The sequence below is a fragment of the Martes martes genome (assembly GCF_963455335.1).
Source record: "Martes martes genome assembly, chromosome: 4".
NCBI lineage: Eukaryota > Metazoa > Chordata > Mammalia > Carnivora > Mustelidae > Martes > Martes martes.
The window spans coordinates 175,649,316-175,787,542 of NC_137891.1; the positions used below are offsets into that span (position 1 = coordinate 175,649,316).

At 55.8% G+C, this 138,227-nt stretch overlaps 3 protein-coding genes across 4 annotated transcripts; 2 read left to right on the top strand and 1 right to left on the bottom strand.

The window, feature by feature from the left end:
• Nucleotides 1–1,034: 1,034 nt before the first annotated feature.
• Nucleotides 1,035–3,799, top strand: LOC308341455 (uncharacterized protein). 2 transcript variants are annotated; one of them, XM_080801401.1, is made up of 2 exons: nt 1,035–1,340; nt 2,812–3,799. In XM_080801401.1, exon 2 carries the CDS (start codon nt 2,881–2,883, stop codon nt 3,730–3,732), a length of 852 nt encoding a protein of 283 aa, XP_080657527.1. In that variant the 5' UTR covers nt 1,035–1,340; nt 2,812–2,880; the 3' UTR covers nt 3,733–3,799. The 2 variants fall into 2 exon arrangements, with proteins under 2 accessions (XP_080657527.1, XP_080657526.1); XM_080801400.1 differs by having other exon boundaries at nt 1,041–1,285.
• Nucleotides 3,800–13,791: 9,992 nt separating this feature from the next.
• Nucleotides 13,792–112,191, top strand: HSPG2 (heparan sulfate proteoglycan 2). Its single transcript, XM_080802982.1, has 97 exons — nt 13,792–13,867; nt 46,662–46,797; nt 47,345–47,389; nt 53,378–53,487; nt 53,591–53,649; nt 53,920–54,080; nt 55,698–55,826; nt 56,068–56,322; nt 56,412–56,531; nt 58,329–58,460; nt 58,588–58,732; nt 58,826–58,977; nt 59,073–59,219; nt 61,844–62,007; nt 62,506–62,685; nt 62,784–62,980; nt 63,088–63,235; nt 63,941–64,068; nt 64,548–64,634; nt 64,726–64,784; nt 64,963–65,030; nt 66,086–66,247; nt 66,367–66,543; nt 66,626–66,805; nt 66,926–67,044; nt 67,692–67,803; nt 67,982–68,095; nt 68,179–68,306; nt 68,654–68,740; nt 69,203–69,252; nt 69,576–69,670; nt 69,991–70,131; nt 70,541–70,732; nt 76,026–76,118; nt 76,431–76,511; nt 76,717–76,947; nt 78,583–78,696; nt 80,902–81,029; nt 81,121–81,207; nt 82,202–82,260; nt 82,448–82,615; nt 82,767–82,877; nt 84,812–84,912; nt 85,006–85,186; nt 86,122–86,247; nt 86,394–86,546; nt 86,627–86,769; nt 87,118–87,253; nt 87,341–87,495; nt 87,715–87,865; nt 88,576–88,742; nt 88,827–88,974; nt 89,362–89,513; nt 89,678–89,813; nt 89,911–90,062; nt 90,804–90,939; nt 91,080–91,231; nt 91,658–91,796; nt 91,891–92,042; nt 92,670–92,805; nt 92,924–93,075; nt 93,329–93,467; nt 94,239–94,390; nt 94,595–94,742; nt 95,769–95,920; nt 96,360–96,501; nt 96,759–96,910; nt 97,295–97,436; nt 97,553–97,693; nt 97,991–98,125; nt 98,358–98,539; nt 99,036–99,231; nt 99,489–99,668; nt 99,978–100,238; nt 100,418–100,622; nt 101,164–101,261; nt 101,644–101,910; nt 102,406–102,515; nt 102,712–102,859; nt 102,949–103,065; nt 103,706–103,817; nt 104,511–104,655; nt 104,745–104,844; nt 104,999–105,108; nt 105,232–105,340; nt 105,889–105,987; nt 106,356–106,577; nt 106,858–107,102; nt 107,404–107,575; nt 107,703–107,825; nt 107,929–107,985; nt 109,598–109,673; nt 109,764–109,842; nt 109,975–110,045; nt 110,227–110,310; nt 110,705–110,808; nt 110,944–112,191. Exons 1-97 carry the CDS (start codon nt 13,805–13,807, stop codon nt 111,114–111,116), a joined length of 13,230 nt encoding a protein of 4,409 aa, XP_080659108.1. The 5' UTR covers nt 13,792–13,804; the 3' UTR covers nt 111,117–112,191.
• Nucleotides 112,192–112,541: 350 nt separating this feature from the next.
• LDLRAD2 (low density lipoprotein receptor class A domain containing 2) lies at nt 112,542–120,592 on the bottom strand (the record flags this gene model as incomplete). The annotated part of the gene is made up of 5 exons (XM_080801733.1): nt 112,542–112,771; nt 112,923–113,069; nt 114,061–114,192; nt 118,078–118,521; nt 120,511–120,592. 5 exons carry the CDS (start codon nt 120,590–120,592, stop codon nt 112,542–112,544), a joined length of 1,035 nt encoding a protein of 344 aa, XP_080657859.1.
• Between the last annotated feature and the right edge of the window lie 17,635 nt (nt 120,593–138,227).

Below are 138,227 nucleotides of genomic sequence, written 5' to 3' on the forward strand. Positions count from 1 at the left end.
TGCGGCCTCTGCCGCGATTGTGTTCTGCCAGATCCTGGGTCAGGCCATGAAGCATTCGAGCTCGATCCTCGTCTTTGTCTTCATTGGCGAGGGGGGTGGGTACCAGAGCCGCACTCTATGTCTCGTGCCTGCCATTGTTCAACCCAGATGTCAGCTCGGGTAGGAGTAATAACCCAGAATCCTGGAACGAACGGGGTCCCTATGATCGGTACAAGTTCTACTCAATGAATATAGATTACAGCAAACTAAACATTTAGGTCCAGACTTCCAAATGAAATGTTTCACTATAAAGCTGCTTAGAAAGAAGGTCTTCCGGGAACCATCCGCACAACTTTCCACTCGTCCAGGAAATATTTCCCCTCTACATGCATGAAATCATGTTGAGGTATCGTGTTGGGGTTTACCCTGATTAATAAATATCTAAAACTTAAAAAAAAAAAAAACAAGAAAGAAAATGTCCCTGTTCGCTGAGCGTGTAGGAGATTCATGTCCGAGTGTTCAGGGCTAAAAGATGCTGTTGTCTGCAACTTTCTCTCAAAATAATAAAAATTCTGTGTGTGTGCGTGTGTGTGTGTGTGTGTGTGTGTGTGTGTAGTGATAAACGTGGCAAGAGCATTAATGATTTATGGATTTGGATGAGGACTACATGGGAGTTCGTTGTCTTGTGAGTTTTCAGGAAGTTTGAAAAATTTTCAAAATAGAAAGTAAAACCGTATTTTTAATATTTGAGAGAAGGACATGATGGAGGGAGGCTTTTCTTGGCAAATCTGTCCTGAGTGCCCCCTAGGGACCAGAGCTGGGCAGAGGGCATGGAGCTTCTGAGATTTGCTGGCTGAAGAGTCCTCAGGCTCTGGCCAGAGCCCGCCGTGTAGGAGACACTCTACACCGGGTGGCTGACCTTGGCGGGAAAGGGGAGACCGAGCATTTATACTCAAGAATGGGTCGCTTGAAGTGGCGGCACTCTGGGGAGACTCAGTAAAAGTTTGCTGAGCCAGTGAGAAAAGAGAAGTGACGGATGCCGACCACGGCCAAGCGGAGCTGTATCAGGACCGGTACAGAAATTCCTGACTCTCTGCATAATTCAACACCAGAAAAACAACAAGGAACGCTGGAAAACATCCACGCCAGTCCCGTTGTAAAAATAGGGCCCATCTGTCCTGGAGGGCTTAGAGTGGCGCGGGCCGGGAGGCAGGGGCCTGGCCAGGATGACCTCTGGAGGCCCCTCCCGGCTCTAGGATTCCATGACTCTATGACATGGCCCGCAGTCTGGAGTGGCGGCATGAAGGTATGCCCCGTGGAGAGCAACAGGAGGGCTAAGTCATCTACCTCCTAAAGACAGAGTAAGCGTGGGAGAGGGCCCTAGTGGCAGATGGGGCCTAGCCAGCCAGGGAGGGAAGGGTGGGGCCCTGTGGGGGTCAGCCCTCAGTCACCTCCAATATCTCCGGAGGAGGAGACAGGGTGGGGTTGGACCTGGAAGGAAAGAGGCAAGGGTCTGTACATTCCACTGGGTTCAGACCTGAAGGACAGGGGCAGCTGAGGGCCGTGGGCCGGAAGAGGGGCAGGCAGCTGTTTTCTGGGTGGGACAGACTCGAATACTGCTCTGTTCTCACGAGGTAGAAGTGGAAAGTGAGCGGCAAGCTGGCAGTACTGGGGGAGGGAAACCAGAGCCTTCCCTCTGGTTGGGGGTAGGAGAGAATCGGGGAACGGAGGGACAAGGGGGACAGGGAAGGTCACTGGCCTTGGCTGGGACAGGAGACAGGGTTAAATGGACTGAGGAGCTTCTTGGCCTGGGTAGGCCTTCATCTCAGTGAAGCATCCACATTCGGACCACAAGGAGTAAGAATCCCAATGCCCCCTCCTCTTAGAGAGTGCATGAGGAGGACCCCCCAATGCCAAAGAGGGTCAAAACCAGAAATCCTGGAAGGCTGTGACCTTACAGGTGGGCCCCCGTTGGTAGACTTGTCGTACTACCTACCCCCCTTCTCATTTGGGATTTCTAAAGTCAGGATCAATATAGCTATGGGGTTTAACAAGCATCCCTGTCCATCTGGTGCTCCCCATGAGTGCCCCGTCCAGCAAGCAGAGCAGGTGTAGGGAGAACTTTTCCTTAAGAGACTGTGAGGGGAGCCAAATCACCCCGACATAGCACAGCCTTTCAGAGGTCACCAGACACACCCAAGATAGTACCTTGCCCCCACCACTTACAAGCCGTGGAATCCGAGGCAAGTCATTTCACCTCTCTGAGATTGAGTTTCCCCATCTGTCAACCAGGAATAGAATAGTGACCACTTTCTTGATTCGTAGCAACAATTCCATGCAAGACACAAGCACCAGGGCCAGGCACCGAGAGAGTACATATAACATTTCATCACTTCCCGGATACTTTTTTTTTTTTTTAAGTATCAGGTGTGTTGTGCTGTTGGTGATTAGCAACTTAATATTACCTGGAAAGAAGGCGTCTCCCTTTCTCGGTGCTTGGAATTTCCCCATTAGAGATTCAGTTCTTGGCTTTTACGGTCTTCCGGAGTCCTTGCTTAAAAGGCAAATCGGAATTTCAGAATATGGGCAAGAGCTAAATGAACAAGCAGACGGCCCCACTTTTCCCTAAGGGTTCTCTGGCCTCATTAGTTCTCAGGGTCTTGCCTTCCGAAGAACAGGACGTCTGTTTTCCGATTTAGAAATCCCTGGGCCCAGGAGGGGAAGGAAGAGTGGGCGAAGGGTGGTGTTGGGGAGGCAGAGGGAACACAGGCGAGAAAGCCTGCAGGGAAGGGGCAGGGAGCCGAGCGGAGCTGACCCAGCTGTCTTCACCAGGCCCAGGTAGCCAGGTTCTGGGTGAGCTCACAGCAGGTCAACGCCACAAAGCTCATTTGCCCAGCGGGGATGATGTCTGGACGCCTGGTGAGCCGTTCCAACACTTCCAGACGCCTGAACCAGGCCAACAACCTGTCCTCCTCAGCCCAGACTCCAGGCTGGCCCCATGGTCCCACCGTGACGCAGGCCAACAGTCTCAAACGCCCCCGCACCCCGAGTGGCTCGGAGTTCAGGAGGTGCAACAGCCCCTCCGAGCAATCCGACAGCCCCGGCTCCCCCAGGCTTCCAGTGAGGAAAATCTGCATGGGCCGCCCCTACAACTCCAAGTGTGTGGAGACCAGCCACCTCGCAAACCGCCCCACGGTGTCCAGGAGGCCCGCTTGCCTCGGCAGCCCCAGCTGCCTGCTCTGTACGGATCGCCCCTCAGGCCCCTACAGCCCCACCTTCCTGGACCAACTCATCAAAGGCATCAACTACCTTGACAGATCCACCAATGCCATCTATACCCACTGCCCCAAGTCATCCCTGAGCCTGCCGAGGCTTGCGGCCAGCTACCTGGAGCGCGCCGCCAACTCCATCCACCTGGACAGCCCAGACCACTCCTTCCCCCGCAGTTACTCCACCCCCGTCACCAGCGTGGCTGCCTCCGACCACTGCACCAGCACGAGCATGGTGCCGTCCACCAGGGGTGTCAACGTCCTGCAGGGCTTGGATGACTCCGCCAATACCAGCTGCCCACGCCGGCTTCAGAGCCGGAGACTCGCGCCTGAGCTGCCCCCGAGGCCGGGCACGAAGCTGCCCGAGCTGCCCTTGTTCAGCAATGGGATCTTTTCCTTAGGCCGTCTGCCCAAGTTCTGGGAGGCAATCCGCTCGGGCTGGAGAGCCCCCGAGCCCATCTCCAAACCCTGTAGCTGGTGGTAACATAGCCCGTGAAATGAGTACACGTCCATCAGGCCGCAGTTGTAGAAAATAAATTGTGGCAACATGCTCCTTCCACGGCTCTGCTGGGGGTCGGGGTGGGGACACCTGTTTAGATCGGATGTTAGAAACTCAAGGAGGACTTATAGGGCCAGGAAGGTAGAAGTTAACGGGTGAACGGTGCTGGGTGAAGAGGAAATACTTGGTCTAAACCCAGCTCTCTAACGGGTTGTTGCTTTTTCAAGAGAAGCCAGGAATCTCATTTTTAGATGCTAACAACAAATTCAAAAATGTCATAGCGCTCTGTAGGCCGAAGAAAAATCCTGGCAGGTGGGATGTAAAGCCCACAGGCCTCGGTTTGGAATCTCTGGTTTATATCTTGAGTGGGTCAGCGGGGAGTTTCCCCATGGGAAGAAATAGACTAGCGATTCATTCCCAAACCCTACTCTTCCTCTTCTGATTTCGGGATTGTCGGTTGGTGTTTTTAGCGCTGCCCAATGTGAGTAGAAACGATGATGGATAATTACAGCAGCACTTTCCTATAGCACTAATGATGCAGCAGTCACTGTTCTAAATGCTTTTCATATATTCCTCTAAGGATATGGTTTTAATGACCAAGGATTAGGGTGGATGTAAGGAAACACTTTAGGATGGCGAGTGGGAGAGCCAGCCAGGGATGGTCGCCCCTGGAGAGACTGCCCTTCGTGGGAAATCTCCGAAAAATGGTTCTGTCCAGGCCAGAGGGCTGGAAGGTCAGAGTGAGGAGGTCAAGTTTCTCGCCGCAGATGACTGAGATGATGTTCCCTTGGCTACCAAGGGCTCCAAACCTTCAGAAACTGAACTGATTTGGGTGCTGAGAAGTCAGGCCACAAGGCACCCAGCTCTCCACCATCCCACTGGCTAAGGCACGGTGGAGACTGGAATTCTAGCCTGGTTCTACCACTAGCCTACCGTGGGACCTTGGATATATCACTTTCTCTCCCCTGTTTTTCCTTCTGTAAATGAGTAGCGTAGTTTTGAGGGGCTTTAAGAGGCCCAGACTCTGATATTTCTGAGTCTGAAATCCTAGACCCAAGCCAGGCCTGGGCTGAGAATCGAGAGTGTCCCCCTACTCCCTTGGTCCTCAAGAACTCAGGCCTCTTGAGCCCTGAGCCAGCTTCCCATTTCAGGCCTCAGGGCAATTTCTGTGCGGCTCTAAACTTCAGGCCCAGGCCCTTCTTGTCAGAGCTTTCCTGTCTCCTTGGAAATATGAGGGCCAATGGCAGGTCAGAGCGTGGAATGGGGCTGACCTTGAAATAATGCAGAACCTGCAGTTCCACAAGATTCCATGACTCTTGGAGGGAGTGGCCTGCTCTGGCCCAGCTCTGTGGCCAAACAGAGAAAGTGGGAAGCCTGACTATCCTATCCCTACCATGAGGTCACCATGGCCGTCCCAGGAGAGGAGGAAGGAAGGGGTTATGGAACCCTTAGTTTACTGAACTCTCCCCCCACCCCACTTCTATTTCACCTCGGGAGAACGGCGGATATCTTCCCTGGGTCCAAAACTCAGCAGTGTAACATACTCCTTTTCTTGTTTCTTGTATCCCTTTCCTCCTGAGGGAGAAGACCTTGGCCTTTGTCTGGTGGGTCCTCAGTTCTCCAAGAGACCCGTTCCCCACGTGAACATTTGTAGGAATACAGTTTATTAGAATCCGCTTTGGCCTGACTCAAGAGAGGGTGTCCTGGTTCCCAAATCCTCTGTCTGGCCACTCAAAGCCATCCCCTTCCTGCTCTAGGTCCATATTTGCATAAGATTTATCCCTGACTCTCCTGGAGATGCCCACCTCGAAAACAGTTTAATTCCCCCTAATCGGAGTGTAAGATCCTTGTCTAGGACACTGCTCTTAAGGTCTCCGGTGTCTAGCCCAATTCTGGCTCACAACAGGAGCTCAGTTAGTGATTATAGGGCCGTGCACCCCAATAGTTGCTCAGCAGTGGTAACTATTATTGCCTGGAGGATAGTTAGATTGTCTTCCACACAATGACTGTTTAATAACTATTCATGATGGTGGCCAACATTTATTAAGCTCTTAATTATACACCAGGCATTGTTTTAAGTGCTTTCTATGTATCAACTCATTTAATCCCCACATGAATCCTTCAAGGAAGGTATTGTTGTCCCGATTGTATGGATGAGAAAGCTGAGGCAGAGAGGTCAGGCATAAATGATGAGGATAGAGATGATTACAGTGCATCCAATACAGCGGCTCTTCCAAAGCCGGATGGCAGAGTCATTCTAGACCATTACATACACAGTAGGTCCTCAATAATGACTATAACATTGTGCAAGTAGTAGGTGCTTTGCAGATGTGCACTGTGGACGCCCAGTGAATAGTAAATATCCTTGCCGAGTCCCATACATAGTCAGCGCTCAAATGAAGTTTGACCATAGGTGGGGGGGGGGCCTGGATGTACATGCAAGCAATAGGATCTCTGTGTTTGGCCCCCCAAATTGCTTTTTTTTTCTTAATATTTATTTACTTGGCTACTCACGGCTCCCAAGTCCCTTGCAGCAGTCACTTAGCCCAAGTCCAGAGAAAATAAAGCTCATAGCTAGAGCAGACGCTCTGTTCCACGTGGCCACGCAGAGGCCACAGGAAGGCCTCCATGTCCACTGGTCAAGCCATGCATCTGCAAGGTCCGTGTAAACAGGAAGCGGCATGCTGGCGACAGAACAGTGCCACGGCCCTAGTGTGCCGTCCGGCTTGTATAGAGAAGAAGCTAGGCGTCCCTGCAGCTGGGGAGGGGGGCCGGAAAGTCCTTCACGCCTGCACGCGTACCTTCTCATTTCTCGAGCACCCACACCAGGTTCCAGGCATGCCGCCAAGGCCTGAAACACAGGCTCTCAGCCCTCTCTTCTCCCTATGAGGCTAAGTTTTAGCACCCTATTTTGCAGAGGGGGAAACTGAGGCTCAGAGGGAAAAAAGTGACATGCTCAAGCTCCTCCAGTGGGCACAGAACAGAGCAGGGATTCCAACCCAGGGCTCTGACCCTCAGCCAGTGTCTTTCCTCTCCCGATCTCTTTTTTCCTTAGTATTTATTGAATGGACTCCAAGAGAAAGAGAGGTAAATCTCGGTATCCAAAATATGCAGTAAATTAGACAAACCAAGGGTGGTGTTTAACTCCAGGGGTTTGGGCTGCCCCTCAACAGCAGTGTTCTGAACAGAGTAGTGTTAACCTGGTATACGTTCTTTCTGGGAAATAAGAAACGAAGGGAGCAATTTCCTCAAAGGTCACCTGTGGTCTCTATCGCCCAATCGACTGGTCCCTGCATCGTTGGGTCACACTGGGGATAGGTGCGTGACATTAGAATTATTTTTGTATGTTTAAAAAAGATCTGGTGTAGCCCTTTTCAAACAGATAATTTGATACCACCATTCTACGATTCCAGAAAATACACGCGTATTGCCAAGGTGCACGTTGGAGCAACACACCGTCCTCCTCCCAGCCCTCATTCCCCCACCCACCTTTCCCCATCTCTGAACCTTATGAACCTTACTCTCCACCCCCTAGCCCTCCCCACCCCCTACCCCATTCCCCAGGCCCACCTTACCCCTCACTGTCTTTTCTACCTGCCCCTGACTGGTTCTGCTGACTCTACATAGGGAGCAGAAAACTAGGAGAGGGAGATCCCCTCTGCCCCCACAACTACACCCACGTTGCCCTCTTTTAAGGTGAAATCTCAGTAGAAGCAAAGAGCCTCAGACATGTGCCGTGCCTGAGTTGGTACCACCATTTTTGGCAAACTTAACAGCCTCCTGGGCCCCTCCCAACAGGGCAGGAATTTATCGTGAACAATTGAACAAAGCCGGGAACTCCGAGGGAGAAGGCACAGGACATTCCAAAAGGATTTCTCTCAAGCTCCCAAAGACAACATGTGGGAACACTGCAGAAACCTCATAACCTAGCAAAGAAAAGCATGAAAGCGATGGAAATTCTGCGCAGTAGGAAGGGCCGTTCAGGCTGGAGGAAGGAACAAGGGGCCACAGGTCGGGAGGCCAGGGTGGGAGGCCTGCCTCTGTGCCGCTCATAACCCTCCACCTTTCTGGCCTCAGATCTGTGGTCCTTAAAAACCGAGGGAACCACAGAAGAAAACACACGGATGCATACATATCCGTTTGCAGCAAAGCTTTATTAGTCACAATGACCTGGAAACAGGCCAAATACCCAACATCAAGATAGGGTTGATGAACTATAGGGTGTTGAGGAGACCCGATACCAAATAATTATTAGAACTCTGATGGGCAAAGTCGATAGAGGAGTACCAAAGGAGCCAACCCACCAAAGGAGCCAACCCACCAATTGCTCACAGCTTCCATCCACAATTAAGACCGTGTAGCCCGTACGTGTGTCTGTCCACGGCTTCCAATATGGAGCCCGTATGGCCAGAAAAAATTAGTCAGCCGAGTGAAACGGGGCGCTTACCCATACAGCTAATGTACGAGCAAGTTTCTTATCTCATCTTGGACTGCTAATGAACAGTTTGTGACTCACGGAGCCACCGAGCCATTTCTAAGTAGCCTTGGTCTTTCCTGACACATAGAACCATGTTTCTAAAAAGAATGTTAGGCAGGAGAAGCAAGAAACGAGCTGGTACCCATAACGGGGATCTCTTGAGGCAAAATGCACGTGTGGACAGTAACGAAGGAAGGCAAATGAGGCTTCGGGGAGCACCAGCTCCGGGTCCTGCACAGAAGTCTTCTTTCTATAGCTGAAGCAAGAGTGTGTGGGCAGGAATGTGAGGCCGGGGAGGGGGGGGGGGTTGTATGGAAGCCGTAAGAATTCCAGCCAAGCTGGAGGAGGGGGAGCATGAGTGACAAATTCAAATTATAGAGACCATTTATGGTCAGCTCAGGAGCGAGCTCGGAGGCCGTATTTGCAAAGCGTGTTATGAGAAATACCCGTCTTGTGAGATGTTAAATGATTTTTTTTTTCATAAAAACAAATGGGCTCCTTTCTCAAGTATCTTGAGGAATGCTGGATTAAATAGAGTTGGGCAGGCGACTTGACTGGAGGCCTGCTCAGGAACTTTCCTGTGTCGGTGGCCCTTGAGATGGCCAAAGTGTAAGGAAGAGCACAGAGTTCCCAAACTCCTTGAGCAAGGGAAGCCCTTATCTGAAGAAGCATCTCAGAGCGCAGGCGGTCCCTGAGCACAGGGTGGGAACCCTGCCCCGGGGCCTGGGCCCCAGGGTGGGAGCTCAGCAAGAAAGTGGTTGATAACCACGATGGGTTGGGGGCGAGATATCTAGAGAGGCCAGAGGGACCAAATCCAAGGCTATTTTCAAAAAAAGTCACACTTCTGCTTAGGGGGAAGCAGAATTGGATGTGGTGGAGAATATGGGTTCTAGAGTCTGACACACGTGGATTTGAATCCTGGCCCTACCTCCTACCGACTGACTGTGTGTGATCTAGGCCAGCCACTTCATACTCTGGGGGCCCCAGTTTCCTTGTCTAGAAAAGGGCCCTAATGAAATACTCTCACTTGCCAACTCCCCACAAGGATGCGGGGGTCATCAAAGGAAATTCAGTGTTGATCCAACAGCGAGGGGAATTTATCTGCCCCAAGTACAAACCAAAAGGAGGACACTTACATCTTTTTTTTTTTTTTTAAGATTTTATTTGTTTATTTGACAGAGAGAGAGATCATAAGCAGGCAGAGAGGCAGGCAGAGAGAGAGGAGGAAGCAGGCTCCCTGCTGAGCAGAAATCCCGATGTGGGGCTTGATCCCAGGACCCTGAGATCATGACCTGAGTGGAAGGCAGAGACTTAACCCACTGAGCCACCCAGGTGCCCCAGACATTTACATCTGAAGCCATGCTTGAACCAACTTGGTCTTCCATTCAAGTGAAATTATTCCAATGCTAGCTCTCTGCCAGGCACTATGCCCTTCACAGGGGATGTAGCTGGGAACAAGACAGAAGCCAGACCATCACACTCCTTGCCTTTATTAGGCCTCATAATATATTTTTTAAAGATTTTGTTTATTTATTTGAGAGAGAGAGAGTGTGCGCAAGAGTGAGGGGAGGGGCTGAGGGAGAGGGAGGAGCAGACTCCCAGCTGAGCGGGAAGCCCGATGCAGGACTCGATCCCAGGACCCTGGGATCATGACCTGAGGGGAAGGCAGACACTTCACCGACTGAGCGACCTGGGCAACCCAGGCCTCACAATATTAAACAATCTTCCAATTTATTGCAATTGTAAAAATGTTGAAAGAGAATCTTGGGGGAGGTAGGTTGTGGGAAAGTACAATAGGGGACATGACCTAGCCTGGGAGGGCAGGGAAGTCTCCTGTGGTGGCATAATCTTGGAACTAAATGTTAGAAGATAGTAGGATGAAGGGAGGTGGTTGGATATTGGGTGGGAAAAACACTCGAAGAGAAGGAAAAATATGTGGAGAGACCAGGCTGAGGGAGAGATGTGGCTGGAGAAAAGGGTGGGACTATATCTTGCCAGGCCTGGAGGGTCCTCTCCCTCTCCACAAGAACTTTTGCTGCCTGCTTAGACCTGTGTCCTCTTCTTCTTCTTCTTCACATCACCTCCAAGTTTCCTCTCCTCCATCTCCACCCCCTTTTAGTACCAATTTTCCCATTCCACATTCTCACCCAGGGATATATCCTGACCCTGCCTGCATCTGTTTGCCCACATAGGCACTGGAACCTTTGTACAAAATAGGTGTTTATTTAATAATTGAATGAATGTAAGTCCACAGTGAGCCCATACGGTGCCACCTTCACTCAAATGAACAAAAGGTTCCCCCCTCAGAGGAGATAGAGTCCCAAAGCCGAGGCCCACTTGGCTGCATACCTTTGTTCAGTGAACAACCTGCCCAACCATTCACTGCAGCTCTGAAGGAATGAAGGAAGGAAAAGAAGGAAGGAAGGAAAGGAGGAAGGAAGGGGTGAGAAGCCCTAAAGCAGAGAGAAGATTTGGAGTGGACGTGGAAGCCAGGAAAAGCTGAGTCCTGGCAATTTTGGAGTGGCAAACAAGATGACCCACAAACTCCAGCTACTGGTTCCAGAAGGCACCCAACTCCTGGTTCATAGAAGCCAGACTGTTTGGCTGCTCTAACCTACCCAAACTCTTGTTGTCTCTCCTTATCTAAGGCACCTTGGGCAAGACTTGAATTGTTTCTCTCCAAGAGGATGACGAGCACCCTGAGCTATGAGTACGCACAGCACGATTTACAGGCGCCTCCGAGACTCAGCAAAGCCTCCTTGCCCCTGCTTCTCTTCGAAGCCATATGAGGAGATAGCCAGGCCCTAGACAAAGCAACTTGAGAACATTTACTAAAGATATCAAGGACTGCAAAAGAAAACAGAGCTGGCCAAATCCCTTAGTGGGAAGGAAAGGATGCAGAATAAATAGGCCGGTGACCAGTCCTCGGGGTGGGTGGGGTTCCTCTGGAAGGCTTTCTAGACAGGCCATATTTTCCTGCCCTCTGTGTCAGCCCAGCTCCTTCCAGTCTCCAAGCTTCAGCTTTACCATTTCTCTCTCCCCGACCTCTTTTAGTAAGTGAGACTTATAGCTTGGGTTCAGCCTTGACCAGACATCCACAAAGGATTGCTTGTTCCCCTTTTCCCTTTGCTCATGAGCAAATCGTGCAAGAAGCCAAAGCTCTGGGACTTAAAGGGCCCGAGGTGGGGAAAAGACACCGAGGCAGCTCACAAAATGTGATTTGTCACGGATGCCGACCCTCCGCAGACAGGCAAGGCCTCGGAAAAACCCTGCCACCGAGGCTGGCCACCTGCCAGCGCTAGAGTCAGTGACGTTTTGCAGGCTTCTTCCCCAGAATGGGAGCTCCCCCAGCTCCGGGCTGTACTCACCCGTCAGACTGGAGATCTGTGGGGCGAAGGCCGCATCTAGCCTTCAGGTTAGAAACTACACATTCGTGCGGGAGTCGCTCCTCCCTCAGACCAAAGCCCCCGGAAGGTAAAGTGTGTCCCCCTCTTCAGTTTAGGCTCTCACCCAGAGACAAGAGTAGGAGAAATGGTACCTTTCATTGCGTGCTTCCTATGTACCTGAAACTGGTTTTTTTTTGTTTTAATAAACATATTAATTCATTTTAGCCCTCAGCAACACTGTGAGAGAGGTCTTAGTATGATTCTTCTTTTCCTATTTTCTAGATGATGAGACTGAGGCATCAGAAGGTTGACTGATTTGCTCAAGGTTGCACAGCGAGGCAGTGGAGGCAGGATTCTCCATCAGACTGAGAACAACGTGGGGACAGGGGGACAGGGACTATATCCTGCCCCTTGCCTCCACCAGATTAGGGGTTCATTCAGGAAAAGAAGGAAGGCTTCTTCCTTCGAAGATCAGACCTCCCTCGTCTGTCCCACCTATATCTCACTGTTGGGAGCTGTAACAGCTGTAACAGCCCTTATTCAGTGGTGTGTCTGGCATCTGGGTGGGGGCTGGGGAATTGCCCCTTGCAGCTCTGAGCTGGTACCCCAGAAATACGGCCCACAGGGTGAAGAACCCAATCTTTTGGGGATAAAGCATCTATCTGGGGTGGGGGTCAGGATGCCAGCATTCTCTCCATCCCCCCGGTGCCTGGATGGGAGGCCATAGAGTGCCCGGGGGGGTTGCAGGCCACTATCACAGGGAACACGCCTTCCGGAGCCCGGCCTGGTGCCGCGCAGTTAGCTGGGCATTTCCTTCTGTCCACAGCTCACCTCACTTCTGGCCTCAAACCCAGCCTGAGTCTCTGGAACCTAGCAACTCTCACAGGAAACAATGGAAATTTCAGTTTTTATTCTTCCTCTGTCATTACTCAAAAGGTTTTCCTCTAAGCTACATGCACACACGCACACACACGCTGGTTTCTCTCCACCCATCAGCCTGGGTTGCTCTGGAAATTTTCAGGGGGAAGGGAGACCTGAGCGCAGGCGGAGAGGCCCAGTGGCATGGCCAAGGGTGCTGTCTGTGGGTGTGTGTCAGATCATACGGGACTGGGATTTACCACCCAAGCATCTGCGTCTGGGCCTGCGTGTGCGAGCCGTGTGTCTCTGCACCCCTCTCCCCGGGCTCTGATTTATGTCCATCCAAGTTGGTCTGTGAGTGGTTTATGGGGAAAATGGTGTGTGTGAGGGGCAATTCAGTTCACTCTCGAGTGCCCACTGTAAGGCGCTGTGGTTAGTGCAGGAGAAAATGTGAAAAAGACAGGCCAACATGTGCGTGAGCAAATGATGTTCGCTTGTGTGTGAACCGGGAGTGCCTGTGCAGAATTTGTGTGTGAAAACACGTCCTGACGCTTTGAGTCTGGGGTTCACGTTTGCCAGTCTGTGTAAAAATGCGAATTGGAACATGAGCAGCAGCGTGTGTGAAAGTCGTGCCCGCTGTGTCACCTGCAGGGTGACACTTTTTAAGATTGATCAAGTGTGCGTCTGAGTGGGTGAAGTCTGTCGCTGTGCGCTGGTTGGGAGTGAGGACGCAAGTGTGAAGGGTCGTAGGGGGAACAGTGTGGCATATGCGTGTGTGTGTATGCGTGTGTGCGTCCCCAGGTGCGCAGTGTGCAGGCTGCGTGTGTGAAAGCGTGGGGAGCTCTCACGGCCCGAGTGAAAAGTCACGTTGCTCGGTGTGAAAAGGGGTGAGAGCGTGTTTGGGGGTCCGTGCAAGGGTCGCGTGCTCGGGGAGGGGCGGTGGGGGCCCGCGCGCAGGGCCCCGGCCCCGTCCCATCCCACACTCCAGGCCGGGTTTGGCGGGAAGCCGGGCTGGGCCGCGGCCCGCGCCGAGGGGGCTGGGGGGCCCAGACAAAGGCCCAGTTGGCTGCGCGGCCGGCTCGGGCTCCGGCTAGCGGCGCCCGCGGTCCGGGGGCGGCCCAGGGGGGTGGGGCCTGGCGCCGCGGGGCGGGGCGGTCCGGGGGCGGGGCCGGGATCCCGGGGGCGGGGCGGACAGCCGCGAGGGCGGAGCGGGGCGGGCCGCGGGAGGGGTGGGGGCGGCGGGAGCGGGCAGCGCCGTCCCGAGGATTCCGCAGGCTGGCGAGCGGGCGGCTGCGGGCTGACGCCGAGGGAGAGAGCGAGCAGAGCCGGCCGGGCCATGGGACAGCGGGCGGCGGTCGCGCTGCTGCTGGCGCTGCTGCTGCACGGGCGGCTGCTCGCGGTGAGTGTGCGGGGCCGGGGGCGGAGGATGGGTGGTGGAGGGCGGGAGCGCCCCGGGCCGCGCTCGCTGCGCCAGCCAACTTGGCTGGGACTCTGGCCCGGGACGGGGGCGCCTGCCAGGGACCCCGGGCGGGCACAGGCCGGCGCCACCCTCCGCCGTGGGGTTGTCCCGAGAGGCGCCCGGGGAAACCTGCGTGGGGCCGGGGGCGGGGCCGCGTGAGAGCCCGTGGGTCGCCCGGCCACGTTGCTGAGTCTCCAATCGCTCTAGGCATGGCCCGGCCTGCCATTCCTGGGGACCAGGAGGAGAAACTTCGAGCAGGGCGGGAACTTGGCGGGGCAAGGGCACCCTTTTCTGTGCCAGCTTGGAAAGGGGGCACTCAGTGGTGATGGGGAGACTATCAATCCTCACCGGAACTTTACCAGCCCGTCTGGCCCCTTTGGGAGCTAGTAACCGGGCAGGCACAAGTAAAATCCATTCCGGACACAACTGAGGTTTGTGTGGAACACCCACGGGCCCCGGAGCCCTACAGCCCAGGACTTGAATCCATCCCTGCTCCTCACCGAGTAGCTATGTGACCTCGGGCAAGCCCAAAGGGAACTCAAAATGCACGGTCTCGAAGTGTATACAGCTGGAAGCTGGTTGGCAGGATGGCATGGAAGGCGGTGGAAGTGCCTGGTACTGGACCTAGGTCTGTTTCCTAGCTCTTCTCTTCTGGGGTCCTCAGGTGCAGGGGCGGGCCTGCCACTACAGCCCACTTCCCCGCTCTGAGTTTGGATGAGCCCGTGCAGAGAAAAGGAATGCTTGGCCAGGAGAGGCTCTGAGGACCTGAGTGAACTCGAGAAGGGCGGGGCAGGGTCCGTGGGCAGGCAGCTGGTGGCAGATGTGGGTGGGGGCACATCTGAGGAGCTGGGCCTGCCCTGGTGAACCACAGGGCCTCCCCCACCCTCTTTGAGGTGGTCCTAGGCGGTCCCTGTCCCTGCCCCCGGCCCCCCACCCCCTTCTCAGAGCCAAGAAAGGGACTTTTCTCTAAGCCAGTGTTTACCCAGTGACTGAATCCCTGTCCTCGCCTGGCTAGTTCTGTCTCACCTCTGCCCTCCTGAGTCACTCCTGAACCCCCACCCCAGACCTGACCCCTCAGCTCTCTTGCGCAGCCCACGTAGAACCTCTCCTCCCCCACTCCCCATCTGCACAGGTTCCTTAATCTCCTCTCTCAGCCTCTCACCCCAGCACGGCCCGTTGTCCTGTTGCTTCCCAGTCTTGATCCAAACTTGATCTTTATTTTTCCAAAAAGTAGGCACCAACGTAGCACATGGGATGTCTCCCTTTTCTGGAACTCCCCCAGCTCTGCCCCCCTGCTGAGGGGCTCCAGGATGCTGGGTCCTACCATGGCTAGGGTGAGGAGGCGGGTGGAGTTATTTGCTGTGTGCAGGAGGAATTTCCACAGAAATTCCAGATTGCAGCCAATCATCTCACTCACTCATTCATTCAACATATCTTCATTGAGCAGCATTCCATGACAGTCAGTGGGAGTTTGGGGGTTCATTCATTCAGCAGACAGTGCTAAGCACCTACTGTGTACCATGCATCTGGCACTGCACTAGGGGCTGGGGCTTATGGGTAAGCAAGAACAGGCCCTGTCTTTGCTTTCCCAGAACTGAGATGGGTAAACAGGCAGTTCCAATCCTGTGGGATTATAGTCTCCTCAGCAACCACACCGAGGTCTTCACTGTCCCACCCCCGGCTAATGACGGAGAGCTGGAAAGAGCTTGGACCCAAGAAGTCTGGATCCCAGCTCTGTAATTTTCTAGCCTGTGATCTGAGGACATTTCTTTTTCGTGGCCTCAGTTTCCACATCTGTAAAATGGGGTAAGAAGTTTATTACACATTTTCAATGACATCAGATTCCCAGCCCAATGCCCTAGCAAGCCTTGGGCTCCTCCTCACCCACTGTCCTTTAACTTTGGTTCACATCCACACAAGAGGAATGTAAGGTGGTCCTTAGGGAACTCAAGGCCTCACTGGGGGCAGGAGACAGAGGAAACAGTGGTCTGTGATTAAGTGTGGGAGTAATTTCAGTTCAGAGGAGGTGGAGAGGCTTGCTGGGGGTGGGGGCCAGGCCTGGGTGACTCAGTGCCTGCCTTGGCCTGCTGATCCCTTTTCTTCCTGCTGGGGCCTTAGCCCTTCCTTTCTTGGGGCCAGCCCTGCCAGGAGACAGGAATCCTGAGAGGGCTGCCATGATTACGGTGTTTTCAGGGCTGAGGAGGGAAGTCACTGAGATACCTGTTTCCTGCCTCAGCTGGGTTTCCGCACTAGGGAGGCTGTGGGCGGATGGGGGAAATGGAGGAGCTGGAGGAGCCTCCCCTTCCCTCAGGGGCAGCACTATCTCAGCCCTCTCCTGGACATAACTGGCTGCCCTGCCCAACCCCCTGCCTCCCAGCCCCCAGCCCCCAGCCCCTCTTGCTCTAGACCTGGTTGGGGTGGGGTATGCTTGTGAGTGTGCCTTGGGACCTCTGGAGGGAGGGCCTTAGGCCATAGAGGGAGGTAGAAGCTGGAAGGGGCAGAGATGGACCCCCCCCCATACACTAGGCCCAGCTCCCTATGTCTGAGGAGTAGTGGCCCCCTCCTGGCTTGGCCCGGGCCTGTTCTCAGGCTCAGTGCAGGCATGTTGGGATCTGTGGATCTGAGGCGCAGCTGGGGAAAGAGGGTTGGAAGGAAGGTGGCAGAAGATGACTGGGTTCAGAGCTTGGAGTGCTAGGGAGGGAGGTCTTGGGGTGCCAGGGCAGATGATGATAAAATAATATGGACAGTTCACATTTATTGAGTGCCCACTGTTTGTAGGCACAAAGTTTCTCAGCAAATTCTCGCATGCCATTCCCCTGCTCAGATCCTCCCTGCATTCCGCCTGTTGCTCATGATCAAGACTCAAGCCCCTGACCTAATATAGCCCACAAGGCCCTTTGGGATCTGGCCTCCCCCGCTCCCTCTCAAAATCTCTCCTCTTGCCAACTTTCCCTTTGCTTACTCACTCTAGCTATACTGGTCTTTGTTTCTCGAATATGCCAAACACACTCCCACCCCAGGGCCTTTGCATCTGCTGTTTCTTCTACCTAGAAGGTTTGTCCCTCAAATATCTACATGACCCTCTGCCTCCCTTCTCTTAAGTCCCTGACTACTCTGCCCAACATTCTCTGTCCCCTTAGACTGCTTTATTTGTTTTTCTTGTTGCTATCCAAAAGTATTTGTTTACTTATTTATCTCTCCCCCTCACCCCCCCACCAATTTAAGCTCCACGAGAGTAGGACCTTGTGTGTTCTTGTTCGCTGCTGCTGTACCTTTAGCATCTGGCAGGTAGTAAGTGCTTGGTTAATATATCTGTTGAATGCATTAACCCATACCTCCTGATATGGTCCCCATTCTCTAAGCAAAGGACATCGAGGCACAGAGAGGTTACATAACTTGCCCAGTAGCTCACAGACACACATCCTTGGTGGTACCGTGAGCCAGGCTTTGAAGGCAGACAAAGCTCTCCTTGCCACTCTGCCTCGTATCCCACTTGCTTATAGCTAGCACTAGATGTTGATAATACTCTTGTCACTCATGTTCATAAAAGTAAGAACTCAGGTCTGAGGTCGTACAGAAGCTGCCCTCAGACAAGGACTATCTGGGCCTGGCTTCAGGGACAAAGGTGCTCCAGATGGATATGCCTTGTCTGTGCAGCCTCCTAGGGATGCCCATCCTAGAGGAAGCCTAGAGAGACCTAACTCCAGGGTGGCTATTTGTGGGATCACGTGTTTATTTGTAGTTTTGTTAGTTAATTTCCTCATCGAATATTTCCCGAGTTCCTATAGACAGTTGACTTAATCCCAGGACTTTCAGGCCCAAGGGGGCCAGGCCGGACTGCACCCTGTGTGGGGTGTGAGGGGGAAGAAAGTTTAGCTGGGGTGCATGGAGCCCTCACTGGGTTCCCCTGGTTGTCCCCTGGGGGCTCAAGGTTTAGGGTGAATCTGCAGAGGCTCCAAGGCTACTTGGCCTTGTGGGGAGACTCTCAGGACAGGGAGTGGGAAGGGCCGCCCAAGACGTGGAGAGATACAGAGCCATGATTCAGAGGCCACTGGAAAGCCAGACATGTAGGTTCTGGACCCTTCACCACTTGGGATGTGTGGGAAGGGCTCTCAGCTCGAGCCCCTGGCCCCCCTCCCCAGTCCATCCCAGCTGGAGAGGTCAGGCTGGAGAACGAATGGGCGAACTTGACTCCATCCCCCAGCAGCTTCCCAAGGATAGGGTGAGCACAGTGCCCTCTCCTCCCTGGGCCCACCCTGGCCTTGCCCCCAACTCCCTTCTTCCAGGAAGAGGGAGGTTGGGCTGAAGATCCTAGCCCTGCTGGAATGTTCCCCCAACCCAAGCCTTGGCCTCTTTAGCCTTGCTGCCCCCTCCTGCTCCCAGGGCCCAGCAGGGGCCTGCTGGCTGCCCCAGCGCCCAGAGCTGGCTGACTGAAACCTAGAAGAATGTGTGGAACTCACTTCGCGGGGAGCCGCCAGCCTCATTGCTGGCGTTGGGTTGGGTCCGTGTCAATAGTGGCCTTGAGAGGGGAGTGGCTTGTGGCTGCTGGGGGTGGCTGGGCTAGGGGCATCATCACGAAAGCCCGAAAGCCCTGAGAACAAGGCGGCTCTTTGAGGCCTGGGAATGTGGGGCCTTCAAGTGTCAGCCGCCCCCAGAACCCACCCTCCCCTGTTTTCCCCACGCCTGCGGGTGCCACAGTTGCAGCGACCTTAGAGCATCCCAGTGGCATCCCTGAGGTGTCCTTAGGAGAGCTCCTGGCTACTTACCAGACAGAGCCCTTTCCCTGAGGTACGGAGGAGGGCACCCTGTTTCTCTGTTGCTCTGGATTGTAGGGGAGCATCTGGGGCACAGAGGCCTTCGATGTGCAGTGAATGAATGAATCAACCGATGATGGATGTGATTAAATATTCCATAAGCTAAAGTCCCCTACAGCTGCACGTTAGACGTGAAATTCACTCAACAAATATTTATTGAGTATCTATTAAGTGTCTGACCTTGTTCTAGGTGCTGAGGTCACAGCAGGGAACAAAAGGTCAAATTCCCTTCCCTCACATTACTTGCAGGATAGCCCATGCCAGAAGACAGTAATGTCAGATGGCGATAGTGCTCACAAGGAAAGATAAAGCAGGAAAGAGGGTGGAGAGAGCCATGAGGTGTGATGGGGAGGTCAGGAAAAGCCTCTGAGAAGATAATACTTGAACAGAAGCATCTGAAAGAGGTGAGGGTGTGAAACCTACAGATGCGTGGGGACGGGGCATTCTAGGCAGAGGGAACAGCTAGTGCAAAGGCCCGGGGGTCTCCAGCATATTTGTGGAAAACAAGGAGGCCCATGTGTTTGGAGCAGGGTGAGTGAGGGGGAGCATGGTCCACGTGCTCAGCCTTGGCCATGGGAAGGCCTTTGGATTTGCTTCTGAGTGAGATGAGAGGGCACTCTAGTTGCTTTGCAGAGAAGAGGATGTGGGGTGTCAAGGGCAAAAGCCAGCCGCGATCCCAGCCAAAGACAAGGGAGCTCACACCAGGGCGATGGACGTGGGAAGAAGCAGTTGATCCCTGAAGATATTTTGAAGTTAGGGCTGACAGAATTGGCAGATGGCTTGATTGGGTATGGGGTGGGACAGAAAGAGAGGAGTCAGGGAGGCACCCCCAGTCTGTGGTGTGAGCATCCGGAAGTATGGAGCAGACACTAATTAAGATGGGAAAACTCGGGCCGCCTGGGTGGCTCAGTGGGTTAAAGCCTCTGCCTTCGGCTCAGGTCATGATCCCAGGGTCCTGGGATCGAGCCCCACATTGGGCTCTCTGCTCAGCAGGGTTCCTGCTTCCCCCTCTCTCTCTGCCTGCCTCTCTGCCTACTTGTGATCTCTGTCTGTCAAATAAATAAATTAAAAAAAAAAAAAAAAGATGGGAAAACTCTGGGAGGCATTGGAGGGAAAGGCCTAGTGATGGGGGCAGCATAGGACCGACTCAGAGCGAGGACAGTCAGCCCCCCACCCCACCCCCTGACCCCCAGCCAGAGCTGAGGCCTCTACGCTGGCCTGTGAATTGGGTGCTGGCGGGGTGGGGGGTCTTGCCACATATGGAGCTGCAGGCACAGGCCCCTTAGGACCCCACAGCCCGAGCTCATGTTTGGGTATCTATGTGTTTATTTAGAATGTACTATCTTCCTCCCAGTCTAGCAGGGAAGCTCCATGAAGACCTGGACTCAAATTCTGTTCATTGCTCTGTGCCTGGCACTAGGCCGAAGTAGACAGTAGCTGAACATTGATGGAGTGAATATGTGAATGGCCTTGGGAGAAGTCAGCAGGCCCAGAAGGCTGGGCTCCTTGCTGAGGATAGAGAAGGGGCTGCTTTGGCCCCTGGGCAACAGGGGAGGTGTCCTTCCCAGCCTCTGCTCTCTGCGGAGACCTGGAGAATGTGGCCTAAGCCGGGGTGCCCACACTGCTGTCTTCCCCTTGTCTGTTTCCACTCTGGACTCAAACCCCCTTTCTTGGGCACCGCGATCGAGGGAAAGTGTGGACTCAGAGGGCCCTGCCTTCAAGCCTTAGCTCGGCCCCACCTGGCTGTGTGACCTTGGGTAAGTTGCTTTGTCTGTCTGAGCCTCAGGTCAGAAATAGGGATCATGATGCCCGTTTCCCCAGTGTACGCGAGACCCAGAAGTTGCACTTTGCTCGGTGTGTGAAGGGAAATAGGTACAGGACAAATGGTGGCTGTTCTGTGCGAATTGTTCCTGCTGAGGGCAAGGCCAGAGTGATGTTTGACTAAGGGTTCCGAGGGCCCAGCATGCCACACCTTCTGATCAAAACTGCTGCCAGCGACTGACCCAGGACCCCGCGCTGGGCTTGTGGAATGAATGACCACGCAGATGAAAGCCGTTGCTTCTCTCCTCTCTCTCGCCCTCCAAGGGCTCTGGATGTAACAGCCTCTGATCTGTCACTGCCCCCTTCCCCCACTGCAGCCACAGCTGCAGGACAGAGTCCAGCCTTCCACCCTGATTGCTCCTTCCTGCTGGGGGAGCAGGAGGGGGGCACACCCCAGGGTGTGGCTTGGGAAAGGCTTGAGCCTGTGAACGCATTGTCCCCTTCCCAGATGTGTGCAGTTGGTGGGCTCCGAGTAACAAGAGGTGTGGCCAAGTCACTCCCAGGGGGGGTAGAAAGGATATTGGCGCATCTTAAGGGGCGTGGCAAGGGGGCTTCCTGGGACCCCATCCCCGCCCCGTCCTCCTTCAGGCCCGCACTGGAGGAGATAAGACCTTGCCCAGGGAGGTCTCGAGGGATCCTATAGGGTCAGTGGAGCTGCACAGTCCTGACTCTGACCCCTGTGGGCTCTCAGAGAAGCAGCGGGGCAAAGGGAAAGAGATGCACGAGTGCGTGGTAACCTGTCCCTCCACCTTGTGCCTGGGGCTTGGGCTGCTGGGTAGAGACCTGCCCCTTCCCCACGAGGGTGTGTCGCGTCCAGGTGTTTCATTTTCTTGCATCTGGCATCTTTCCCCATCTTTCCCCCAGTCCCAGTCTGTGGGGAGTGGGAGGCAGCCTGGGGCTTGGCAGGGGGAGGACTTCAGAGGTGGCCTCGGGTGACCTCACAGATGGTCTCCTGGCATGGGGCTGGGAATTCCCAGCTGCCTCTGGCCCCTTCCCAGCCCACCTCCAGGTCCCTGACCCCACCTCTCCCTTCCCCGCCTTCCCCTGCTCACCCCCGAGGAGCCAGATCTGGCCCCCACCTCCTGCTGCTGCTGGCCTCTCTTCCTCACCCCAGCTGACTCATCCCCTCTCCTTGTTTGGCGGTTCCAGTTTTCAAATAGTTGGGAACTGGGATCATGCCTCTTCTTGGATGCCTTGCTGGGCTGGATGGATTGAAGTTCTGGCTTCATAAATCCTGGCCCCAGCGGCCTCTGTCACTTCACTTTCTCCCTCTCCTGCTGTTTGCCTTCCTGAGACCCTTGGGCCAGAAGAACAGAGACCTTGGAGTTTCCTGAGGACAGACCAGGGCCTTCTCTCAGCCCTGGGACCTCCAGGGTCTCCTCCCCAGGGACCCCAGTCACCTAGATTGTCAGCCAGTGCTGAGCAAACACGCATGTCTTCTCTTGATTAAAAACCGCCACCCTGTCTTGAGCCAAGTCCCACACGGGGCTCTCTCCCAGCAGGCATTATTGCATATAATCCTCCCAGAAATCTCAAGGTTGGCATTATTTTTGCCATTTTACAGAGGGGGAAACTGAGGCACAGCAGGGACATGGTTGGCCCAATTCATCCATCTTGTATGTGGCACAGCTGGAAGTGGGGCCCAGGTTGTCTGCCTCCAAAGCTGTCATCCCTCCCCCTGTGGATCCAGCCTGCTGTTGTAGAGAGAGGGCAGTCAGGGAGGGCTGACACAGGCAGGACAGGCTACATGGAGGAGGTGGACTGGGCTGGCCTTGGCAGAGGGTACAGCAAACTGCGTATCTGCCATGTGGGCTTATCTCATTCCAACTTCGAGAGCTTGGGTGCCTTTTGCCCCTTGGCCTCCATCCCAACTTAGTGATAACATTCCCCCGGGAGATGGATTTGGCTTTCCCTGGGGACTGAGACCCCTGGGAACGTGGATCTTTCTCAGTCAGGTCCCAAGCTCCTCGTGGGACTTTCGGGTTTTGCCATTTGGAATTCAGTGAATTTTTGCCAAACGGGGCTCACTCAGAATCAGCCTTGTGCCCGCCTCCATCCCAGGGACCTGCGTGGAAGATAAGGCACAGACCACATGGCCCATCTGGGAGGTGTAATCTACACATAAGTCCCAAACTGAGTCATCTGAGCATCCCTGCGCAGTGCGAGAGTCAGGAATTTTCCCATTCATTCACTCATTCATTGCCTGAGGACCTACTGTGTGCTAGACATCACGCTGGGTGTTTTATCTGCGCTGTCAGCTTGCCCATGTGGTTGGGATTCTACCTCCTTTTCCTATGAAGAAGGAGCTCCGTGGAGAGCCGAGACTTGCCCAAGATCACACAGCCAGGTGCGGAGGAAGGTGGGAGTGGAATCCACATCTGTCAGTCCTCCTGGGAGAAGTGAGAGGCAGGGTCCCTCCTCTCCGGGGTCCCTGGGTCTTGGAGAGGCAGGACCCATGAGTCAGAAGCGCCCAGTGCAACTCACAGTGCAGACAGGAACAGGTTGCCAGGGAAGGAAAAGATGAATTTCGTGCCTGGAAGACCTTGCCGAGGCAGCGGGGCCTAAAGAGCCTAGAGGATTTGGCTGGTGGGGGAGGAAGGCATCCGGGGCAAGGGGCCAGAAGTCATCTGTCCCCATTGTCCCTGGATTCACATTGTTGTCAAGTGTGTGGGCAGGAAGGCCCAGGCCTGCTGCTGGAGTCATTAACACGAGGAAAAGAATGAAAGGAAGCCACCAAGCTAGCTGAGGTGACATCCATCTCGGGTCCCCACCCTTTACCTGGCCAGACCAGGAGGCAGGAGGTCAAGGCCCCTGGCTGCCACGTAGCTGCCAGCTAACTGCTGACCCTCTTTCCTGGGCTTGATTTTTCTACCCACGAAATGGATTCCTTTCTTTCTCTTTGGCCCCCCGCCAACCCAAAGGAGTGGGAGTGTTGAGATCTTGGAGAAAACCACTGGCTTCCCCTTAAGGGATGGTGGTACTCCATTCTTCAGAGCCTCCCCTATGACCAGTCCCACATCGTCCCTCACTGACACTACCAGCGCCCAGGTGCCAGGCCCTGAAGGAGGGAACCAGATGGAGGAGGTGTCTGTCTGCTCCCTTAGACCTCACCTGTCCTTTCCTATGCACCTGAGATCCCTTCTGCAGCGGCCTGCCCACATGGGTTTCCCTCGGGGACCTGCGGCTGAGCTAACAACAGGGGAGCCGTCAGTGTTTAGTGACTGAGCATTAGCTTCCGGGGTCGTGGGACTCCTATACTCCTCCTCGCCCTGCCTGTGTGATCCGGGACAAGTCTCCGACTTCTCTGAGCTTCATGTCCCCGGAGGCAAGATGGGGCCATTCATTCATCCAGCAAACTTTTATGGAGTGCCAGCCCTAGGCCAGGCCCTGTGTTAGGTATAAACCAGCCGGGGGCCGGGGGCGGGGGGGGGGGGGTTGATGGAGCTTTATAGTCTGAGAGGGAGGCCCGCTAGGTGCTGGGCTGGTCCATACGAGGTATGGGCCGGGGGGCGGGGGGAGAGGTGTGCAAGAGCAGGTTTTCACAGCCACGTGGCCTCTGGGAGATGATCTGGAGTCTTTGTGACTTCGTCAAAGCCCGCATTTGTTAGTAGTGACTTCACAGCCTGTTCTCCTGATGCGAAGAGGGGACCCGGGGACACGGCCCCCCTGGGCTAGGGCAGGCGGGAAGACCCATAGGGCTGGAGAAGAGAGCAGGCTGGTTTTGTTGGGAGTCTCAGATGAGCTCGCGGGTGTGGAAAATCACCGGGGTTATTTATGCTGAGCCTGATTAATTCAGGAGAAATGGAAGCCTGGGTGTGGGGCTCTGTGATGTTAGGCTGGATGAAGGGGGTGGGCCTAAAGCTCGAGGCAAAGGGAGGCAGAGACCAGCTCTGGCCTGGATTTGATTTGAAAGGGTTAAGTCCGCCCAGTGTTCTACCTCCTTGGTAGGGGGAGGTGAGGTGGGGAGCCAGGAAGGGATGACTGGGGCAGGAATGTGTGATAAGATCAAAGCTTTCAGCCTGCCCGGGCCTCACCTTGGTTTCACCTGAGCAACTTAAGGGAATTCTCTCCTTAGAGGAGGAGGAGGCTGGAGAACTCCTGGGGGAGGGGGTTGCAGGTCCCACCCTCCTCCCTTGGGCACTCCAAAAGAGGTCCCACCCCCCATCTTCCAGAAGGCTCAGCTCTTGCCCTGACAGGTGCTGGTAGCCCCAGGGACCACCTTTACTTGGTACATCCAGACTGGGGGGGCTCCCTCTTTACCACCCCCACCTCTACAGCTCTCTCACCCTGGGGGTTTCTGGCCAGGACTCAGGGAGCTCTTTCAGCGGCCTCTTGTCCCCCCATCCATTAATTCTCCATTTAACTCTGCAGGTTGTGCTCAGGGATAGTGTCGTAGGTAGGAGGCACAGCCGTGAGTCTTGTCCTGGTTCCATCACTTACTGCTCTGTGTCGCTGGGCTGGTGGCTGAACCTCTCTGAACCTCATCTGTCAGCTGGGAATGGCAATACCTTCTTGGTGGGATTTTGGAGGAAGACTAGAGATCATGTAAATCTCCTACAGCCAGAACAGACCGTCGACAAATAACAGGAACCACTCTTGTGGTTTTCTTTTGCCCCCTTTGAAGATGACCCCTGGCACTTGACCGTAGGTAAACATGGAGGCTCCGTTTTGTCCTGCCCCCTCCTCCCCTGCCCTCTGAGAAGGCCCCAAGCCCCAGAGTCCATCCATCTGTCCAGCACTCTTCACTATGGGTCTTCACAGTGTTTAGGGGAGGGGGGCAGGACAGGTCGTGAGGGAAGAGGGGGCCTGGGCTCTTGTAAATGCCCCCAGGGCATTAGCCCAGCCACCTGTCCTAGTGACACCAGGTTGAGTTTTCCTGGACAGGCCGAGTCAGCCAGATGGTCCAGGCCACCCCCTGGAGAACCGGGCCCCTCCGTGCCCCAGCCACCGCCCAGGCTCCTGCCTCTGCTCAGTGCCTTGGTTCTGCTACGGTTAATGATTATTCTGGGCAGCAGGGGCCGGGGAGGCCCGCCCTCGCAGCGCCTTAACCACTGGTTGCACCCGAGGTATGTTAGCAAGCGGCTTGGGTGTTCCCTGCTTTAATGTGGCAGCCCAGCTCTGAGGCACGTGGGGGGGTGCGGGAGGGGGGAGCAGGGAGTAGGGTCTTAGAGTCACAGATTGACAGGCCAGCCTGTGCCCCTGGGGCCCAGGCTTAGGGCCCATAGGATCTGGGTGAAATGTGAGGTAGGCATCATAGGCCCCTGTGTTTTGGTGTCAGCCATGTCTGTACAGTCACACATCAGGTGAACAAGGCCCCCAGCCCAGAAGAAGCCTTGTGCTCCTCCTCACCCAGGCTCAGACCCCGCCGGAGAGTCCCAGCTGGAAGGCTGTGTGAGGGTTAGGGCTTTGGGGCAGCTGGGCTTGGCTTCTGACCTCCACTCTGGTACCTGGGGCTGTGTGACCCTGGGCATGTCACTTTACCTTTCCGAGTACTGATGTCCTCATCTGAAACAAGAGAGTACTAATGCCTACTTTGTGGGTGTCTGCGAGCCAACAGGTAGAGAGTATGTAGCTCATAATTAATAGACGGGGAAGGGAAGAAATTATTACTGTTGTAGTTTTTGCTATTAGGAGAAAGTGAAAGTTGAACCCTAGTCTTCGGTAAAACCAGGGCAGCCGTGGCCCATGGGTGTTGGGCCCATGCCTGGGGGATCTGGGAGGAGGCGGGGGATGGGGAGGTCCCAGGAACTTGTTTGAAGAGGACATGTTTGAGAAGGCTGGCTGGCTGGAGAGAACAGGGCTCTGGCAGGCTCTCTGGGTCTCCCCCAGGTCCCCTCGGTGCCCCCCCTTCCCCAGCTCCTGGGTCCTGAGGTTGGTGCAGGCTAAGTGGGGGAGGAGGGAGAATCGTTTATTTTGATAACATTAGGGCATATTCCCCCACTGGCAGCTGCTATTTTGAGAGCCCCGGAGAGCAGGGACTATGGTTAAATTAGGTAATGTTGCTCCCGAAGGAATGTGTGAAGCCGCGGGGCCGAGGCCGCGGTGAGAGGACAGTGGGTTCGCGCCATATAAAATTAACTACAACTTGGAGAAGAGCCGCTCGGGCCACTTTATAAGGCGATGGAAGGGGGAGGCCTCTGGGGGAGTGGAGGTGATGGCCCAGGAGGGGCTCGTTTGGGGGCGCCTGGGCCCGTGCCCGGAGGCCTGGCTGGCCCAGCAGGGGCTGGCGATGTGGCTGGAGGGGTAGGGCTGCTGTGTGCTCAGCCCTATGCCTCTGGCTGCAGCTCCAGGCGGGTGGGGCCTGGGGTGGCGTGATGCATGGGGAAGATGGATCCGCAGACTTGGCCGTGAATCCTGCTTCTGCCTCCTTCTAGCTTTCTGTGCTTGGGCAAGTCGCGCCAAGCGAACCTCGGTATTCTCAGTGATGAAAATGGTTCCAGCCCCCTGGAGATGTTTCTTAAGGACTGACTCTCTAGAAAAAAAGCAGAGCTAACTTTTATTATAACCAATGCAAGGTGGTGTTCTGACTCCGGGGATGGTCCACGCACCAGCCGCTGGGCCTCACCCACACCTACTGAGTCAGTGCAGGTGTGCTAGAAGGATTCCTGAGAGACCCCCTAGGATTCCTGTTCATAGTGAAGCTGGTCTCATTTTTTTTTTTTAAGATTTTATTTATTTGACAGACAGAGAGATCACAAATAGGCAGAGAGGCAGGCAGAGAGAGAGAGGGAGAAGCAGACTCCCTGCCAAGCAGAGAGCCCGATGTGGGACTCGATCCCAGGACCCTGAGATCATGACCTGAGCCAAAGGCAGAGGCTTAACCCACTGAGCCACCCAGGTACCCCATGCTGGTCTCATTTTATCTTGAACACCACCCCTGTGATGTGGGAATTACTGTCATCCGTTGCGAAAACTGAGGCGTGGAGGGATGGCCGGGATAGAAGCTCCATCCATATTCATTCTCTTTCCCAATTCTGCCTCTTCTGCCCCTCCTGCCCCTCTTTTGGGCTGGGCCAGGGCTGGGGAGAGGCATGTCAAAGTTCCTGGCGGGACTGGGGAAAGTCAAGAGTATCGCCTGCCTTTGCGATTTAATTAGACTCTCTTATTTCCATGCACCACTGGGGTCAGCACAGCTGGACAGAAGTCACTCCAAAGTCATTCCATACTTCCCGTCCTTGGAGAAAGACTGGGGCAGGAAAGGGCTTCTCTACCGATCTACCCACGTGCCCTGGGGTACGGACAGTGGCCACTGCCTGACAGGTCAGGGGATCAGAGCAGGGGCTGCTTGGGGTCACCTGTGTATTACTGGTACATTTGAGACTGAGTTCATCTAGCAGCAAGTATTTTGAGGAGCACTTACTATGTGCCCAGCCCTGGGGAAGCATCCTAAATTTTCCCCAGTTCTGCAGACTCTTTATTATCCAGAAATAAAAATGTTACTATTTATTTCTCTACCACTTATCCCACGCCACACACTTGCATTATCTCTTTCATCTATTAAGTACCACGGCCTGTTTCTTCTTCTTCTATAAAATGAGGATAGTAATAATAACACCAAGCTCATAGGCTTGTTATGAAGATAACATCTGTCAAGTGCCTGGCACATAGGGTTTGTTAAATACATATAATAAGTACTAATAATCTCCCAACAAAGCAGGTCCTATTGCTGTCTTCCATTTTACAGATGTGCAAACTGAGGTCCAGAGTAAGAAGGATACTTTCCCATTGGGATTGCAGGAGATGAGGGCAGAGCCGTAAGAAACTGAGTCCCTAAATTTCTGAGTCACTATTATAACGCAACTCACTTTGGTAAATGCTGGTTTCTTATCCACTAGTTCCTGCTCAGCATTGGGACGTATCTTAAGGTTAAAATATATGTAAAAGGTGAGAAAAACCGTCCTGGTGTTTGTTCCCAAGGAACATTGGTTCCAGCAGGAGAGTAGAGACATTTACTCAAATGGCTGTAATTAAGACCAAATCTCTAGCCCTGTCAAAGGTAGGAATTAAGTTCTGTGGATGTGTGGGGGAGAAAGATGTCTTTGTGGGGGGTCCCAGAAGACTTCAGAGTGGAGGTGATAATTTACCAAAGCCTTGAAGGACCGACGAGTAGATTAGATTGGGAGGCATAGGAACAGCATTCTAGAAGGAGGGAACAGCCTTCACGAAGGCCTAGAGGCAGGAAATGTGCCATGTGAAAGCCAGTGGCATTCAGGGGTCTGGGGCTGTGTGGCGTCTGCGGCGATAAGGCCTAGAAGGCCAAGTCCAGCTTTCTTGTCATTGAAGATTTCCATTTTTTCTCGAACACTGGCTCCTTAGCCAGCAGGGATTGTTCCATCATCATTTTCGCTTTTCTTCATGTCAAGAAATCAAAGACTTTATAAATGGCCTGTCTGAGCTTCTGGTCAACGTGTGATAACGGGCCTAGCGAACGGAATTCAAGCCAAAAGCAAGAGACTGGATGCCCTGATTAACTGGGCAGCCTGATCGCCTACACATGTATAATTTCCGTGAGTCTTTTCCAGCATTGACAATAACTCTGGGTGGGGAGCCCAGCGGAAAGGCCAGGCCTGGGTTCTGGTTTCCCCTCTGTGGCTTGCCAGCTGTGTGGCCTTGGGCAAGCCTCAGTTTCCTCCTTTGCAGGGCAGAGACAGCTCTACCTCCAGGCTTGCTTTGAAGGATTGGTGATGGTGTGATCTGCGCTGCCCAGTAAGATGGCCCTAGCCACAGGTGATGACTTAATAAGTCTAAGATTTAGTTAAATAAAATAAAATTTAAGTTTTCAATAAAAAATTTCATTTCTCCATTGCCTCAGCACAGTTCAGGTGCTTAGTAACCACAGGGTAAATAGAACATTTCCATCACTGCAGAAAGTCCTATGGGGTGGCCTTGTGCACTGGGTAAGGGTGGCTATTGTCATTGTTACTGGTTCCCCATCCCAGCTTGGAGCCCCCCAGGCTGTGGAGGCCAGAGAGACCCGTGAGCCTTGACAGAGGTGGACAGGTTTGTCCGTCTGTGCTTTCCCCACTTTCTCCTCAGATCCCAGGGAGCTCTCCCTGTCCCTCCCCTGACTCCACCTGTAATGGTAAAAAGGCTCCCTTCCCCCTTAATTTCCCACCCACTCCCCTCAGCTGTCTCTGCAGATCTGCCTGTGCAGCTGCTGGCATCTAGAATGTCCATGTCCGGCCTCCGAGATTCCCACTGCCCATTCCTGGGGCGTGGAGGTGCGCGCGGAGGCCTCCTCTGGCAGTCCCCTGCTCCCAGCGGAGGTGCCTGGGCCCCTCTCGGCAGGACGGAGATGGTGGTTTGTTGTGACGGGGGCAGTGGGCAGCCTGCCCGCTCTAACACTCCCGTATCTGGGCGCCAAGCATGTTGTTTGCACTTGGCCGGGCCTCAGGGTCTGGCCCAGTGCCCTCGAGGGCTGGCCTAGTTTGTCACCCCTGGTCACAAAGGCAGATCGTGGGCCTCCGCCTGGTCAGGACACCAGGAGCTGTTCCTGGGCTGGGTCCGGGGGATGAGGGGCACATCTGGAGCTGGAGTGCAGGACTGATTCCCAGCTGCTGCTGGCCCATGGGTGCTGAGCGGGGACAAGGCCCAGGCAGGCATAGGCAGGGTGGACACTGTTGGGGGCCAGGCAGGAGGTCACCCTGGGCAGTTCGGGTTGGTAGGGTCTACACGGGGCATTTACACCTGTCTAGGGAGGAGCTCGGGGTCACCTCTGATTATCACGTTCTGTCCTCCCCCTCCTGTTGGCCCCTTCCCTCATCACCCGGGAAGTGGACAAGCAGGCGTCTCAGGCCCACGAGTGCTGAGGCCACTGAGGCCCAACAAGGAGGTGTGACGCCTGACATCACACAGCCAGTCTAGAGCAGTCGGGACTCTGGCTTGGACACCTCAGGTGCTTTTCCCCATCCTGCCCCTCCCCGTGGGAGCTCTGGGGACGGTAGGAAGCCCCTGGATATCTTGCTGAGAAAGATGGTTGGAATCCTGGCCCTGTCACTTTTTCTGTGACCTTGGGCAAGCCTCTCGGAGCCTCCTCCTGGGCCTCATCCGGGGAATGGGGATAATAATTATACCTCATTCTCAGGGCAGTCGTAAAGGTTAGGCAACTGGCCCTCTGGCTGTTTTCAGAACATTCTAAGGATACTCCTGCCTTGGGGCCTAGACAGCCATGACTCCCTGTCCCCAGAGTGCCCTTCCCCTGTGCCCTAGTTTTCGTCACATCGCAGTCCCCTTCCCTAACCGGCCTGTGTAAAACGGGGGCCTCACCGCGACAGTCCCGGTTCCCCTCGCCCTGCTATGTTTTTGTTCACAGCACTCTCACCCTTTGACAACTAATAGTTTATGGTCCCGTCGAGTCCCCAGTCGAGTGTCGCCTCCGTGAAGGCAGAAAACACGTGTGGCTCGTGACACCCATGCTCGTTAACAGTTACTGGTTCCCTCCCCTCCTCTTCCCGGTCCTTCTGATCACAGCCGTTTCTCGGGCCCTGGCTCCAGGCCAGGCCCTGTGCTCCATGAGTTTCACGGGGTCCCCGTGACAGCTCTGTCACTCGCCTGAGTGGCAGGAGGTGCTGCGGTGACTCGCCCAAGGAGAGCCAGCTGGAAGGTGGCAGAGCCAGGCTTCCAGCTGGGTTAGTCCTGCCCGAAGCTCCCACTGCACCGCTTCCTGGGTTGGGCTAACAAGATCAGAACTTCCACCCCGATTTGGAATGCAGGATCTCCATTTGTCAGAAGTGAATGGATCAGATTTAAGGGGGGGCTCTCTGTATTTTGGGGTGCCCCTTCCAGCCCTTTCTTCTCCTATGGTTGGTCAAGTACAGCCATTCCCACTGCCCCAGAATGGCAGGTACCCCAGGGGTAGGGTAGGGGCCCCAGGGTGGGGGGCGGGTGCCAGGTCCCGGGCTGTCCCTTGGCTGTCTGGGGGCCAGTGGACAGTGTGTTCACGCAGGCAGCAGACATTCCTGGTCGGAGGGCAGCAGGAGATTTACCATTTCCGGTAACCCAAGTCCCCGGGAGATTGAGTTCTCCCTGCCAAGGACATGCACCCTTGGCTTGCCAGCCCTTCCTGCCCTTGCCTCGGCCTTGGTCTGCCTGGGGCTGAGGACCTGTTGGAGGGGGCTGCTGAAAAGTCCCAGAGGTTGAGATAGTAGGGGTCTCAGGCCTTGATCAGCCCCTGACAAAGACCCAGCCTAATGCCACCCTCCCAGAGCCTTCCTCTATGGAGCCCCACACCCCGGCCTTGGGGACGAGGGGGAAGGAGGTGGCATGATGGAAGGAGAAGGGCCCTGGGTTAGGAGCCAGAGACCTGGGTCCTGGGTCTGCCTCTGCCATCAGCTTGCTAGGATTTCTCTTCTTGGAGCCCCTGCAACCTATCTGAGTACCCAGCACTATTCTAAGTGCTCTACATACACCATCCATCTTATCCTTATAACAACAGTTGGGGGGTGGGGACAGTCACTAAAATGAAGCTCGAAGGGGGAAAGTCCCCCAGTGGGCAGTGTCACAGAATGGGATTTGAACTCAGGCTCTTCAGCACTGGCTGGTCTTCCCTGATGCCCTTCCTTGCCCTCTCTGAGCTCTTTTTTGGCTTCCCCTCCCAATAAGGGAGGGCTTTGGGCTAGGTGATCCCTTCCAGGCCTGGCAGCACAGGAAGGCTTCCCAGGCACATTTCGTTTGAGTCTTACCTCGCCTGTGGGGGATGGGGGGGGTGCATAGCAGGAATTATTCTTCCCTGGGGGTTTCTGGAGAGCTCATTATCTGGGCCTATGAGCCCTTGGATGAGGGGGTGGGAGTAAGAGGGGAGGAAAGGGAGAAGGTGACAGGTGGTCCTGTTAAATCTTCACAGCAGTCTTGTAAGGTGGTCATTTTTAGTCCTATTATACAGATTGGAAAACAGAGGCTCAGAGGGGTCAAGGGATTTTCCCAGGGCTACACAGCTAGGAAGTTGCTAGCCTAGGGTGTCCAGTGAGCTCCAAGTGGTGTGGGGTGGCATGTGACCAACACACATTTCCTAAGATGGCTTTCTTTGATTTATTAGTACAATAAAAATAGTAGTCTTCCCGAAAAAAAACCATGAACATGCCCCAGGCTCTAAATACCTGTACATCCAAACTACATCTCCCAGGCTGCCTCTGACACCTGGAAACGGCCCAGGGATCCTTTGTTAAGCTGCTCCTCCACATACGCCTCGGAAAATATGGCCAGGCATAATTACAGGGATGCAAGAGTTCAGAGGAGCGGGGCCGCGTGGGCTGGAACGAACTGGAAAGGGTTGGCACTGTGCTGGGAGCTGAGGGGCCTAGGGTGGAGGCAGGCAAGGCCAGGTTCACAGGCTCCAAGAAGCCTCCCTGAAGGGCCTTCCACCCTGGCCATTTGCCAGGAACACCACGGGGCCTCTCCCGGGACCCCCTGCCCACTCGGCCCTGCCCATCCACCCCTCCCGATGGGGCATCAACCAGGCTCCAGCTAAGGCATCTTGGGCCCACAGACCTTTGCTCCAGTCCCTCCCCCTCCCCCCAGACTTCCCCAGGAACTGGGTAAAGGGCTGCAGGAATGAGGCCTGCATCCTGGCCAGTGAGCCCAGCAGGGCCAGGGACCCTGGGATTTGAACGGTTGGCAGCAAGAGGACTGAGATGACCCCAGCCAGCCTGCTCCCACCCCCCTCCTGCTGTGGGGCCCTTGGCCCTGAGGCCCCAGCAGCTGTCAGCAGGGAAGGGTGACAGAAAAGGGCCAGAGGTGACTTTTCGGCCCGCCCCTTCTCCCCCTGCTTGGACCAGACCCAGAATTCTTACCAGCTGTTGTCAGCAGCTGCTGAGCTTTGTTCCAGAGCCAACCCTGGGCACCCCCCCCCCCCCCCGCCTCCTGAAGGACATCTTCCCACCATCTTTCGTAGCCACTGCCCCTGGGGAGGGGTCGGGGCTAATATGGGTGACATGGTCACATTCCAGGGTTCCTTTGATCCTATGAACATGCGAAGAAATAGGAATTAGTGCCCCTGTTTTATGGAAGAGAAAATAGATCCAGAGAGGCCAAGAGGCTTCCTTGAAATCACACAGCTACTTCGTGGCTGAATCTAGGATCCTGGCTGCGGGCTCAGTGTCCACCCCACGGCCTTTCTTCAGAGTGTGTTGTGCAAGACGGTAGAAACTTCTGGAGGTTCCTGGGTCTGACTATCATCTTGGCAACTTAGTAGTTTCAGGACCCCAGGCAAGATCCTTTTTTTTTTCTTTTTTAATTTATTTATTTAAGTAACCTCCATAGCCAACATGGGGCTCGAACTCACAACCCTGAGATCCCAAGTTGCACCCTCCACCAACTGAGCCAGCCAGGCACCCTTCCAGGCAAACTCCTTAACCACTTGTAGTGGAACGCTCAATGTTCTTGCTTATAAAATAAGAATAGGATCTACCTCTTGGGATTATTGAACAAATTACATGAGAGAATCAATGTTAAGTACTTAGCCTAAGTCCTGGAGTGTTCTAAGGACCCAAAATGAGATCTGGCAATGTTATCATGGCTCTCTGGGGGCTCCAGACACATTCCACAAATACTTATATCGGTTAATAAATATTTATTTGGTACCTACTGTGTGCCAGGTGCTAGAAAAAGAGCAGTGACAAAATAAACAAAATCACCATCCCTGCTTACACTCTGTCCCACGCAGTGCTGGGGAGACACAGCTTCATCTTAACCACAGAAGCCGCCTAGCTCGTGTACACACACTGCTGTATTAGCCACGTTTTCGGATGAGAAAATGGACTGAGACCAGTAGCAAAGCAGAGCCCAGGACCCAGCTCTCCTGAGGGTCTTGGGCAGTGGCCCTGAGGGCTTCCTGGAGGAGGGGGCACTTGCACTCCCTCCCTCAGGGCCTCAAGGACTGGCAGGAGAGGTTGGGATGCGGCTACCACAGTCTGGGCAGCAACAATTTCAGGAAGGTCTTGCCTAGGTCAAGGCCTCTTGTTCCCCAGGGAAGAGGCCCAGCCAGAGCTTTAAATACCCCCATGCAGCCCAGAATAGCCCCCATTGTCTTGGCCTGCAGCTGGGGGACCGTGGAGGATGCTGAGGGGAGGCTGATCCTGGAGCAGGAGGACGTCTTCCCTATATGGTAGGGCTGGTGTTTCTGAGAAGACTTTTCCATTTGGCTCCTGCAAGAAAGCCTGCAGGAGGGAAGGGCGGAGCACTGCCTGGTTCTGCGTGAGCAACGTGCTGGCTGGCGGGGGAGCTCCGTGGGTGGGGGACTCCCAGGGAGGGCTGTGTGCCTGAGTGAAGGTGCTCCTTTGTGCGCCAGGGATGTGTGTGCATTGGCCCACTGGGCCCTCCGCTGTGGGCAGGCCTAGCCATGTCCCCTGCCCGGGGCCTCTTGGCACCCTCTGGTGCTCTGGCTATTTTGGGCACTGGCTGTGTTCAGGTTTGGGGAGGGATGGGTAGTCCTGCCCAAGGCCAGCGATGCTGGGGGGCACACCCTGGACGACCGTTCCAGCCTCCTGGATCTTTGATGGCTATAGCCTCTGCCCCGGACTTCAGCCTCGATGGGTCACAGTCAGTGGACCCCTATGTGATGCTGGCCCCATTGGCAAGGGCAAAGAAGAGCGCCAGACAATCCTTGCCCTTGGGACGTTCCCTGCTCTCAGTATCAGGAATAGTTGTGCTTCCTCTAAGCAACGGGTTTATTTTGACCTCACTGGGACACAGAGTCCAGGGACTGGTCAGGTTTCCTTCCTCCCATTGGCCACTGGAAAGCTCAGAGCCAAATGAATGGTTGCTTTCCCAGACCTCCAGAACTCGGCACGTATTCTCTATCTACTCACCACAGTCCAGACTGTCCGTCTGCTTTTGTGAGCTTCTCTTATGTGCGTGTAGTTCATTCTCTCCTGCCCTTCTGGGTGCGTCTTTGTAGGCTTCTTTGAGTTTTTCTGGAAGAGGGAGGTGATGTTGGTGATGATGGTGAACCCGTTCTGGGCAGTCCCCTGCAACCTGATGCTTAAGGCTTGGTTCTCACTTTGTGATTCCCTCTGCCAGCCCCTCCCTCTTTGCTGGTGGAAGTCATAGCCTAGAATTCTAGAAACGTAAGATTTCAGGATGTCAATGTCCTCAAATGTCAAAGCCAGAAGGAAGCTTTGGCATCATCTACGTTGAGAGCTTTCAAACTTATTATTGAGCAGCGAAACCCTTATGCCAATCAAAATAATAGTATTTTGGTTAAATCCTGCAATATTTTGATAAGTAACAACAAACACAGGACATTTGCCAAGGGCTAGTGCTATTTGTAGCATTTGACATCTTTATCTCATCCTTACAACAGTCGCATGAGGTAGATACTGTTAATATGAACTTTTGTGCCCATTTTACAGATGAGGAACAGAGGCACAGAGAGATAAAGAGACCTGCTCTCAGCTAACCAGGGGCTACACCAGAGGTACTATGCAGAAAGTCGTCATGTAAAATGGGAAAGGGTGGGTATGTTTTCACTGAAGCAAGTATTTGAGGGGACCCACATTCTCTGTCCCTCTACCCCGGGCAACCTACTTTCTGAGGTGTCCCCCAAGGCTGCTGAGACCCAAGATTGGAAAGCAGTGATCTAGGCCAGCTTCATCATTTGGCAGAGGGAACCTGAGGCCTGGAGAAGGGAAGGGGCTTACCCCACACAGTGGGCTGAGTCGGAAGCCCTTTCTCAGTCCCTCCTAGCCCGCTCTGCCCCTGGAAGAGCCCAGCAGCTAAACATCCCCTTAGAACACTCAGCTCCCCGTCTCTCGTGGGCACAGGGATCCTCTGACCTTCTGCATGGTCCTAGGGGACCAGGAGCGACCAGATACGGGACCACCCTCTCTGTGTCCCGTCTTAGGACTCATGTCCTAAGAGAGCAGGCTGATGGCCAGGGAGGAAAGGGCAGGTTCCATCTCGCTTTTCTTAGACTCTGACAGTGTTTCTCCCCAAGGAGAGGACATACCCCCACTTCCTGTCACCTGACCTGCCTTTCCTCTATCAGCCCTTCATTGCATGGGGCCTCAGGGCTTTCTGTCTTCAAGAGCTCCCTTTTCAAAAGCCCTGTGGCGGTGGTGGGCCGTATCTTTACATCCAAAGCCTCACTGAGGGAAAGGGGTCGGTCGGTTTGGTGTTCCCAGTATGTGCTCTGTGGAACCCGAGTGCCATGAGCATGAAGAAAGGGTTCCAAGTTAAGCAAGCTTGGGAAACAGTAAATAGTCGCCCCCTTCCCTCTTCAGGGTGCTCAGGACCCTGAGGACTCAGGGAACCAGCCCAGCTTCGTGTAACTAGACTTTCCCATTTAGGTTGGAATGCGGGACCCTCCCGCCGTGTCCAGAGTTACTGTGCCTTGGAATGGACATTAGTCATGAGGAAAGGGGACAGGGGCACTGCAAAAGGAAGGAAGGGGCCCTTCCTTTTATTTCCAGTTCTGTTGCCCTCCCCCCCCCGCCCCCCGCGCCCCAGGCCTGTCTTCAGTCATGGGCTCGGCCCTTCCTCCCCCTCCAGGAAGCAGATGAGGAAAGCCCTGGGGGGCAGGGGGAGCTGGCCTCCTTGGCCGCAAAGAGCAGCCATTCCAGCCTGTTTTTTCCTGTTGCTGATGGCCACAGGAGTGAGCGGGACCAGAGTCCCCGAGGCCTGGCAGCCCGGCTGGCCTGGTGCAAGGCCCTCTAGCTGGAGCCATGGCTCTGCTGGCCTCTGAGACCCTCACCCGCCCCCTGGGATGCTGGTCTGGGCAGGGAGCAGGTCTCTGCTCAGTGACCAAGGGCAGAGTCTTGTCCCCTCAGACGTGGACCCCTTGGCCAGAAGGCCTCAGGCGTCAGAGATGACAGGAGGAGGGCTCCGGGAGTACAGTGTTCCTGGTTGGGAAATGGGGAGGGGTCTGGCTCCCAGCCTTGGCTCTTCCAGCTCTGGGACTCCGGGTAAGCCATCTTCCTAAGACTCAGTCTCTTCGTTTATAAACTCCGTCCATTCGTTAACTCAAAAAGAGCTAGTGAGCGGCCACTCGGTGCCGGGTACTTGTAGGTACTGGGGATATGGCCAAAGTCGCTGCCTTTGGGGAGCTGATGTTCTGGTGGGAGTGACAGATGATAAACAGGTAAACATGTAAACAGGGGTAGAATGTAGGTGGTGAGGTGCTGTGAAGCAGGGCAAGGGAAGTGACAGGGAGCTGACTAGTAGATTCTGGACCTGGGATGTGGTCCGGGTCTCTGTAAAGGTGACATGTGAGCAGAAACAAGAGGATGAGGAGGAGTGGGCACAGCCGGGGGTTGGTGTTCCAGGTAGAGAATGTAGCAAGTGCAAAGGCCCTGAGGTAGAGAGAGTTAGGTGTGTTTGAAACCCATTGAGATAAGTGTGGCAGGGAGTGGGGAGAGCACAGCAGGGGATGAGGGTAGAGAGGTGTATGTAGGGGGTTGTGTGTGTGTGTGTGTGTGTACGTCACACAGGACCTGGTTACCCATAATAAAGGTGTTTCTTCTCATCCTTTGGAGAATCAAGAATAATGGAAAGGCCTGACCCAGTAGGTTCAGGAGGTGGTCCTTATTGTAAGTAGTGTCTCATTTCAACACAGATTTGTGGAACCTGCCGCCCTCCGCCATCCTCCCATAAGCCTGGCACTGTGCTAGGGGCTTCATTCATGAAATCTGTGGGCAGCGACCCCAGAGAGAATAGGCTGGCCCGGACAGGTTGGTGTCTTGAAGGCCCACAGACACTCCGACACTCCCAGGTGCCAGAGAATCTGAGAACCAGGCCGGGCTGCAAGCAGGAGGCAGGCACGTGAACACCGCAGGCGCTGTTGGCACCAGCGGTGCTTGGCAGATAATGTTCAAGCCCTGGGGACCTTCTTGCTGGGCGGCCAGGCCCGGAAGCCATTCCCACTTGCCTCCCCCACCACCAAGGCAGCACCTGGCTCTCGGGTGCGTGGGGGGGCAGGGGGGGAAGTATTTCCCAGCGACTTCCTCCTGCTTCCCTCTAGGCTAACAGGCAGCTCAGTCAGCGCTGGGAGGAGGCCCGCTCTTGGGGTGTCTGTGGGGCAGGAGGAGAGTACAGGGACTCTGGAGGGACTGAAAGGCTTGGTCTCTGTGACTAACACCATGACACCAGCGTAGTCAAGGGATACTGTTCTTTTTTTGGACAAGCCCATTTAGGGCTGGTCCCTTAACCGTGCTGTGTCCTCTCCCACCTCTGGGCCTTTGCACTTGCTGCATCCTCTACGTGGGACATGTGCTCTTCCTTCTGCCTGGTGCATGCACTCTGCCCCTTCTCTACCCTACTTAGGTGAGGCCATCTTTCAGATCCAGCTGAATTGTCCTGTCCCCTGGGAAACCTTCCCCCAACTCCCACCTGCCTCGGCCCCCTGTCCTTCCTCTGTAGGGCCCTTCCCACACCAGGTCCTCATCACTTGGTTTAATGCTGTATCTCCCTTCGGAACACAGAGCTCTGTGTCTCTTTATGTCCTAGTTTTATCCCCAGGACCCAGCATATAGTAGGTGCTCAATAAATTAAGCTCCAAGTGACTTGAATTGAACCTTATAGGGCAGGATGGATTAATTATCCTTTTTTTACGGGGGAGGAAGCTGAGGCCGCCCAGCCAGGAAGTGGCTGAGGCGGCCTGGAATCTGGGTTGCCAAGCAGAGCCCACGCTCTGCCCCACTGGCCATGTCTCTTGCTTGGGCCGTGGTGGTGACAGCCCTGTTCGGCCGTAACCCCAGCTCCATGCAGAGGGACCTTAAAGGCAGGGACCGTGTGAGGTCCACCTGGGAAAGGGCCAGGCAGAGTTCTCTAGCCAGCCTTCCCAGAGTAGGTGCCCCCTCATTCCACTTGCCTCTCCCAGCAGCCCTGGGCAGGAGGCAAACCAGGCAGTGTTCTTTCTTATACCTGTTTCACCACCAAGCAACCTGAGGCATGGAGGGAGCGTGGTATCTGGGCCCCCTTTTCCCTTGGGACTGGGTGTTGTGGCCTCCACTTTAGTGACGGGGAACTGAGGCAATGTGGCTCTTGCTGGGTGATCTCGAGCAAGCCCTTACTTTCTCTTTCTGAACTTCATTTTCTTCTTCTGTCAGAAGGGCTAATCCCCACCTGGGGGCAGTTGGGCAGGTTCACTGGTTCATTCATTCACTCTGTCTGTGTGCACGGATGTTTATTGAGCACCTAGTCCGTGTCTTCTGTCTTGAAGATGCAGCAGTGCTCGAAACAGGTGAATATTACTGCCCTCCCGCTCCTTCCAGTCACATCAACAGAGACGGCTGGTGTGGAAGCCTGGTGCACAGAGTGGGCACTCGCTACAGTGTGCTAGAAGGGAAGGGTGCCGAGGGGCTTGTCCAAGGCCACGTGGTGAGTCTGGGGCGGAGCTGGCACGAGAGAGCCCAGAGTTCCGCGTTCCCACGTCCTTGTTCTCTGGTGTAGGCCCTGACCAGCCCTCCATGCTCCTATGCGGCCCTGGCTGGAATGCAGGCTTGGCAGGTTGTGGGCCTTGGGGTGGGAAGCAGGGGCCTACTGGCTGCTGGACCTCTAGGCTAGCAGAGTACAGAAGAAGGGCTCTGCTTTTGAACCGGATTCCCCCTGCCTTAGCTGTGTGACCTTGGGTAGGTGACTTCACTTCTCTGAGCTTCTTTCCTTATCTGTAAATTGGGGAGGGTGGTGGGTGGTGGGTGGTGGAGGAGCCAGTACCTGCTTGAGGGGGCTGTGCGTTTGCACGAGATAAGCCCTGTGAAAACCTTATCTTGGCGCCTGCGCCCTGGAGCCCTTGCTGTGCCTCCACCATCCTCCTTATTTGGGGGGGCAGGGGGGATCATGGTTCTTCCCGACCAGCTGGCTGGCAAAGGTCCTGCACCTTGGGAGCTTGAGTGTGGGAAGCTGGCAGGCCTCCCATGTGGCACGGGTAGGGTAGGCATGCCAGAGGAGGCTGTGGCCACCTCGTTTCCGGCCCGGCGCCCCTCTTAGCCTGCCAGGGGATTAAAGGCCTTTTGGCCTTTGTGTTGGGCTCACCCGCCCCTGGCAGTTTGCACGACAAAGTGCTGCCCTGACAGATTCCTTCCCCTTTGCTGTCTGCTGCCCATAGACAGGGCACTGGGCAGTCTGGGGGTGGGGCAGGGCACCTTGACCCTGTATCTGGGGCCCGGGCTGTCGCAGAGCCAGGGAGCACTGGTTGTGAAGTGACCTGGGAGCCTGTGTTCTAACAGAGGAGGAGAGGGAACTTCTCCAGGTGCATGTCCTTCCCTGAAGACCCAGGGGCCCCGGATGGGGGAAGGGACACTGAGGCAGGGTCTGTGCTGGCAGAAGGCAGGTGTGCAGGCAGGGGCTTGCTTATCCCCCCGCCCCCGTGCAGTCTCTGGATTTCGATGCGGTGAGCTCACTCCAGCCCAGATGCCTGGAGCCTTGCCCTGGGCAGCTGCAGCCACCCTGGGGACTGCGGTGCTCAGACCTTCCTGCCCAGCTGTGGGGGTGGCGGTGGGCTCAGCCCAGGCCTGGGCCGTGGGGAGGGGGCGATGGGTGGGCTGCCCAAGTCATCTGTGAATAATTCTCCAGAGCATCCCCAAGCCCCCTGTCATCCCAGGGTCCACCTCGGAGCCAGCAGATAACTTGAGCTTTGGCCCCAAGCTGTGTCGTCACCGCAGCCTGGGTGCCACCCCACCAGCCAGCCTGGAGCTTAGGTGGCAGGGCCAGAGCCTTTCCCCCCATCCCAGACCTGGAGGCCGAGCCTGGGCCGGAGCCCATGCCCCGCGCTGCCATGCATCACTTCTCGTCCATACCCACCCCTCACCTCTACTCTGCCCCTTGCATGGTACTCATTCTAACACTTACTGAGCTCCTACTGTATACGGGGCATCAAGTTGCGCGCCTCGCATGCCGTCCGCTTCCTTTACACGGTGATCCTCTGCGAGCCTCCCTTTGCTCATCTGCCAAATGGAAATGGTCATGCATCCGAAACCCGGGGAGTCAGAGGCACTTTGGAATTTGGAAGTTTCTAGATAGGAGAAAGGTTGTGTAGAAGCTGTGAGAACACTCCGTGGAGTCTGGGGCGGTGCCCTTCATGAAACATGGTCATGTTGCTACAGCAAAACCTACAGCTCCTCACCCCGAGTGGAGTAAATAGGATGTTAATAGCTTCCTGTCAATTTGGGTCAGGACTTGGCACTGAATGAGCTTGTTATAAACTCATTTTAAAAAAGAAAACACTCTGAGTTTTCAGAACTCTTTGGATTTCCCTTACTGCAGACGAGGGATCACGGCCCAGCAGCACCGGCCCTGCCCCGGTTGCTGCAAAGAGTCACCAAGGTGGTCCACACGGTGCTGAGGCTGGGGACCGGCCGGAGAAAGCCCTCGAAGGAGCCAGTCTGTTCCTGTTGTCACCTCCTCCCTGTGCTGCCGCCTTCCTAGATGTTAGCAGCACCAGAAACACTTATCCGCACATGTACCCTTTGCAAGGCCCACAACCCTCACATAGGGACTCCTTGAAAAATCCCAGACCCCATATCCTGTATCTGCACCTCCCCCTGTACCCCAGACCTTCTCTACCTTCTGTGCCCCTCTCTAAAGGCTCCCCCTTTCCCCTCCATGCTGAGTTCTTCCCAGATAGCCTTGGATCTGTCTGCATCCTCACTCAGGCCAGGAGAGGAAGGTCCAGCTTCTGTCCCTTGTCCCAAAGGGTCTCTGTAGGACTTGGACCTGGAGCCCCGTGTGCACCCTCATCCCCACCAGGAAGGCCTGGACACAGCCCAGCCTCAGGGAGCTGTCTCCCAGAAGTTCCCCGCCTGTCTGGGTCCCCCTTTCCCCTGCCCCCGACTGGGGGCCCACCGTGCCCACACCCCTGCTCTAAGCAATTGTTCCCAGCACACTAAAACAGTCCTTTGGCCTTGGCTTGTATGAGTCAGCTGCTTCCACTTCCCCCACCAGGAACCTGCCAGATCTGGAAAATCCCCCTCTCTGCTTGGCTCCTTCCTCTCTGGCCCAGGTCTGCCTTCTGGACCCCTCCTCTCCGGCCCCGCCATCCGGCTCCAACACCTGCCTGAGTACTGGGTTCCTCTGGGAGGAAGCTGGGCTTTCTCATTGCCGGAGATGGGCTGCAGGGCAGGAAACCTGGGTTCTATTTCTGCCTTTGACTTTGGAGCCACCAGTGGCCCTCCTTGGGACGTTAGACCACTGGCAGCTCAGGCGTCCCATGGGCCATCCTGGGAGCCGGTTGGGTTGGGGATGGGAACCAGCCAGCCCTGGACATCCCGGCCCTGCCCCCTGCTTAGACCTCAAGGCTAGCCTGGAGGCCCAGCCTCAGCCCTGCCTCTTTCCTGGTCAACAGAATCCAGAGGTCCTGGGTCTGTCCTGGCTCTGCCTGCCACTCACCTGGGCAAGTTACATGGGAAAGCGAGGTGTTGTTCCCTCCTCTGTGAAAGGGGGCCTTTCACACCTGCTCAGCCACCTCAGGGGTCATTGTCAAGGTCCAATGACACTGAGATGGAGGAAATGCTCTGTAGACTGTGAAACAGCACTGTGGTTGAAAGGTTTTGTGGAGTCACTCTCAGTGACCTCAATTACTTCTGGCAAACACTTAAACATTGGAACCAAACCACCAGAGGTCAAATCCCAGCTCTGCCACCTGCTAGATTTTCAAGTATATAACCTGACTGCTTGGTGTCCCCATCCCTACAGTGGTCTGTTTAACACCTATAACGTGGGTTCACGTTTATAAACATCCTTAAAGGAGCCTGGTGTATAGTAAGTGATCAATAAATGTTAGCTCTTTGTGTTCCCAAGTGGACCCCCGACTTTCCAGATCTGAATCCAAGTTCCCTTCTGTGGTCAAGTCTCAGGCTCCTTTGGGCTCTTTCTGGGAGCCTCTTTCCGGTCTGGCTCCTTCTCTCCTCCCAGATGTGAATTACAGCTGCTAGAACCTTTTGATCTTTAGCTTTTCTCAAATGAAGCCTCTGCTCTTGCTGGGTTGGCCCTCGCTGCAGGCCCTGATCTGACCCCGGAAACTCGGGCCCTGGGGAGGGGGCTGCAAACAAGGGCAGGCTGGCATGTGGAAGGGCCCATTCCCTGGAGTCCCTGGGGTGGGATGGCTTCTATCCGGGCCCGACACGCTCTGGATTCTCTTACTCCTCTCACTGCAGATGTGTGTTCCTGACATTTTTTCCAAGTCGAATCTCACTTTGCTATTTCCTCTCCGGTCCTGACACCACCCTCCCCCCCCACCCCCGCCCTCCCAGCTCCAGGCCTGGGAGAAGCTCTGGACCTTGCTCACCACCAGAGTTTCCCTTTCCAGACAGCAGTGTCTAGGGGGTGCCGGGAATCTCTGCGCCCCATGCATACCCCCCCCCCCAGGGAAGGGGAAGGTGTGGCAATGACACAGAGGGAGAGCCCTCCCCAGGTGGGACGTCTCTAAGCCTGCCCCTCTAACCTCTTCTGCCCAGTATCCGTGCCCCTATGCCAGTCTTAGCCTCACACTGCTCTTAGGTCAGTCAGGGCCTGCTCTGAAGCCCCCTCCCACCCACTGGGAACTCTACCCTCTACCCGCAGCCAGGGAAGGAGGGAGAACCCCTCGTGGGGATTGATCTTGTGGTTCTTAGCCAGTGAGTCAGAGTTCTCTGCGTGCACACCACTCCATCCCTCCCTCCTGGATGAGAAGGAGCCCCAGAATCTATTTCTCACCAGCTCCTGGAGGTTCTAAAGTTCATTCCTAGATACAGACCCTGTCTGGGCATGGGCCAGAAGTCTGCTGGCCACCTAGGAGGGGGATGGGCATTTGTCGGGAGAAAGGGTGGGGAAGGAAAAGGAACGGGAGGAGGGGTTTGCCCCCCGGACTGGAGGGGAACGGGCTTTAGGCCATGAGAGGGGGTAAGTCGTGGGCAGTGCAGACCTTGCACAAGACTTGATAGCATGGTGGATACAAAGGTGACCAAATGACCCTGCCCCCAAGTTGCTCCCAGCCTAGGAAGAGAGACTGTGTGTAGACTGCATGGGAGCAGGTAATGCCTCCAAAGCCAGTTCAGTTCAGGAAGCAGCTAGACTTGATAGGTGAAGACATTTTTTTTTTTTTAAGATTTTATTTATTTATTTGACAGAGATCACAAGTAGGCAGAGAGGCAGGCAGAGAGAGAGAGAGGAAGGGAAGCAGCCTCCCTGCGGGGCTTGATCCCAGGACCCTGGGATCATGACCTGAGCCAAAGGCAAAGGCTTAACCTACTGAGCCCCCCAGGTGCCCCAGGTAAGGACATTTTTGACCATTCACTCACTCACTCACTCATTCATTCATTCATTCATTCAAGTAGTTATTGAACATGGGGTCCCTGCCTTCAGGATGTTTCCATTCTAGTGGAGATACAGGTGATTAGAGTGTGTGCCCCGGAGTGCCCAGAACCCAGTGTGGGCACAGAGGGGACTGTGAAGGCCAAGGATCAGGACAAAGTCTCCCAGAAGAAACTGTCTTTTTTAAAATTTTAATTTAATTTAATTTAATTTATTTTTGTCATCTTTCTTGAGGTGCAAATTATATACAACAAAAGGTACCCATTTTAAGTGTACAGTTCAATCACAAGATGTATATCCCCAGAGAACTGGCACTCCAAAAGGTTCCCTTGTGTCCTTACCCGGTCAGCCTGCCCCACCCCTGGTCCCAGGCAACTAGTGACCTGTCACTGTAGGGTAGAGCATCCCCCCACTACAGTTGGATATAAGTGGAGTCCCATAGAATGTCGCCTTCTGTGTCTGGCATCTTTACTCATGTGTGACTGAGTTCGGCTGTGTTGCTATGAATATCAGTAATTCATTCCTTTTTCTTACTGAGCAATTAGAGAAGGTGACGGTAAGCTGAATTTTGGAAGGTAACTTAGCCCAATGAACAAAGGGAGGAAGGGCATTCCAGCGAAGGGACCACTCGAGAAAAGACCAGAGGCTGCAGGGGCATGGGCTGGGCAAAGCTGGGGGGTGTAGGGAGGGAGAGAGACTGGCCGTCTCATTGTTTTTCTTCTCCTCCTTGGGCCTCTTTCCTGTTGCCATCACCTTGTCTAGCCAGTGAGGGCTGGGTCTGGCTTTCACAACAAGCGAGACCATTTCCTTTTGGCTGGTTTGGGCTCCCCAGGGAGGGCTGAGGCCGGGGCAGGGCCTGAGATACTCGCACTGGGTTCTCTGGGGCTGGACGTGCATTACGGGGCCAAAGAATATCACATCTATGCACGCTGGTGCTCGGGGGCTCTGGGGTTCCCGTGGGCTCCCCCAGGCTTGTGTTTTCCTCTATGGTATCTGATAAAACTCATTTGGAAACATCTTGATCTTGTCTGAGGGACAAGAGGCACTCACTGCCCACACCCTGACCTGAGAGAGGCAGGTGGGATGGCCGCCGGGGTGGGGGGCTCTTCTGCTCTGGCCTGCGGGGCGCAGGGTCTCAGCACGCCCTCTGTGGAACTTGTGCTGGGCTCAGCATCAGCCTGAGGTCACACAGAGTTGACACCACGCCTGTCCTGCCCCCATCCCGCCCAGCCGCTGGGCTCCACTCCCGCTGCTGGGAGCACAGATGGGCTTGTCAGTGTGGCCACGAGGGCCGGAGCGGGTTGTCCAACATGGCTGGAATGTGTTTCCTGTGGCTTGGAGCTTTGGAGGCCAGACTGAGGCCAAAAGAGGTGGCCAAGATGGCCTGATGGGAAGCTGTCATTAGAGACAGCAGCCGCAGTGAGCTCACCCTTGATTTCTGTCTCTGTCCTATCCATCCTGACCCTGGCCACCCTTCGTGCCCATGGCCCCCCTCTTTGCTGGCCCAGGTTACCCTTTACCTGCCCGTGGCCCCCTGTCTAGTGCCTTGTGTCCTGGATGACCCTTACCTTCTCAAAGGAAGACGAATCAGTCATCACTTACCAAAGTGATTTTAATGTTGTCTATTTATTTGAGGATTCATTCAGACTCAGTGAATTTGTGGGGTTGGGCTCTGAGGCCTCTAAGGGTGAGTGGGGCATTGGGGAAACAGAGTCAAAATGAGTAGTTCAGCCCCAGCCTGACTCTTAGCCAAACCACATCTGAGTAAACCACTCCATGGCTTTGGGGTGGGACTCTGGGTCCCTCTTGAAGTGAGGGGAGGGGTCCTGGGCTTGGCGGGGGCTGGAGAACGCGACCATCAACTGTGTGATCTCCCGCAGGTGGCCCACGGGCTGCAGGCGTATGATGGCTTGTCTCTGCCGGAGGATGCAGAGACGGTCTCGGCGGGCCGGGCTGGCTGGAGCTACTCAGACCTCTCTGACGACGAGGACTTGCTGGCTGACGAGGCCTCTGGAGGTGAGCAGAAGGTTCTGGTGTCAGGGAGCAGAAGAGGTGAGGGGGTGGAGGCGGGGTTCTTCCCACTTCTCCTTAGAGATGCCCCAGGAAGCTGGCCCAAGGGGGCGCCTCCAGAGATGATGTCATCCTAAGCCTTGTCCAGATCCTCCGCTCACAACCTGTGTGACCCTGGGATGACAGCTGCTTCCCACAGCCTAGGATGATGAGGACCGACAGGGAGGTGGCAGACAAGGCACACCAGAGGACAGTGACAGCCCCCTACTGCACCCCAGCCTGGTCTGGCCTGGCGGCCAGTATGATCGGGCCCATCCCACCCCAGTGTGGACAGACAGGTCCCCAGAGTGTCCCCAGACAGGTCTGTGCCCTCTCCGATAGAGGCTTCTGAGCAGACTTTTCCCGGCCAGCCTCCCCAGGCGTGGGGGAGGAGGCGACAGTTCTCAGCTTTTGTGACCTGGCGCATGACGTGTCAGGGCCCCGAACCGTGCCTGACACCCAGTAGATACCCAACAAATGCCTGTTGCTTCACACGCCTCTCTTCTGCTTGCAGATGACCTGGGGAGCGGGGACCTGGGCAGCGGGGACTTTCAGATGGGTAAGTTGCTAAGGGCATAGGCCCCCCTTTCTGCTCCCCACAGAAGCCCGAAAGCAGGTCTTTCCCACCACAGAGGTCCTGTCTCGGGAGCCGAGGGCCTCAAGGGCTCCGTGGGCCTGCCGTGCAGGTGGTCTCATACTTGCCCAGTGACAGTCATGTGGCATGATTGGCAGGTCCCCACGAGTTGGGATGGCCGGGCGGTATGGTCGTCTGCCTGAGGGACAAGGCTTCGGGCCACAGGCAGGATATGCCCGGTTATAATAGGTGCTGAAAGCCAGACATGCAGCATTCAAAGGAAAATTCTCATCTCCCAGGGCAACTCCACTGTGGGGTCCGTCCCTAGATCCCATCTTGGGGGTGCAGAGCTGGGGACCCCGGGTGGGGGTGGCCAGGTAGAGGTGCTCTTTGGCACAGGACATGTGGGCAGGCCAACTAGGGGTGGAAGTAGCCTCACCCTGGACCCGGGAGGGACCCCGCCTTTAGGTTGGGTCACCTGCTAGGAAGCCAAGGGTTCCTGGGTTGGGGAAGAGGGCTGGGCTTGGTGGAGAGAAGAGAATCAGGCCTCCATCAGCTGCTCACACTGCCAGCACTCAGTGCACAGTGGAGCTGGGGCCAGGCCAGCACTGGGCCTCAGAGTCCCTGCTTCTTCCAACCCCAGCATTCCGGGTAGAGAAGGAACTATTGGATGGCAAAGCCCAGCAGCTCTGTATGGTTCCTGCTGCCTTCTCTGGAAGCCAGTGCTGAGCACTCTGTGGTCAGGGCCAAGGGTGGAGCTCGGCTCAGGCGGCCACACAGCAGCCAGTGGCTCCCACAGGGGTGGGCCTGCGCCTCTCCAGGGAAGGGGTCACCTCCCTTTGGTGCATCGGGGGCATCCACATGCCCGAGGGTGGTGTCCTACCTGGGCAAGTACAGACAGGAGGGTTGGCCCCTGCGTGTCCTGGCCCTGAACATGACCTCCCAGCCCCTGGAACTTGGATCCTGCCTGAAGCTTTTCCCCATGTAGGTCCTTCTAGGGCTGTAGGATGCCTGGGAGCTGCCTCTTGCTAAAGCCAGGCCTGTCTGCGGAGGCCCTGGTCCTGTCCCTACTTTCCATTTGGAAACGTCTGTGGCCCCTACCGTGGGGCTGTCGACCCCCACAGCTCTGAGGAGCCCTTGCCAGCCTTCCTCCCCCGTGAGAGGCAGCTGCGAGGGCAGGAGGGGTCAGAGGTGGGAGAAGGGGTAGGGAATGGAGAGCAGCAGCTGGGCAGGGCCTGCTAGCCAGGCAGAGGTCTGGGCTTGTGAGTGGGTCCTATCCGTGGGAAGACACAGGGCCTCAGACCCTCCAGGCCTGGCCCTGGCACCGGCCCGCCACCCTTGGGGCAGGTCCAGGCAGCTGGGCTGAGTCTGAGGCCTGGAGTCAGCAAGTGGGTCTCTCATTCCCAGGGTCTCTGTGTGCTCACTTCAGCCTTGCCCGAGGGCAGTGTCCTCCCTGTGCTGGGAAGCAGGGGAAGCAAGGGCGGTCAGAGATGGGGCCACACCAGCCATGCCCCTTGCCTGGGGCCCAGCCCCATACCCTGAAGCTGAGCCCCTGAGATGGTACCCTAGCCCACTCCTGCAGCCTCTGGCTCTGCCCCACTTTTTGTGTGCCAGCCCCTCGCTCTGACTCCCCCTCTCTGGGACCCCCGCCCACCTCCGTTCACCCGGTTTCTTTCCATCTCTCTCCTGTCTGGCCTGCTCTGACACCCGCCTGGGTCTCCTGCTCCTCTCCTCCCCTGCCTTGGCCTGTCTTTCTCCATCTCGCTCTCCCTCCTTCTGTGTCTCAAACCTTGCTCTCATTCTTCCCCTGCTTTCTCTCTGCATCCCTGTCATTTCGTCCTGTCTGTTTCTGTCTTTTCCCATCTCCATCTCTCCCTCTGGTCCCCTCTCCCTCCTTTGCTGTCCCCCCTGGCCACTCTCTCTGCAACTCTGCTCTGCAGGCCCCGGACTACCCTCCTGTGGCTGGCGGGGAGTCTCCTCCCAGTTAAGTGAGGCCAGGGCGACCTGGGGGTGTCCCTCTGCCTCTCTCCCCATTCCCTCCCCCCACCCACCGCTCTCCCTCTCGTCTTCCTCCCCAGCCTCTATTTTATCACACACAAGGTTCTGAGGGACTTTCTTTTTGAGTCTGAGGGCCTGGCCGGCCCCTGCCCAGGACATAGCCAGGCCCCATTTAAACACAGTGGGCAGGTCCCCTAGTGTTCCCCCACCCTGGACACTGCTAGGACAGGGATAAATGCAGCCACCCCCCCCCCCGGGAACAAGGCCCTAGAGGCTGCAGGCCACTTGTACTCCCCTCAGGACTGGCTGATTCTGGGCCCACCTAAGGGACCCAGGGGCCCTCAGGACTGGGGTTCAGGGGACTGGGTGTGTGGCAGAGGAGTTTTGCAGCAGGGAGTTGAGGGGATAGTTGCTTCGGGGCAGGGGTGGTCGCGTGTGTGTTCCCCACCCCCACCTGGGCACAGGCAGCTCCCGGCCTCCTGCTCCTCTAGCCTCTGTCTCCAAGTGAGCTGTCTGGTTCAGGTCAAGATGAGGGCCAGGAGGGAGATGGCTGGCCAGGGTGGGCACCAGAGAGCACACCCACCCCGGGCAGCTTCACTCTCTTACAATACCCTCAGCTCTGGGGCCTGTTTCCTAGAACAGACAGGGCTTTACCTTCTGCCCTCAGCCCTCAGACGCTGGTCGTAGGGAGGCAGTTCAGGGTGGAAGAGGGAGGGTGCTCGCCCTGACCTACCCCTGGTCTGGGAGGAGGAGGAGGCAGGGGTGGGGTCAGCCTGGAGGGTCCGCGCCCTTCCCAGGGCCCAGGAGAAAGGGGCTTTGTGGAGCCCTGGCCCCCTCCCCCAGGATCGAGCACATTCCTGGGCAGAGGCCCGGCCTCCTCGCCCGCGCTGGGCCATGGGGCTGAGGCCAGGGGCTGGAGGGGCTCTCAATGGGCCTCTGTGCCTGTTCACAAGGGGCCTCTGTGGCCGAGCTCACGGCCTCCACGCTTCGACCCACAGAGCCCCACCCACCCGGCACCCAGGAGCCCAGCCCAGCACGGTCCCTATGTTTCAGGGAACGAGCACCCTCCCTCAGTGTAGGAGTCCCCTCCTGCCCCATCCTGACACCCCAGGGCTTGCTTAGCCCAGGCCACAGAGGGAGAGGGTCCTTACTCGGGGGCCGTGTGCACCTGGGGGCCTGGCTGAGTGCAGGGGCACGGGGAATGGGCCTTGTGGTCAGGACCACCCAATACTGCTCCCTGCTCTACCGGCCTCACCCTGTCAGCAGTCCCCTCTCTGAGCCCACTTCCACCTCAGGGCCTTTGCAGCTGCTGTACCCTCTGCCCAGAATGCTCTTCCCCCAGATTCTTCTCCATGGCTCACTCTCTTCCTTCAGGGATCCCCTTTGAGGAGAGTCCTTCCCTGGCCCCCCCGGGAATGTTAGCACCCTACCCCGACCCCAGCACACCCTCTGCCCCAGCCCTGGTTCTTTCCCCAGAGGCCATGCATTTCTTGCTCATTTGTTTCCTTTCTCCTCCCACTAGAAAATCATCTCCGTGGGGACAGGAATGGTCATATGTGGAGTTCACGGCCAGACCCTCTGCCCTGAGAACACCACCAACCACGTAGTAGGCCCTCAATATAGATTTGTTAGAGGAATAAATGCCTCTCTCAGATGAGAGGTAATAAAACCAAATCCATCCCTCGGGTTTGTTGTAAAGAACAGAGACAATAATTAGAGGTAACCCAGGCAGCCCCAAGTACTCACCCAGCATGGTCATAAATGTACTTTACATTTCTGAGCTTAAGCCTCACAAGAACCCTCGGGGGTGGGGACTGCTGTTACGCGCATTTTACACATGAGGACACTGAGGCTCATCCTCGGATGTGAAGCGTGTCACGTGAAGTCACAGGGCTGTAAGTGGCAGTTTTACTCCAGCAGCTAAGCTGTTAACCACGACACTGCCTCTCACACAGTAAGAGCTCACGTTATCTGGAACCGACTATGTGCCGGGGTCCGTCCTAAGCATTTACACATATTTCGATATTTGTAACTCATTAACTTGGCATTTATAATTAACACCTAAATTCAGGATCATTATAAGATTTAATGCCTAAAATATCTTGTACATAGTAGGGGCTCAAGAAACAGTGTGTGTGTGTGTGCGTGTGGGTGTGTGTGTGCGCACGTACACACTAGTCTATGTGTGTGTGTGCGCGTACACACGAGTCTATGTATACAGTAAACATATGTTATAGACCGAGTCAGCGTCTACTACATGCCAGGCTCTGTTCTAAGAGCCCCATATGAGTGCTTATGTATGTATGTATATGACTCATTCCCAGCTCATATTAACTCATATTTATAACTGCTCCATGAACTCATGAACATTGTATGTAATGTGTATAAAACATTATACAGGGGCTCCTGGGTGGCTCAGTGTGTTAAGTGTCTGCCTTCGGCTCAGGTCATGATCCCAGGGTCCTGCGATCCAGCCCCACACTGGGCTCCTGCTCAGCGGGAAGCCTGCTTCTCCCTCTCCCACTCCATCCTTTCTCTCTCTTTCTCTCTCCCTCCTCTCTCTCAAATAAATAAATAAATCTTTAAAAAAACAACAGCAACTAAACTTTATACATATCATGGGGCACCTTGGTGGCTCAGATGTTAAGCGTCTGCCTTCGGCTCAGGTCATGGTCCCAGGGTCCTGGGATCGAGCCCTACGTTGGGCTCCCTGCTCAGTGGAGAGTCTGTTTCTCCCTCTCCCACTCCCCTTGCTTGTGTTCCCTCTCTCGCTGTCTCTCTCTCTCTCCATCAAATAAATAAATAAAATCTTTTAAAAAACCCGACTTTATACATATCATATATGTATAGTAGGTGCTTAGGAAACAGTCGTATGTGTATGCCCACACTGATCTGATATGAATTTATTAAGTCATCACATTTTGGGCACCAACTGTGTGCCAAGCACTACACTGGCTCTGGGGATGCAGGGGTGATTGCGATCCGGGACTGCGCTCCTCTTCCGCTTCGTGGTCTAGCAGGGGAGAGAAGGGGGGACGCCAGCTCCCGATCCTCTAGCACCTGCTCTGTGCCAGCCACCACATCTACATGCTTGGGGAGATGGTGCATGCAAGCATGATGTCATTTATTCCCTCCAGCTCTCCAGGGCAGTCAATGCAATCAATTTCATCAATTAATTAATATTAAATCAATAATAGTAATATTAACATATTAGTATTTGTTATTTAACATTTATTATTAATATTAATTAGAATATTAATATTAAATTAATATCCTAGTTGGACCGAGGAGGAAACAGAAGCTCAGAGAGGTGAGGTCAGTGCCTGCAGTGTGGCTGACCTCAGAAGCCATGGTTTTCACCATGAATCCCTATAGTCCATGTGTCACTGGGCAGGATCTATGCAGTGCAGGGTGGAAGGTGCTCTGATGGGGGGAGCGCAGGGGCTGGGGGATCCAGACCAGGTCTCTCTAACTTGGCCAGGGTTGAGCGAGGAAGGCAATTTAGGCGGTCTTCTTGGAGGAGGTGATGGCTGAGCAGAGCCCTGAGGGATGAGTAGAACCAGCCACGGAAGAGTGGGGAAGCATGTCTCAGTCACTCGTGGCTGGTCCCTGTGCCAGGCCAGCCTCTTCTAGAAGCCAGCTCTTTTTGTCCAGCATCCTCTGTGCCGCTGGGGGTGGGGGTGGTGTCCTCTTTTGCAGCATCACTTAGCTTCTGGGTCAGGCTGCTTCCCTGATGGTTGAAGCCCCCTCACTGGAAGGTGGAGGCCTCGGCTTTGACCCTGGGCAGGCCTGCCAGGGCCACTGTGATAAGTACTCATACGGGCAGTGCTGGGCATGGCTGTGGGCACCCAGGGGTCAGCCTGGGCAGGAGGCCTCTAGAGACCATCCCTGAGTTTCCTGCCACTGGCCCAGCTGCCTGAGGCCACCGCCTACCAGGCCGGGCCCCTCATGGTGACACCCCACTCCTCTCCACAGTTTATTTCCGGGCCCTGGTAAACTTCACCCGCTCCATCCACTACAGCCCCCAGCTGGAGGATGCGGGCTCCGAGGAGTTTCGGGAAGTGTCCGAGGCGGTGGTAGACACGGTGAGGTGAAGGGGAAGGGGACTGGGACTGCCCCAAGTATGGGGGGCGGCCCTGGGACGAGGTGAAGGTGTCTGGAGGCTGACGGTGCTGTGTCGCTCTCCAGCTCGAGTCGGAGTACTTGAAGATTCCTGGGGACCAGGTTGTCAGTGTGGTGTTCATCAAGTGAGAAGGGTCCCCTGGGGGCCGGAGAGGGACCGGGGACATGCGGGGCGACAAGGAGGGGAAGGAAGAGAAGCCAAATGGAGTGCATCTCTGTTGGTGCAAGTTCAGGAATTTGGGGAGACAGTTTAGACCTTAAAATTGCCCCACTCGGGTCCGGGCTGTCCAGGGACAGGGAAAGAGGAGGTCAGGCCTGAGCTTCAGGCTGGGGGCCGAGGGAGGAGCTGAGGCCATGGGCTCATCGGCTCCCCGGCCCCCCTGCCCCATCCCCAGGGAGCTGGACGGCTGGGTCTTTGTGGAGCTGGACGTGGGCTCAGAAGGGAACGCGGACGGGGCTCAGATTCAGGAGGTGCTGTACAAGGTCATTTCCAGTGGCTCCATTGCCTCCTACATCACCTCCCCCCAGGGCTTCCAGTTCCGTCGCCTGGGTACAGGTAAGCCCATCCCGGGACCTGGGGCACTCCGTCGTGTCTCAGACTTGTGCGGGTCCCATTCCAGGGTCCCCACCATGGGCTCTTCTAGCGTGGGGCCTGTACACCACTAGGGACAGGGAGCTCACTGCCCAATCAGTCTACTCCATCAGTCTCTACGCAGCCCTGGCTGGGCTTCAGTGCGATCTTGTAACCTGTTTCCTTGAACAGGTGCCCAATTAGACCCAATTTCTGCTCTCCCACTCTCTGTCTAGACCTCCATACGCTGACAGTAGGTGAGAATTCCTTTCTACATACAGTACTTTGAGAACCAAACACTTTTGCATTTAATAATAACAAAACAGACATTTATGGAATGCTAACTGGAGGCTAGGCACTCAGTTAAGGCCCTTATGTCCAGCTTTCCATTCAGCCTTCATCATTCCTATGAAGTAGACAGTCCTCCTGTTTTAGAGATTAAGGGACTGAGGCCCAGAAAGGACAAGTGGCCTGTCCCATTCACGTAGGCAGTAGTGGAAAAGCCAGAACTGACACCAAGCCCCATGTCCGTGCCAGTCTTGCCAGAACCTGTGGTGAGAGGAGATGAGACACTAAAACTCAGAGAGATCAAGAAACTGGGCCACAGTCACACAGCTTTCAGATATAAAGGCCTGGCCTTCGAGCTCTCAGTCAGCCCAGGTTTCTTTACATGGCACCCCATCTCCTGTTTTGACTCCCAGACCAGACAGGCCCTGTTCATTCCCCACAGGCCCTGCTTCTCAGCCCAACTCCGTCCCTGTCTCTCCCCCAGGGAAAGCTCCAAGATATCACCGTCCCTGACTCAGGGAAAACCAGAACTGGACACACTCTTTCCCTACTGTGGGGCAGCCCAATCAGAAAAATTACATTGAAACCATCACCTCCCTTGTTCTTCACACAAAACCCCAAAGAATACACCTAAAGTTCAAGTGTGCTCTTTTGGTATTCCCCAGCCCCAGATCTGAAGATTTCTGGGCACCCAGCCCTCGTCTCCCCACTTTTTAGGGAGGCTCCCCAGCTAGGGATGGTGGGACGGGCCTGGTTTGGCCCCGCGGCCCATGGCTCCCAGGTCCCAGGTGGGGCCAGTGCTGATCACACCTTCCTTTCCAGCACAGACACCCCCGCCCCCTCTGGCCGCCGTGGCGGCCGCAGTGACACCAGGTGAGAGTGTAAGCCAGACCTAGGCCCAGCCGGGTACCGGACGAGTTCCTGGATGGAGGGGAAGGAAGGATGAGGACGAGATGGCCGGGCAGAGCCCAGAGCCACCCCTTCAGCCTTTCCCCGCATCCTCCCTGGGCCGGCTTGCGGCCTGCATGCGCGTGATGTGGTGTTAGCATGCGTGTGGGTTGTTAACTGCGTGTGGGGTTTTTGGAAGGCATGGGTGAGGCCACCGCCACATGTCCCATGCCCCGTGTGTGCTGTGATGTGTCCACCCTGTGCTCCTCTGCCTCGCTGAAGTCTGCCAGAAATCAAATAGCCAGACACAGGGCACCAAAGCCTGCTCCTAGCCACACAGTGCCTGTGACACCCACAAGTTCCGCCCCGCACACCGCCCCCCCCGCCCCCCCCCCCGTCCCTCTGACTCTCCTCCAACCCCCGCAGTGCCCCAGGTCCCGCGAGTCTGCACCGAGGCCGAGTTTGCCTGCCACAGCCACAATGAGTGCATAGCCCTGGAGTATCGCTGTGACCAGAGGCCTGACTGCAGGGACATGTCTGATGAGCTCAATTGTGGTGAGGGGCTGTCCAGGGCCACAAGGGGCCCAAAGACACCAGGGGGACCAGCACGCACCTGGCCCCCAAATCTAACAGGAGCTGGGAGGGTTTGGTACAGGCAGGGGGGCAGGGATACGGGAGGGGCACGGGCAGTGTGCACAACAGGGAGGTATGGGGAGGGCTGGCAGAGCACAGGGGTGAGGGGTGAGGCGCCACATGCCACCACCCTGTGCCAACACCAGGAGGGCTCTGTCCACAGAGGAGCCGGTCCCAGAGCTCAGCTCCGTACCGCCTGCTCTGGTGGAGACACCACCCTTAATGCCCCAGCCGGAGGCGACCACCCCACAGCCGCTCCCAGGCTTGCCCACTCCCCAGCTGCTGGCCCCCAGTCCAGGCAGGCCTCTGCCCTGTGGGCCTCACGAGGCCACCTGCCACAGTGGGCACTGCATCCCCAAAGACTACATCTGTGACGGGCAAGAGGACTGCAAAGACGGCAGCGACGAGCTCAACTGTGGTGAGGACCAGCACGGTGGAGAGCCGGGTGCGGGGGACAGGGGAGTGGCCGGGGGAGGGCCGCTGGCTGAACCTGGCCTGGTCTCCTAGGCCCCACCCCGCCCTGTGAGCCCAATGAGTTCCCCTGTGGGAATGGACACTGCGCCCTCAAGCTGTGGCACTGTGACGGGGACTTTGACTGTGAGGACGGCACCGACGAGGCTGACTGCCGTGAGTGTGCCGCCCCCCCCCCCCAACAGGCCAAGCCCCCCTGCCCCAGCCCTGCCCGTAGGATGGTCTGCTCTCCCTGGCCCAGCGCACAGGCTCTGGGGACAGACTTGAAGGTTCCTCTCTCTCTGCCCCCAGCGGTGAGGGGTCTCAGCTTTGAACTGAACTTTGTAGGAATCCATGTGGCCAGACTGCCTGTGGCTAATGTCTCCTTGTTTCTTTTCTGTTCTTTGTTGTCATAGATCTTCTCTGTGTTATTTATGCTAGGGTAGAGGTCAGACAAGTGCCCAAGAGGGCTTGATAGCCCGGTGTCCCCTAACGATGGGACGTTTGGCGTATGTGGGAGTCAGAACCTTTCCCTGATGGGCCTAGGGCTTCTTCACAGCGAGCTAGTTCTGACTTTTCTGGACATCCTCTGCCCGGCTCTTCATCGTCTCCCCATTACCTAGTCCATTGTCCGTCTGTCTATCCATCCATTCACCCAACTCTCCGTCCATCCGCTGTCAACACATCCCTTCATCCATCTGTCCACCCATCAACCCAGCATCCTTCCTTCCTCCTAGCCACCTATCCCCATCTACCCAGCTGACCTTCATCCATCCTTCCAGTCAATGTTAAGGCCATTCTGAGAGTTAAATGGCTGACACTGGAGAGTCAGACACTATGTCAGGCATCTAGAGTGTCCTTCCCTGTAGGTGAAGCCTGGGGTTTGGTAGTCTGAGATTGAGGATAATTTTCAAACCACATTTCTGTGATCCCGGGTCACGTGTCTGGGTGCATGTGGACATTCCTTCCGTCCGCCGGTCCAGCTCCTCCCTGCCGTCTTCTGCCTTCCCTAACCCACATCGGTGCCGCGAGAAGCAGCAGCATTCTGTAAAATAACAGAGCTTTCTGATGTCCTTCCCGTGGCTCCAAACTTCCCTGACCAGACAGCCCCTCGGGAAAGAGAAGTAATTGAGGGCTTTAGTTGAAAAGCCCTTCTCAGCTGGGGAAAAAATCAAAGGAGGCCGCAAGTCCTTGTTGGCAGAGCACAGGACAGAGAATGTAAAAGCCGAGTGGCCTCGGGAACTCCTGGACTGTTGGGACAGAAGCCCCAGGCTGGTCAGTAGATGGCTGCCTCCTGGCTTCCTCTCACTCCTTTCCCTGTGCCCTCTCCTTCCTCGCCTACACCATTCTGCCTGCTCTGTCCGGTCCGTGTGTCTGTCTCAAAGTCAGTCTCCCTGAGGAAGGATGTCAGTCATTGTCTACTAAAGATGCCCAGCTGGGGGCCCAGCCAACCCCAGGCCTCGGGCCAGTCCCCGGGTGGCGGTCTCAGACCAGGTGGCAGCCCTGGGCCAGAAGAATATGGAGCAGCGAGGTTCGGGCTGTGGCAGGCCCCTTGCAAGGCCTTTCTGTGAGAGGGCACTGCACCAGGCACCACCTGGTGTCTAGGGATGCCGGTCACTTCGCCTGTGCCCCTGGCAGAGGCCTTGGGCTTCTGAGGCTGACTGAGTGTGGAAGAAACTGAGTGACTGTGCTGTCCCAGGTATAACTCGCTTTGGGGGAGTACAGGTGCAGCAAGTGGTGGGCACAGGGTCATGTGATGAGCCATCTGATGGCTGGCTGGTGACAGCTGGCAATGTTGGGGTAACTGTGTAGATCTCATCAGGGCAGCTGTGTGTCACATGGGTGAAAAGAGAGAGTGACCCTGGGGACACCAGGGAAAGGTGGGCAGGGTTGACTCGGGTGTGGGTAGGGAGTGGGGGTGATCCTCCCTGAGGGCAGTGCTTGCTGCCCATACTGCCCGGCTCTGTCCCCTAGCTGCCAAGCGCCCCGAGGACGTGTGCGGGCCCACGCAGTTCCGCTGTGTCTCCACGAACACGTGCATCCCGGCCAGCTTCCACTGTGATGAGGAGAGCGACTGTCCCGACCGAAGCGATGAATTTGGCTGCAGTGAGCAGGGGCCCAGGGCCCCGGGGTGGGTTCCCATGGCCCAGTCCACAGTCTCAGCCCTGCTCTCCGCCCCCTGTCCTCCTCCCTTTGCCCTTTACATCCCTCACTCGTGCTCTGGTCTCCCCAGTGCCCCCCCAGGTGGTGGCTCCTCCCCAGGAGTTCGTCCAGGCTTCCCGGGGCCAGACAGTGACTTTCACCTGCGTGGCCATTGGTGTCCCCACCCCCATCATCAACTGGAGGCTTAACTGGGGCCACATCCCCTCTCATCCCAGGTATGGTTCTGAGCCTGGGCAGGGCCCGGGGAGATGGGGAACGCTGGGCCAGTGGCGCTGGCCTGACCCCACCACTGTCTCGGGGCCTTCCAGGGTGACAGTGACCAGTGAAGGAGGCCGTGGCACGCTGACCATCCGCGATGTGAAAGAGGCAGACCAGGGGGCCTATACCTGTGAGGCCATGAATGCCCGGGGGATGGTGTTTGGCATTCCTGACGGTGTCCTGGAGCTCATTCCAAAGCGAGGTACAGCCGGTGGGCAGACGGGCCCCAGGCATGGTGGGGGAGCCGGGGCTGCTTGCTGGTGACCGGCTGCAGCCTACTCCCATGCCACCCGGCAGGGCCCTGCCCCGATGGGCACTTCTACCTGGAGCCCAGCGCCTCCTGCCTGCCCTGCTTCTGCTTTGGGGTCACCAACGTGTGCCAGAGTAGCCGCCGCTTCTGGGACCAGATCCGGCTACGCTTTGACCGGCCTGATGACTTCAAGGGTGCGTCAGTGGGTGAAGAGGTGGGCGGCGCTATGGGGGGGGGGCGGGGGCAGGCACCAGGCCTAGAGAGGAGGCAGAGAGGGGAGAGCAGCGTCCTCAGGCAGCTGGGGCCAGGTTCAAGGACAGGCGCAGGGGGGCCTGTAAGAGCACTTCAGGGGAAACACACGTTTTAGGGAAAGCCAAGTCCGTACTCGTCTTTCTGCTTGGGTTATGCAGAGGACAGGCTCTGGGGCCAGATCCCTGGTGTAAATCCTGATGTTCTCTTGCCGCCTGTGCCCTTGGTCATGTGACCGTCTTGTGTCTTCATTTCCTCATCTACAAAATGGGGATAAGATAAGAACTACCTCCCACACGGTTGGAAGGACTTAACAGGGTAACGTATATAAGCCACTCAGAATAGTGCTCGGTCCACGCTAAGGGCCCTGTGCATACTCTCTGATGTCCTTTTCATCATTTACAGCATCGTCATCCCCAGAGACTAAGAGGTGCCTGTGTCCCCAGAGCCAGGCTTGGGCATCTTCTCAGCCTGGGGCTGACCTCCAGTTCTGCCCGTTACTGTCTGTGTGACCCTTGGCTTCTCCAGGCCTGTTTTCCTGAACCCAAGGGCAGCCAGCCAGACTCTGTTCTCTCTGGCTCTGAGAGGCAGAACGTCATGGGCCCGGACATCACCCGGACCTGGGTTCAAGGCGCAGCCCCCGTTTTCTGCCTCACATCAAGCTGCATCCCGTCTCACTTTCTGCATCCCAGGGGATTAAATGCTAGGAGGGCACTTAGCTGCTTCCATAGTAAGCCCTGGGCCAGTGCTATGGCCTGACACACAGTCATCAGACAGCTGGTCGTCCTTGCAGGGTTAGGGCTGTTTTTGCTCTTCTGAGAGGCAGTGGGGCTTCCCTAGGGTTACACAGCTGTTTAGAGAGTGTTTTGAGCTGGGCCCCAGGCCTGGCTGATCGGACTCAGAAATGGTCAGTGTGGGTGGGGCTGAGCAGGTGACCTGTGCGTGAGTGGTGACTAGGATGCAGGGGACCCAAAAACATCCTTGGGAGGGAAGGAGGAAGGCAGGCCTGGGGGGGTGTGGCCTGGTGTTGGGGGCCTTGTATGGTCATTCTGCAGACAAAGGTAGAGACCCTTCCATGGTTACAGGGCTTACATTTACAAGGAAGGGGAGGAGCTAGTGCCACATAGATGTAGTCTTAGCAAAAGGAAGGACTTTTTAAGAGTCAAACCTGTCCAGGGCTGGGAGGAACCGCCTTTGGAAGTAATGAGCTTCCCACCCCTTAGAGCTGTTCAGTGTGGCAGCCACTAGCAACAAGTGACCGTTTAAATTAAAATTTAATTTTTAAATTAAAATTTAAAATTCAACTCACCGGCATGCCTGGGTGGCTCAGTTGGTCAAGCATCTGACTCTTGGTTTTGGCTCAGGTCATGATCTCAGAGTTGTGAGATCGAGCCCCACATCAGGCTCCATGCCCAGCAAGGAGTCTGCTTGAGATTGTCTCTCCCTCTGCCTCTCTCCTTTGTACATGCGGGCTTTCCCTCTCTCTCTCTGTCAAATAAATTGGGATCGGGAGGGAGACAAACCATAAGAGACTCTTAATCTAACAAAACAAACTGAGGGTTGCCGGGGGTAGGGGGATAGGGAGAGGGTGGTGGGGTTATGGACATCAGGGAAGGTATGTGCAATGGTGAGTGCTGTGAAGTGTGTAAACCTGGCAGTTCATAGACCTGTACCCCTGGGGCTAATAATACATTATATGTTAATTAAAAATTAATTTAAAAAATTGATAAATCTTAAAAAAAAGAACCATAAATTTTTGAGCACCCAGTAGCCCCATATGGCTAGTGGCTACCATATGAGAGAATACAAATATAAGATATGTCCATCCTCACAAACATTTTCCTGATGGTTAGTGCTGCCCTAGAGATCAGAAGCATGCTGTAGAGAGAATTCCTCTGTATGTGTGTGCACGTGTGTGCATGTGTTGGGGCTGGGGGGGTGTGTTAGGCTAGCCGACCCATCATCCTGCCAACAGCCATAAACAGCTGTCTGTGAACACTTCTCTTGTGCCATGCTCTGTTTTAAGCATTTCCTATCAATTTGTTCATTTTATCTTCCTAATAATTTTCTGAAACATGCCAGTATTACGTCCATATTACAGATGGAAACTGAGGCCTCTCATCAGACTCACACATCTGGAGGGTGGTAGACCCGGGATTTGGCATCTGTTCTTCAGCCCTGGGTCGCTCTCTACTGCCCCCTGAGGGCCATTCCTACCCTGACAGTCCGTGGAGAGGTCCTCAAACGGAAGGCTCTGAGAAGTCCCGCTACAAAGAATCCCCTTGACCTTTTTTTGACCCTGTGGTTCCCAAATGGTTCCCAGCCATCATTCTCCAGCACTGGCTTTGCCCAGAGCATGCTTTGGGAAATGCTGCTCCAAAACAGTAGGGAAGAAAAAAAAACTGGTTTTTTTGTGTGTATTTTTTTGACTTGGGGGAAGACACTAAAGTTCTCTTTAAGTCAGATTTTTCCCAGAACTTTTCTATCTCTCTGGACAACTACTTTTCAAGGCAGGTGTCTCTGGCAGGCAGGCACTGTGGCCCTCACCCCTCTGTCTTGCTGTCAACAGGCGTGAACGTGACCATGCCCGCGCAGCCCGGCATGCCACCCCTCTCCTCCACGCAGTTGCAGATCGACCCTGCTCTGCAGGAGTTCCAGCTGGTCGACCTGTCCCGACGCTTCCTGGTGCATGACTCTTTCTGGACTCTGCCCGAGCAATTCCTGGGCAATAAGGTGAGGGACCAGCCTCGGCTGCTCCAGGCAGAAAGGCCAAGCTGCCCTCCCATGCCCAGAACCCGCCTGGGTGTTCTGCTCCCTCTGAAGCTGGTAGGCGGCAAGACAGACTCCGCTCTGGGGGAAGATGGGCACTGGCTTATTCGTTCAGAGTAAGGTGTCAGAGTAAAAAGGCTCAGGTTGGAAGGAATGCTGACTCAGCCTTTAAAAAAGGTGCTCCTGGACCATTCCCCTACACCTGAGACAGGGTCAGTGTCCCTCCTCTGGCCTCCCTGGGCAACTTTTATTCTACCACCCACATTGGACCGAGTACCCTCAAGGCAGAGCCAAGTCCCACCCATCTCCGCTTCCCTGTGCCCAGCTCTGTGCCAGGCATACAGTGAGTGCCAGGCACACAGAGGGAGGAGGAAGGGCCAAGTGGACCCAGAGCAGGCATCAGGTCGTGCCCGCTCCCCCACAGCCGGCTTCCCTGCCCTTGAGCTGCCCTGTCTTGACCAGGTGGACTCCTACGGGGGCTCCCTGCGCTACAAGGTACGCTACGAGCTGGCCCGTGGCATGCTGGAGCCAGTGCAACGGCCGGACGTGGTCCTCGTGGGCGCCGGATATCGCCTCCTCTCCCGAGGGCACGTGCCCACCCAGCCTGGTACTCTGAACCAGCGCCAGGTTCAGTTCTCCGAGGTGCGTGGTGCCTGAACTCTCAGGGCCCAGGGGTAAAGCGCTACGGGCTGGGCAGGTGCTAACGTGGGCTGCCTCCACACACCTTTGTTCGTGTCCAGGAGCACTGGGTCCACGAGTCCGGCCGGCCCGTGCAGCGGGCTGAGATGATGCAGGTGCTACAGAGCCTGGAGGCCGTGCTCATCCAGACGGTGTACAATGCCAAGATGGCCAGCGTGGGACTGAGTGACATTGCCATGGACACTACTGTCACCCACACCACCAGCCACGGCCGGGCCCACAGTGTAGAGGAGTGCAGGTGCCTGACTTGGCAGGGCTCGGAACCACAGAGTCCCCAGAGAAGATAGGGAGAAACAGCAGGGCCTCACAGTTCCTGTAACCACTGTCTTCATCCTGCCCCCACAGATGCCCCATCGGCTATTCCGGCTTATCCTGTGAGAGCTGTGATGCCCACTTCACCCGGGTGCCTGGCGGGCCCTATCTGGGCACCTGCTCAGGCTGCAACTGTAATGGGCACGCCAGCGCTTGTGACCCTGTGTATGGCCACTGCCTGGTGAGTAGTGCCAGTTGGCATTTGGACACTGGCTAGGAGTTGGGGGCACAGACAGGGTGGGAGGCCCAGGCTAAAGCCTCTTTGTGCCCACCAGCTCAGCATGAGCCTCTGGAGTGACTGCTATGGCTGCTAGATAAACTATCATGATCTCTGGATGCATTAACAGAGGTATAACATCCAGATAAGGGAGGTGAAGGTTCTACTCTCTTCCACCCTGGTCAGAACAGTCCTGGAGAGTAGCGTTAAGGATGGTCCTTAGCAAAACAGCACTAAGGGGGAAAAGCCTGGAAATCATGTGTATTTCTAAGGAATAGTGGAGGGGGCTGGGATTATGGAGCTGACAGAAGACAAGGCTCGAGCAGAGAAAGCTACCGTCTTCAAATTCCCCAAGAGCTGCGTAGGGTAAGAAGAAACAGATTCCAGAGGGCTGAAATGGCCAGCAGGTTAGAAGAAGGAGGCGGGTTTAGGTCATATAAAGCAGGCATTTAGAACCTTCTGTGGAACAGGCTGCCCACGTGAGGTGACGAATTCCCCATCAGGATGCAGCTGGCTGCTCTCCTGTCTGCAGGGCGGTGGAGTAATCCCAGCATGCTGGAGGAGGCTGGGCCAGCCTCAAAGGGCCACGCTCAGAATCCAGTGTGGCCCTATGCTGGGGTGGAGGGCCTGTTCTGCAGGACCTGAACCGTTCCTTCCCCTTCCTCCCAGAATTGCCAGCACAACACAGAGGGTCCGCAGTGCAACAAGTGCAAGGCTGGCTTCTTTGGGGACGCCATGAAGGCCACAGCCACTGCCTGCCGGCCCTGTCCTTGCCCATACATTGACGCCTCCCGCAGGTCAGAGCTGGCGTGGGGCAGTGATCCTGTGGGGAGGGGCGGCACAGCAGGTGACATGCAGACTCTGGGCAGGGAGGTGGGAGGCCTGGGTTCAAATCCTAACCTGGTCACTAAATTATTCTGTGCCCCTTGGCCTTTCTGGGCCTCAGCTTCCTTCCCCATATAGTGGGCCCATCTGTCTTTCTAGTGTTGCTATGAGGCTGCAGATCAAGACTAGGTGGGCAGGGGCTCCGTCGTAAAGCGTGCGACTTGATCTCAGGGTTGTAAGTTCGAGCCCAACGTAGAGTGTAGAGAGGACTTAAAAATAAAAATAAAAAAACTTAAAATAAAAAGGACAGGTGGGTAAAGAGAAGAGACGGCACCATGTCTCGTGGCATACTGTGCCTTGTGGACAAAAATCATTTCCCAGGGTGGGAGTATAAGCCCTGGCCTGGCCTATCACAGCAGCCCTGCCCCATCATGCTACTCAATACCCACAGATTCTCAGACACCTGCTTCCTGGACACAGATGGCCAAGCCACATGCGATGCGTGTGCCCCAGGCTACACAGGCCGCCGCTGTGAGAGGTGAGGGAAAGCCGGCGGGCACGGGGGCAAGCAGGCTGTATTGGGTGGGGGACACAGAAGCGCCACTAATGACTCTCCCTCTTTCCCCCAGCTGTGCCCCGGGATATGAGGGCAACCCCATCCAGCCTGGCAGGAAGTGCAGGCCCACCAGTGAGTATCGCACCCGCCATCCCCTGGCATCTCCCTGGGCTGCCCACTGGGCCCCAGTCCAGGAGCCCAGCCCCAGCCCCGTGATCCTTGGGGAGCCATCCCATTCTGCCACCTGTCTGGCCAGACTGGGTCTAACTCATTCCCGCCTGCCTTGCCAACACCCACTTTGTGCTTCCAGCCCAGCAGATCGTGCGCTGTGACGAGCGAGGCAGCACGGGGACCTCCGGGGAGGCCTGTCGCTGTAAGGTACGCATGCCCTCGCCTCCCCAACCCCAGGGGCCTCTGGCGGACATGCATCTGGGAGAGGGAGGCTCCACCTTCTCCATAGCTCCCTGGCCAGAAGCTGCTGAGCCTAGCTGGCTAGTCTTCCCCTCCTGAGAGGTGGTCTGGCAGCAGGAGGGGGTCTAGGCTGGGGAGTCAGGTAGCTTGGGCTGAAGTCCCAGATCCTTTGCCAGTCATTGCTCTTGTGACTGCTCTGTGTTGTCCCTTCGCTTTCATGTTCTCACACTGACGTGACCGTACGGGTATTAGCATCCCCGATTTACAGATGAGCAACGGAGGCTCCAAGGAGGGACATCATTTACATTAAGAGTGGGAGAATCTGGTGTTAGTGGGAAAAAGGAACTGGACCAAAGCACTCCTGATCTTCTTTTTTTTTTTTTTTAAGATTTTACTCATTTATTTAACAGAGAGAGGCAGTGATAGAGGGAATACAAGCAGGGGGAGTGGGAGAGGGAGAAGCAGGCTTTCCACTGAGCAGGGAGCCCGATGCGGGACTCGATCCCAGGATCCGGAGATCATGACCTGAGCCGAAGGCAGAGGCTTAACCCACTGAGCCACCCAGGTGCCCCCAAAGCACTCCTGATCTTAGATCCCCGAGTGGATTAGCAAGCCAAGGGACCTGGTGTAAATCATTTTCCATCCCTGAGCCTCCGTTTCCTCATGTGAACCATGGAGGTATCACTTTACTTCTCAAGGGGCTCGGAAGAATTAAATGAGTTAATGGTCGAACAGGAACCAACACAGTGCCTGAAACACTCCATAAAGAGTAGCAGTAACTTCTAACCAAATGGTTGTATTTCAAATCTACATGTGTTTGTGAGCCCCCTACCAGCCAAAGCGAAAAGGGGGAAAAGGCTGGTGGCTTAAGCTGCCCTTAATTGGGAATCACTGTTCACATGGTGGCAGCCCTGCCTACCGGTGCTCTTTCTGTGGCTTTCCTGGCCTTGGGTCCCCACCTGGAAGGGCAGGCAGATGAAGCCGGAAGTTCCAGGCAGCCCCTCCCGTGGGCTGTCCTGCAGCTCCCAGCTCTGTGCCTGCAGAACAACGTGGTGGGACGTCTGTGCAACGAGTGTGTGGCCGGCTCTTTCCACCTGAATGCCCACAACCCCGACGGCTGCCTCAAGTGCTTCTGCATGGGCGTCAGTCGCCAGTGCACCAGCTCGTCCTGGAGCCGTGCCCAGGTACCTGCCTGGGTGGGTGGGGAGAGGGCAGGGATGGGGGGGGTGGCCCTGTGCCCAGGGTGGGTCACGTGCCCAGCCCAGCCCCCAGCCCCCATGCCAGCCTCCTCTCCCCCTCCCAGGTACACGGGGCTTCTGAGGAGCCTGGGCAGTTCAGCCTGACCAATGCCGCGGGCACGCACACCACCAGTGAGGGCGTCTCCTCACCTGCACCCGGGGAGCTGGTCTTCTCCTCCTTCCACAGCCTCCTGGCCGGACCCTACTTCTGGAGCCTCCCCGCACGCTTTCGTGGGGACAAGGTGAGCAGGGGGGCTGGGGAAGAGCAATGGCGGGGCCAGACTGCGGGGCCTCTGCTGAGCACCTGTCTATCCTGTGTCCCAGGTGACCTCTTACGGAGGGGAGCTGCGCTTCACAGTGACCCAGAGGCCCCAGCCCGGCTCCACGCCCCTGCACGGGCAGCCCCTGGTTGTCCTGCAGGGCAATGGCATTGTCTTAGAGCATCACACTTCCCAGGAGCCCAGCCCTGGCCAGCCCAGCACCTTCACAGTGCCCTTCCGGGAGGTGAGCCCCACTGCCTGCAGCCTGGGGGTGGGGAGGCGCGGGGCCCAGCCTTTCTCACTCAGGGGCATCAGTAGCCCGGGGTGTCAGTGCTTGACTGCACACGTGTCCTCTCCTTGGCAGCAAGCATGGCAAAGGCCTGATGGGCAGCCGGCCACACGGGAGCACCTGCTGATGGCGCTGGCGGGCATCGACACTCTCCTGATCCAGGCGTCCTTCAGCCAGCGGCCAGCTGAGAGCAGGTGTCTGGGGCCAGGGCAGGAGGCCACAGGGGCTTGGGGCAGGGGTTCCGGTCTCCGTGGCATGGTGCGGTGTGGCTAGATTGCCAGTTCTCCCACATGCAGGGTGTGGGGCCTTTTGTGCCTCACTTTCCATGTCTGTAAAATGGAGATCACGGGGCTGGTCCAAGGTTGGGTTCCCTAGAAGCAAAGCCTGAGATGGGGATTGGGGAGCACATGATTGACAGTGAGAATGTGGGAAGGAGGGAGAGGGAAGGACGGCCGGATGAAGGAAGGGGAAGTGGCCAGGCAAGGAAGCGGTTTCAGATAAAGACAGACTCACCCCACAGGAGCTCTGCAGAGCTATTCTGCAGAGGGAGAGGGGCTTCTGTGCTCTAGGTCAGGCTCTCAATGGTCACCCCGGGGTGAGCAGGGTGGTATGTTCTGTCTGGGAAAGGAAGGCTCATTCTCTGGAGGGAGTGGCAGGTCTAAGTCATTTGCCACAGCCTTGCAGCAGCCAGGGGATGGACACCCAGTTGGAGAGCCAGACGGGGCCTCAACAACACCACAGTGGGCCTGTGAGGAGAATTAATCACATAATCACACGCAGAACTCCAGGGAGGGCTGGTGTGGAAGGTGTGCTCATTTGTGGTGGGTCTTGTCATTCCCAGGGTCTCTGGTATCAGCATGGATGTGGCTGTGCCTGAGGACACCGGTCAGGACCCTGCACTGGAGGTGGAACAGTGCTCCTGCCCACCTGGGTACCGTGGCCCATCCTGCCAGGTGAGCCCCGGGCCCCACCCACCTGTCTACCAGCAACCTCCTTGGTGCTTCCAGGCTCCTCCCCCTTTAGCTCTCCCATCCTCCCCGGGCCCAACCCAGCCCCACCATCCCGTGGGCACTGCCCTGAATGGGCCTGGACCAGGAGGGCCCGACTACAGCCCAATCTTCTTGCTCCCAGGACTGTGACACGGGCTACACACGCATGCCCAGTGGACTCTACCTGGGCACCTGTGAACGTTGCAGCTGCCATGGCCATACCGAGGTCTGTGAGCCTGAAACAGGTGCCTGCCAGGTGAGTCCCGTCCCCCTTCCTTCCTGCCCAGGGATCAGTGGCCTCCAGGGGCCCAGCCTCAACCCACCCTCTGCCCCCTTCAGGGCTGCCAACACCACACAGAGGGCCCTCAGTGTGAGCAGTGCCAGCCCGGATACTATGGAGATGCCCAGCGGGGGACGCCACAGGACTGCCAGCCGTGCCCATGCCATGGAGCCCCTGCTGGTGGCCAGTGCGTCCTGGACCTGCCCTTTCCTGAAATACCCCATCCCATCCCCTTCCAGACTCCCTTCTTTCCAGGCCTTTTTGAGACGCAGCAGTTAAATTCTGGCCTTGCCACCGCCTCACTGTGTTGCTTTGTATAAGTGACACTTCCCTCTCTAGGCCTCCATTTCCCCATCTGTGAAATGGAGATGATAAGACACTGCCTCTTGGCCATTAGTATGAGAATTGAATGAGGGCTCGGAGTACGGTGCCTGGCACCTCACTCACTTGCCCACTCTTCCTCTCCCTTCTCCCCTGGTCCTAAAGGAAGGGCTGCTGACCTTCTAACTAGAAATTTGCCCCCCACACCATCAGGGCTACTCATACTTGCTTTCTGGACACCGACGGCCACCCCACCTGTGATGCGTGCTCCCCAGGCCACAGCGGGCGTCACTGTGAGAGGTGAGGCAGGTGGTGGGCAGGGTGGGGAGTGTGCAGGAGGACCTGCCCAAGAGGCCTCCCACTCTCCCCTTATGCAGGTCCCCAGAAGACAGTCAGCTCTCCTTCCTGAGAGCCTGAATCCTCAGAGATCTAGGCCTGTGGTTCGCCTCCAACCACCAGGACCCCCTGCCCCAGCGAGGGCAGGGACTCCCCAGAGAACCCCTCGTTCTTGCTAAAGGTCCTGGATTCAAGGCCCGATCATGCTCGCTTACTGGTTCTGTGGCCTCAGGACTGTCCCTGCTCTTCTCCCACCTGTCTCCCTATCTGTAAAATGGACGAGTTAGGCTGATTGGTTCCTTCCCACACTGAGGCCTGGTTCCAGTGTAAGTCTGATACAGGGCCCCGAGCACAGTCCTGGGCTCACAGCAGGCTCGCCAGGATTCTGTGGTTCTGCCCTCCCCTCATTCAATGCTTTCTCCTTAGGTGTGCCCCAGGTTACTATGGGAACCCCAGCCAGGGCCAGCCATGCCGAAGTGAGTAGGGTTGGGGAGGTTTTTGGGGTCGGGCTACCCTTTCTCCCCCCAGGGGTGGAGCTAGGTTCAAAACTTAGTTCTTCAACCTGCAGCAAGTGATTTTACCTTTCTGGGCCTCGGCTTCTTTATCTGCAAAATGGGTATAGTAAAAAACTCGTGCACTCCAGAGGACTGCTATGAATGGGTGTAATGCCTACACAGAGTAGGTGTTCAGAAATAAACACTCCCTCTCCTGGTGATGAGTTTGATGCCCAGAGGGCAGTGGAAGTGAGGGTGCTTGGAGGCAGGTTTGGGGTTCCAGCTGTGGCTTCCCTCCACCTTAGGAGATGGCCAACTGCCAGAGCCCATCGGCTGTGGCTGTGACCCCGAGGGCAGCATAAGCAGCCAGTGTGACACAGCTGGCCAGTGCCAATGCAAGGTTAGTCCAAACGCCTGCTCTCTAGGAGGCCCTGCACCACAGCCGTTGGGGGTCGCCCTGGCATTCCCTCTCACGGTACCCTTGGGGCTGTCCCTGAGACACCCACCCCCACCCTTCCCCAGAGGCCCCATTGCTGCCCCACAGCATGGGCCCGGTGGAAAATCAGGCAGCAGCCCACGGGAGTCGGGCCTAGGCCTGGGGGCTGCTGGGACTCCCCCAGAACTGCTGGACGTGACTGGGAGGCTGGCCTCAAAGGCTGCCAGAGGTGAAAGAACTGCTCCCCGAGGCCCCCACGCCCACCCTCCCATCCACCCTCCCAGGCCCAGGTGGAAGGCCGCACATGCAGTCACTGCCGGCCCCACCACTTCTTCCTGAGCGCCAGCAACCCCGACGGCTGCCTGCCCTGCTTCTGCATGGGCGTCACCCAGCAGTGCGCCAGCTCCTCCTACGTCCGCCACCTGGTAAGTGCGCCTGGGCTTGTGCATGCGCGTGAGTGTGCGCATGCGCCGCCCCTTGGCGCCCCCTGGACTCCTCCGGGGGCTGGTCGGAAAGCTGGACCAGTGGCGTCCTCTCTGCTTGCGAGGACAGCCATCTCCAGGCCCCCATTATGGCCCCTGTAAGCACGGATCCCAGCGACCCTCGACCCGACCCTCATACCCTCCCTGGGACCCCCTTATCGCTTGTGTCATCACTGAGCCCCGCACCCCTTTCTTCTCCCCCGTGGCCTCCCCATTCCCCCGTCACTTCTGTCCTCGCCCCGCTCTCAGCGATGCCCCCATGACCCACCCTGATGCCTTCCCCTGACCCTCCCCCCCCCAAGGTGACCGCCCCCACACACAGGCTGACACCCCGTCTTCTCTCTGCTGCCAGATCTCCACCCGCTTTGCTCCTGGGGACTTCCAAGGCTTTGCCCTGGTGAACCCCCAGCGGAACAGCCGCCTGACAGGAGGCTTCACCGTGGAACCTGTGCCCGAAGGCACCCAGCTGTCCTTTGGCAACTTCGCCCAGCTCGGCCATGAGTCCTTCTACTGGCAGCTGCCGGAGGCCTACCAGGGAGACAAGGTGTGATGTACAGTGAGGCCTGGCAGGCCCTGGCAGGCCCTCCCCGGCCACGGGTTCTGAGCCAGGCCCTAGGGAGCCCCGAGGTCAGCCGGGATGCCAACGCAAGCTGATCTCAGAGCAGGCGTTGGCCACATTGGGGTTCAATGCCTTTGCAGTCAGAGTGTCCTCAGTCTAAACCCAGCTCTCCCACCGACTGGTTGATTGCCTTTCAATTAACCTCAGCTCTAGGGCGGCTGGGAGAATGGGAGTTCGTGTCCTGCCCATAAGGAGTACCCTCCTGTTGATGATTATTAGCTTTCAGGCAATAGATAGGTCCTGGGCGAGGCCCTGGAAATACAGGGACAAACGAGACAGCACAGGTTCAGTGCCATGCATTTGCTCCCTCCACCTTCCCTCATCTAGGCTGTTGATTCTGTGCTAACTGGGTGCTTGGTGGTCTTCACTCTGATGATAATTCCTGTTTCTTGAGCTCTCACGGGCACTGTTCTAATAGCTCGTATGTGTTGTAAATCACCACTCCTATCCCCTGTCCTGGGAGGAAATGAAGGGGACACCCAGAAGGTGGCAGTGCTGGCCTTCAGAGCCAGGTCAGAGGCTGCTCTTGGATACTCCACTGGCCAGAGATAAGCTGTGGTTTGGTGATGATGGTGGTGAAGGGAGGGGTGGGGGAGGCACATCCAAGGGGCAGACTCCAGAGCAGCCGGCCTGAATGTGTTCCTCAAGCAGTCCGTGCCACCAGTGGCAACCAGGAAAAGATGGTCTGGGTACAGGAGGCCCTTGCTGGCCGAGGTCAGCGCTCAAGCAGACGTGTCCCCTCTTCCAGGATCCCAGGGAGGTCAGGGACACAGGAGGGGCAGTTCCCAAGAAGGCTGACCTTCTAGTTCCTTCTCCCCCTCTGGTTCCTCCCCTCCTGGCTTCCTGTCTTCCTGTGTGCAACTCTCTTACCCTGGCCTGCAGTTCACACATCTCTCTCTCTCTCTCTCTGACTCCCTCTCTTGGCATTTCCCTGCACCCCACAGAGGGAGGCATATTTTGCACAGATGCGCTGGGCTCACCAGGTAGGCCCGTGATCTGAGTGGTGTGAAATGGATGTGACACAGTCATGGTGTTCTTGGACGCTCTCAGTCCTGCATGGGGGAATGCCCAGGCCCAAGGAGATGTGGGTCTGCATGAACCCAGGCAGTGCTCGATGGCCCCACAGTCAGGGCACCGGTGTGCCCCAGCCCTATGGTACCAGGAGTTAGAGCTGGGAGGGTGTGTGCCCCAGCCACCGTGTGGTCAGGTCGAGGCTCCTGCTGTCTGTGGCCAGAGTGGTGGCCGTGGTGGCAGGAAAACTAACTCAATGCTAAACCACGTGACTATACCCAGCCCACCAGGTTACCCTAGCACTACCTCCCCAGCAACCTCCATTAATCCTCTGAGTGCGTGTGCCCCTTCGGTAGGCTAGCGTTACCCTCTGTGTGCCAGCCTGGTGGGGGAATGTGCGTTGTCTTCCCCAGTGTGGGCCTTTCTGGCTACTGTATCCATGGGGAGAGGACACTCCCTGGGGCCCCGACACTGGGACCCTGGGAGGTCTGAGCTGGCTTGTGCCCCCCACCCATCAGAACCGCACATCCCTCTCAGAGGAGCAGTTGCGGACAGCTGTGACTGTTGGCAGGACCATGGGGCCCCCAGAGGGCAGGGGCCGGGCCCAGGCCCAGCGGCTATCACAGGTAACTTAGGGCCTGGCTGGGACAGGCTGTGTCTGGGGCCCCATGCAGACCAGAGAGTATAGTTTAAGCAAGAGCCTTGAGCTGAGGCCCTGGCCTTCCTGAGCCATTTGCCCCCAACCCAGGCCCCAGCCTAATGCCCAGGCCCCTCCACTGTTGCCCTCGGGAAACATTCCAGAGCTGTGAATGGCGTGGGCTGGCACCATGGGCATGGATGGTAAGTGAGGCCCACAGAGCAGCCTCCCCAGCCACAGAGGCCCCTTGGGAGCTAGACAGAGCCGCCAGCCTGTCTCCTGCCAGGAGGTATCTTCTGTGTGGGCTTCTCCCCACAGTCACCTGGGCCCCCCCCCAGGATACCCCCCCCCCCGCCCCAAGGCTCATGAGGAGCAAGAGGACATCAAGAACAAGGGCCAGAAGGGCAGACCCTTCTGAACAGTTAGCTCAGAAGTAGTAGATGGCTCACTGGGCCTGGGGCGGCCTGATGGGAAGCAAGTCATCATGGTGTCCTTTCTGTCCCTCTCTGCTCCTTTCCTCTGTCCTCCCTCTCCTGGTCCCCCAGGTGGATGAGGCCCAGAGGCGGATGGATACAGAGATCTGGCAGCTCCTTTCCAGCTTTGCTGCCCACCCCCAGCCCCCTGCCCGGGGCCTCTTGCCCCATGCCCAGCCTGCAGCTGCTCTGCAAGCAGCACCACTTTCTTCCTCCTCCTCTTCCTTCTCCTCCTCCTCCTCCTCAGCTTCTGGGCCCTCTTCGGCAGCCTCTCAGGTATGTGCCAAAGCACCCTCCAAGAGGCCCCCACCCACCGTGTTTTCTAGACTGCAGTTGCTTCTGAACCAGCGTCACCAATTCTGCCGTGTCTGCCTACTACCTGGACTATTATATACTTCAAATTTCCATTTATTTTATTTTTTAAGTAATTTCTACACCCAGCGTGGGGCTCAAACCCATGACCCCAAAATCAAGAGTCTCCTGCTCCACTCACTAAGCCAGCCAGGGGCCCCTCAGATTTATTTCCCTTTAAATCAATCACATACCACCTCATTTGTGCTAGTCATATACATTTTCCAATACACAATACCCACGAAATTTTTAAAAGTTTTCTGGTGTGCCATATAAGTCATTGTGGGGTCCCCAAGAGGCACACAGCAGACATGAGGAGTCACCAGTTCAACCATGCTCAGTGACAGCAGTTGAAGTAGTATCTGGGTCCAGAGATGGGGAGCAAGTTGTCCCAAGAGCAGCGCCAGAACTTGAGCTCTGGGCTGGGGGCTTCTATCCCTCTGCCCCCGCCCCCGGGGCCTCCTTCAAGGGTGTGTGTGTGCATGCATGCCTGTGTACGTGTCCCTACTAGGACTGTAACTGTGCTCTCACCATCCCCCCACCTTACCCCAACCCCCTCAGCTCTCACCACCTGTCCTTCTGTCCTAGTTCTCTCTCTCCTATGAAGGCTTCTCTCTGCTTCCTGGGAGTCTCTATTATTGGCAGCTGCCCCAAGCCTTCCTGGGGAACAAGGTAACAAGGAGTAACAAGGAGTTGGCGGGTAGCAGGGTATCATCAAATCCCAAAATATTCGAGAGCGCTTTGTCAAAGCCCTTTATGATACAGATGGGTAGACCAAAGCTCAGAAAGGGAAAGAGACTTGCCTGGGGTCTGACACCTGTATCCAGATCCCTGACCTGGCCCTTGGTTCTGCATTCATTCCTTCAGGGAGCATTAATTTAGCACCTCCTGTGTGCTGTGTTACGTACGGACAAGAGACGACCCCGGCCTCCCACGGTGTAGTGTTTGTCTCATGGTCATTCCTTTCGTCATCAACACTGTCAATATCATTGCTGTTACCATTGGCATTCGTGTTAGAATTGACATCGGCTCTGGTCTGTTCCAAACACAAGAGTGCCTCTTAAGAATACACATAATGTGTAATAAAATATTCGGAGAAGCAGATAGGACAGTGTGGTCCAGGGGTGATAAGGATAAGAAAGATGGGCTAAAGCCGAGGGTAGAGCCAGGAGTCCTGAGAAGCTGGCAAGCCTGCAGGCCGTGTGCTCTGTGGGCACTCTGCTCCGGACAGTGTTTTGCACGGCCTGTATTACTAAGTCTTCATCCTGCCCTTCAAGCTACTTTTTTTTTTTTAAAGATTTTATTCATTTATTTGACAGACAGAAATCACAAGTAGGCAGAGAGGCAGGCAGAGAGAGAGGGGGAAGCAGGCTCCCTGCAGAGCAGAGAGCCCAATGCGGGGCTCGATCCCAGGACCTTGGGACCATGACCCGAGCCGAAGGCAGAGGCTTTAACCCACCGAGCCACCCAGGTGCCCCTTCAAGCTACTTTTTACTGCCGTTTCCATTGGGAGGGAAGCGGGGCTCAGAGAGGTTAAGTGAGTTGTCCAGGGCCGTGCAGCCAGGACAGCTGGACGTGGAACTCCAGTCTCATACTTGAGCGTCTGCTCCCTGAGCCACCCTACGGCACACTCCTGGCAGCTGGCTCCTAGATGTGGTGATGAACTTGCCAGCATCCAAAGCAAGCGGGAAACTTGTTGTTCCGCTGTTATCCAATTATACCTCACTCTGAGCTTGTAGAGAACATCCTCAGGACTGAGGTAGCTCACACCGCGCCTGGCATGTAGTCAGTAGGCATTTAACAAATACTCACCAACTGCCTGAACACACAAATGAACACATAGGCGAGGACCGACACACTGCTGTTGATCTGAATTTCTGCCCTGGTGGCAGATGAGAAAGTTCTGGAGTAGAGCCAGGGCCTCAGCGGCTCCCGTGAAAGCCCCCAGTAGGAAGCCCAAGGACCCTTCCAGTTATGAATAACAGAAAACCCAAGTCCAGCTGGCTTGTATGTGACAGAGAATCTATTGGCTTTTATAACTACAAAATCCAAGGATGTTGGCATCAGGCATGGCTGGGTCCAGGGGCTGCTTAGGAATTTCATCTCGATTGGCGTCATTCTCTGGCTTCCAGTCTGACTAGTAAAGGGAGTATCTCTGTACCAGTTGAAAGAGCAGAAGTGCCAGGTTTTCATGTCCACCCCAATGGAGGGGAAGGAAGGTGGTGGAACATGCCCCTTGACCAGACCTAGCTCACATTTGCCCTCAAACCACATGGGCGTTCTGTAGGACAGAGCTTCCTTTAAAGGAAACCAGGGCTACAGTTTGCGAAAAGCTGGGAAATGGGTTCTCAGCGGACAAAACCCACCTGCCTGTGAGACGAGACCTCTGAAGGCCCATCCTCAACGCTACCCGCATGGCTGGGAACTTTTGAACCTTCCGTGGCCTGCTTGTGATGGTCACTGTCAGTACCCCTGTCTAATTTATGGAAGTTTCTTCAAATGGAAAGGGGCTTGAAGCTTGTTGGCTGAGTCATCAAGGCTGCTCAGGGGCCTCGCCAGCAGGTCCAAGACTGAAAGAACTGAGGGATGTCCTGTCTTCTAGGTAACCAGATGCCATGCACAAAGGCCTCTGGTTGAATGGAGGGGACAGCACCGGTGCAAAACTGCCTTGAGAGGCTCTGCCTCTGGCTCTTAGGGCCACTGAAGGCAGGATCAGGCTCTGACTACAGGGCTTGCCTCTATGCAGGTGGCGGCTTATGGCGGAAAGCTGCGATACACCCTTTCCTATACAGCCGGAGGGCAGGGCAGCCCACTGTCCGACCCTGACGTCCAGATCACGGTGAGCACGTGGACTCCAGCCGGGCGGGCACCCTCTGTCCTTTCAACCCAGCAGTCTGCCGGCCTGGCATGAGCTGGGGGGCTGAGGCCCATTTCCTCCCACCCTCACCATCTGGTTAGACACTACCCTGGCAGAGGCCCAGCTACTGGGAGAAGGGAGCAGTGAGCACACACCTGATTCCTTTGGGCACATGAGCTTGGGAAATCAGAGAGCTGGGAGGCTGGTATTACGGAGAGGCTGGGACTGGCAGAGGACCTCTCTGTCCCTTAGAGCCCCTTGGTTCCCCTCCCAATCCTGCTGCTGTCTCCCCAGGGCAACAACATCATGCTGGTGGCTTCCCAGCCAGCTCTGCAAGGCTCCGAGAGGAAGAGCTTCGAGATCACTCTCCGAGAGGTGAGGGACGCCCAACCACATCCTGGCTGACCCTCCCCTACCGCTCACCCTGCTTTGGAGCCCGGCCCTGATGCCAGCTACCCCTGCCTATCCCCAGCCAGTGCCTGGAGGCCAGGGATTCGGGTAGGGGGTGCTGCGGGACTAGCCCACAAAGTCCAAAACCCCTCACCCACTCTTGCTGTTGTCCCCCACCCCACCCCCCCAGGAATTCTGGCGCCGGCCTGACGGGCAGCCAGCCACACGGGAGCATCTCCTGATGGCACTGGCCGACCTGGATGAGCTCCTGATCCGGGCCACGTTCTCCTCAATGCCACTGGCAGCCAGCATCAGCTCTGTCAGCCTGGAGGTGGCCCAGCCCGGGCCCTCAGCAGGACCCCGCGCCCTGGAGGTGGAGGAATGCCGCTGTCCCCCGGGCTACGTTGGTTTATCCTGCCAAGTGAGTGTGGCCAGCGCGGGCGCCTCTGCTCTAGTCCAGCTGGGTCAGCAAGCTGGCCAACTGGCATTTCCGTGGCCTGTGATGGCTGCCATAACGGTCATGTCCTGCGTGGTGTCTCTTTTATTCTTCCGGACACCCCTGAGAAATGTGGAATTATCCCCTTTGAACAGATTCTTTTTGAATAGAGGCTCTGAAGGGTGAGTGGCTTACCCAAGGGCTTCCAGCTACACTCGGCCAAGGCTGAGACCCAGCTCTTGCTCCCAAGGTGCCCCCCAGAGACAGGGAGACAGTACCAGATACAAATTACCCTTGGCCAAAGCAGAGCATAGACAAGCCTCAAGGAGGTAAACAGTGTGGCGCTGGGTAGGGTTATGGGCAGGACGGTGCACATAGCAGAAGCTCAGAAGGAGGAATGTATGGCGATGTAGCCTACAATGCAGAAGGGACCCTCCCCCCCAGAAAGTGGGGGGTTGGGGGGTTGGGGCCACTTCCTTAGCCCAGAACAAGGCTCTGTTCAGTAGGGAATGCCAAAATGTGAAGGGAGTGCTATGATCTGTGCTGGGCCTCAGGAAAATTCCTCTGGCCTGGCACATGACCCCAGTGGAGTCCTATTTAGAGGGAGGGCAGGGGGGTGGGTGGAACAGAGGCCTGTCAGTTGCAGAGAACCCAAGAGCATCCCCATGCTTTGCATGGAGACCGTGCGGCATTTCTAGGCATGTAGCACGTGACTGGTCCACGCTGGATGAGTGAGCTTGGAACAGAAGGAGGGAGATGGAGGGAGGGGAGTGGGCAGAGCTGCAGTGTCAGGTGGGCGGCCCAGAGGTCAAGTGTGGGACCAGCCAGCACCCGGACTCAGTAACTCCCCAATGGAAAGTACACGTCTCCTCCTTTTCACATCTGTGCACCTTTGCTGTGGCCACAAGAACTTTCAAATCCAAATATACGAACTTCATATCCTTTGAAGTGAGAAAATTTAACACATTTTGAAGGAGAAGCCCTGGGGAGAGCAGCAGAATCCCATGTGCACATTTTCAGCAGCGAAGCAACACAGATTTCTAAACATCCCTTTGAAATGGTTGGAGACGGAGGGCCTGGAGGGGTTTCAAAGGAGGGGTAATGAATAGAAATTCTTTGTTTTCAGAACCCATGATTACTCACTTAGAATGGGTAAAAACATCCCCGATCATATGGGTGCTGCCTCTTTCACTTTATTTACTGAGTATAAAGGTGAAGGTGAAGACCTCCAAATCCGGGCCTCCGGAACCTTGTGTTTTCACCAAAGAGTTAAGTTTTTCAGGAGAGACCCTGCCAGAATTTTCAGGAACCAGAAGGGCAAATGGATATATGTTCCCTGTTAGGGTGAACTGGGACGTCAGTAACTCCCCGAGTGGAGGTGCCAGGCAGGATGGGGACAGATAGAGTCCCAGCTTCCGAGTGTTGAGAAAGTGAACACAAGGAGAGAGAGGGAGGTTCCGGAGAGAGGATGCTGTCGGGGAGAGGAGCTGGGCCCGGGATTTCCCAGCCTAGAGCCAATGGGAGTCTAGACTGGAGAGCCACAGGAGGGAGAGGATTCTGGTCTTTAGGCTCCAGATGGGACCACAGTGGAGATAGAGACCAGCCCTCCTCTCTTCCCAGGACTGTGCCCCGGGCTACACACGCACTGGCAGTGGGCTCTACCTCGGCCACTGTGAGCTGTGTGAATGCAACGGCCACTCAGACCTGTGCCACCCAGAGACGGGGGCCTGCTCGGTAAGCCATACTGGGGGCAGGGATCAGTTTGTCTGGGCCTGGGTGGGGCACAGGGCCTGCCTGGGAGGCAGGGAGGGGCAGGCTTGGGCAAGTAGGCCTTGGACCAGCAGTCTATGGGGTGGGGGGGTGTGCCCAGAAGGGGGAATAACATTTTCTCTATAAAGAAAACTTTGCTTCCTGCTCTGTCCTCTCACTAGAGTGACACTCGTTCTCTGTGGAAGCATCAGGCTACAGAGACAAGCCAAAAAGAAAGTAAAAATGCCCTATAATCCTACCACCTGGAGGTAATCACTGTCCGCATTAGTGCGGGTAGAACTCTTTCGTTCTTTTTCTGGGCAGATATTTACACATACCAATATGTCTTTTCTTTTACAAGTAAACATAGCTTCATTGTGTTTGATGATCAGCTTTTTTGCTTACAAGTTCATGAACGTCTTTCCAGATCATTAAACTGTTACTTGTCTGGGAACTTTTCAGGGTGGTGTGTGTGTGTCTGTGTGTCTTTCCAGATCATTAAACTGTTACTTGTCTGGGAACTTTTCAGGGTGGTGTGTGTGTGTGTGTGTGTGTGTGTCTGTGTGTCTGTGTGTGTCTGTGTATCTGTGTGTCTGTCTGTGTCTGTGTGTAGAGCCCCCCACCCACCAGGGTCAAGGACTGGGTGTTTGACAGACCCCCAGCTAAACACAGAGCAAACAGCAGGCTCTGTTAATAAAACAAACATGAATCTCATTGGAGAACATAAAACCCACACATATTTTTATGAAGAAGCATGAATTACAAAGCTCTGCCCCACCTACCCAGGTGTATACCTTTACTTTTCTCTGACATCACAGGTGTTTGGGTAGAAGAATGTAGAGTGCAATCAAGGGAGTCTGCTCCTCCCTCTGCTCCTCCCCCTGCTCCTGTTTTCTCTCTTGTTCACTCTCATTCACTCTCTCAAGTAAATAAAGAAAATCTTCTATTTTATTATATATATTTTTTATTATCGGGAGGCAGACAAACCGTAAGAGACTCTTAATCTCATGAAACAAACTGAGGGTTGCTGGGAGGGTGGAGGGTAGGGAGAGGGTGGTGGGGTTATGGACACTGGGGAGGGTATGTGCTATGGTGAGTGCTGTGAAGTGTGTAAACCTGGCGATTCACAGACCTGTACCCCTGGGGCTAATAATACATTATATGTTAATAATAATAAAATCTTTTTTTAAAAGAATTTTATTTATTTATTTGACAGAGAGAGATTGAGCACAAGCAGGGGGAGCAGCAGAGGGAGAGGGAGAAGCAGGTTCCTCACTGAGCAGGGATCCGATGTGGGACTGGATCCCAGGACCCTAGGATCATGACCTGAGCAGACACTTAACTGACTGAGCCACCCAGGCACCCCAGTAAAGAAGATTTTTTAAGAAGAAAAAAGTACAATCAACATCATCCTTTTTTAAAAAATTTGTATTGGGGCACCTGGGTGGTTCAGTCAGTTGAATGCCCAACTCTTGGTTTCAGCTCAGATCATGATCTCGGGGTCATGGGATTGAGCCCCCTGTTGGGCTCTATGCTCAGTGTGGGAGCTTACTTGGGATTCTCTGTCTCCCTGCCACCTGGCCCTCTCATTGCTCATGTAGGCTCATGTGCACACTCTTTCTCTCTCTCAAATAAATAAATCTTTTAAAAATTTTTTTGATTAAATTTTTAATTTAAATTCCAATATAGTGAACCTACAGTGATATATTGATATCATCCTTTTGGATAGCTGTGGGGGTGGATGTTCATTTTCATCCATCCAGTTCCCTGTTCATTTTTGTTTCTGGCATTTGGCCGTTCTAAACCCCACTAGATGAACACCCTGCAGTGACAGCTTGCTGCCATTCTTATTGCTCTAAGATAGGCTCACAAACGGGGTGCCTCAGTGGCTCAGTGGGTTAAGCAGCTGCCTTTCAGCTCGGATCATGATTCCAGGGTCCTAGGATCAAGCCCCACGTTGGGTTCCCTGCTCAGCGGGAAGCCTGCTTCTGCCCTGCCGGAAGCTCCCCCTGCTTGTGCTTGCTCTCTGTCTCTCTCCCTTACTCTCTGTGTCAAATAAATAAGTAAAATCTTAAAAAAAAAAAAAAAAACTCGCAAACATGGCACTTCCAAATCCGGGAATTACGAAATTGTACAGTTTTTGGTAAACGTTGCCAAACAGCGAACAGCCGAGACTCTTGTGCCTTGTAGCAGTGCCAACACCACGCCGCTGGGGAGTTCTGCGAGCTGTGTGCGCCTGGCTACTACGGAGATGCCACAGCTGGGACACCGGAGGACTGCCAGCCCTGTGCCTGCCCACTCACCAACCCTGAGAACATGTGGGTGCCCTCCCTGGGCGGGGGGGAGTGCAGAGGATGTGGGGTGGAGAGTGGGCATCCTGGGGCCTGACCTCTGCCTCCTCTGTCCCAGGTTCTCCCGCACCTGTGAGAGCCTGGGGGCTGGTGGGTATCGCTGCACGGCCTGCGAACCTGGCTACACAGGCCAGTACTGTGAGCAGTAAGTTTGCAAACAGGATGAATGGAGGAGCGGCGGGGACGGGGAGGCAGTCTATGGTAGACTTCTAAGGGAGAGCCCTGGATGCTGTGGCTCTGGCAGGTCCCTGCCAGGATCACATCTCTCCCCTGCCCAAAGCCCTTCCAGGAGTCTCCATTGTCCTCGGGCCATGCCCAAGCTCCTGCCAGTTTTGACACCCAAACCTACTATAGGTGGGCTTAACCTCTTGACTTCTTGATGTTCAGGGCTTTCCACGTGCTGTTCCCTCTACCTGGAACATTCTTCCCTTTCTGGCTAACTCCGGTGTAGCCTTCAGAGCTCGGCTTCATTCACTATTCAGCACATTTTTATTGAGCATCTACTGTATACCGTGTGGCGTACTGAAGTGTTGGAGATAAGTGAACGGAACAGATTCAGTCCCAGGCTTCAGGTTGCCTACCACCTGTTGCGGAGGACGGGACAGCAAGTAGTCATACAAACACATCATTATGGGCAGTGGGGCGTTCTCTGGAGTACTGTCTGCTCCAGAGGAATAGAACAACTCAGCAGTGCCATCCTCGGGGAGCCTCTTGGTTTTCAGGCTGGTCAGTGCCCCCCATCTGTGTCCCTCACTCTCGTCTACATAGTTCCTGTGCTGGTTTCCCCACAACTGAGTTCTGTAGAAGCGAAAGCTTCATCATGTTCACTGTCGTATTTTCATAACCTAGCATTGTAGTTGCTTAACAAATGGGTGTTGAATGAATGTTTTCCTGGAGGATAAAGGCCTCATTAGCCCCGTTATCCAATCTGCTGACATTGCCCTGTGCTCCCCTTTCTCAGCTCAGTGAGGCCCTGTGTTGGGGCCTCTTCAGTCTCTAAAGTCCCTCCAGAGTTGCGAGCTTCCCCACCCCCCACTGGGCACACCCCCACAGGCTTCTGGCTCCCCAAGTCCACTGTGAGGCACCAAGTCCCCTGGGGCCTGGGGCCTGACAGAGCTGAGCTTTGTTCCTCCTTACAGATGTGCCCCAGGTTACGTGGGTAACCCCAACGTGCGGGGGGGCCGGTGCCTGCCACAAGGTAAGTGGGATCAGGGGCCCAGGAGAGGGGGATGGGCAAGGCAGTGAGCCTGGGGAGTTTGAGAGCTGCTGTGTCCAGGGAGACAGGGCTAAAGATGGGGCATGCCAGTCTTTGGGGAGACAGACATGACACAATGGCTCGAGCCGGGAGCCTCCTGCCTGAATGGCCTCTCCTGTCCTGCCTCTAGCAGTTGCAGCACCACTGGTGGTCAAGGTGCATCCAGCTCGGAGCATAGTACCCCAAGGCGGCTCCCACTCCCTGCGGTGCCAGGTCAGCGGGAGCTCACCCCACTACTTCTACTGGTCCCGTGAGGATGGGCGTCCCATGCCTAGCAGCACCCAGCAGCGACATCAAGGTACCCAGGACCCTGGGCCCCTCGGCCCTGTGAGCTACCCCAATGGGAGGGGAGGTACAGGCCTGTTTGCTGGGATCCTGTCCTTACACACAAGGCCGGGTGGGAGAGGCGGTGCCTCTGCCCTTACGAGCTCCCATCCGCTCCCCACCAGGCTCTGAGCTCCACTTCCCCAGTGTTCAGCCCTCGGATGCCGGCGTCTACATCTGCACCTGTCGTAATCTCCATCACGCCAACAGCAGCCGGGCAGAGCTGCTGGTCACCGGTGAGTCCTTGTTCCCCGCATCCCTAGGCCCTGTGCGGCTGGACTGTAGACACAGTGGGGGGGTGGTGGTACTTGGACGGGGGTGCTGGCCATGGAGATGGACAGATGATGGAGTAGAGGCTAGTTTTAGGGACAGAACTGGCAGGATTTGGTTGTGGTCAATGAGAGAGAAAGAAAGGCTAGATTGATGCCCAGGGCTGTGGCTTCTAGCAGATAGGCAATGAGGTGCCTTGTACTGAGATGGAGTAGGCTTAGCAGGAGAGCGTTTTCACTGGGGCTCCCCCAAAGCTGAGTCTGGGATGAGCATGTACATGCCGGTAGTTTATTTGGGAGGTGAGGCGAGGTAGGAAAGAGAAGGATCCCATAAAGGGCATGTGACCGAGCACATTCCCACCATGGGCTGAAATTCTGGAAAACTCTAGAATAAGCTGTGCACCTTGGCGTCACCCTGCCCCCCAGGTTCGATTGATCGAGGCCTCGTCTAGGAGCACCAGGTCCCCTGTGTTCTGCACTACCTCGGGGGTTGGGGGGCGCAGGAGTCTCCAGTGGTCTGAGACTGACCTTGGGCATAACGGTGCAGCAGCTGGCAGAAGTCAGGCAGGTGGGCTCTGAAGTGACATGGCAAGGGGACATAAGCAGGGTGCCAGCAGCACTTACCACAGACAGGTCAGAGGGCATCACAGGGTTGGTTTTGGACTTGTTGAAGTTTGGTGGATTTGAGAAAACATCTAAGCAGGTATATCAGGCAGGCATTTGGGGATGGAAGCCTGGAATTCAGGAAAGAGGTCCCCGCAGAGAAATGAGTTCAAGAACCCTTGGCACAGAGAAGGTGTTGAAAGCCATGGAACAGAATGGAATTACCCAGCGAGAGTATGGCTCAAGGACAGGGCCTACGAAGCCCCAAGGAGCTCCAGCTCAAACATGTCAAGTTGAAGAGAGAGGACAGCGAAACAGGTGAAGCAGTTGCAGCCAGTGAGATAGGAAGAGAGCAGAGGGACGTGGTATGCTTGGGGTCGTGGGGAGGGGGCTTCCGGGAAGGCACGGTTGGCCTCACCGGCTGCCCTGGGGAAGTCAGAGGTGAGCAGAGCAGTGACCCTTGAAGGTCATGCTTTGACAAGAGCCACTTTCAATGGAGAGGAAGGGTAGAAACCAGATGAGAGAAAGACAAAGAATAGAGGCGAACGTAGACAATCGTGTCAAGAGTCTTGGCTCTGAAGGAAGGCCACGAAATAAGGCAGTAGCTGAAAAGAGTGTGAAGTCGTGGCAGTGTTTTCGAAAGTAGGAAATTCTAGAATGATCGAGAGAGAGGAGGGACTGCTGTAGCAAGAGAGCCTCTGGGGGAAGCCCTTCAGGGGGTGGAAAGACAGGATGGTGCTGGACAGGAGGGGAGGGGAGGGTCTCATCCTGCAGGGACGAGGCAGAGCGAGGATGGGTAGGTTTGGGAAGATGAGCGAAGTCATCTGCCTGGTAGATGACTATCTACCTGATAGATAACTGCCTGGTAGTTTCGATTTCCTCAGCAAGTGTGAATCGAAGCCCTTAGCCGAGGATGTGGAAGAGGGTGCATGCGTGTGGAGAGGTTGGGAGGAGGTGCGAAATTGTTGGGGAGGACGGAAACTCCCACCGGACAGAGGAGGCCAGTTGGAGTGAAGTGTTGAGAGCGGTTTTGTGGTCGGTGATCCTGACGTGGAGCCAGGTGGGCTCGTGGCAAGAGGCTGTCAGAGCACAGCCCGCGGCGGCTCAGTGCCAGCAGGAAGAAGGTGGACCACGGGGTCAAGCCAGGATGAGGGAGGGAGGAACCAGGGAACGCAGTAGAATGGAAGCCAGCCTGGGAGGGAATCCCCTCCCAGACAGGGTGATGGAGAGAGAGAAAGCAGCCACAGGACAAAAGCCCGGCCAGCTCCCAGCTCATGGGGGGCCTCCTGTCCCCACAGAGGCTCCAAGCAAGCCCATCACGGTGACCGTGGAGGAGCAACGCAGCCAGAGCGTGCGCCCTGGAGCCGACGTCACCTTCATCTGCACGGCCAAAAGCAAGGTGGGCAGAGCTGGGCACGGACCTCAGGGAGGGAGGCTCCGCCTTCCGGCGTCTGCCCTGACCTGCCGTCCATCCTCCTGGCCCCGCCCACAGTCTCCAGCTTACACCCTCGTTTGGACCCGCCTGCACAACGGGAAGCTGCCAGCCAGGGCCATGGACTTCAACGGCATCCTGACCATTCGCAACGTCCAGCCAAGTGACGCGGGCACTTACGTGTGCACCGGCTCCAACATGTTCGCCATGGACCAGGGCACAGCCACACTGCATGTGCAAGGTACACAGGTCATTGCCATGACTGGCCCATCCCCCTGCAGCCTTCTCCCATGCCCACCAGGACTAGCGAGCATGTCTTTATTCAGCTGGCAGTTTGTGAACATCTCCGGAGTGCTAGGTCCCGGCTAGATGGAAGAAAAGGGGGAGGGGACAGACAGGAGCTCTGCCCTCCCACACTACATGTAGTGATAGAGATGCAGTAAGTCTGGGAACAAATGAGCAAGCAGGGTAATTCCACATGGCAATGAGGGCTGGGATAGGACTATACAGTGAGGTGGGAGGAGGGTGGCTACTCTCCGTGGGGTGGTCAGGCTGGGCCTCTCTGAGGAAGTGACAGCTGGGCCGAGAGCTGAAGGAAAACAAGGTGTTCAGCCACTTGAAGAGCTGGCAGAGTGTTCTTGGCGGAGGAAGCAGCATGTGCAAAGGCCCTGAAGCAGGAGCATTTTGATGTGTTTGAGCACTGTCAGGGCTGGTGTAGCTGGAGCTATGGAAGGGGGTAGGTGAGGGGCTCCGGGGTGGCTCAGTCGGTCTGCCTTCCGCTCAGGTCATGATCCCAAAGTCCCGGGAGAGAGCCCGTGTCTGGCTCCCTGCTTGACAGGGGAGTCTGCTTCTCCCCTGACCACTTGTGCACACACTCTCTCTCTTTCTCAAATAAATAAGTAAATAATTTTTTTAAAGTGGGGGTTGTAGGTGACGTACTTGAAGCTGTGAGCAAAGGTGGGTCACAGCAGGGAGTTCAGATTTTATCCTAAAAGCTCCTGGGAGCCATGGACGGGCCTGAAGTGGGGAAGTATGACGATCCCATGGACATTTTCAAAGCTTCCTGTGGCCACTCTGTGAACAGACAGCCACAGGGGGCTAGAGCAGAAGCAGAGAGAGCAGCAGCAAGGGGGATACTCCCCACCCTGACTGCATCCCCCCCACCTCCTCCATCAGCCTCGGGTACCCCGTCCGCCCCCGTGGTCTCCATCCACCCACCGCAGCTCACCGTGCAGCCCGGGCAGCTGGCCGAGTTCCGCTGCAGCGCCACCGGGAACCCCGCACCCACCCTCGAGTGGACAGGTGAAGCCGTGTCAGGACTGCCCTCGGGGCCTGCCACTCCTGGATGGGTGGGGAGGCAGGGGCAGGACTGGAGGCTGTGGGGTCTGCAAGCCGGCAGGCCTGGCTATGCCAGTCCCTGGGGGTGCTGACCACCCCCTCTCCATCAGGGGGCCCTGGGGGCCAGCTCCCTCAGAAGGCACAGATCCACGGCGGCATCCTGCGCCTGCCAGCTGTCGAGCCCTCGGATCAAGCCCAGTACCTGTGTCGTGCCCATAACAGCGCCGGGCAGCACGTGGCCAGGGCCGTGCTCCACGTGCACGGTGAGGGGACAGGGCTGAGGGCGGAGCTTGGGAGCACCCGGACCGTCCAGAGGGCTGTTTTCACGGGGTTCCGTGCACAGGGGGCAGCGGGCCCAGGGTCCAGGTGAGTCCAGAGAGGACTCAGGTGTACGAAGGCCGCACTGTGAGGCTGTACTGCAGGGCTGCGGGTGTGCCCAGCGCCACCATCACCTGGAGGAAGGAAGGGGGCAGCCTCCCCCCACAGGTGAGGAGAGCTGTCTGGGCCAGGCCCTCAGGCTCAGCAGGGTTCCAGCACCTGCCACCTTTGCTTCCCGCCTTCCTGCCTCCACTTCCTTCCCCGTCTCCTCCCCTCCTGGTTTTCCTCACATCCAGAATGACAGCCTGCTCAGGCCTCCTGTCCGGTGTACCTGAGCAGGTAGCCCCTGTCGGCCTCTTGCTTTGCCACCCGGCTCTGCCCTCTGTGTCCAACTGAGCCCCGGTATTGGCTCTGTGCTTGCCTCTACGTTTCGTGCCCCCTACCCATCCTCGCTGGCTAGCCCTCGCCAGGCTGCCTCGCCCCCTTGGGCAGCTGACCCTTCTCACTGTGCGGCAGGCCCGGTCCGAGCGCACAGACATCGCCACACTGCTCATCCCGGCCATCACGGCGGCTGACGCCGGCTTCTACCTCTGCGTGGCCACCAGCCCTGCAGGCACTGCACAGGCCAGGATCCAAGTGGTTGTCCTTCCAGGTGCGGGGCCTCTGGGGACTGAAGCAGTGGGGAGGGGAAAGCTCAGGGAGGGCTCCCAAGGCCGACTCCATTCGCCTCTGGCCCCAGCCTCAGGTGCCAGCTCCCCACCGGTCAGAATTGAGTCCTCGTCACCATCCGTGACTGAAGGCCAGACACTGGACCTCAACTGTGTGGTGGCAGGGCTGGCCCACGCCTCCATCACATGGTACAAGCGAGGAGGCAGTCTCCCTCCCCACAGCCAGGTACGGGGGTCCCCGAGCCTGTGGCAGGGGCCCTGGGGGGGATTCGATGCTCTCCACAGGCAACCATCAACCCTGATTTCCCTCCCTCTCCAGCTTCTGTCATGGGGCAGCTTGGAGCAGAGCCAAGGAGAGCTTGATGAATGACTCACCAAGGCTCAGAGGGAGTGGTGACTACGGTCCCCTCCCGTCCACACACCTTTCTGTCCCACCCTGTCCCAGGTGCACGGCTCCCGGTTACGGATTCCCCAGGTTTCACCAGCTGATTCTGGAGAATATGTGTGCCGAGTGGAGAATGAGTCAGGCCCCAAGGAGGCCTCCATCGTCGTCTCTGTCTTCCACAGCACCAACTCAGGCCCTAGCTACACCCCAGGTGAGGGGCCGAGCGGGGCCAGGCAGGGACCGAGCCCTAGGATCTCCCCACTGCTCCCAGGGAAGGTGCCTCTGGTCTCTTCAGTAACATCAGGGCAAGAGGGGGCACTCTAGGCCGGCTTTGGGGATGTGAGGGGACAGAGGGTGAGGGTGAGGTCGGTCTGGCTTACCTGGGGCCTCACGGTGAGGTTGCTGTTTCAGATTTTGTCAGGAAGCACCAGTCAGGATTAAACTGAGTTGGGAGTCAGGCTGACCTGGGTTTAAATCCTCCCTCCACCTTTTATCAGCCTTGAACTAAGTTATGTCACGTTTTAGGGCTCAGTTCCTTCATCTGTGAAATGGGAACGGTAGCACTACCCTGTGGCGTGAGCAGATGATAAACGCCGTCTAGAAGAGAGTTGTAGCGTTTTTGTCCGTGTCTGTTGGCCCAGCCTGGGCACTGAAGGGCTTTGGTTGCCCACAGGCCGTGGCAGCTCATCACAGATCAGGGAGTCACAGGTGGGCAAATGGGCCTTGAATTCGAAGTTGGAGGTGGATGAGGGAAGCAGGGGCCTGACTGTGCTGAGGTAGAAAAGCATGGTCCTAGCCTTAGAAAAGGCCTCCCATCTGCCTTCCCGCGCTAGGGCCCGGTCCTGTCCCAGGGTGCTCTGCCCCAGGGCTCTGGGACTGGGGCTCAGGAGCCCAGGTCCCTTACTAGTTCCTCTGTACCAGTTCCTGGAGGAGCCCCTCCGGGCAGCTACCAGCCCATCCGCATCGAGTCCTCCTCTTCCCATGTGGCGGAAGGGCAGACCCTGGACCTGAACTGCGTGGTGCCCGGGCAGGCCCACGCCCAGGTCACGTGGCACAGGCGCGGGGGCAGCCTCCCCGCTCGGCACCAGGTACAGCAGTCCCCAGGACCAGCCCACTGGAGGGGTGGATAGGATGCCTCTGGCCGCCTTCCAACCCTCCCTGTTTGCACTCAGACCCATGGCTCACTGCTGCGGCTGCACCAGGTGTCCCCAGCCGACTCAGGCGAGTACGTGTGCCGCGTGGTCCTGGGCTCCGGGCCCCTGGAGACCTCTGTCCTGGTCAACATTAAGGCTGCCGGCTCCCCTGCGGGCTCCATCCCTGGTGAGGAACTGCCAAGGGCAGGGCACGCAGGAGGGGCTGAGGTCCTAGTGACCCCACCTGCCACTGGGAGGGTGGGAACAGGAGGCCCACGCTAGAGCTGGCGACTCCACTTCTCCGGGTGACCCGCTATCTCCCAGTCACTTTTCCCTGGCCATGCAACTGCCTCCTCTTCCTCTCCCGAACTACCCTCTTCCCCACTTCCTTGCCCCCTTCTACAAGGCTTGGCCCCTGCCCTGGCCCTCTTCTCCGGGCAGCTCGGCTGAGGACATCAAGTCCAGGCCACCAAACCCCCAAGCATATGAGAGCCTGGCCGGACTGGCCCTGAGGTAGATCCTTCTGGCCCTCTCTCCTGGGGGGCATCTGCTACCTTTGCTTCTTTCCCCACAGCCCCAGCACCTGTCCCACCTGTCAGGATCGAGTCCACATCCCCCACGGTGGCCGAGGGGCAGACCCTGGATCTGAGCTGTGTGGTGGCAGGGCAGGCCCATGCCCAGGTCACATGGTACAAGCGTGGGGGCAGCCTCCCTGCCAGGCACCAGGTGCGCGGTGGCAGGAGGGCGGGAGGGGCTGGCCTGGCCAAGCTCTGGGCAGTGAGTTGAGGGGGTCCTGGCCCCTAAGCTGAGCGGCTGGCAGTTCCCAGCTCAGAGGAGCCGGGTAGAAGGGCATCTGCTAGGCTCTCACACCCCTGCCCCTGGCTGCCCAGGTCCGCGGCTCCCGCCTGTACATCTTCCAGGCCTCGCCAGCTGACGCAGGCGAGTACGTTTGCCGGGCCAGCAATGGGATGGAGGCCTCCATTACAGTCACAGTAACCAGGAACCACGGGGCCAACTTCGCCTACCGTGAGTGGGGCCACCAGGTTGGGCTGGGACAGAAGACAGGTTGGGTGGGGGTAGCTGTAGAGAACCGGATTGACTGGTGACCATCTTCTACCCCCAGCTCCGGGCAGCTCCCAGCCCATCCGCATTGAGTCCTCCTCCTCCCACGTGGCCGAAGGGCAGACCCTGGACTTGAACTGCGTGGTGCCCGGGCAGGCCCACGCCCAGGTCACGTGGCATAAGCGTGGGGGCAGTCTCCCCATGCGACACCAGGTACAGGCCTAGAATACGGACAGGCCAAGAAGGGGACGGGAGGGAGGCCCTAGGTGGTGCAGGTCAAGGATGGGGGCTGGATAGAGGCTGGCTCCTTGGAGTCAGGGAAGGCCTTGGCACCACTGCACAGGTGTCTGGTACAATGGTTAGAACCCAGACTCGAGGACTGGCCAGCGTAGATCTGAATGCTGCTTCCACCACTTACCAGTCTGTGACCTTGAACGAGTTACTTAACCTCTCCATGCCATAGCTTCAGTGTCTAAAGTGCTGTCTTACAGAATTGTAAGGGTGCAGGGTTTGCAGGGCGAAGGCACTTAATATCTGTGCGAAGTGCTCAGAGCTCTGGCAGGTAGAAATCGCTGAGCTGTTGTTCGTGTGTTGCCGTTAATATTACTGTGTTCCGTACAGCTTAGGATGCTATCCATTGTGAGATGCGTACAAGTTTTTATACTTCTAAGGAAAGAAAGTTGCTGCTTATGATTGTAAAATTATTTACTGTAAGATGCATCTTGATTTCAGAGACATTAAAAAGCATGTCTTAGAATTGATGGAAGGTGGAATTAGTGCTTGCCCATTTCACCATGGCTCCTCCTGGCCACCTCCTACTCTTGGGACAAGCCTCCCCCTAAGCAGGATGCAGCTGATGGCCAGGCCCCAGGGGTCAGAGAGTGAGGCAAGCGTGCAGGTACGGGTGCAGGGTCCTGTGAGGGCCCCCTCTGAGCTCACCTCCATTCCGGCCAGACCCACGGCTCACTGCTGAGACTACACCAGGTGTCCCCAGTTGACTCGGGCGAGTATGTGTGCCGCGTGGTGGGTGGCTCGGTGCCCCTGGAGGCCTCTGTCCTGGTGACCATTGAGCCTGTAGGCTCTGTACCCGGTAAGCAGTACTGGGGGTAGGGCAGGGCTAGGGGCCTAGCCGTGGGAGACACTGGCAGGATCCCACGAGACCAGTACAGCCACCCCCCCCGCCCCCGCACACTCCTAGCCAGGGATTGACCCTCTGCCTTCTGTCCCCAGCACTGGGGGTCACCCCTCCTGTCCGGATCGAGTCGTCATCCTCCCACGTGGCTGAAGGGCAGACGCTGGATCTGAACTGCCTGGTCGCTGGGCAGGCCAATGCCCAGGTCACATGGCACAAACGCGGCGGCAGCCTCCCCACTCGGCACCAGGTAGGAGGCAGGGGAACTAAGGGGGAGCCTGAAGGACGCTGGTGACTACAGAGGAGAGTACACAGGCTTTGAATTCAGGCATATCTGAGTTCAGACAATGTCCTGCTAGTTTGCCTGCTATGTGACTTTAGGGCAAGTCATTTGACCTCCCTGATCCTCAGTGTCCTCCTCTGGCAAGTGGGCTCATACCTCCCCTGTCCCACAGAACATCAACAAGTGTTGGTCACCCACTTCTTTTCATTGGACCCAGTCCCGACACGGGGGCAGGGGAATTGACTGGTCATGAGTGGTGGTCTTTCCAGGAAGAGCTCCTGTCTCGTCGAGTTGACTGGACCGGGCTGGGAGCAGGGCCAGGGAAGGGAGCAGGAGCCTGCCTGGGAGCCCCAGGGCCTGACTCTGAGCCTGACTTTCTCCTGCCCTGCCCAGGTGCATGGCTCAAGGCTGCGCCTGCCCCAGGTGACCCCAGCCGACTCTGGGGAGTACGTGTGCCGCGTGGTGAGTAGCTCGGGCACCCAAGAAGCCTCCATCCTTGTCACCATCCAGCAGCGCCTTAGCCCCTCCCACCGTGAGTATCTCGGGTCATAACAAACGCTGGGGTGCTGCTAGGACCACTCCAACCTCAGCATCTCCCACACCCTGCTCCTGTCTCGCCCTCCCAGCCCAGGGTGTGGTGTACCCCGTCCGCATCGAGTCGTCCTCGGCCTCCCTGGCCAATGGACACGTCCTGGACCTCAACTGCCTGGTGGCCAGCCAAGCCCCCCACACCATCACCTGGTATAAGCGGGGAGGCAGCCTGCCCAGCCGGCACCAGGTATGGAGGCATTGGTGGAGAGTGGGAGCAAAAACTGGGCACACCGGCCCTGACGGGATTCCAGAGGGGCTATGAGCATCTTTTCTGTGGTCATTTAGTCAATCAGCAAACATTGAACATTCTTAACTTGGTGGGCCCTGGACCAATGCTGAGGATACGTAGGTCCTACTGACCCCAGCTGGAACCCATATCTTAACAGAACATTCTATGATTTACTCCCTCACTGAATGTCCCTGAGAATCTGCTCCTGGCCGAGTCTGCGCCTGGCACTAAGGGTTCCAGGTGGAACGAGGTGGTGCCTGGCCTCAGGGAGCTCACAGGCTAGGGGACAAGGCAGACACAGCCCCTGACAACAGCGTAACAGAAACCACAACAGGGCACCATGGGGTCACCAGGGATGGTCACAGCAGGCTTTTGGCTCGGATGACAGGCGAGAATAGTACAAAGGATAGAGGCACTGTCCGCCCCAGCCTGGAGCCTCAGGAAGGCCCCTGAGGGCGTTCTGAAGGACGTTTGGGTGGCAACCAGCCCCAGCGAGGCGGCAAGGCTCCTAGAGTCTGGGGCAGCAGCACTCGAGTTGTGGAGATGCTGCCCCCCACCCACTGACTGACTCATGCTCCCCCGCAGATCGTGGGCTCCCGCCTCCGGATCCCCCAGGTGACACCGGCCGACTCGGGCGAGTATGTGTGTCATGTCAGCAACGGCGGTGGCTCCCAGGAGACGTCACTCATCGTTACCATCGAGGGCAGTGGCTCCTCCCATGGTGAGAGGGCACAGGGCCGGGGGGTCCAGGCAAATGGGCTCAGGGGGAGGCAGATAGGGCCCTTGCGCCATCACTGTTGCCTAACTCTGGCTGTATGGCCTGTCCTGTCTGTCTCCAGTGCCCAATGTCTCCCCACCTATCAGGATCGAGTCCTCGTCCCCCACAGTGGTCGAAGGGCAGACTTTGGATCTGAACTGTGTGGTTGCCGGACAGCCCCAGGCCACCATCACGTGGTACAAGCGTGGGGGCAGCCTTCCTGCCCAACACCAGGTACAGAGTGGAGCCGAGCCAGCAAGGGCAGAACCCCTGTGGCCGGGACGGGTATTGCAAGGATAAACCCTGTGGGCAAAGAACTGGAAGTGAAGCCCTTGCTGGCTGTCCTGGGACAGTCCTCTCTCCTGCCCTGGGTAGACAGAGGGTGGCCTCAGCAGGTCTGATGAGGGAGGCCCAGGAGGAGGCCTGAGCCAGCTTTTGACTTCTTGGTCCCTCAACCCCTCTCCCTCTCCTTCCCCATGTGCCCTAGGCCCATGGCTCCCGCCTGCGGCTGAACCACATGTCTGTGGCTGACTCAGGCGAGTATGTGTGCCGGGCCAACAACAACATCGATGCCCAGGAGGCCTCCATCATGGTCTCAGTCTCCCCCGGCGCTGGCAGCCCCTCCGGTGAGTCTGACAAAGGCCAAAAAGGGACCAGGAGACACAGGGAACAGTGCTCCCTGGAGGGTCAGCAGTCAGAGCTCTCGCGTGAGGGTGGCGGTCCGGGGCAAGGGCTTTGCAGCAAGATGTCTGGGTTCGAATCCTGCCTGCGCCACTAAGAGACTTGGGACTTCCTCTCCTCCCTCGGCTTCATTTCCTCATCAGCAGCATGGGGATGTCAGTCACTCCAGCCCCATGTTGCTGTCCACTATGGTGACCACCGGCCACACGTGGCAATGACAGTCAAAGTTTAACATTCACGTCATCACGTTTGAGTGCTTCGTAGCTACATGCAGCTGGCAGTTGCTATAGTGGGCGGTACAGATGAAAGAGTATTTCCATGATCACAGAAAGCTCATGAATCCTATGAGGATTTTATTTTAAGGACTTTATTTACCTGTGAGAGAGAGCAGGAGCAGAGGGGGGCGGGCAGAGTGAGAGGGCGAAGCCAACTCCCCGCTCATCAGGGAGCCCAATGCAGGGCTTGACCCGAGGACCCCAGGATCCTGACCTGAGCCACAGGCACATGCTTAACCGGCTGAGCCACTAGGTGCCCAGTGAATTCTACGAGGATGAAATGAGTTCACACACACAGTGCTTCCAGCAGTACCTGCCCCGCTCTGCATGCTTAGCAGCCGTTAACTACCATTTTTTCTTCGGCCATGGGTTTCCACGGCTGAGGCTCCTACCAAGCTCCTACCAACCCAGTCGTTCCCAAATCTGCTTCTGTGCCTGTAGCCCCTGGCAGTGCTGTGCCCATCAGAATTGAGTCCTCCTCCTCCCACGTGGCTGAAGGGCAGACCGTGGACCTGAACTGTGTGGTCCCTGGACAGGCCCATGCCCAGGTCACGTGGCAGAAGCGCGGGGGCAGCCTCCCCACTCACCACCAGGTATGGGAGTTGGGGGGGCTGGACATGGTGGGAGGGCTGCTGAATGTGGGGCCCCTGGCTAGAGGCCCTCCCCCGAGATCCACTCAGGAAGTCCCTGGGGGCACAGGGCCTACCCAGGTCAGAAGCCGGACGTTGGCCCCAGCCTTCCAGCATTCTGACAGCTCTCTCCCTCTGCTCCTGTTTCCGCATCCTGCCCCTGCTCAGGCCCACGGCTCCCGGTTGAGGCTGTACCAGGTGTCCCCGGCTGACTCGGGCGAGTATGTGTGCCACGTGGTGAGCGACTCGGGCCCCCTGGAGGCCTCAGTCCTGGTCAACATCGAGGCCTCCGGCTCCAGCGCTCTTCCCGTCCCTGGTGAGGATGGAGAAGGGAGGTCGGCTGGCGGGGAGGGTTGGGGAACCAGCAGGCAGAGGTCAGGAACCAAGTCAGGTGGGATGTCTAGGGCCCAAAAACTGGACTTGGGAGTCTGGCCTGTGCGGGTGGGAGTCCCAGCGTCTCTGTCCACGCTCTGAAATGTTGCAAAAGGGACTCCATGCTTCGCCTTCCTCATCCGCAAAGTGGGGATCGCAAACTCTTGCAACGATACATGCATTCCCTAAAGGCTGGGACTGCACCTCTGTGGGTACATGAGGGGGCTCTGGAGGGGGGCCCTGATAAAAACCTTTCGTATTCCCGGTGGTGTATTGGAGAAAAACAGCCACATATGAAACCCACCATGATTTCAGGGAAATCACTGCCCACGACGCAGCTGAGTGTTTACGGGTTTTGTTAAGTGAATCAATTGACAGGAAAACGTGAAATAATTACTACATGGCTGTAGCGGACATGCTCGTAGTATGGGAATTGCTGAGAAATAAATGTGATCTAGCACTTACAGGGTGCTGGGCCCTGTTCTGTTTACATGTTTAACCCGTTTCCTCCTCGCAACAATTGAGGTCCGTGTGACTATTCTCCCCATTTTACAGAAGGGAAACTGAAGCACGGAGAGGTGAAGTCGTTCTCCGAAGGTCCTACAGCTCCTAAATGGCAGAGCTGGGTCTTGAACCCAGATAGTCTGGCCCCGGAGTCTGGGTTCTTAGGCACACGTTGCTCAAGTTTGAGGGAAAAATGAGTGATTTGCTTGGAGGTGCCTGCCCCTGGGCCTCAGCCACTGGTGATGTTGGAAGCACAACAGGAGATAGTGGGGTCGTGGCCTGGGGTGTGCCATTTCCCCCAGGTGAGCCCATCTGCCCCGGGCTTCAGAGGAATGCGCAGTGTGTGGGGGGCATCGAGGCCATCTCTCCATATGTGGTCTGGCCCCTGGTCTGAAAATCTGGGTACCCAGGGGTCAGGACTGAGGGCAGAGGAGCTCCAGCTCACTGAGCTCTTCCTGTGCCTCAGCCCCAGGCGGAGCCCCGCCCATCCGCATTGAGACCTCCTCTTCCCACGTGGCCGAAGGGCAGACCCTGGATCTGAACTGTGTGGTCCCTGGACAGGCCCATGCCCAGGTCACGTGGCACAGGCGCGGGGGCAGCCTTCCTGCCCGGCACCAGGTACGGGGTCTGGAGAAAGCAGGATGTGGGCCCTCCCCACCCTACCCCACACCTGCCCAACAGTCCTGCCTCATTCTAGCCAGGAGGGAAGGTGGCTCCAACATCCGGGGTTTGTGGAAAATTGCAGCAGGAGGCCAGTGGGAGTCAGGAGGTCAGGAACAGGCTGGGCACAGCAGAGCCACCCCCGGCCTCCCAGCACCTGGGTGCAATTAAAAAAAGGCACCTATTACTCAGAACGTTAGATTTTTTCCTACCACAAAATGTCATCAACGTACTCCACACTGTCTAAGGCCTCAGAGGGTCGCCCTGCACAGGATGTGGACTTCACAACTGTATGTGACAGTCCTGGGGTGTACATAGCAGAGGACTTGGGCATCTGAAGGCCATGGCTGCCAGCCCCCCAGCTCACTCTCCCCACCCTTGCCCTGATGGTGGCCAGGTCCACGGATCCCTGCTGAGGCTGAATCAGGTGTCCCCAGCTGACTCTGGAGAGTACTCGTGCCAAGTGACCAGCAGCTCAGGCACCCTGGAGGCTTCTGTCCGAGTCACAATTGAGCCCTCCAGCCCGGGCCCCATTCCTGGTGAGTGACAGGAGCAGTGGGTGATGCTGGGACACAGGCTTACGGAATCCCTTCCTGGCCTTGCTCTCCCCTGCTTCTCCAGCAGGACTCTGGCTCTCTGCCCCGTGAAGGTCCTCCAGCTCCTCCCACCAACCACGGGGGACCAGCCCTGGGTCTGGGTAGCATGAGCCCCTGGCATCCTGTCACTGCCACTACCCTCAGTCCCTGCCTTCGTCCCCGAGAGCCTCATCCTTCTCACCCACCCGCTGTGTCCACAGCTCCAGGACTGGCCCAGCCCATCTACATCGAGGCCTCCTCCTCCCACGTGGCCGAAGGACAGACCCTGGACTTGAACTGCGTGGTGCCCGGGCAGGCCCACGCCCAGGTCACGTGGTACAAGCGTGGGGGCAGCCTCCCTGCCCGGCACCAGGTACAGGGGCCTGATGGGGAGCATTCCAGGGCAGGCTGGGTTCGATCTGCATTTGCTTTCTGCACCCCAAACCTTGTGTGAGCCCTGGCCTCCTCTGGGACCCTAGGGGACACCATAGTTTGGGGAGCAGAGCTGCTCAGTGGGGTAGTGAGAGACCTGGGTGTTCTGGCCCTGCCACTGAGCTGTCCCCAAGGTCATTTCCTTCTCTGTCAAGTGGGCTGCTTGGACATGTAGGAGTCGGTAAAGGAAGCTCCCTCCTCCCTCCCAGCTGGGGCCCTGGGCTCCAGGGACTCAAGGGAGAGCTTGGCCCCTGGCACAGCGGGCTTAGGGACTCGCCTGGCCCCAGGCACTTTGGCATGATGGCTGTTCCCTCCTCACTCCCAGACCCACGGCTCCCGGCTGCGGCTGCACCACATCTCTCCGGCTGACTCCGGGGAGTACGTGTGCCGCATTGTTGGCGGCTCCAGCCCTGAGCAGGAGGCTTCCTTCACAGTCACCATCCCTCCCAGCGCAGGGTCCTCCTACCGTGAGTGTGGCGGATGCCGCGGGCGGGGGCCCAAGGGGAGACTGTGGAGCTGAGGCAGGGGTGCCCAGCCAAGCCGTCCTGCCCGTGCCCAGCCCCCTGCCTGCCTCACCCTGCAGGCCTCAGGAGCCCTGTCATCTCTGTCGACCCGCCCAGCAGCACTGTGCAGCAGGGACAAGACGCCAGCTTCAAATGCCTCATCCACGACGGGGCAGCTCCTATCAGCCTGGAGTGGAGAACCCGGAACCAAGAACTGGAGGGTGAGCTGGTGGGGTGGGGGAGGCGGGCAGGATCCTGGAGGCCACTAGGAAGGTGGGATCACTGCTGTGGGTGGGGCCAAGGCTGAGGAGGCCCCTCCCCTCTGGGGCCTCACTGTCTCCCATCTGCATGGGGAGGGGGCTGAACCCGGGAGTCTCCAGGGACTCCCATCTGCCACCTGGGACCCTGTGGGCTAGGCTGGAGGGGTTGGGAATGTGGGGCCAAGTTACACCTACTGTCATCACAGAGGCACAAGGACAGCCTCACTGACCATACCCTGCCCCATGCCAACTCCACAGACAATGTCCACATCAGCCCCAACGGCTCCATCATCACCATTGTGGGCACCCGGCCCAGCAACCACGGTGCTTACCGCTGCGTGGCCTCCAATGCCTACGGCGTGGCCCAGAGTGTCGTGAACCTCAGTGTGCATGGTGAGCAGCGTCAGCCTGGTGGGCTCTGCCTCCTGTTTCCAGCCCTGATTCTGAGCTCACGACCTCCAAGTTTAAATTCTGCCTCTAGCCAACACCTCTCTCTTGGCCATTCTCCCTCTCGGCCTCGGTTTCCACGTTGATGCGGAAGAGTCCCCACCGGGCAGTTACTGAAACAGGGGCTGTGACGGGCAGAGCCTTGCACATGCGTTAGCAATGTCGTTCCTCTGGGTAGGGCCCCCTACTGTGTCTGTGCTCCCCGAGGGCCCCGTGCGGGTGAAAGCAGGCAAGTCCGTCACCCTGGAATGTGTCAGCGCTGGGGAGCCCCGTTCTTCGGCTCGCTGGACCCGGATTGGTGGCCCCACCAACGTGGAGCAGCGGCTGTATGGGGTCGTGGACAGCCACACGGTGTTTCAGGTGAGGCAGGTGTTCCCCTGGGAAGGAAGAAGGAATGGCTGGAAGGATGGTTGGATGGGTGGGTAGGTAGGTAGATGGGTAGATGGGCGAGCGGGTGGTTGGCTGCATAGGTGGGTGGATGGGTAGATGAATGGATAAAGGGAGGGGTGGGTGGGCAGATAGGTGAGTAGATGGGTAGGTGAGCGGATGGGTGGGTGGGTGGAAGAGTGGGTGAATGCATGGGTGGATGGGTGGGTGGACGGTCGGATGGATGGATGGATGGATGTGTGGTAAGTGAATGGGGGGAGAGATGGGGGCTGGGCAGGTGGGTTGATGGATAAGTGGTTGGGCAGACTAATGGGCTGGATGTCTTGAGTAGGAGCCCTCAAGCAGCCAAACAGGAGACCTGACAGTGAAGGGAAGGGTGGAGGGAAGAGGGAAAGGCAAGCCAGACCTGAGGGCTAATGTCCAGGTGCCCATCCGTGCCTACTTACCCAGCATCCTCGCTTTCTTCCAGATCTCATCGGCTAAACCGTCAGATGCGGGCACCTACGTATGCCTGGCTCAGAATGCACTGGGCACAGCACAGAAGCGGGTGGAGGTGATTGTGGACACAGGCGCCGTGGCCCCAGGGGCTCCCCAGGTCCAAGTTGAAGAAGCCGAGCTGACCATAGAGGCTGGACACACAGCCACCCTGCGCTGCTCAGCCACAGGTATGGATGGGGGCGGGCACCCGGAGCAGGCAGTGCAGTGCGGCCTTGGGCCCTGAATGGTAGGCGTGAGATCTAAAGATGCTAGTGTACCCAGGGAGGGGACTTCGCTGCTGGCACCACCCAGTGATGGCTGAGGTGCCCACTCAGGGACCCCCATGAAGGGATGAGACCACCCGGTCACTGCCTCACCAGTCTCGTGCCCGGCTCATCCCCAGGGTAGCCCAGTGACCTCTGTAGTCTTTCATTCCACTCTGCAGGCAACCCCACACCCACCATCCACTGGTCCAAGCTGCGCTCCCCGCTGCCCTGGCAGCACCGACTGGAAGGTGACACACTCATCATCCCCCGCGTAGCCCAGCAGGACTCAGGCCAGTACATCTGCAATGCCACCAGCCCCGCCGGCCATGCCGAGGCCACCATCGCCCTGCACGTGGAGAGTAAGACACTCGCCCACCCTCCTTGGGATATCCTCTCTGCCCTGCATGGAGGTCTGAGCCCCCAAGCTGGACTACATCCTGGGAAGAACCCCAGGAGTGCCATGCAGAGGGCCCTGTGCCCCGCAGCTCCCCAGAACCGGCCCTTGTCTGAGACCCACCCCCCTCCCCATCCTGCTTCCCTCATCCCCAGCCCTCTGCTTCAGACCACTCAGCTTCCTGGTTCTTTGGTAGGACACCTGCGTCTGACAGCTGTTCCCACCCCGACCACTGCTCTTCCCTGCCCTGACGTCTGTGTCCCCCCGCCCCCAGGCCCACCATACGCCACCACAGTCCCGGAGCACGCTTCGGTGCGGGCAGGGGAGACACTGCAGCTCCAGTGCCTGGCTCATGGGACACCCCCACTCAGCTTCCAGTGGAGTCGCGTGGGTGGCAGCCTCCCCAGAAGGGTGACCGCCAGGAACGAGATGCTGCGCTTTGAGCCCGCGGCCCCCGAGGACTCAGGTCGCTACCGTTGCCAGGTCACCAACAAGGTGGGCTCGGCAGAGGCTTTCGCCCAGGTGCTTGTTCAAGGTGAGCAGCCCTGGCTCAGGCAGGGCAGAAGGGCTTCAAGGAGAAGAAGATTCCTAGCGTGCTAGGATGGGGGTTTTCTGGATCCTGGGAGGGGGAGGCATCAGGGACATTTCTCTCTCTCTCCCTCTCTTTCTCTCACACACGCACATACACACAGAACCTCGTACATGTCCCCACAGGCTCCTCTGGCTCTGTCCCGGCCACTGTCATCCCAGCAGGATCCACGCCCATCGTTCAAGTCACACCTCAGCTGGAGACCAAGAGCATAGGTGCCAGCGTTGAGTTCCACTGTGCCGTGCCCGCTGACCGGGGCACCCAGCTCCGTTGGATCAAGGAAGGGGGTCAGCTGCCTCCTGGCCACAGTGTGCACGATGGGGTGCTCCGGTGAGCCGGGGGGTAGGCCGGACTGAGCTTGAGCCCCCCAGCCCAAGGTGCACGGGGGCTGTTAGGATACCCGTCCTGTGGGGCTCAGCATGAAACCGTGTCCTTGGGCAAGTCTCTTCCACTCTCTGAGCCGAAATGTTCTCATGCATACAATGGGTTATATGAGACCACATGAGATTATCTAAGGCACGTGAAAGGCCTTCGGTAAACACTGGCTCGTGTTTGTATCCTGACCAGTAGTGTAGGGGAGAGGGGACAGGCTCCGAGGCTGGATACATACACATGACCCAGGTCTCAGCTCTGCTGCTCTGTACCTGTGTGAGATCTTGAGATCTGACCATGGTCTTGGCCTAGGATCGGTGTGGTGACGTGGGTCTGTGTTCCAGCCCTACCCTACTACCTACCTACCTCATGAAGTTAGTGGGAGACCAGAAGCTCACAGCGAGTACTAATCTCTGATGGCTTTGAACTTCTGTGCCATTGCAAAGCATTCTTGTCAGTTTTTTATATTCACTGATGCCTTATTATTTTTTCTTTACAGAATCCAGAACTTGGACCAGAGCTGCCAAGGGACATATGTTTGCCAGGCCCATGGACCGTGGGGACAGGCCCAGGCCAGTGCCCAGCTGATTGTCCAAGGTAGGGTGGTGTCTTCAGGCCCCTCCTAAGGGCAGGAGACAGAGATGAGGGCCCAGGGACTGTGTTCCCCAGGAAGCCCCTTAAATGTCTATGAATAGAGAGAATTACTCGACGCTATCTTGCTTGTGTCCAGCGCAGCACAGGGGACTTGACAAATACTGCAGGGGAGGGAGGAAGAAGGAAGATGGGGGAAGCGAGTGGGTGCTCAGACCAACCAATGTAGGACAGCAGACACTCAAGTGAGGGAACCTGCAGACGAGTGCACATGTTCAGGAGCGAATGCACGAGAAAGCACCCGGACGCTGGGGACTCCGGGCTCATGTCCTGGGGCTCATGTCCTGGCAGGCTGGCCTCACTCTGCCTCCACTTCCCTCCTCCCCAGCCCTGCCCTCGGTGCTCATCAACATCCGGACCTCTGTGCAGACCGTGGTGGTTGGCCACGCCGTGGAATTTGAGTGCCTGGCCCTGGGCGACCCTAAGCCTCAGGTGACATGGAGCAAAGTCGGGGGGCGCCTGCGGCCCGGCATCGTGCAGAGCGGAGGCATCGTGAGGATCGCCCACGTGGAGCTGGCCGACGCAGGACAGTATCGCTGCACCGCCACCAACGCCGCCGGCACCACCCAGTCCCACGTGCTGCTGCTCGTGCAAGGTGAAGGCCAGCAGGGACCTCCACGGGGACAGGGGGCATCCCCAGGAAAGCAGACGTGTCGCCATCACCCACTGGGACACCTGCTCTGGTGATGGAGCCCCACAGCCCAGTCTGATGGCAGAGACGACCTTAACACAAAACAGACACACGAGAGTGCGAAAGAATGCCGGCCGGCATGCCTCTATGTCTTCAAAAGCAGCTCTTTTTCACCCCAACCCCCATGACCTGCCCCCAGACTGACAGCCGTGGGGGGCGGCACAGTGTTCCCCTGGGGTATGTTGAAGCGTCTCAGGCTGTGGAGTCCAGTGGACCCGTCCCTGAGCCCCGACTGCCCCGTTCCATGTGTGCAACCAGCAGGGAGCCTCATCTGTGACCTGGGGACACAGTGTCTCCCTTCAGGGCCAGTGTGAGGATGGAACGAGTCAGAACACGGCCTGGGCTCTCAAATGGTGGCTGTCATCATGTTGATGGCTGGTGTCTCCTTCCCACTCCTAGCCTTGCCCCAGATCTCAACACCCCCAGAGGTCCGTGTGCCTGCTGGTTCTGCAGCCGCCTTCCCCTGCATGGCCTCTGGCTACCCCACCCCTGACATCACCTGGAGCAAGGTACGTGCCTGGCAGGGGCGCAGCGGGCATACCTGAGGGGCAGGGGCCGGGTCTTCACCATCTCGGTGCCCCCAGGACCTGGCCCAGGCACAGAGTTCATGCTCAGTGTTCAAGGGTGGGCCTGCAGCGAGATGGGAGGCAGGCCATGCAGAGGGGCGGGCCAAGGCCCGGCTCCGGACTGTGGGTGTGTTTGCAGCTGGATGGGAACCTGCCGCCTGACAGCCGCCTGGAAAACAACATGCTGGTGCTGCCCTCCGTCCGACCTCAGGATGCAGGCACCTACGTCTGCACGGCCACTAACCGCCAGGGCAAGGTTAAAGCCTTTGCCCACCTGCAGGTGCCAGGTAAGACGACACCTTCCAGATTCCAGACTCAGCAGTCGCCCTGCCCGCTGCCTGGGGGGTGTGGTTCTAGCCGCGTTCTCTGCCCACAGAGCGGGTGGTGCCCTACTTCACGCAGACCCCCCACTCCTTCCTGCCGCTGCCCACCATCAAAGATGCCTACAGGAAATTCGAGATCAAGATCACATTCCGGCCCGACTCAGCTGATGGTAAGCCAGAGAGGGGCTACCGTGGGGTAGGGATCTCCTAGAGTAACCCCCGCCACTATCTGAGCCGTCGTGACCCCCGGTCCTACCCAGCTCCCTTAGCTCCCTGTCCTGCAACCCCCAGGTCTGCCTTCTGGGCCCTCCCTTGTGCCTCCTCCTGTCTCTCTGCCCCACTCCGCAGTACCTCCCACCTCTGATGGGCACAACCACACACAGCCTCCTGTCCCAGCTTCCTGTTCATTCTGTCCTCCTCCTTCCGTCCTTTGTCTCCGTCTCTCAGCCTTCCCTTTCCTCTTTCTCTTTCTCTCTCTCTCTCCCTCTCCATCTCCTACGGCTCTCTGACTTTCACTGTTCAGGCCTCCTCCTCTACTCTGGTGAGTCTCTGCCTCCCCGCCTTCCTTCAGGTAGGCCCTCTGGTGTGAGTGAAGCAAATTCCACATCTTTAGGCGCTCTGAGCCAGTCCTCTGTAGGGGCATCCAGAGACCGTGAGAAGGCCCTGGCTGTGCAGGGCGTGCGGAGGGAGGGACGGGAGCTGGAGAGTGAACGCTCCCCGGCTGCGGTCACTCACATTTGGGGCTGGGCGGCCAGGGAGCCCGTGGCTGGTGGGAGGCCCCAACACGGCTGTGCCCTCCCCCCACCCCAGGGATGTTGCTATACAACGGCCAGAAGCAGATCCCAGGGAGCCCCACCAACCTGGCCAACAGGCAGCCTGACTTCATCTCCTTCGGCCTCGTGGGGGGAAGGCCCGAGTTCCGGTGAGACCCTTGCCCTCTCCATTTACAAGGGAAGGGGGCTGGGGACCGGACTGTGGGGCTTCAGTCAGGCACACACCCCTGCACTGAGCTGAATGAAGGAGGATGGAGGAGGTGTGGCCGTTACCCTCGGTGTCCGCCTGATCTGCCAGAGCGGGCACTGTGTGTTGGCCAGCTGTGGGAGGAAGCCATCTAGACTCGCACAAAACTCCGGCAGAGATGCTCAGTGGTGCCGAGCGTGTCTTTGCTGAGTAGGACCCCTGCAGACCAAGACTCGTTCATTCATTCACTCAAAAACTATTTGCTGGACACCTGTTCTGTGCCAGGCACTGATACAGACAGATTGAGTTCTGCCCTTGGGGGAATAGATAACTTTGGCTGGAGAAGAATAGCCATAAAGAGGGAAAGCAGCAAGGTGATCCCCAGGGCCACAGAGCCAAGGGCAGTTAGCACCCCGGGGCTGCTCTGGGTAAGCTCTGGGGATGGGGGGGGGTGCGTGGGGGAGGAAAGGATCTGAGGAAGCGGCAGGGTTGGGGTGACCTGGGGGTGATGGGGGGGAGGACAAGGCAGGGACAGGAACTAGATCAGAACTGCAGGAAACAGTGACATCATCTCTCCCCAGACTGGGCCCCCTGCCCGGCCCTTCTGACCAGCCCCGTATGCTCTCTCCCACCCCGGCCCCACCCTGGGGAGCAGATTTGACGCAGGCTCGGGCATGGCCACCATCCGCCACCCCACACCGCTGGCGCTGGGTCAGTTCCACACCGTGACCCTGCTGCGCAGCCTTACCCAGGGCTCCTTGATCGTGGGCAGCCTGGCCCCGGTCAACGGGACCTCTCAGGTGAGGCCCCACCGCCCTCCCCCCACTTCTAGCCCCCTCCCCACCTCTGCCCAGCCCCTGTCTGCCATCCGGGCTTCTCCACTCCCCAGGGCAAGTTCCAGGGTCTGGACCTAAATGAGGAGCTCTACCTGGGTGGCTACCCCGACTACGATGCCATCCCCAAGGCGGGGCTGAGCAGTGGCTTCGTAGGTGAGCCCCCGCCTGGCCTCCATGCCTGGCCCAGCCTCGGCAGGCCGGCTGGCAGAGCCCATGGGAGTCTGGGAGCGCCGCGGGGTGTGGGCTGTGGGCTGGGCAGGCCTCCTGGCACCCTCTGCTCTCCTCATCGTGACCCCCCACCACCCAGGCTGTGTCCGGGAGCTGCGCATCCAGGGCGAGGAGATCGTGTTCCACGACCTCAACCTTACAGCACACGGCATCTCCCACTGCCCCACCTGTCGGGACCGGCCGTGCCAGGTAACCCTACAACACATGCACCCCTCACTGCCCCTGGCCACTGCCCCTCCACCTGGATGGCCCCCCTGGGAAGTAGGGGAGAGCCAGGGGCTTCTCTGCCTGACTTCTGGGGTGGCTTCACAGAACGGGGGCCAATGTCAGGATTCGGAGAGCAGCAGCTACGTGTGCATCTGCCCAGCCGGCTTCACCGGGAGCCGCTGTGAGCACTCCCAGGCCCTGCACTGCCACCCAGGTGTGTGACCGCCCCCCCTCCCGGTCACTGCCGCCCCAGTGCTCGCCTCTGCCCGTGGCTGCTCCTCTGACCCCCCCACCCCACTGCTGACCCTACTTAGCTCACTCTGTCACTCATCCAAGTACTCGCAGCTACTGACTTCCATCCCTGCCACCCTAACACCCACTGTGCTCCCCGAGTTCTCACCCCTGACCCCAGTGCCCAGCCACTTGTCCTACCCCTGTCACTGCTGCCAGGCACCTCCAACACCCCAGGTACCTATCTCCTTCCCAACTCTCACCAAAGTCGCCTATGACCTGCCTCCCGGATACCCAGCGCCCCACACCGTTACCCCATCACTCCTGCATTTCCCACCTGTGCTGTCCCCCACCAAGCCTCCTTGGTGCCCCCTACCCTGCTGTCATCCATTCCTCCTGCCCAGTTTACTGATGCAGTCCTCCCAGGCTGGTCACGGCCCTGGGGCTGCAGTAGGTAGGGCTATAGCATCGGGACCCCCCCTTCTCCCAGGCCACCTCAGTGTCCTTCTTGCTGGCCCCTCTGTCCCCCAGAGGCCTGTGGGCCAGACGCCACCTGTGTGAACCGGCCTGATGGCCGAGGCTACACCTGCCGCTGCCACCTGGGCCGCTCAGGGGTGAGGTGTGAGGAAGGTGAGTGGAGCTAGACCTGAGTCCCTGGGGGAGCCCGGGATGGAGGGGGGAAGCTGGGCAGGGACACTCGGAGGTCACAAAGGGCCCTGTGGATGATGAGTCCAGAGCCAGAGGGCCTCAAAGTCACCAGGCTAAGCCTCTGCCCAGCCTGAATCCCTCCCAGGAGGGTCTGTAAGCCACACGCCCCCCACTCTCCCCACCCTCCCCACCCCCACCCCCGCTTCCAGCCTGGTCCATGGGGCCCGAGGGCAGGGACTCCCATACAGCTGCAGCTATTACCCAGCCGGTCCTGAGCCCTGGGGTCTGGAGTGGGCCGGGCAGGGGTGCCGGGACCCCCGCTGCCCCCGGCTGAGCTGTGGCCGCTGCAGGTGTAACAGTGACCACCCCCTCCATGTCGGGCACTGGCTCCTACCTGGCACTGCCCGCACTCACCAACACACACCACGAGCTGCGCCTGGACGTGGAGTTCAAGCCACTGGCACCCGACGGCATCCTGGTGTTCAGCGGGGGGAAGAGCGGGCCCGTGGAGGACTTCGTGTCCCTGGCGATGGTCGGCGGCCACCTGGAGTTCCGCTACGAGTTAGGGTCAGGTGAGCACCGGACACCAAAGGCAGATGGGCTCTGGGCACCAAGCTGTGCACCCCCCGTCGTCTCCCCATGCCCTAAGGAGGGCTGGAGGAGTACCCTCAGAAGTCAGACCGACCCGGGTCCCCTGTTCAGTGACATCCGTTCTCCACATGGGAGTTTGGGCAAGTCCCCTAGGCTTCTGTCGGGTTCCTCCTGGAATGTCCTGTCCGCTCAAGTACCTGTATGGAGTGGGCAGGAGGGACCCTCTGCGGGCGCCATCCCCATCTGGCATCCCCCGCCCAGGGCTGGCCGTGCTGCGGAGCCCCGAACCGCTGGCCCTGGGCCACTGGCACCGAGTGTCCGCCGAGCGTCTGAACAAGGACGGCAGCTTGCGCGTGAACAGCAGACCCCCCGTGCTGCGCTCCTCGCCCGGCAAGAGCCAAGGCCTCAACCTGCACACACTCCTCTACCTCGGGGGTGTGGAGCCCTCCGTGCGGCTGCCCCCGGCCACCAACATTAGCGCTCATTTCCGCGGCTGCGTGGGCGAGGTGAGCAGCAGCCTCCAGGGGCCCGCAGGGGAGGGGAGGGGAGAGGAGGGGAAGAGAGGGTGCCCCCCCCCAACCCCGCCGACCCCACAGCAAGCCTGGGCACTTCCCTGCCAGCCTCAGTTCCCTCCTCTGTGCAGCGGGTCACTCCTTCAAGGCACACAGGTGGCCTTCAGCTTAGGTTCCTCCGTCGCCTGTGCTAGAACCCCCGTTAGCACCCATATTCCCACTTGGGTTCCCAGCTACCCTCCGCTGGCCTCTGCCCCCGGCATGCCCAGAGCCCCTCAGCGTCCCTGTGCCACAGGTATCCGTGAATGGGAAGCGGCTGGACCTCACCTACAGCTTCCTGGGCAGCCGGGGCGTTGGGCAGTGCTACAGCAGCTCCCCGTGTGAGCGCCAGCCTTGCCGGAATGGCGGCACGTGCATGCCAGCCGGCGAGTACGAGTTCCAGTGCCTGTGTGCAGATGGCTTCAAAGGTGTGTGAGCCCACCCCCGACCCTGGCCCCAGCGGCAGGGCGGGGTGGGGGGGGGAGCGAGGGGAGGGTGCAGAGAGGAGGGGCAGTTGCCCGGGCCCACACCCGCTCACGGTGCTCTGGCCCGCAGGAGACCTGTGTGAGCACGAGGAGAACCCCTGCCGGCTCCGTGAGCCCTGTCTGCATGGGGGCACCTGCCAGGGCACCCGCTGCCTCTGTCCCCCTGGCTTCTCTGGGCCCCGCTGCCAACAAGGTAACTGTCCCGTCTTCTCCCCACCTCCCACTTGAGGCCCTGGGGCGACACACGGGGCCCCGCGGTGTCTGTGCCTGCTGACCACAACTGCCTCTCTCCTTAGGCCCTGGACAAGGCACAGCGGAGTCCGAGTGGCATCTGGAAGGCAGCGGGGGCAACGGTACGTACTTCCTGTGGCCAGAGAGGCTTGTCTCCTCCCTGGCTTCCCATGTCAGCCCCTCTCCCAAGGAGCCCACACTCTTGCTTCTGGCCTGTGAGCAGGACAAGGCCACGTGAGAGGCTCATTGGGCTCAGAGGGAGGGAACAAAGAAGAGTCCAGCAACACAGAGCTGGATCATGCCCTGTACTTCTGTGCTAGTTGAGCTGGGGAGGCCTCCTGGGGTGGGTCCTTGAGCCACTCTGACCTCAGTTTCCTCCTCTACATTCACATATCCTGTCAACAAACTCTTTTGTGCCCGTCCTTGCCCTTGAGGCAGGAAATACAAGATGAACAAGGCAAGACCTGCCTTCTCAAGGATTCCACAGGCTATTTAAAAGCAGTAATCATTTTTTTTAAAAATCAGTGTTTATTAAACTTTCAGGGATGCCGGGCTAACTGCTTTGTATATAGCCATCTTCTTCCTTCTCACTAATGTGATAGGAGAGGTAGTGGTAGAATGGCTAAGAACATGGGCTCTGGATTGAAATCCTAGCCCTGCCACCTACTAGCTGCATTCCCGTGGGTGAGTCACTTACCCTTCTGTGCCTCAGTTTCCTTATGTGTAAAATAAAGAGGAGTGACATCCTTCTACAAGGGTTGGATAAAAATTTGTGTCAGGACACAACTATTTAATGTACTCAAAATACCTAGAACAACGTCTGGTCGACAGTGGGTACAGAATGTTAGCTTTTATTAACATTATGTCTAAGCCACGGGATTATTGTTAAGGATCCCTTTAAAGGAAAGGGTGCTTGCGGCTGGCTGTGACACTCCCCGTATGTTATTTGGCACACAGTAGGTGCTTAGGAAATGTTCACTGTTCACATCTTTGGGTGGACGGTGGCCAAGTGCCCCCTACCCTTGTAGGCCCACAGGGACCAGCACTGGCCTGAAGATGGGTCTGAGCAGGTAGGGCTGGGGATGCTGGAACCACACCCCGTAGGGACACTGGGGCCTAAAGGTCTGGGTGGCCATGCTGGCTTCCCACTTTCTGGGCAGCTCGCTCACACCCACCCCCAGCCTGTCTTCCCCTCTGTAAGAGAGAGGGAACACAAGGGTTCTGAAACTTCTATGTGCCAGGGACCCAGGTGACAAGCTCTCCTGGTTTGCTCAGGGCTGAGGGGTCTCTTGGGATGTGAACTTCAGGAACTAAAACCAGGACAGGACTCTGCAAATAGGGATGGTGGTTGGTCACCCTATCTGGACCCTACTGACTACATAAAATAAAATGCATGGGATTTCAGAGGAAACCCACTGTACTGAGATAAAGTTCTCAAAATATTTAAAATTTTCTGATGATGTGTCAGTGACAAATCATAAGTCCTGCTACGGCCCCTTGGGTTCGCTGCCCACATGTATAACGGAAGGAACAACTCCATTTCAGTGAGAAGTGAGTGAAGGTCGAGCCCCAGTATCTCTCCGTCCAAGTTCACAGGCCCCTGACCTGTGTCCAGAGCCCCCTGGGGCCCCCATAGTAGCACATGCTGGGGTGGAGGTGGGGGTCCGGAAGCTAGCATGGTGGCCACCCTGGGCAGGTGAGCAGGGGCCTCACCGTCGCCACATCCTCCCGCAGATGCCCCTGGACAGTACGGAGCCTATTTCCACGATGATGGCTTCCTCGCCTTCCCTGGCCGCATCTTCTCCAGGAGGTGAGACAGGTGCCGGGGGAGCCGGTGGGTCCAGGGAGGGGATCAGGAATCTGCAGCTTCTTCCCCCTCACCCGCCTCCTCCACTCCCAGCCTGCCTGAGGTCCCGGAGACCATCGAGCTGGAGGTTCGGACCAGCACAGCCAATGGCCTCCTGCTCTGGCAGGGCGTGGTGAGTGTGGGCGTCCAGCCCGGTCTCAGGGTCGCCACCCCCCTGGTGGGAGAGAGGAGGGTGGAGGCCACAGCAGCAGGGGCCTCGGCTCTCTAGACAGGGAACCCCAGCGACCCTGTGCTTCCCTGGCAGGATGTGGGAGATGCCGGCCGCGGCAAGGATTTCATCAGTCTCGGGCTTCAGGATGGACACCTTGTCTTCAGGTGGGTCCGGGCACCTGCCCCTTCCTTCCCCTCCCTGGTCCCCCATACCCCTTCAGGGGGTTCCCCTCTGCTTGGTACCACGACTCCTCCCATGAGAAGCTGCAGCCCTCCCGGGAGCCCAGCCCCCCAAACCAGCCCCGTCTGGCCCAGCTCTCACTGTCTTGGCCCTATGTGACTGCAGCTACCAGCTGGGCAGTGGGGAGGCCCGCCTGGTCTCTGAGGACCCCATTGATGATGGCGAGTGGCATCGGGTGACCGCACTGCGGTAAGAAAGGCGCCCCAGGCACGGGGGTGAAGGGCACAGAGTTCTGGGGTAGGATGGGATGCTGCCTGCCATGTACAGGGAGGCAGGCTTTGAGCTCTGGGAGAGAACTTGAAGCCTAGGTGGGCGGAGAGCCCACCAGCCTAAACACAGACTTCAGGGCGGGACAGAACACCATGGTGGTGGCCGGGGGGGGGGGGGGGAGGACAGACACCCGAGGGGACAGGTGACAGCTGAGAGAGATGCCAGGAAGCTGTGTTTGTGGGACCAGATCTCATCCAGTGGTGGAAGGAAAGAGCTCCAAGCAGGGGCAGGCCTTCCTGTCTGGCATCTTTGTGGCAAAGGGAGGGGTCCCTTGGAACTGGTGATGAGGGCCCCACCCCCATTCCGCCAACAGAGAAGGCCGGAGAGGCTCCATCCAGGTGGATGGTGAGGAGCTGGTCAGCGGCCAGTCGCCAGGCCCTAACGTGGCCGTCAACACCAAGGGCAGCATCTATATCGGTAAGTCCAGGCTTGGACCACGGTACAGGCCTCGGGTACCCTCCCTGGGACCAGGGAAGCAATGGGGCCCCCACGGGGCCAGGACGTGCTAGGCTGCGGGAGCTGACATGCCCCGTCCTCCCCCGGTGCCTGCAGGCGGAGCCCCCGATGTGACCACACTGACTGGGGGCCGCTTCTCCTCGGGCATCACCGGCTGCATCAAGAACCTGGTGCTGCACTCGGCCCGGCCCGGTGCTCCACCGCCACAGCCGCTGGACCTGCAGCACCGTGCCCAGGCTGGTGCCAACACCCGCCCCTGCCCCTCATAGGCGGCTGCCTGGCCCACACGGACTCCCGGGCAGCATCCCAGCCCCACGACGTCGAGTATATTATTATTAATATTATTATTATGACTATTTTGTAAGAAACTGAGGCAATGCCACGCTTTGCTGCTACTGCCCTGGGCTGGACTGGAGGGTAGGCATGCCACCCCCAACACCAGCACCCCCGGGCCGAGCCGCGGGCTGGTAGGTAGGGCAGGTCGGATGAGAGCTGGTGCCTCAGAGGGCTGCCAGGACTGGGGGTCAGACGCAGTAGCCGAGTGGGCTCAGAGCTGTCACCGCCGCTGGAGAGCCCCTCCCTCCACAGAGCTGGGCTGTCCCCGTCCCATAGCACTCCGGCAGCCCTCAGTCCTACAAGAGCCAACCACGGCCCCCAGCCTGGTGCCTCACCAGCTCCCTGGAGCAGGGGCCTCGCAATTGCCTTTGCCACCCTCCTCTGGGTGGGGAAAGCTCTTTAGTGCCAACTGTGGAACAAAAGGCAGCTCACCCCTGGGCAGGCCACCTCCACCCCTCCCACCCCCACCAGCCCATGTCCCAGCCCCTTTCACTTCTGCCTAGCCAGTCGGGCCACCTGCCCCTGGCAGCCTCCGCCTCCCACTGAGCCCTCCTGGCCTGCAGCCCCCCACCCCACCCTTACCCCCCAACACCTTGCCCAGGGCCCCTGCCCGTCAGGGGCAGCAAGGGAAACTCTACCCCAGCTCTTCCCAGGAGCTGATACAGGCAGAGCCCAGCACTGAGAGGGTCTCCCCACCCACACCAGGCCATATCCCCCCACTGATCTGGAAGTGAAGGCCCAGGGGACATTGGGGGATGAGGGCATTGGTGGTTGAAAAGAGTTAGTGCCTTGGGTGGGGGATGCCAGGACTCATGACTGGGAGGGACAGGAAGGGGACATGACAGCCCTGCCCCATCTGCGGGAGCCTGAGGGCCCAGCTGGGGGCACGTGACCTCCCCACCAGCAGCCCGCAGATGTGGGGTCAGGATGCCTGGCCTCTGTGTCCTAGAAGGGACCCTCCTGTGGTCTTTGTCTTGATCTTTCTTAATAAACGGTGCTATCCCCGCCAGAGCTGTCTCCTGCGCTCCTGACTGGGGCTTGACTCAGTGGAACCCGAGGCGGGGGCTGGGGGGCGGGCAAAAGTGGGCAGGTGAGTTCTGGGAGTGAAGAAAGGCAGCTGTGGGGGAGCGAGGCCCCTGCCCCTGCCCTTCCCAGATCCAGCAGGGTGCCAGCGGCCACCCGAGTGACAGGGCTGGTTAGCTCCGTGTCCCTCACGACACCCACAAGGTAGGAGAGGGCAGACTGAGTCTGAGGCTTTTGTGACATGCTCAAGGTCAGGTGGCCCTCCTGGGGATGGGGTAGAGCCCTAAGTCTGTCTGACCCCAGAGCCCAGGCTCCTGTTTCCAAAGCTACAGCCTCTAGGGATGTCCTCCCCGATCCTGGAAGGCCGGCCCACTTGGCTGCAGCCCCCCAGGAGCCACCTGGCCAGGACACGTGTAACAGATGGTGCAGCCGGGGCAGAGGCCCTGGGCACCAGCCCACCAGGCCCACCAGTGGGAGGAGCAGCAGCACCAGAGGAGGCCCACGAGGAGGCCAGCAGAGGCTAGGACCAGCGAGGAGACCAGCGCCACACCTTGGAGCTGGGAACCTGCAGAAAGAAAAGGAAAAACCCACTTAGGCCACACCCTAGGCCTGCTGCCTGTCCCTGTCACATGGGGAGGGATAAGTGTGACCTTGGTGGGAGGAGTGGAAGCAGGTGGGAAGCAAGAGCCATCTACCTCCCAGAGGAGCTGTTGTACCCTGCTGTTCAGGGGCCTGGCCTGTGATGGGTGTCCTCTGGGCGGCCATCTGGAGGGTTTCTGCAGAACTGAGAGCTGAGGGGAGCGTCAGGGTCTTGGACACAGGGCCATCGGTACCCCCTTCCTGGCTGGGCACCAGAGGGGGACCTGCAGCAGGAAAGAATAGAGGAACACACAGAACTTTCCAGGGCTTGACTTGGGCTCACTGAAGCCTCCCCAAACCTGTCTGAGTTTGTTACTATCAGTATTTCCATTTCATATAAGGAAAGTGAGGTCTGGAGAAGTTAAGTCGCTTGCCCAGGTCACAGAACAGGAAGTACTAGAGGAGGACTTGAGCTCACACTGCCCAGCTCCAGTGCCCGGGGTTACAAATGGGGCTACTTCTCAAGAAGGAGGAAGTGTCTGTACTGAGCATTCTCTGGGCACCAAGCACCATGCTGGGCACTGGGCTCTTTACCTGAGGCATTTCACTTAGTTTAGGACAACTCTAAAAGGTTAGGTTTATCAGCACCTACAGCCAGGTGTTTAATTTGCAGTAAACAACCTGTTGAACCGTACATGGCAGTCCTGTTTGCAGATGTGGCACCTTAGATTCCCAGGAAGGAGCTTCCCGGGTGGCCTGTTTTGGTCCCCCTGTCCACAGAGGTCATTCTTGGTCATGCCACTCCCTGACTCTTATGACCTTGGGTAAGACATTTCTCCTCCCCTAGGCCTCAGTTTCCCCATACATAAAACATGGGAGTCAGACTGGACAATGGTTTCCAAAGTAAGTCTTGAAGATTCAGGTCCCTTGATAGGACATCAGTCAGCCAGGGTCTGGGCCTCCATGTCCAGTTAAATAGAGCATCTCTTCCTCTTGGTCCGCTGCAAAATTCCACTTAGGAAAAGCTTCCACCACTGAAATACCATTTGGAAGCAGCTGGATTAGATCACTTCCAGCAGCATTCCGGCTCTAACTTGCTCTGATTCTCAGATAGTCCAGCCTACACAGGTTCCCCACTCCTAGGCCTCACCTTATTCTCTCTTGCCATGCCCCTGCCCCCGGCCTCCGCACTGAGGTCCTGCCCCAGGGAAGGGGAGTCAGCCCCAGTTTCCCTCCTAGCAGCTCAGCAGGGCCGGGGCCGCACCCATCACTGACCTCTGCAGTTGGCTGGTGGCCAGGAAGCCTGGTCACTACCATCGCCACAGTTGTCCACGTCCCAGCGATCGCACACCAGGCTTGGGGGCACGCACCTGCCATTCCGACAGCGGAAGTAGGCACCGCAGGCTCCTGGGGCCGGGAGGGGAGGCATGAGATGAGGACCCTGAGCCAATCCCTGATGCGCAGGGATGCGTAGCCCCATAGTGAGGGAACATGGGAGTTGCGAGCCGCAGAGAGCTGCTTCTGTGTGCGTGCAGATGAAGGCATAGGTGGGTGTTTCATAGGAGACAGGTGTATGGTCCTCAAGATGATGCCGATGGCTGACATTTACTGATTCCTGTCTGGTGCTGGGCATGGCTCTCAGTGCTTCATGTCACACCCCAGCTCCTGAAGTTCTCACAATAACCCTACACGATAAACACTGTTCCTACCCCCATTTTAGAGATCAGAAGACAGGCGCAGAGAGCTCAGGTCACTTGGCCAAGCCTACACAGCTTGTATCAAAGCAGCAGATGAGGAATCCAGTCCCACGCTCATGAATGCCACCCTCCCCCAGCACTCTGGTCCTCCTTGTCCTGAGTTCCATCCCTCTGCGGCCCTCCTCACCTCGGCAGAACATGGATTCACTTGGTTGTTTGTTAACGGCCCGCCTCCCCTACCATGATGTCAGCTCAGAGAGGACAGGGACTTCTCTGCTGTTCATTGCTCTATCCCTAGAGCCTAGAACAGCACCTGGCACATTGCAGGTGCCCCTGTAACATTTGTTCAATGAATGAATATGCACGCAGGTGAATGAATTGTATGACTTGATGCACATGGTGTGCAGAGAGACTGACTTACCCGGCATCCCATTCTGTGAAGAAAAGCTGTTTCGGGGTGGGGTGGGGGGTTGCCCAACACCGTGGCTCAGGGGTGGGCATGGGAATCAGAGCATTCCATTTCCTGGCTACAGAAATGGACACATAGCCCACATGACTACTCAGATTTGGTCCCCGCACTTTTGCTAGAACCATAAGAAAAGATGCTCGCTCTCTATTTTGTTGAGGTTAGAGCTATAATGGTGACCGTGGGTTTGGAGCTGCAGGATCATCTTACTGCCAGATAGAAAGAGAAGCTGCCTGAGAGGGAGGCCAAGCAGATTCCCACAACACAAAGAGAACAAGGACACAGAGCCCAGGGGCCATTACTTGAACTGCTGGATCCAGCTCTACCTGAACCAACACCTCAATACCCCAGTTAGAGGAGTCCCTCCCCATTCTCCTTTGGCTAAACCAACTTGAGTCGGGTTTCTTTTGTCTGCAAATGAAAATGAAGACTACATAACAGGTATGGAGATGTAAGGGTGAACGTGAGACGAAAGAGAAACAGTGGTGTGGTTGTGTATGGGCAGTCACATGTGAGTGTCAGTGTAGGCGTGTGTGCACGAACCAGGCAGCCTGTGCCTGCAGGTGTGAGTGGCGGGGACTGCATGTGTGGCCTAATGATGTGAAATGAACCTTTCTTCATTCAAGTGACAAAATTGATCTAAGGAAGCCAGAGCTGTGATAGGGCTTCACACTGCCTCCTTTTGGGAGTCCATGCTAACAAACACAGATGCCAGCAGCATCCCTGGCTCTCTGGCTGACAGCTGCACTTGCAAGCAGTCAAGACCACGGGGAGAGAGGGGGAGGGTACGGAGGGAGGGGTTAATTCTCAATCAGCCAGTGAGCGCTGTGTGCAACACATCACAGGCCCCTGGGCCTGCTGCAGCCTACAGAAGCCAGATGGGAGACCCGAGGCACCACCGGTCTTGGCCCTAAGGATTTAGGGTCCAAATTTCCTATAGTTCCTCCCAGAGCCAAAGACTAAGGGGGAAGAGAGAAAGAATCTAAAATCCAAAATTCAGGGGTGCCTGGGTGGCTCAGTCAGTGAAGCGTCCAACTGTTGATTTCGGCTCAGGTTGTGATCTCAGGGTCGTGAGATCGAGCCCCACAATGGGCTCCGTGCTGGTCCTGGGGCCCGATTAAGATTATCTCCCTGCCCCTCCTTCCCACCCCTGCTCTTGGTCACACACACACACTCTTCCTCCCTCTCTCTCTCAAAAAATAAATAAATCAATCAAACCCAAAATTCAGACCAGGCACTAGGCCAGGGGAGAAGACGGTAGGCCTTGTCTAAAGAGACCATGAGACAGCCCCGGGGGCTCTGGCAGAACCGCTCAGTGTTAAAGGGGCTCCTGGATGGCTAAGTGGGTTGGGCCTCTGCCTTAGGCTCCAGTCATGGTGTCAGAGTCCTGGGATTGAGCCCCTCATTGGGCTCTCTGCTCAGCGGGGAGCATGCTTCCCCCTCTCTCTCTGCCTGTCTCTCTGCCTCCTTGTGATCTCTCTCTCTGTCATATAAATAAATAAAATCTTAAAAAAGGAGGGGGGGCGTCCAGGGCCTGGCACATTGAAGTCTAGCTCCCAGTGAGCCTGCATGGGCTGAGTCTCAAAGTGCTCGCACACCCACGTTTGAATCCCCAGCCTGGATATCACCAGCATAGGCACTAAAGTTTCTCTGTGCTTTTGGAGTCTTCTGGGTTTGGGCAGCTCGCGTACTCGCCATCACCAGACACAGCCTCTGCTGGGACACACGGGAGTGTCTCCAGTCCTGGGGGAGCCTGCAGGGGCTAAAGCCTTGAAGTCACTTTGAACAAGAGGACGTGCTCTAGCCGCTGAAGCCCAGCTGCCCCACTTGTGAGTGGGGAGGCCTGGGCACTTTCCCTAACCTCCCTGAGCCTATTTCCCACAGGAGGACAAGGAGACCGGTGTGGTGTGGCCGGGAGGCCCAGACACATCGGCGCTCGAAGGGCAAAGGCAGTGCGTACCAAGTGACTATTAACTCCTGTGAGTTCCCCTTCCTTGCTGTCGCTGACAGTCCCGAGAGTCCGCACTCCGCCCCCCTGCAACCCTCGGAAGGGCTGAGCCAGGACAGAAGAGCCATGTGTGAACTTGAGAGTGTGTAAGGTGTATCTAAGTGTGCAAAGTGGTGCTGTATGTGTAGGAGGTATGTGACGTATACCGTGTGGGAGTGTGCGGTATGGGACGTACGTGGCTTGTGTGTCGCAGTGTGCGAGGCACGTGGGTGGGTGAGTTGTGTAAATGAGTGCAGAGTTCTGGGTTGTATGCACATATACAGTGTGTGTGAGTGTGGGTGTTGGGATGTGAGGTTTGTGCGTGTGGGGTTGTGTGAATGAGTGCAGTGTATGGAATGAGGGTGTTGGGGTACGAGGGGTGTGAGTGTGGGTCAAGCGAATGAGTGTGCAGGGGGTGTGGGGGTGTGCCATGTAGGGGGGTGTTGAGGCGTGAGGTGTGTGAGTATGGGGTCGGTTGTGTGAGCGTGGGTGTGTGAGTGGTGTTGGATGTGAGGTGTGGGAGTGTAGGAGTGTTGTGGGAGAGGGAGTTGTGAACAGGTGAGTGTGTGAGTTTATGTGTGAATGAGTGTGTAGGCCATGAGGGCTGAGTACAGTGAGTGTAGGTGTTGGGTGTGAGGTGTGTGAGGGGGTCGTGTGAATGAGTGTGCAGGGTGTGTGACCGGGGGGTTGGGTGTGAGCGTGTGGGGTGGTGTGAATGAGTGTGCAGGGTATATGGGGTACGTAGTGTGCGTGGGTGTTGAGGCGTGAGGTGTGTGAGTGGGGGGTCGTGTGAATGAGTGTGCAGGGTGCGTGTGGGTACTGGGTGTCAGGTGTGGGAGTGTGTGGGAGTTGGGAATGGGTGAGTGTGTGTGGGCGTGCGTCGGGGGCTGGTAGGGGGACTGCCATCGCGGCCCGGGGAGTCAGATTTACCGGGTCGACTCCGGGGGTCTGGAATGCCCCCTTCCCTCCTCCCCCTTCCCCCGGGAGCGCGCTCAGCCCGCTGCCAGTCCCCTTGCCCCAACCGCACCCAGGCCCCAGCAGCCGCCACCATCCTCCACGCTGCAGGTGCCACACGGGTGACCCCAGGCCCGCAGCTGCCCCCAGTTTGGGGCCCCCGGTCCCGGCTAACAGCCCCCACCCACCCAGCCGGAAAGAGGTGGCATCGCCCACGAAGTCCACGCGCGGCTGGCGGCCTCTGGTGAGCAGGCGGAGGCCCAGGAAGGGCCCGGAGGACGCCACCGCCGCGGGGATGGTCAGGCCGCAGAGAGGGGCCCCCAGGGGCCGCGGCGCCCCCGGCGGGCCCTCGTAGAACTGCAGGTAGGACCCGGGGGCGCACGGGTCGCCCGGCGCCGGGGAGGAGACGTTGGACACCGGGGACGCTGGGAGCGCCCCGGCCGCCGCGGTCAAGCTGTAGACCAGGAAGAAGCGGAACTGGAATCGAATCCTGTCGCCGGCGGCCGCCGCCCCCATCCAGAGCCAGCAGTCGGTGTCCGGGGCCACGAAGTAGAACCTGCGCGAGGCGGAGTGCGAGCGCAGCAGCAGCCCGGCCCCCTGCCACGTCTGCCCGCAGAGATCCACCAGGTCGGCTGCAGGGAAAGGCACAGACCCTGGAACCGCATGGCCTGGTTCGGAGCCCTGCCTGCTGTGTGACCCCCAAGTAAGTCACTCACCCTCTCTGAGTCTGTTTTTTCATCAGCAAAATGGAATGATTGCCCAATCTCAGAATTTTGTGTAATTTAATTACTCAAAGGGTTGAGTAACTTAATTCAGTTCCTCAGTCTCTTATTCAAAAGCTCTAGAATGGGGGCACCTGGGTGGCTCAGTGGGTTAAAGACTCTGCCTTCGGCTCAGGTCATGATCCCAGGGTCCTGGGATCAATACCCTGCATCTGGCTCTCTGCTCAGCGGGGAGTCTGTTTCCTCCTCTCTCTCTCTGCCTTCTCTCTGCCTACTTGTGATCTCTGTCTGTCAAATAAATAAATAAATAAAATCTTTTTTTTTTTTTAAAAGCTCTAGAATGTGTTTCAGAATTTTCCAGATTTTTAGAAAGATAAGGTGGGTAATACAGGAGATTATGTTGCAGCCCTCCATGATCAAACACATTTTCTTGAGCAAGTCTGCTGACATAACCCTAAGCAGGTCAAATAAAGACAAGAAACAGCCTCCTATCAGTTCAAGTCAAGTGTCGCCTGTACATTAGTTAAGAAGGAATTTTGGCTTTCAGAGTTTCTTATATTTTGGAATTGAAACTAGAGGACTGTGGGCAGGTAAGGGTTCAGCACTCAGGACAGTGCTGTGCGTTTAATGAGTGTCACAGAAATGTTAGCTATTATTAGTATCTTATCCCAGGAGGGTAGACTCAACTGGGCCTCTGCCCACCCCACAGCCTTTCCCTGTTGCTCTTTGATAAAAGAACCCTAATATCTCTCAGCTGTCAGCGAGCAGCCTACCAGGTTGCTCTCCTGGTCATTGGCCTAAACCAAGTTTTGTAATCCTAATTCAATTTGCGGGGTTTAGGGATGGGCATGAAACCTGATTCTGGCCAATGAGATTGAAGAGGTTTGCTGAGGGCTCCTGGAAAAGGTTTTCCTCTCTGATTAAAAAAAAGAAAGAAAGAAAGAAAAGGGAGAGCAGTGTGATGAGGAGCTCCTTTCTTTATGCTTTTGAAAGCAGTTGTCTGAGGAGGCAAGGGCCAGGGCCGTAGCAGCCATTTTGCAAGGATAAGGTCATGAGAATCATGGAAAACGTCAACATGGTGGAGCTGCTAAATTAAACATTTCTGGAATCATCTGTGGTCACTCTTCTTGAGTGAAATAGCAAATGTCCTTATGGGTTAAACTCTGTTAGTTTGGTATCTGTTACTTACATCCCAAAACATCCTCACTTCTACAGAATGGTTGCGAGGACTGAATGAGATAATGTGCAAATAATCAAACTAGCTCTGATTTTTGTAAGGATGGAAAAGAGCAGGTGGCTTTTCTGGTGCATAGTAGGGACACCAGTGGGTGTTAAGGACCAGCCGGGATGTGGGTCTTTGGGGAAGAAATTCACTATCAGGGCTCCGGATGTGGGAGCATTATCTCAAATCTTCACAGATCTAGTAAAGCCAGAACCTGCCCTGAAGGCCAACGGTGAAGGAGGGAGGCTTGGAGAGTGAATGAGTTGAGCACCTTTTATGTGCCCGGAGCTAAATGTCTTGCTCGTTTATCTCATCTTATATGCATAGTAATAATAGTCCCTTAAGGAACAAGGGCTCTTATTCCCACTTTGCTGGTGCAGAACCAGAACCGGAGAGGTGAAACCGTGATGTCACTGAGAGTGTGAACATGGACTGTCTGACCCCAAAGCCACAGTGTTGTCCACTGCGCCCTCCCCCACGCACACTCCAGACCCCTATTTCTGGGTGACTTGGAGCTCCAGCCTCCCAGAGCGGTTTGGGGTACCAAACAAGACCAGGCACAAGACTTTCCAGCCCCCTCCAAGTCAAGGGGTCCCAGCCTATCATGGGGATATGGTCTCTAAGGGTGGGAGGACCTGACTCCCCTGCCCACCCCAGCTGAGCCCCCTCAGGCTCACCTGTTTCCAGAGCAGACACAGCCAGTGCAGCCGCCCCCAGCAGAAGCAGCCTTTGGGGCAGCTGCCCCAGACGGACCTCCATCCAGGCCCTGCTGTGCCCAGCAATGGGGCAGACTTGCAGGATACTCAGTTTGGGGTCTTTGGGGAGACTAAGGTGAGGGGTCCTGGCAGACAGTCTAGCAGGACACAAGGAGCAAGGGGAGGTAAGTCCATCAGGCCTCTGGTCTCTTTATAGTGATCTTTGTGTTCCAGATCCTTCTTCAGATCAGGATTGTGTCTGAGGTTGCCATGGAGATTTGTGGCTGAAGCTGGAGCCTGGGGAAAGTAGGCGGGGAAGATGGCCGTTCACCCCCTGCCAGATAGGAACCAGGAACCTCAGATCCGGTTCACCCACAAGGCTTCTGGGAGGGGGGCCCACAGCCTCAGAGAGCTGCTGAGCTCTGGATAAACTGACACCTTAGAGCTGAGCTCGAGAGAGGCCCAGCACGTCAAAGGGCGGCTCTGAGGGCCCTATAGAGGCAGCAAGTGGCAAAGTAGTGCTGGACCAGGAGGCCCTACCCCAGGGCCTTTGCACTCACAGTTCCCTCCATCTAAAGTGCTCTTCTCCCATAGCATTCCATGGCTGGCTTCTTCAGGTCATTCAGGTTTGGGGTCACATGTCACCCCCTTGGACCACATTTCCCAGACCACCTCTCAGTCTGAATTGGTGCTCTCCTTCCTTGTCACTCAGTCACATCTCCCCGAATATATTACTTCAGCACTCGCTCGAATTACTTGGCTTACAGATATCTTGTGTATATTATCTACTGGTCCCACTAAAATTGTGTTCCACAAGGGTCATGTTGATCTCTGAACCCCTAGGTCACAGCACACTGCCTGGCATAGGACAGGCATCCAGAAGAGAAGAACAAATATGTGGTATTAAGCACATGACCTCTCTTTTGCTAGGTTCAGCTTCCCCACATATCAAAGAAAGGACTTGGGCTATTTCAGGTTTGTCCAAAACTCATTATTAGACCAACATTTTTCATGGGGCACCTGGCTGGCTGTCAGTGGAGCCTGCGACTCGATCTTGGGGCTGTGGGTTTTCCCCACGTTGGATGTAGAGATGACTTAAAAATAAAATATATATTTTTTAAAGATCAATTTTTTCTGAAGTATTCTTACATGGAATATTTTATTTTATTTTTATTTATTATTATTATTTTATTTTTATTTATGTTTTATTTGAGAGATACAGCATGCATGAGCAGGGGGGAACAGCAGAAGGAGAAGCAGACCCCCCCACTGAGCAGGAAGCCCAACATGGGGCTCCATCCCAGGACCCCGAGATCATGACCTGAGCCTAAAGGCAGACCCTTAGCCAACTGACACACCCAGGTGTCCCTACATGGAAGCTTTAATATATAAATATTTTATATATATATAATATATATATTTATATATTTATTTATATGTTATAGATATATAAATATATATAAATATATATTATATATATTTATATTATTTATAATATATTATATATATAAATAATATATATAGTTCCAATTTCATAGGTTTGTAATAAGGATTGAGTCACTTGATACAAGCAGGATACTGAGAATAGTGTCTGTCACATATTAAAGTGCCCAGGACATACTAGGCGGGGTGCTGACTCTTAACGTCACTATTATTTAAACAGAAGCGCACCACGTTTCGAGAAGTCCCCAGGTGTAGCCTTTGAGACACACCTCAGGGTCCCAAGACTCTATGGGAAGGTTAAAACCAGCGGCCCTGGGGCGCCTCGGTGGCTCTGTCAGTTAAGTGTCTGACTCTTGGTCTCGGCTCCGGTTATGATCTCTGGGTCGTGAGATCGAGCCCCGCATCAGGCTTCACATTCAGTGTGGAGTCTGCTTGAGATTCTCTCTCTCCCTCTCTCTGTGCCCCTCGCCCCATTCGTGTGCTCGTGCTCTCTCCCCCTCTCTCTTCCTCTCTAATAAAACAAATCCAAGAAACGGCCACAGATCCCGAACTGTCTAATGGCTGTCCCTGCCAGAGCTGACATTCAGTGCCCCTGTGTGCGCCACCCAAGGCCAGGCCTGGGGCTCTCAGAGGACCCAAGTCTGCTTCAGAAGGAGCTGATTTACCATGAAGCCTGTGCAGCTGAAGCTTTAGGACACATTTCTTGCATGGGGTTATGTGGGGTTTTTTGTTTTTTTTTTTTTAAGATTTTATTTATTTACTTGACAGACAGAGATCACAAGTAGGCAGAGAGGCAGGCAGAGAGAGAGGAGAGAGCAGGCTCTCCACGGAGCAGAGAGCCCGATGCGGGGCTCGATCCCAGGACCCTAGGATCATGACCTGAGCCGAAGGCAGAGGCTTTAACCCACTGAGCCACCCAGGCACCCAGGTTATGTGTTTTTATAAAATTTGCAAGAGTAAGATATTCTCTTTTTTTTTTTTAAGACTTTATTTATTTATTTGACAGAGAGATCACAAGTAGGCAGAGAGAGGGGGGAAGCAGGCTGCCCGCTGAGCAGAGAGCCCAATGCAGGGCTCGATCCCAAGACCCTGGGATCATGACCCGAGCCGAAGGCAGAAGCTTAACGACAGAGCCACCCAGGCATCGCACAAGAGTAAGATAGTCTAACACAGTCAGACTACTGTCTCTTTCCTCCCTGTCTTCTCCTTCACAACTCACATCAGTGCCACGGGCATTTTTTAAATCTTGCTCGCTAAAGGAAGGCTGGTTTGGGTTTGGGTTTGGGTTTGGGAAGATATATGAATGGGGTTCTAGCTTCTTCCAGGTCTAGTTTTATCATTTCTGGATGCTCCAAAATGGCTTCCAGGAATATTCCCCAAGCCTGTTGTGCTGTCCTCCCCCGTGTTGTGATATGAAGGTGCAAAATCAGAGACCCTTATCATGCATGGCCCGCCTGCTGGAGGAGAAATAAGGTTTGAAATGTATGAAGCCAGAAGCTACTCTGTGGAAAATCTTTCCAAACCTTATAGCTCTCACATATGTAAGACGCTTGGTAGAGGCTATTCCAAGTGTGACAACAATCCTTTTTTTTTTTAAAGATTTTATTTTTAGGGACGCCTGGCTGGCTCAGTGGGTTAAAGCCTCTGCCTTCGGCTCAGGTCATGATCTCAGGGTCCTGGGATCAAGCCCCGCATCGGGCTCTCTGCTCAGCAGGGAGCCTGCTTCCTCCTCCTCTCTCTCTGCCTGCATCTCTGCCTACTTGTGATCTCCCTCTGTCAAATAAATAAATAAAATCTTTTTTAAAAAAATTTTATTTTTAGGGGTACCTGGCTGGCTCAGTCAGTTAAGCGTCTGCCTTCAGCTCAGGTCATGATCCCAGTGTCCTGACGTTGAGCCTCATGTAGGGCTCCCTGCTCAGCGGGTAGCCTGCTTCTCCTTCTCCCTCTGTGTGCTCTCTCTGTTTCTCAAATAATTTTTAAAAAATACTTTAAAAATGAATAATAAATAAATAAATATTTTAAAAGAAAGCATTTAAAAAATAAGAATAAAAGAAAGATATAATTTCCTTTTTCAAATATCACTAACCTCTGCTGTAGGCATTGGAGATATTTCAGGGAACAAAATAAACAAAAACTCTACTCTTATGGAACTTTTTTATTCAAATGGAGGATAAATGAGTAAAATGTGTAGTATATTGATAGTGATAGATATTAAGAAGAAAAAACATGGGGCACCTGGGTGGCTCAGTGGGTTAAGCCTCTGCCTTCGGCTCAGGTCATGATCCCAGGGTCTTGGGATCGAGCCCCGCATCGGGCTCTCTGCTCGGCAGGGAGCCTGCTCCCTCCTCTCTCTGCCTGCCTCTCTGCCTACCTGTGATCTCTGTCTGTCAAATAAATAAATAAAATCTTTAAAAAAAAAAAGGAAGAAGAAGAAAAAAAAAAAAAAACATAAACCAAGGTGGGGAAATGGGAAATGTCAGAGAGCTGCTGAAATTTGCATAGGATATCCTGGGAAGGCCTCGTGGAGAAGGATCTTTTGAGTGATATCTGAAGGATATGAAGGTGCCAGCCATGTAGTTATTTGAAGGAAGAGGGAAGAGCAGGTGCAAAGGCCCTGAGGCAGGAGCATGCCTGACACAAGTGACAACAGCATGGAATGAATGCCATGATGGGGAGGGTAACAAGAGATGAGTTAGATCGGTAAGGCTCTAGTGGTCATTGTATGGACTCTGGCTTTTTCTCCAGCTGAGACAAGAGCCACTGGACTGGGCCAAATGCTGCAGGGCCAGATAAGAGTCTATTTTAATAAGTCTGGAATTAGTGGTAGCCTGAACCAGGATTGCAAGAGGTGGTAAGATTCTGGACATATATTGAAGGTGCAGGCAATAGGCTTTGCTGAGAGTTTGGACGTGGATATGAAGGAAAGATGAGCCAAGGATGGCACCCTGGGTTTGAGCCTGGCATCTGGAAGGATAGCGTTGCCATAACTGGGATGGGGGAGGATGAGGATCTCAGCTTTGGACACATATGTTTGAGAAGACTGTTCGACTTCCCAGTGGAGAGGACAGGTGGCCGTTGGATCTCCGAGCGGAGTGTGGGAGGGGGAAGTGTGGGCTACGGATGTAATTTGGGGAGCAGTTAGCATGTGGATGGTATGCAAAGCCACACGATGGGGTGAGTCTGCCATGGAGTGAGCAGAGGACGAGAAGAGGAGAGAACCAGCAGGCTTGGACAGTGTCCCAACCCTTTTCCTGGAGGAATGCCACCGGTATCCATGGGTCTGGAGAAAAATGTCCCCTAGGGGGCAGTCAAAGCCAATACGAGGATGAGGAACCCCGTCGTGCATCCTAGAAACAGCCCCTGGGCGGCCATGGGATGCCCCTCAGCTTAGAGGCCGGTGACAGTGGCAGCTCCATCACAAAGCCAAGGGCTGGGCATCTGAGGTCTGAGTCCTCGGTGTCTTCCCTACACGTTCAGGGAACTACAGAGAAGAACAATTGTCCTTGTTTCCATCGCATGGGTCAGCAAGCCTGGGTCATCTCTAAGGACTCTTTCCCTCAGACCCTCTCTGCGTGCAGAGTATGGGCTGATCCCTTCTGCACTGCGGATGTCACATCTCATCGGTCATTCCTGCAACTCACAGTTTATTTTATTTATTTATTTTTTTAAAGATTTTATTTATATATTTGGCAGAGAGAGATCATAAGTAAGCAGAGAGGCAGGCAGAGAGAGAGAGAGGAGGAAGCAGTCTCCCCGCCGAGCAGAGAGCCCGATGCGGGGCTCGATCCCAGGACCCTGAGATCATGACCCGAGCCGAAGGCAGAGGCCTAACCCACTGAGCCATCCAGGCGCCCCAGCAACTCACAGTTTAACACGCTACTAGTAGATAACTGTTCACTGATGCCAATACCAAGCCTAAGGCCTTGAATACCTTCACTCCAGAAAAGCCCTGAGGCAGGTATAATCATCTCCTTTTATTGATGAGAAAGCCAAAATCCAGAGAGATGAAGGGACTTGTTCAAAGTAGCCCCCAAAGTGGGAGGTAGAGCTAGGACTGCCCATTCCCCTGGAGCTCTAGAGCCCAATTCTCTTCTTATTATGTCATCCCTGGAATCGTAATTTGATTCCTCATAAGGCCCTGGCCCTTGACCTTGAGTCCTAAAGTGCCTGGCCCTGTACTAGGAGCTGGTGTATAGTGGTAAAGGACACACTTCTGCCTTTAGGCATCTCAGAGCCTAGCAGACAAGTAAAACGAAAGTCTAATTCAGCATTATGAAAGCCAAGGCTAAGGGAACAGAGAGGGCGAAGCCAGCCTCAGTTGGAGAAGAGAAGCCAGAGAATAATAAAGTTAGCTAGTATTAATAAAATGAATAAATGATCATTATTACTAACAAAAATTATGATGATGATAAATTAATCATAATTTATCAAATGCTTTCTATTTGCCAGGGATTGTTTTCATGTATCTGTTCATTCATTCTTCACAGTTAGTACCATAAAGGGGGTATTAGGATCCTCATTTTAGGGACGCCTGGGTGGCTCAGTCGGTTAAGCATTGACCTTCGGGTCAGGTCATGATCCCAGGGTCCTGAAATCAACTCCTGCATCAGGCTCCCTGCTCAGCAGGGAGCCTGCTTCTCTCTCTGCCTGATGCTCCCCCTGCTTGTGCTCTCTCTCTCTCTGACAAATAAATAAAGAAAATATGAAAGAGAAGGAAGGAAGGGAGGGAGGGAGGAAGAAAAGGCAAGAAGGAAGGGAAGGAGGGAAGAAGGAAGGAAAGGGGAGCAATCTGGCTTTCCAGAGGAGGAATTGTCTGAGCTGAAATCTGAAGTCTGAATGGGACTCAGGCAGGTGGAGAGAGGGTCCACAGTGTTCTCGGCAGAAGGGGAAGCAGAGAGAGTCAAGGCTTGGGAGAGCCCACCCTTGTAGCTTTTATCAGGCATCTTGGAACAGTGCCCCCTTTTGGTCACAGCAGCCTCAAGTATCAAAGCCAAGCAGGTGTCAGATTTGATACCCAGCCAGAAGGGACAGAAGTCAGGGTCTTTCCGACATCCAAATCCACATTCATTGCATGACAACAATGTTAAGCAACCTTTCTCAATATCGAATCATGTGAAGAGATAGTTTTTCTCTTTTGGTTACCCATATATGTTATTCATACACTGTAATATAGAACTCAAGGATAAAATCATGAGATCAAGATCATTTTTACAGGATTTGAAAATAAGGTAGAAATAGGGGGCACCTGGGTGGCTCAGTGGGTTAAGCCTCTGCTTTCGGCTCAGGTCATGATCTCAGGGTCCTGGGATTGAGCCCCGCATCGGGCTCCCTGCTCAGTGGGGAGCCTGCTTCTTCCTTTCCCTCTGCCTTTCCCCACCATTCATGCTCTCTCTCAAATAACTCAAAAACGAAAAGTAATCCTTATTTAAACTGATGCACATTCATTATTTAGCAAGTATTTCTTTTTTTAAATTTATTTATGTGAGAAATTGAGAAAACACACATGAGGAGAGAGAGAGAGAGAATGAGCAGGGGGAGGGTAGGAGAGGGGGAAGCAGACTCCCCGCTGAGCAGGGAGCCTGACATGGGCCTCGATGCCAGGACCCCTGGATCATGATCTGAGCCCAAGACAGACACTCCACCAACGAGGCCAGCCAAGCGCCCCAGAAGTATTTCTTAAGCATCTACTATGTGCTAGGCACTCATCTGGGTGCCAGGAACATAGCAGTGAGCAAGGCAGTAAGGTTCCTACACTTGAAGAGCTGACAATTGAAGGAAGACCTCAATGAGCGAGTAAACAAGATCAAAATGAATGCAATCACTTTTTGTTTAAGTTTGTTTCTTTGAGCAATTTCTATACCCAACGTGGGACACTATCTATTTATTTAGAGAGAGCGAGTGCATGTGCTGTGGGGGAGGGGGGACAGAGGGAGAGGGAGAGACTCCCAAGCAGACTCCCCATTGAGCGCGGAGTCTGATAGAGCGCTCAATCTCATGAACCTGAAATCGTGACCTGAGCTGAATCCAAGAGAGACATTTAACAGACTGAGCCATCCAGGTACTCACCCCACCTCCTCCCCAAACACAATCACTTTAGATCTCATGATAAGTGTTAGGAGAGAAATAAACAGGGATATGACAGTGGGGGTGCGAAAGGGAGGTCTACTCTTGACAGGCTGGTCAGGGAGGTCTTCTCTGTGAAGGAAACATTTGAACTGAGATCTAAAGGAGCTGGGGGAAGAGCATTATTAGCAGAGGAACTCCGATTGCAAAGGCCCTGAGGCAGGAAAGTACTCGGATACCGTGGCTAAGTCACAGGGAATGAGGGTGTCGGGTCCATGGTCAAAGGAACGAGACTGATATAAAGCAAAGGTCAAGCAAAGCTTTATTTCGTGCCAAGCATCGAGAATCAAACTGACCGGCCAGGGCCGTCTCTTGCAAAGAGGCGACCTCTCTCTGCCTTACAGACTAGCTTTTTTTTTTTTTTTTTTAAATTTTTTTTTCAGACTAGCTTTTTTTTTTTTTTTTAAAGATTTTATTTATTTATTTGACAGAGAGAGAGAGATCACAAGTAGGCAGAGAGGCAGGCAGAGAGAGTGAGAGAGGGAAGCAAGCTCCTGCCGCGCAGAGAGCCCGATGTGGGACTCGATCCCAGGACCCCGAGATCATGACCCGAGCCGAAGGCAGCGGCTTAAACCACTGAGCCACCCAGGCGCCCCTCAGACTAGCTTTTAAGGCCAAAAGCCATGTGGTTGGGCCTGGCCACGCACAGGTGGCCAATGAGGTTGTAACACGGAGAAAGCTGCACAGTCCTGCTAGGTCACACATAAGTGACCAATTGAATTACAATTTACCCTATAGTAGACATTTGAACTAGCTATCACCTTGGTCAGAATGGTGCCCAAAAGGCACCCAAAGGGTGGGGCCCATACTCCTTGGTAGCTAGGGAGACAGTATGCGCCCCCACTGATTGGATACCTCCACCTGGTCTGACCCACCCTTGTATTTGGGCTTTGTTACGTGGGACTGGTATCTGGGACTTGTTTTCAAGTAAGTCCCCTGGGGGGAGGGGGGCAGGGACAGTTTAAGTTTTACTGCATAAACAACAAAATCACTATTTAACCGGATGGCATCGCTCTGGCTAAATAGGCCCTTACAGAGGGCACAAACAGTAACATAAGATTGAAGTTAGGAGTGGCCAGATCGTGAAGTGCCCTTAAGTTTTAGTTTCCTTGTATTATAACCAGGGCGTAGGGAACCCAAGAGCCCCTGGCTCTGGGCAGGGGGGTGGTGGGAAGGGTGTGGCAGACAGAGCAAGTTCAGCCACTCACCACTGACAAAAATCCAAAGGCAGAGACACAAGTGGTGGTGAAATGAGAAAAGATTTCTGTGAGCCTGACTCGGGAAAGATGGCAGACTGGTGTGTGAAAGACCCTAAAATGCTGGAACTACTTCTAGGTTTATATAGAGAAAGCGTGAGACGAAGGTCGGGTAGATACGTCAAGGCGGGCGGTGAAGTCAGATCAGTCTTTCGGGCAATCACTCCTGTCTTACTGCCTCAGGGCAGTCCCGGTTGCTTGAGGGGGTAGTTTGGTTCACCCCCCCGGGGATGCTTTGCCTGCAGGGTCTTTTGTCGGAGTTAAGAGATAAGCTGGAAAGAACTTAATCAATTACAGACTGAGGTCAAAATGGAGGTAGTCCTCTTTCTTTACTACTGTAATTAACCACACTTAGCAGCTTTGAACAGTTTATAATTCTGGAGGTCAGACGTCCGGAGAGGGACGGTGTTGGCAGGGCTGGATTCCCGTGAGCACTACAGGGGAGAATCCATTTCCTTGCCTTTCCCGGCTTCTAAAGGGTGCCTGCATTCCTTGGCTTGTGACTCCTTCTTCCACCTTCAAAGTCAGCTGAGGGACATCTCCTCTGGCTCTGACCATTCTGCCTCCCTCTTATAAAGATCCTTGTGGAGCTACCTGGGTAGCTCAGTCGGTTAAGTCTCTGCCTTTGGCTCGGGTTGTGATCTGGGATCCCATATTGGATCCCATATTGGGCTCCCTGCTCCGCGGGAGCCTGCTTCTCCCTTCCCTGCTCGCCCTGCTTGGGCTCTCTCTGTCAAGTAAATAATAATAATATCTTAAATATCTTAAATAATATCTTTAAAAAAAAACCAAGAGGGGGCGCCTGGGTGGCTCAGTGGGTTAAGCCTCTACCTTCGGCTCAGGTCATGGTCTCAGGGTCCTGGGATCAAGCCCCACATTGGGATCTCTGCTCAGCGAGGAGCCTGCTTCCCCCTCTCTCTCTGCCTGCTTGTGATCTCCCTCTTTCTGTCAAATAAATAAATAAAATCTTTAAAAATATATATTAACAAAAACAAAAAAACCCTTGTGGTTACATCAGGCCTATTCAAGTAATCCAGGATAATTTCCCCCATTTTAGTATCTTTAACTAAATCTCATCTGCAGGGGTGCCTGGGTGGCTCAGTGGGTTAAAGCCTCTGCCTTCGGCTCAGGTCATGGTCCCAGGGTCCTGGGATCAAGCCCCGAGTCAGGATCTCTGCTCAGCGGGGAGCCTGCTTCCTCCTCTCTCCGCCTACTTGTGATCTCTGTCTGTAAAATAAATAAATAAAATCTTTAAAAAAAATAAATTTCATCTGCAAAGTCCCTTTTGCCACATAAGGTAACATATTCACAAATTTGGGGAATAGGACATGGCCATTTGTCTTACTCTGTCTGGTCTTCCATAACAAAAATACCATACTAGAATAGAATAAAAACAAATAAAATACTATAGACTGTGTTATTATCAACAACAGAAATGTATTTCTTACAGTTCTAGATGCTGGGAAGTTCAGGTTCTAAGTGCTCACAGATTTGGTCTGGTGAGAACTCATTTCCTGGTCCATAGAAAGTGGTCTTCTCAACGTCCTCACATTGGTGGAAGGGGCAGGGAGCTCTTTGGGGTCTCCTATGAGAGTGCTAATCCCATTCAGAAGGGCTCCTTCCTCATGATCTAAGACCCCCCCCCCCAAAGGCCCCACCTCCAAATACCATCACACTGGGCATTGGGATTTAACATGTAAATTTTGGGGAAATGAAAATATTCAGTATATGGCGAGAGCTTCAAGGGAGGTATTACACTGCCTGCTACAGCCCTTTAGGTCACTAAAAGGAGTTCAGATTTTATTTAAAGTGTCAAAGGGAGCACCTGGGTGGCTCAGTCAGTTAAGCATCTGCCTTTGGCTCAGGTCATGATTCCAGGGTCCTGGGATCGAGCCCCACATCCTTGCTTGGTGGGGAGTCTGCTTCTGCCTCTCCCTTTCCTCCCCACTCATGCTCTCTAATAAAATCTTTTTTTAAAAAAGTGTGAAAGGATGACAAAATGGAGTGACATAATCTGATTTATGTTTCATTTCTTTTTTATTGACTGATAGAGAAGTGGGCCCAGAGCAAAGGCTGGCAAAACACCAGCTGTGATGCTGTGATTTCTAACAAATCCATGTTCCATGTTCCTCCTTGCTGCCCAGAGTTCCTAAACCCTTGGAGTTTCCTAAGTAATTAGAGTGATAAGCTGTCTTTCGTTATTTGTAACGATGCCTTTCCAACCACATCTGACTTCATGTTGCTGACTGAGGTGGCTTTTGGAAGCCCCTGAGTCACCTAAGAATGGGGACTGGCTGCCAGGAAAACCAATCATGAGCAGAGGGCTGGAATTATCATCCACACTCCCATCCTCCCCACCTCTGGGGTGTGGAGATACAGATCGTCCATGGCCAATGATGTAATCAACCCTGGTTGTGTGATCAAACCTCCATAAAACCCAAAAAGGGTGGGGTCCCGAGGACTTTCTGGGCTGGGGGAGAGCGGAGGTACTGGGAGCCCTATCTGTTCCAGAGAAGGTATGGAGGCTCGATGCCCCTTCTTATATCCCTTGCCCTATGCCCGTCTTCTCTCTGGCTGTTCCTAAGTCACATCCTTTTCTAAGAAACTGGTAGTTAGTAGGTAGAGTGTTTTCCCAAGGCGCCTGGGTGGCTCTGTAGGTTAAGCCTCTGCCTTCGGCTCAGGTCGTGATCTCGGGGTCCTGGGATCGAGCCCGGCATCAGGCTCTCTGCTCAGCGGGGAGCCTGCTTTGCCCTTTCTCTCTGCCTGCCTCTGCCTTCTTGTGATCTCTCTCTCTGTGTATCAGATGAATAAATAAAATCTTTAAAAAAAAAATGTTTTCCTGAGTTCTGGGAGCTGCTCTAGCAAATCAATCAAACCTGAAGGAGGGGGTGATGGGCACCTCAGACTTATAGCCAGTTGGTCAGAACCACAGGTGAGAACCCGGATTTGCAATTGATGTCTAAACGGGGTGTGTGTGTGTGTGCGTGTGTGTGCGTGCGCGCGCGCGCGTGCATCTGTGCACGCATACGGTCTTGAAGGACTGAACCCTTAACCTGTGTGATGTGGTGCAGGCTCTGGGTAAATAGGGACAGAATTGGGTTAAATTTGTGGGCTGTCTCGCTGGTGTCCCAGAATTGCCAGATGTGTGGAAAACCCCCACACCTGGTGTGAGAAGTGAAGCAGTACTGTCATGTAGGGGAGACAATGGGAGTAAGTTTTTCTGTTACACTACCATTTAGAAAGCCAGTAGAAGAGGAGGCAGCCGCAAAGAAGACAGAGAAGGAGCCGCCACTGGGGGAAGTGGAAAATCGGGAGAGGATACGGCCTAGACACCAAGAGAAGGACATTTCAAGATGGCAGGAGGGGTGACGGCAGCGGGCTGAGGACTGAGAAGACCCCTGGATTAGGTCACATGGAAGCCATGCCGACCTGGATTAAAGCAGCAGCTGCTGCTGCTGCTGCTGCTGCTGGCACCTGGGTGGCTCAGGCGGTTAAGCGTCTGCCTTCGGCTCAGGTCATGATCCCGGGGTCCTGGGATCGAGCCCCGTGTCAGGCTCCCCGCTCTGTGTGGAGTCTGCTTCTCCCTCTCCCTCTGCAGCTCCCCCTCCTCGTGTGCTCTCTCCCACTATCTCTGTCGAATAAATAAATAAAAATCTTTAAAAAAAAAATGCTGCTGCTGCTGCGGAGTGATAAGGCCCTAGGCTAGATCGGAGTTGGTTGAAGAGTGAATAGAAGATGAGTGAAATCGCGGCACCTGGGTGGCTCAGTTAAGCAATGAACTCGTGATTTTAGCTCTGGTCATGATCTCAGGGGTGGTGGGCTCAAGCCCGAGCTTGGGCTCCCCACTGAGCCAGGAGTCTGCTTGAGATTCTCTCTCTCCCTCTCCTCTTGCCGTGCATGCTCTCTCTAAAATAAATAAATCTTTTAAGGTTTTATTTATTTATTTGACAGAGAGATATCACAAGTAGGCAGAGAGGCAGGCAGAGAGAAGAGGAAGCAGGCCCCCCACTGAGCAGAGCCCAATGTGGGGATCGATCCCAGGACCCTGGGATCATGACCTGAGCCGAAGGCAGAGGCTTAAACCACTGAGCCATCCAGGCGTCCCAAGGCAAGTTTATCTTAAAGATTTTATTTATTTGTCAAAGAGAGAGGGAAAGAGCACACAAGCAGGGGGAGCAGGAGAGGGAGAAGCAGGGTCCCCACTGCAAGGAGCATGATGCGGGACTCAATCCTGGGACCCTGGGATCATGACCTGAGCCAAAGGCAGATGCTTAACCGACTGAGCCACCCAGGTGTCCCAATGAGGCAAGTTTAAACGAAGATGAGTTGCAACTGTAAAATGCACACCAGATTTCCAAATACAGTGTGCAAAAAGGGAGTCTTTCATTAATAATTTAAATATTGATTTCATGTGGAAATGTACACATTTTGGATATATTGGGTTAAATGTATTGTTAACATTAACTTCACTTTTTACTTTTTATGTTTTTTAAACATTTATCGAGAGAGAGCACGAGCGAGTGCACATGTGAGAGTAAACACAAGGAGGGGCAGAGGGAGAGGATCCCAAGCAGTGGGATCCCAAGCAGTGCTGTACTCTGAGTACAATGTGGGGCTCAGCCTCAAGACCCTGAGATCATGACCTGAGCCGAAATTAAGAGTCAGATGCTTAACCAACTGAGCCACCCAGGCACCCCAGATTCTCTGTATATCTCACAGGTGTTCCTTCTGGACTTTCTTTCTAGGGTCCTTACCCTATTCCCAAAACTTATTAGGTGAAGGAGCAAGCCATGTAGCTGTGCTGGAGAAGAGTTCCAGGCAAATGAAGCAGCAAATGCAAAGGTCCTGAGGCAGAAGACTGCTCGGGTAGTTGTGCACAGGGAGGAAAAAGGCAGTATTGTTTGGGAGCAAAGTCAGAGGAAGGGACAAGTGGTAGGAAATGAGGTCTGGGCAGTACGGGGTAGAGGAGATGGCCTTTGTCATTTATTCTGAGGGGGATGGGAAGTAGATTTTTAAGCCAAGGAATGTCCATCTGTTTTACATGCAGACTGCAAGAGGCAAAGGTGAAACCTGGAGACCAGTTAGGAAGCTTCTGCAATAATCCAGGTGGCGCCAGGATGGTAAGGGTAACTGCAGAGTGGTTGTATTCTGTATGTATTCTGAAGGCACAAGACAGGGTTTATGAAAGAACTGGATGGGGATGTAAGAGAAAGATAGGTTAAACCCGACTCTAGGGGCGCCTGGGTGGCTCGGTGGGTTGGGCCTCTGCCTTCAGCTCAGGTCATGATCTCAGGGTCCTGGGATCGAGCCCCACCTCGGGCTCTCTGCTCAGCGGGTAGCCTGCTCCCCCCCCTCTCCTTCTGCCTGCCTCTCTGCTTACTTATGATCTCTCTCTCTCTGTGTCAAATAAATAAAAATAAAAAAAATAATAATAAGCCTAAAGTTTCTGGTAAGATAGCATTGTCATCTGCTGAGATGGTGGTTTTAGAAGGATATTTGGGGGCTGCTGGAAGTAGAATTAAGGATAGGTTTTGGACCTGTGAAGTGCAGACGACCTATTGCTTATTGGAGATGCCAAGTAAGCAGTACGGGGCATACAAATTTAGCATTTTAGGAGTAAGGTCAAGTCTGGAGATGCGAATTTGGCAGTCATCAACCCACAGCTGGTATTTAAAGCCACAGGAGGAGATCAGATCGTCGGAGGAGTAAATGTATTAGAGGAGAGGTCCAAGGACAACCTATGCCCCTCTAAGTTTACGGGTTAGAACAAACCAGGAAAGGTCACTAAAAAATAATGACCAGTGAACCATGGGGAAAGCATGATGTCTTACAACCTAAAGACCAGGGGAGAGAGTTCCAAGGGAGAGAGTGAAAATGGGTCAAATCCTTTGGACACAGGAAGCACAATCGAGTGTGGGCCTACCCCTGGATTTCACAGTGTGCCCTTCCTATGAGTGGTTTTGGGGGTGAGAGAGGGAACAGCCTGATTTGGAATGGGCTCAACAGGGATAGGAAGGGACAGGAAGAAGGGAACAATTCTTTCCAGTTTTGCTATAAGCAGAGCAGAGTGATGGGACAGTAGCTTGAGGGGGATGTGAGAGGCAAGAGAGCGTTAAAGTGGGGAGAAATCACCACATATTTGCATGCTGATGAAAATCATCCAGTAGTGGGGCGCGTGGGTGGCTCAGTGGGTTAAAGCCTCTGCCTTCGGCTCAGGTCGTGATCTCAGGGTCCTGGGATCGAGCCCCGCATCGGGCTCTCTGCTCAGCAGGAAGCCTGCCTCCCTTCCTCTCTCTCTGCCTGCCTCTCTGCCTACTTGTGATCTCTGTCTGTCAAATAAATAAATAAAATCTTAAAAAAAAAAAAAAAAGAAAAGCATCCAGTAGAGACTGAAAAATTCACAGAGCAGGACAGTATATTGTACAAGACTCAGAGTCATATCTGCTGTGCTGGTTTGTATGCCCTTGATGGATCTGAAACTGCTTAAAAGTGTAAAGTTGAGTAAAAGTCAAAATGGCTGTCCTAATGCTTCAGCAAAGTTCAGGTTTTTTTTTCTTTTTTTTAAAGATTTTGTTTATTTATTTGACAGAGAGACAGATCACAAGTAAACAGAGAGGCAGGCAGAGAGAATGGGGGGAAACAGGTTCCTTTCTGAGCAGAGAGCCCGATGCAGGGCTCGATCTCACAACCCTGAGATCAGGGCCTGAGCCGAAGGCAGAGGCTTAACCCACTGAGCCACCCAGGCACCCAAAGCTCAGTTCTGAAGTAATCCTTTTCCTCTCTTCAGCACACCTCCCCTCCTCCCTCACCGCCTGAAGACAGGACGAAGGAGGCTGGCAGCACAGCACAATGCCTGTTGAACCCTGCTAGATCCTGTATTTCCCTGTAAAAACCTCCAGCCCCTTCCTGGGGCGGGGGAAGGTCTTGCAATTTTTTTTTTTTTTAAAGATTTATTTATTTATATGAGAGAGAGAAAACGAGCGGGTCGGGGAGGCCTTGAGGGAGAAGGACAAGTGATCCGCATTGGGTTTGATCCCAGGACCCCACACCATGACCTTGAAGTTGACCACACAACCTACTGTGCACACAGGTGCCTCGAGGGCTTGTGGTTTTTGAAGGCCATAGCCTGCTTCGGGGCCTTCTTTGCCAGGCAAAGCAATAAAGCTATTGTTCCTCTTTATCCCCAACTGTCTTCTGTTCTGTTTGACTCTGAATCATGGAGGTCGCTTTTTGACAACACATCTAAAATGCAATATAGCTGACTCTTTAACTGTGTTGGTCCACTTACACTTTTTTCGATAAATACAGTAGTGTAGATGTATTTTTCTCTTCCTTATGATTGTCTTAACATTTTCTTTTCTCTAGTTTAAGATACAGTAAAAAGGGGGCGCCTGGGTGCCTCAGTTGTTAAGCGTCTACCTTTCGGCTATGGTTATGATCCCAGGATCCTGGGATCGAGCCCCACATCCGGCTCCCTACTCAGCGAGGAGCCTGCTTCTCCCTCTCCCACTCCCCCTGCTTGTGTTCCTTCTCTCACTGTGTCTGTCAAATAAATTTTAAAAAATCTTTAAAATAATACAGCCAAAAGATTTATAATACATAGGACAAAATGTGTTCATTGTTATTGGTAAGACTTCTGGTCAACAGCAGGTTATCAGTTTAAGTTTTTGGGGAGTCAAAAGTTCCATCCAGAATTTCCACATCACCCGGGGGGGTCAAGGTACAGCAGATAGTCCAAGGGTATACTGTATATTAAAAATTGAAATCATCGTCTCCCTTAGAAACCTGCTGTTGCTTCTTTAGTTCTAGCTCACTAGGTAGAAACTCTTAATTACCCAAGTAAGAAAACTGCACATAGCAGTGACCACATGGTGAATAAATAGTCAGTTTTATTGTGTGCCAAGTGAAACAATGGATGTCCCAGGTAGTTGTAAGCATCAAGGAAAGGGCTATGACCCAGACTTGAAGGTCAAGTAACACAAAGGTGAGTAGACACTGATTAGACTAACATGAAGTTGTAGCAATTCCACATCCTAAATATCTTGGAATTTGTCTGCTCATGCCATATCTATCATGAAATAGGACTACCTCATTTTGACCTCAGTCTGTACTTTAAGTTATTCTTTCCAGCTTATTTCTTAACTCAGGGAAAAGACCCCGCGGGCAAAGCAACCCCTGAGGTGAGCCAAAACTACCCCCTCAAGCAACAAGGACTGCCCCGAGCCAGCAAGACTGGGAGTGATTGACCCAAAGATTGATCTGACCTTCACTGCCCACCTGGGTGTACTTGACCCTTGTTCCACATTTCTTCTTTTCTTTTCTTTCTGCTTTCTTTATCTATTTGACAGACAGAAATCACAAGCAGGCAGAGAGGCAGGCTGGGTAGGGGGAAGCAGGCTCCCTGCTGAGCAGAGAGCCCTGATGTGGGGCTCCATCCCAGGACCCTGAGATCATGACCTGAGCCAAAGGCAGAGGCTTAACCCACTGAGCCACCCAGGCGCCCCCCACATTTTCTTAAACCTAGATGTATCTTAAGCACTTGGGAAAGAGTCTTTGAGATGGTCCCGGTGTTGGCCTCACTGAGATAAATTCCTTTCCTGTTTCACCACCACTCATATCTCTGCCTTTGGATTTTTATCAGTGGTGAGTGGCTGCACCAGGTCTGTTTGGGACCCCCAGAGCCAGGTGCTTTGACACCACAGCTGGGTTACATCTCCCCGGTTGAGGGCTTCATTATTGCTGGCCCCTGTTACTTCAATAGTCTTATGAGAGGTTTCTTTGCTTTTGACCTTGACCCAGACTGAGGAAGCCATACAAAATGCAAATCTCCAGTGTCTCTCACCAGCTTTAAACCTTTCAAGGAATCTCTCAGATAAT

What these genes read in the sequence shown, in the direction of transcription:
- HSPG2 (XM_080802982.1), top strand. Translation starts at nt 13,805, where the DNA reads ATGGGACAGCGGGCGGCGGTCGCGCTGCTGCTGGCGCTGCTGCTGCAC. An exon ending in ACCCTGACGTCCAGATCACG is followed by an intron (nt 76,119 to 76,430) that starts GTGAGCACGTGG and finishes CTGTCTCCCCAG; the next exon opens with GGCAACAACATCATGCTGGT. An exon ending in GGCCCTGCACTGCCACCCAG is followed by an intron (nt 105,341 to 105,888) that starts GTGTGTGACCGC and finishes TCTGTCCCCCAG; the next exon opens with AGGCCTGTGGGCCAGACGCC.
- LOC308341455 (XM_080801400.1), top strand. Translation starts at nt 1,250, where the DNA reads ATGACATGGCCCGCAGTCTGGAGTGGCGGCATGAAG. An exon ending in TCTGGAGTGGCGGCATGAAG is followed by an intron (nt 1,286 to 2,811) that starts GTATGCCCCGTG and finishes TGTCTTCACCAG; the next exon opens with GCCCAGGTAGCCAGGTTCTG.